This window comes from Pongo abelii, chromosome 16 (assembly GCF_028885655.2).
Source record: "Pongo abelii isolate AG06213 chromosome 16, NHGRI_mPonAbe1-v2.0_pri, whole genome shotgun sequence".
Lineage (NCBI taxonomy): Eukaryota > Metazoa > Chordata > Mammalia > Primates > Hominidae > Pongo > Pongo abelii.
This window is the reverse complement of record NC_072001.2, coordinates 14958347-15102525: the sequence shown is the minus strand read 5'-3', so window position 1 is coordinate 15102525 and position 144179 is coordinate 14958347. Positions and strand designations below refer to the sequence as shown.

General features: G+C 39.5%; 1 protein-coding gene, 1 long non-coding RNA gene, 1 other non-coding gene and 2 pseudogenes across 3 annotated transcripts; 4 read left to right on the top strand and 1 right to left on the bottom strand.

The window, feature by feature from the left end:
- Positions 1-13274: 13274 nt before the first annotated feature.
- Positions 13275-22278, top strand: LOC134760238 (E3 ubiquitin-protein ligase HERC2-like; annotated as a pseudogene).
- A 3215-nt stretch (positions 22279-25493) lies between these two features.
- LOC129050248 (uncharacterized) lies at positions 25494-30174 on the top strand. Its single transcript, XR_010137297.1, has 4 exons — positions 25494-25641; positions 26025-26128; positions 29440-29569; positions 30104-30174. It is a non-coding gene; the product is annotated as an uncharacterized LOC129050248 (long non-coding RNA).
- Positions 30175-30608: 434 nt separating this feature from the next.
- On the top strand, positions 30609-38736 carry LOC134760234 (putative HERC2-like protein 3). The gene is made up of 3 exons (XM_063716330.1): positions 30609-30760; positions 31459-31650; positions 38663-38736. The coding sequence occupies exons 1-3, from the start codon at positions 30664-30666 to the stop codon at positions 38734-38736; spliced, it is 363 nt and encodes a 120-aa protein (XP_063572400.1). The 5' UTR covers positions 30609-30663.
- A 388-nt stretch (positions 38737-39124) lies between these two features.
- Positions 39125-128563, top strand: LOC134760233 (ADAMTS-like protein 3; annotated as a pseudogene).
- Positions 86394-86498, bottom strand: LOC129050648 (U6 spliceosomal RNA). Its single transcript, XR_008514318.1, has one exon. It is a non-coding gene; the product is annotated as a U6 spliceosomal RNA (small nuclear RNA).
- Positions 128564-144179: the final 15616 nt, after the last annotated feature.

Sequence of the window (144179 nt, the reverse complement as noted above, 5' to 3'; positions counted from 1 at the left end):
CATGGGGTCTTCCAGGCCTCTTTCTCTTGTATGAGGGCCCTGGGAGTCTCTCAGAAGCTCCGTTTTGCTTCTCAGTCTCATCCCTGCTTGCTTAGGTTCTCTGGGCCTCTTTCTTCCTCTCGTGGGTCTTAGGCTATAGGAAGACGTCACTCCCTTGCTGCTTCTCAGATGTCTTCAAATCGACGTACTTAATGTTCCTGTCTGACCTTTCTAATTGTTCCAGGAATCTGTTCTTAACATTTTTTCATATGTTGTCCTGTGTTCAGTAGGTGTTTAGTATTTTTCTGTAGATTTCAGAAAAAAAGCCATATACCTCTACTCATCTGCAAATATTTGAAGATATTACTTTTCTGTCAAATTGTAAGGACATGAAAAAGAAACATTTTCTAACCTATACATTAATCAGATATTCATTTGTTATATTATTCAGTTTTGGATTTTACTGCCTGACTCTATTGTTCTGAAGGCACTTTAATAAATGCCTTAACGGGCCGGGTGCGGTGGCTTACGCCTGTAATCCCAGCACTTTGGGAGGCCAAGGCGGGCAGATCACGAGATCAAGAGATCAAGACCATCCTGGCTAACACGGTGAAACCCCATCTCTACTAAAAATACACAAAAAATTAGCCAGGTCTGGTGGCGGGTGCCTGTAGTCCCAGCTACTTGGGAGGCTGAGGCAGGAGAATGGCATGAACCCAGGAGGTGGAGCTTGCAGTGAGCCAAGATGGCACCACTGCACTCCAGCCTGGGCGACAGAGCGAGACTCCGTCTCAAAAAAAAAAAAAAAAAAAAAAAAATGCCTTAACGGTTTGCTTGCCTAGTCCTGATTGGTATTAAAGTATTGGTGGCCTACATATGGGAGCATGAAGGCTTGCCCTGACTGCCGTGCTGCAGGTGTGGGTGCATGTTATGGTGTTGGTAGGAAGCGAATAAGCCTTGGAGTTGGGCCTCTTCCCAAATCCCACCTCTCACAGCCTCAGTGTTGTGTGGCCTTTGGTCAAGTCATTGAACCTCTGAGCTTCAGTTTACTAACTTACAAAAAGTGAGCCTGTTACTGCCTCTTTTGCTGGGGTCTTTTGATGATGAAAGTGCCTTTACTTGGCATGTCATTTCAGAGGTGTGAGATAGGAATGTGAGATTGGAAAAAATTGGAAAAGAGTTCTCAGCCCAAATAACCTAATTAGAAGCATCTGGGATCTGAACCAAAAAAGTCAAAAGTTGAAAACCTACTGGGCACGTTTAGGTAAGTCAGCTACTAATAAAAAGCTAATTGGAGACAGTTGTAGAAATAAATACTCTCACTTTACAAATGGAAAGTCTCATTCTTTTTTTTCTTTTTCTTTCTTTCTTTCTTTCTTTTTTTTTTTTTTTTTAATGAATAGGGTCTCTGTCACCCAGGTTGGAGTGCTGTGGTGTGATCAGAGTCAAACACCTGGGCGCAGGTGACCCTCCTGCTGTAGCCTCCCCAGTAGCTGGGATTATAGGCGTGTGCCATGTACTTGGCTAATTTTTATATTTCTGTAGAGACACGGTCTTACCATGTTGCCCAGGCTGCTCTTGAACTCTTGGACTCAAGCAGTTCTTCTGCCTTGGCCTCCCAAATCTCTGGGATTACGGCGTGAGCCACCATGCCCTGCTTGTAGTCCCTGTTCTTATCAGTGCCATGGCTGTCTTCCAGTTGTTCCCAGGCTGCTGCTTCCTCAGTCAGGATCCTGTACTGTGTGTCATCTGGAGAGCTCTTCTCCTGGGCTTCACTTTTGCTTGTTCACAGTCTGACTCTCTGGAGACTTCCTCCAGTGAGGCTTGCTTTATTGCCTTAGTAATGTTCCACCTTTAAGGTGCCCAAATTGTTTTTTGAATGGTGCTTACCATTTATTTCGGTCATCAGTTCCTAGGAGGCTTCCATAGTGCTTGTCCCTCCAGGAGTCCAGTCTCCACCTTCCAAAAAAGAATTCCTTGTCACTCAGAAGGACAAGGTCTGGCCTATCCTCTTCCTTCCCAGGTAATAATTGAAAGGTGGTGGTAATTATTCTTGTTTCCATGTAAACTGGGCTTCCTCCTTGGCTTAGTCTTTAAATGTTTCATCTTTTGGCTTTTTTTTTTTAAATGGTACCTCTGTAACACCAATGTTTCTCAATCTAGGCTGTACCGCAGAACACTGGTGTGTGGATCCCAGCCAGTCTGGGGCGATCTCAGAGTGCTTTCAGGGCTGGGCAGGGGTCTCCCCTCTCTGCTTGGGTGTTGGCATCTTCTCCAGGACATCACCTACAGTCCATTTGTTGACTACTCCCAGATTTGAGTCTCTAGCCCTGAACACTCTGCTAAGATCTGGATCTATATTTACTGAGGGTTGGTGGAGTGGGGAGGAGCTCCATGTTTATGTTCAGTAGTTAGTGCAAATCTTAGTGGTTAAAACAGAACTAATTCTCATTCCTCTTCTGTTCCCTCCCTTATTTTCTCTTTCACATTTGATTTAACTGATGTGATTTGAAATAGTTTCTTTTTAAGTCAGGGTCTCACTCTGTTGCCCAGGCTGGAATGCAGTGGCACCGTCACGGCTCACTGCAGCCTTAACCTCCCCAGGCTCAGGTGATCCTCCCACCTCAGTCCCCTGAGTAGTGAGACTACAGGTGCGTACCACCACGCCTGGTTAATTTTTGTATTTTTTGTAGAGACTGGGTTTCACCATGTTGCTCCGGCTGGTCTCGAACTCTGGGGCTCAAGCAGTCTGCCCACCTTGGCCTCCCAAAGTGCTGGGATTACAGATGTGAGCCACCGTGCCCTGCCTGAAATAATCTTAAAGACTGTACCTCCCTGTCTTGACTTCGACTCTCATCCTTTCTTTTTTGGACCCTTGGTAATAGCCTTTTTTGTTTTGTTTTGTTTGAGATGCTGTCTCACTGTGTCACCCAGGCTGGAGTGCAGTGGTGGGATCTCTGCTCACCGCAATGTCCGCCTCCCAAGTTCAAGCAATTCCCTTGCCTCAGCCTCCCACGTAGCTGGGACTATAGGCGCATGCCACCACACCCAGCTAATTTTTTGTATTTTTAGTAGAGATGGGGTTTTGTCGTGTTAGCTAGGATGGTCTTGATCTCCTGACCTCATGATCCGTCCGCTTCGGACTCCCAAAGTGCTGGGATTACAGGTGTCAGCCACCGCGCCCAGCCAGTAATAGCTTCTTAATTCATCTTCTCTGTTTCTGTTTTCTGAAACACTTTAAGACGCAGATCAAGTGTCATATTCCCTTGAGTGCCTAAAGATAGTCTGTAACTCCTGCAGCACGGCCCACATGGGGCTGTGAGTTCTGGCCACTGTTAGCCTCTTATCATGTGCACTGTGGTAGGGTTTGGACTGAACCCCAGTGCACGTATTCACTGCCCTCCTCTGACTGAATGAGTAGAAGAGTCAAACCTTTCCATTCACTGGTTAAACTTCAGGGGCCCTGAATGCTTTTGGCTTCCTTTTTAATTTTATTTTTTATATTATTTTAATTTTTTAAATTTAAATTAAAAAAATTTTTTGATAGGGTCTTGATCTATTGCCCAGGCTGGAGTACAGTGGAGTGATCTCAACTCATTGCAGCCTCTACCTCCTGATCTCAAGCAGTTCTCCCACCTCAGCCTTCCAAGTAGCTGGGAGTACACGTGCGCCACCACCCCTGGCTAATTTTTTGTATTTTTGGTAGAGATGGGGTTTTGCCATGTTGCCAGGGCTGGTCTTGTACTCCTGAGCTCAAACAGTTCACCTGCCTTGGCCTCCCAAGTGCTGGGATTACAGGTGTGAGCCACCATGCCCAGCCTTCTGGCTAATTTTACAATTTTTTTGTAGAGACAGGGTCTTGCTATGTTGCCTAGATTGGTTTTGAACTCCTGGGCACAAGTGATTCTCTTGCCTCAGTCTTCCAAGGTGCTGGGATTAGAGATGTGAGTCACTATACCTGGCCAGGGCTCACTTTTTAGGAAGGAGTTTACCTCTCCCCCACCAGCTGATATTTTTACCAAAAGTCATATGTTTTGGTTTCAAGTATGTTTATGGCAGTTATCCTGTTAGTGATGTGAACAGAAAAAATAAGAGTGCTGAGAGAAAGCTGTTCCTTCTACAAAAACTGAAGGATGCTGGCTTGCTTGCTGTCGCTACAGAACAAGTTACCAACCACAAATTTGGCAGCTTGTAACAACAAGCATTTACACTCTCACAGTTTCTGTGGGTCAGCAGTCTGGCCATAGCTTAGTTCTGTCCTCTACTTCAGGTGTCACAAGGCTGTAGTCAAGGTGTTGGCTAGGGCATGCTGTCACCTGGAGCTCAGGTCCTCGTTGGTAGAATTGGATCCATTGTGGTTGTGGGACTGAAACCCTGGGTCCTTGGAGGCTGCCCCTCCCCACAGGCAGTTCATTGGCTGCTTGCTTCTTCAAATTGGAGACCACCTCTTCAGGACGGTGCAGGGGGATGGAAAAAGGGAGAGGCAAATGGAAATCAAAGAAAAGCATAGTGGTTATATCAGACCAAATAGATTTCAAGACCAAAACTATAAAAGGAGACCAAAAAAGTCATTATGTAATGATAAAGGGGCCAATTCAGCAAGAGGCTGTAACTATTATAAATATATGTGTATATGCACTCAACACTAGATCACCCAGATACATAAAACAAATATTACAGCTAAAGAGAGAGATAGGCCTTAATACATTAATAGACGGAGGCTTCAACACTCCACTTTCAGCATTGGACAGATCATCCAGACAAAATTAACAAAGAAACATCAAACTTAATCTGCACTGTAGACCAAATGGATTTAATAGATATTTCTAGAACATTTCATCTGATGGCTGCAGAATGTACATTGTTCTCTTTAGCACATGGATCATCCTCAAGGTTAGACCATATGTTAGGCCACAAAATAAGTCATTAAAAATTCAAACCTTGATACTAAAAGCAGACAAAGACACATCAAAGAAAGAATACTACAGGCCAGTGTCTCTGATGAATATTGATGTAAATATCCTCAACAAAATACTAGCAAACCAAATTCAGCAATACATTAGAAAGATCATTCATTGTGACCAAGTGGGGTTTATCCCTGGGGTACAAGGATGGTTCAGCATATGCAAATTAATTGATGTGATACATCGTGTCAACAGAAGGATAAAAACCATGTGATTATTTCAATTGATGCTGAAAAGGCATTTGATAAAATTCAACATCCTTTCATGATAAAATCTCTTAAAACTGGTTATGGAAGAAACATATCTCAACATAATAAAAGCCATATATGACAGACGCACAGCTAGTATCATACTGAATGGTGAAAAACTGAAAGCCTTTCCTCTAAGATCTGGAACATGACAAGGATGCTCAGTGTGGCCACCGTTATTCAACATAGTACTGGAAGTTCTTGCTAGAGCAGTCATACAAGAGAAAGAAATAAAAGGCCTTCACATTGGAAAGGAAGAAGTCAAATTATCCTTGTTTGCAGATGATATGATCTTATATTTGGAAAAACCTAAAGACTCCAGAAGAAAATGATTAGATCTGATAAATTCAGTACAGTTGCAGTATACAAAATCAACATAAAAAATCAGTAGCATTTCTATGTGCCAACAGTAAACAATATGAAAAAGAAATTAGAAAAGTAATCCCATTTACGGTAGCCACACATGAAATTAAATGCCTAGGAAGTAACCAAAGAAGATCGTTACAAAGATCTCTGTAATGAAAACTCTAAAACGCTGATGAAAGACATTAAAGAGGACACAAAAAATGGAAAAAATATTTCATCTTCAGGGATTGGAAGAATCAATATTGTTAAAATGTCCATACTACCCAAAGCAATCTACCAATTCAGTGCAATCCCTAGTGAAATACCAATGACATTCTTCACAGAAACAGAAAAAAAAAATCCTAAAATTCATGTTGAACCACAAAAGACCCATAATAGCCGAAGCTCTCATAATTAAAAAGAAACAAACTGGAGGAATCAGATTACCTGAATTCAAATTATACTACAGAGCTATAGTAACCAAAACAGCATAGTACTAGCATAAAAACAAACACATAGACCAACGGAACAGAATAGAAAATCCAGAAACAAATCCGCACATTTACGGTGAACTCATTTTTAACAAAGGTACCAAGAACATACACTGGGGAAAAGACAGACTCTTCAATAAATGGTGCTGGGAAAACCTGATATTCATATGCAGAAGAATGAAGGTAGATTCCTGTCTTTTGCCATATATAAGTTAAAAAAATTATGTTAAGTATCTTCTCTGATCACAATGGACTATAACTAAAAATCGATAGCAAGGAATTTTGGAAACTCCACCAACACATGGGAATTAAACAATATGCTCCTGAATGACCAACAGGTCAGTGAAGAAATTAAGAATGAAATTAAACAATTTCTTGAAACAAATGGCAATGGCAATACAGCATACGAAACCTGTAGGATATAGTGAAAGCAGTACTAAGAGGAAAATGAAAAAAGTAGAAAAACTTCAAATAAATAACCTAATGATACATCTTAAAGAACTAGAAAAGAAGGAGCTAACCAAACCCATAATTAGAAGGACAGAAATAATAAAGATCAGAGCAGAAATAAAATGGAGTTGAAATGAAGAAAATAATACAAAAGATCAGTGAAATGAAAAGTTGGTTTTTCTAAAAGACAAATGAAATTGACAAGCCTTCAGGCAGGCTAAGAGAAAAAGAAGACCCAAATAAATCAGAGGTGAAAAAGTAGGTATTACAACTGATATTGCAGAAATTCAAAGGGTCATTAGAGGCTGTGAACAGCTATATGTCAATAACTTGGAAAACCTGGAAGAAATGCATAAGTTTGCAGGCTGGGCGCGGTGGCTCATGCCTGTAATCACAGCACTTTGGGAGGCTGCGGCGGGTGGATCACTTGAGGTCAGGAGTTCGAGACCAGTCTGGCCAACATGGTGAAACTCCATCTCTACTAAAAATCCAAAAATTAACCAGGCATGGTGTTGCATGCCTGTAATTCCAGCCACTTGGAAGGCTGAGGCACGAGAATCACTTGAGCCTGGGAGATGGAGTTTGCAGTGAGCTGAGATCATGTTACTGCACTCCAGCCTGGGTGACAGAGTGAGACTGTGTCTAAAAAAAAAAAAAGAAAAAAAGAAATGGATAATTTCACAGGCACATCCAGCCTTCCAAGTTTGAACCATGAAGAAATCCAGAACCTGAACGTACCAGTAACAGGTAGTGAGATTGAAACTGTAATAATAAAGTCTTCCAGCAAAGAAAAGCCCGGGACCCAATAACTTCACTGCTGAATTTTACCAAACATTGAAAGAAGAACTATTACCAATCCTAGTGAAACTATTCTGAAAAATAGAGGAGGAGGGAATACTTCCAAACGTATTCTAAAAGGCCAGTATTACCCTGATATCAAAACCAGACAAAAACATAATCAAAAAAAAGAAAACAGGCCAGTATCCCAGATGAACATTCAGGCAGAAATACCCAAGAAAATACCTGCAAACCGAATTCAACAACACATTAAAAGATCATTCATCATGACCAAAGTGGGGTTTATCCCAGGGATGCCAGGATGTTTCACCATATCCAAATCAATCAGTTTGATACATCATATCAGTAGAATGAAGGATAAAAAACCATATGATCATTTAAATTCATGCTGAAAAGGCATTTGATAAAATTCAACATCCTTTCATGATAAAAACTCGAAAAAAACTGGTTATAGAAGGAACACACCTCAACGCAATAAAAGTCATATACAACTGACGCACAGCTAGTATCATACTGAAAGGTGAAAAACTGAAAGCCTTTCCTCTAAGATCCATAACAAGACAAGGATGCCCACTGTCACCACTATTATTCAGTATAATACTGGAAGCCCTTGCTAGAGGAGTCAGATAAGAGACAGAAAGGCCGGGTGCAGTGGCTCACACCTGTAATCCCAGCCCTTTGGGAGGCTGAGGTGAGTGGATCACTTGAGGTCAGGAGTTTGAGACCAGACTGGCCAACATGGTGATATGCTAAAAATATAAAATTATATATTATATTATATAAAATTATATAAAATATAAAATATAAAATATACTAAAAATATAAAAATTAGCTAGGCGTGGTGGCGGGTGTCTGTTGTCCCAGCTACTTGGGAGGCTGAGGCAGGGAAATCACTTGAACCCCGGAAGTGGAGATTGCAGTGAGCTGAGATTGTGCCGCTATATTCCAGACTGGGCTACAGAGCAAGACTCCATCTCAGAAAAAAAAAAAAAAAAGAAGAAATAAAGGGCATCCAAATTGGAAATGAAGAAGCCAAGTTATTCTTGTTTGCAGATGATTGTTATAATTGGAAAAACCTAAAAACTCCACTAAAAAATGATTAGAACTGATAAATTCAGTAAAATTGCAGGATACTAAATTAACATACTAAAATCAGTAGCATTTCTCTCTCTCTCTCTTTTTTTTTTTTTTTTGAGATGGAGTCTCACTCTGTGGCCCAGGCTGGAAAGCAATGGCGCAGTCTCGGCGCAGTCTCGGCTCACTGCAACCTCTGCCTCTTGGGTTCAAGCGATCCTCCTGCCTTAGCCACCTGAGTAGCTGGGATTACAGGCGCCTGCCATCAGGCCTGGCTAATTTTTGTATTTTTAGTAGAGACGGTTTCACCACATTGGCCAGGCTGCTCTTGAACTCCTGACCTCAGGTGATCTGCCTGCCTTGGCCTCCCAAAGTGCTGGGATTACAGGTATGAGCCACTGTGCCTGGCCAAATCAGTAGCATTTCTATATGTCAACAGTGAACAATATGAAAAATAAATCAAGAAAAATCATTCCATTTATAATAGCTACAAATAAAGTAAAATATGTAGGAATAATCCTAACCCAAGAAGTGAAAAGATCTCTACCACGAAAACTGTAAAACATTGATGCAGAAAATTGAAGGAGACACACAAAAAAGGAAAAGATACTCCGTGTTCATGGATTGGAAGAATCAATATTGTTAAAATGTCTGTACTACCCAAAGCAATCTACACGTTCAATGTAATCCCTTTCGAAATACCAATGACATTCTTCACAGAAATAGAAAAAAAAATCCTGAAATTTACATGGAATCACAAAAGAGACAGAATAGCCAAAGCCATCCTGAGCAAAAAACAAAACTGGAGAAATTGCATTACCTGACTTAAAGTTATACTACAATCACTTCCTAGTCTTTTTTGGCTTAGATCAAGTGCAAAGTTTACTAGAAAGGTATACCAAAACAGCATGGTACTGGTATAAAAACAGACACGTAGACCAATGGAACAGAATAGAGAACCCAGAGACAGATCCATACATCTACAGTGAACTCACCTTTGACAGAGGTGCCCGGAGGATATATGAGGGAAAGGATAGCCTCATTGATAAAGGGTGCTGGGAAAATGGGACACCCATATGCAGAAAAATGAAACTGGACCGCTATCTCTCACCATATACAGAAATCACATCAAAATGGAGTAAAGACTTAAACCTAAGACTTCAGACTATGAAAGTGCTAAAAGAAAACATTGGGGAGGCTCTCCAGGACATTGCACTGGGTAATGATTTCTTGAGCAATACTTCGTAAACACAGGCAACCAGAGCTAAAATGGACAAGTGGGATCACATCGAGTTAAAAAGCTGCACAGCAAAGGAAACAATCAACAAAATGAAGAGACAACCCACAGAATGGGAGAAAATGTTTGCAAACTATCCATCTGACAAGGGATTAATAACCAGAATATATAATTAGCTCAAGCAACTCTGTAGGAAAAAAATCTAATAATCCAATGAAAATGGGCGAAATATTTGAACAGACATTTCTCAAAAGAAGATATACAAATGACAAACAGGCAATATGAACAGGTGCTGAACATGGTTGATCGTTAGAGAAATGCAAATCAAAACTACAACGAGATATTGTCTCTCCCTAATTAAAATGACTTATATCCAAAAGACAAGAACAAATGCTGGCAAGAATATAGAGAAAAGGGAACCCTTGTGCACTGTTGGTGGGAATGTAAATTAGCACAGCCATTATGGAGATTAGCTTGGAGGTTCCTCAAAAAACTAAAAATAGGACTATCATATGATTCAGCAATCCCACTGCTGGTAGGTATATACCCAGAGGAAAGAATATCAGTATGTTGAAGAAATATGTACACTCTCATGTTTACTGCAGCGCTATTCTCAATAGCCAACATTTGGAAGCAACCTAAGTGTTCCCAGCAGATGAATGGATGAAGAAAATGTGGCATATATACTCAATGGAGTACTATTTAGCCATAAAAAAGAATGGGATACTGTCGTTTGCAACAACATGGATAAAACTGGAGGTCATTATGCTAAGTCAGGAACAGAATGTCATGAGCCAGACCCAGAAAAACAAACTTTGCATGTTCTCACTTATTTGTAGGAGCTAAGCAAATGAAAGTAATTGAACTCATGGAGATAGAGTAGAATGATGGTTATCAGAGACTGGGAAGGATAAAGTGGGGGTGAAGTGCAGATGGTTAATGGGTATAAAAATGGAGTTAGATAGGGCTGGGCACAGTGGTTTACACCTGTGATCCCAGCTCTTTGGGAGGCCGAGGCAGGTGGATCATGAGGTCAGGAGACCCAGACCATCCTGGCCAACATGGTGGACCCCATCTCTACCAAAAATACAAAAATTAGCTGGGTGTGGTGGTGTGAGCCTGTAGTCCCAGCTACTCGGGAGGCTGAGGCAGGAGAATCCCTTGAACCCGGAAGGCAAAGGTTGCAGTGAGCCAAGATCGTGCCACTGCACTCCAGCCTAGTGCCAGAACGAGATCCGTCTCAAAAAAAAAAAAAAAAGAGTTAGATAGAATATATAAAATCTAGTACTTGACAGCATTACACGGTGACTACAGTCAATTTATTGTCCATTTAAAAATAACAGTATAATTGGATTATTTGTAATGCAACGGATAAATGCTTTAGGTATTGAGTACTCCATTTACTGTGATGTGATTATTACGCATAGTATGCCTGTGTGAAAATAGCTCATGTAACCCATTTGTATATATACATACAACTAGTGTGTATCCACAGAAGTTAAAAAAAAAAAAAGATGGGCAAACATCTGTGCCTCTTTTGATTAAAAATGGCTTTTTTTTTTTTTTTTTGCCAGACAAGGGAGCTTCTGTCACATACGCAGTTTTCAGAATGGATGCCTTCCCCCAGTGTCTGAAATGCTCCCTTTTCCTGTTGTGGGAAGCCTTTTCTGACTCACAGATGTTAGCAAGCAAAGGCGTTTTTGATTTTGATGCTCACAGATATTATAATTATTATAAATTTAGCCAGGAGTCCCTATCAGTCTTTGAGCAGCTGCTTTTTTTTTTTTTTTTTTTGAGATAAAGTCTTGCTCTGTCACCCAGGCTAGAGTGCAGTGGCATAGGCTCGGCTCACTGCAACCTCCACCTCCTGGGTTCAGGCTCTTCTCCTGCCTCAGCCTCCTGAGTAGCTGGGATTATGGGCACCTGCCACCATGCCCAATTACTTTTTGTATTTTTAGAAGAGGCAGGGTTTCACCATGTTGGCTAGGTTGGTCTCAAACTCCTGACCTCAAGTGATCTGCCCACCTCAGCCTCCCAAAGTGCTAGGATTATAGGCATGAGCAACCGCACCTGGACATTAACAGCTTTTTCTTTGAGGAAACAAGATATTCCAGGCTCATCTTTGTCTGCCCTAGCCCTTGAATCTATTTATTTTCCCAAGAGCCCTAGCATCTTTTATTGGGAAATGGTTCTGAGAAACCAAAATCTGGGTGCGTGCTGTCCGATTGCCTTTGATTCTAGTCCTTTCAAAAAACAGAGTAAGCAAATATATTCAAAAATAAAGTTCATAGCTTTCCAATTTAACTTGTTTTTCAAAATTTCTATGATTTTTTTCCTCTTTTCCACTGGAAACCTTAATTTTTTTTTTTTTTTTTTTTTTTTTTGAGATGGAGTCTCACTCTGTTTACCCAGGCTGGAGTGCAGTGACATAATCTCGGCTCACTGAAACCTCTGCCTCCTGGGTTCATGCTAGTCTTCTGCTTCCGCTTCCTGAGTGACTGGGATTACAGGCATGCACCAGCACACCCGGCTAATTTTTTATACTTTTAGTAGAGATGGGGTTTCACCGTGTTGGCCTGGCTGGTCATGAACTCCTGACCTCAAGTAATTTACCTGCCTTGGCCTCCCAAATGCTGGGATTACGGGTGTGAGCCACCATGTCCAGCCTAAAGTCTTAATTTCTAATAACATTTAATACTTTATCATAAACATGTTTTGTTGTATTTACATTGCTTTATTGTGCAACATGAAGTAGTTCTAAAATTGTGACAATATTATCAATACCAATAAATAAAAGATTTTATTTTTCATTATAGTATATTCTATTAATGATATATAGTTCAAAAGTCCCTTGACCTACTTTTCTTTGTATATGCATGGGTTAATTTGCTTGTTGCCAGTTGTAGGTTTTGCTTTTTTATGATTTAATTTTAATTTTTGAGGATGAAAGTCATGTATGTTTCAGAAGTAAAGACTTATAAAGTATACTCACAATGTTGTTGCTTTTTCTGGTCCTGCTGCCTTTGTCCATGTCCCCTCCCCATTTCCCCAAAGGTAGTCATTGGTACTTGCTTTTGGTTTATCTTTTCAGAGCACATGCACGTGTGTGTGTTTGTGTGTCTGTCTTTTTTTTCTTTTTTCTTTTTTTTTTTTGAGACCGAGTCTCGCTCTTGTCACTCAGGCTGAGTGCAGTGGCGCGATCTCAGCTCACTGCAACCTATGCCTCCTGGGTTCAAGCGATTCTCTTGCCTCAACTTCCTGAGTAGCTGGGATTACAGGCACCCGCCACCACGCCTAGCTAATTTTTTTATATTTTTAGTTGGGACGGGGTTTCACCATGTTGGCCAGGCTGGTCTCAAATTCCTGATCCCAGGTGATGTGCCCTGCTCAGCCTCCCAAAGTGCTGGGACTACAAGCATGAGCCACCTCGCCCGACCATGTGTCTTTTTTCTTGTATGTTACATAAGAGGTAGCATAGTATTTACACTATTATGCACCTTTTCATTTATATTTCTTGAATGACTTCCATGAAATGTAAAATGATTAAGTCACTAATTCAGTAAATCATTGATTTTATTACCGAATGATTGAATACATAAGGGGGATTGAGATTTTTTTTCCATATCATTCTTTAAAAATTGCAATGTGAGTGTGAGCACTCTGTAAGCTTATCTCGTTTATCATTGCCAGCTTGTATTCTCAAGAAATGAGCTGTGTGGTCTGTGGAATGAAATGGTTAAAGATGGAGAAATTGTATACACTGGAACTGAATCAACCCAGAATGGAGAGCTCCCTCCTAGAAAAGGTAAGGGACTTTAACTAGTGTTTTTTATTTTGTAAAGACCATTATAAAATGCATTTTATAGAAATTTTGTAATGTCCTATAGGAACAAAAGCTTTGAGCTTAACTCTTTGAAGTTTTGCTTTTTACTTTGGAGATTGTTGTCTAAAATGGTAGTTAATACAAGCTGCCTGGATTTTATTGTTTTATGTGATTTGAAGGCATTTTTATTGCAAAACCATCTTGCTGCATTTGTGGTGTTCTTTGGGGGTGTATTAAACACTTTTTGGAAGCCTTTGGCCTGCAAGGAAATGCCATTGAACAATGTTATTTAGCATTGTAATTTTGAATGCTCAATAATACTATCATTAGGTTGTTCCTAACAGTGGCTGTGTTTCAGAGTCCCCATTGAGGTTTAAAAGAAATGGGTGCTTGTATACACCCTAAACTTGTTGAATCTGAAAAGATCCTTGGTTGAGAACCGTTGTTGAAGTTTGTTGGTCCCCCTACTTGAGAGTCATCAATGTGGATAAAGCTACCAGTTTAGAAAGTATTTATTCTAAGTTGAAATAGCTCAGTTGGGAGAGCGTTAGACTGAAGAAAGTATTTCTTCTTCTTTTTTTTTTTTTTGAGATGGAGTCTTGCTCTGTCACCCAGGCTGGAGTGCAGTGGCACGATTTCGGCTCACTTCAAGTTCCGCCTCCCAGGTTCATGCCATTCTCCTGCCTCAGCCTCCTGAGTAGCTGGAACTACAGGCGCCCGCCACCACGCCTGGCTAATTTTTTGTGTATTTTAGTAGAGATGGGGTTTCACTGTATTAGCCAGGATGGTCTCGATCTCCTGACCTCGTGATCCACCCGCCTCAGCCTCCCAAAGTACTGGGATTACAGGCATGATCCACCGCACCCGGCAAGTATTTCTTCTTTTGTGGAATGAATTGGAATGGTGTCCACTTGAAAATACATGGGGACCAGGTGCGGTGGATCATGCCTGTAATTCTAGCACTTTGGGAAGGCTGAGGTGGGCAGATCATTTGAGGTTGGGAGTTTGAGACAAGCCTGGCCAACATGGTGAAACCCCATCTCTACTACAAAATACAAAAATTAGCCAGGCATAGTGGTGGGCGCCTGTAATCCCAGCTACTTGGGAGGGCAAGGCAGGAGAATTGCTTGAAGCCAGGAGGTGGAGGTTGCAGTGAGCAGAGATTGTGCAACTGCACTCCAGGCTGGGCGACAGAGTGACACTCCATCTCAAAAAAAAAAAAACAAAAAACACAAAACAAACCATGGGAAAAAGTATTAGTCTCTCTTTTCAGTTTCAGTGTCAAGCAGAGTTACCCGTGTTTTTTTTTAATTTATTTTTTATATTTGTTTGAAAACATTCATACACACACAATAACTGACGTGTACAATGAGTGGCTGCAGACCCACCTCCATGTTCTGCCACTGTATTTGGCTCCACATCCTGCTGTCTGTCCATCTGCTGTTTGTCTCACCTAGCTCCTTAGACACTCATGTATGTAATTGATTCTAGTTTAACTTTGTTTTTGACTTTCAGGTAAAATTTATGTATAATGAAACGCATCTATTTTGAGTTTACCATTTCACAAGTTTTGACAAATGTAACCTGTGTAACCCACATCTTTATCATGACTCTTGCTCAGAAAGTTCTCTGGTGTCCTGCCCCTTCTTCCCAGAGGCAATAGCTGGCCTGATGTTTCTCCAGCATTGACAAATTGTGCCTGTTCTAGAACTCCATAAATGGAATCATGTAGTTAGGTTCTTCTGTGTCTGGCTTCTTTCATTCTGCATAGTGCTTTTGATTTTCATCTTTTTTTTTTTAAACAACATATTGGGTTTATATTTAATATAGCACTTCTCATCAGGAGGTGTTACTCAGTTAATATAAAGTTTTTTTTTTTAACATTAAATCTCTTTTCTATGTCAATGTCTATAGTGTTTTTTTTTCCCTTTAACATTAAGTCTTTTCTCCATTTCAGTATTAGATACACTGAATACATTTTTCTAAATGATTTTTTTTCTTCCCAGAGATAAATGTTTCCCTTTTTAGCTGACTATTGGATATCTAAATACAATATTAACTTGGGAGATGACAGAAGTCTAATAAAATACAGAGAACAGACTCACTGATTTAGGAGGCAGTGATTACAACTGAACAGTGGTGATTTCCTAGGATTCTGGGCAAAATCCATTTGTGTACCAATTTGTTCCCATTTCATGGAGTCAACTCAGAAAGTAAAACTCTCTTACTTACTAATTCTTGGAAATTTTCAGACACCAAAGCTTACATTTAGTTTCAGTAGCACAAAGGTTCTCGGAGTGAGGTTTCATTCATTAGGCCTTTCAAAGTCACATCTGTTCAGTTTTTTCTTTTGTGCATATACCCGCAAGCAAGTACAAATGCCTGTAATACTGAGAACCACACCTTTTAACGAGAGAGCAGTTGCATCACTGGCTTCCACTGCCTTGACAACAGGCAGCACCAAAAGCAGTGACATGAGGACTAAGGACAATTGTGTTGAAACTGAGGTCATGGTGTTGGGATCTTGAGGGCTGAATGTTCCAAATAAATGGTATATATAGAGAGAATTCTCTCTGACTTGAAATTTTCCCTTTCTGGACCTGTGGATGCTGAGGCTAAGAGTGTCCACATGACAGTGTCTTCCAAGACAGGAATCAGCAACCTTTTTTTTTTTTTATTGTATCAGTAATTCATTCTGTATATTTTTAAAAGTTTTAACCTCTTCTTCCTAGCCCTCCAGTATTTGTTTATAAATTAAAACATTTCCCAAAGTGTTTTCTGTGAAACAATAGTTCTAAAAGGTGCTCTAAGAAAAAAAGCTAAGTACATGGCAAAATCCAGAGTATATGTTTTATTCATTATATTTGATGAATTTTTTTGTTTTTTCCTCTTCAGAGGGAGTCTTGCTCTGTCGCTCAGGCTGGAGTGCAGTGGCATGATTTTGGCTCACTGCAACCACTGCCTCCTGGGTTCAAGCAGTTCTCTGCCTCAGCCTCCTGAGTAGCTAGGATTACAGGCACCCTCCACCATGCCCAGCTAATTGTTGTATTTTTAATAAAGATGGAGTTTCACCATCTTGGTCAGGTTGGTCTTGAACTCCTGACCTCATGATCTGCCCACCTTGGCCTCCCAAAGCGCTGGGATTACAGGCATGAGCCACCATGGCTGGCTCACATTTCATGAATTTTTTTGTCCTTTGTTCTTTTAAAAATCATGGTTAGAAAGCAGAGCGTAATTGTTCTTTATGTAGATCCCAACTGATTCGGGGTGTTAGGGAGATGTTTTGACATTCAATAAATGTTTTTGTTTTCCATTATTAAGACTATGAATATTTTATCTTATTTTCTGAGACAGGGTCTCAGAATTTGTCAAATGTGTAAAATTTATAGCCAGATGTAGGGTAGGGGTGGCCTACTTTCTCTAAAGGGCCAGATAGTAAATATTTTAAGGTCTCAATGGACCCTATGGTCTCTGTCATAGCCATGGGACCTTGCAGCTGTAGTGCCAAAGTAGCCACAGACAATACTGCGTCAGCGGGCAGGGGACGTTCATTCTGTAAAGTTTATTTATGGACACAAAAGATGAAGTCCTCAGAATGTTTGCAAGTCACAAAACACTGTTTTCCTTTTGATTGTTTTTCAATTATTAAAAAATATAAAATACGGTGGCCGGGCATGGTGGCTCACACCTGTAATCCCAGCACTTTTAGAGGCCGAGGCAGGCTATCACCTGAGGTCAGGAGTTCGAGACCAGCCTGGCCAACATGGTGAAACCCCATCTCTACTAAAAACAAAAAATTAGCCGGGCATGGTGATGCATGCCTGTAATCCCAGCTCCTCGGAGGCTGAGGCACGAGAATCACTTGAACCTGGGAGAATCGCTTGAACCTGGGAGGCAGAGGTTGTGGTGAGCCAAGACTCTGTCTCAAAACAACAACAAAAGTAAAATACTTTCTCTGCATTCAGACCATACACAAAGAGGCTGTGGGCTGGGTTTGGCCAGTGGGCTGTGGTTAGTGACCACACACACACAACACACACACACACACACACACACATAGGGCAGAGTGTGGCATTTAGAGCCAGCACCTGTGTTCTCACCTGAGCTGTGTTCCTGGCTGGGTTCTACTCTGTATTCTGTGACATGAGGTGTCTACCTTGGTAAACTGGAGGCTGTTTTAGCTTGCATTCCCACTGGCAATCTGTCACGTTTCTGTTGCTCTGTGTCTTTGTTAGCACTTGATGTTACCAGTGTTTTTCAATTGAGCCATTCTAACAAGTCTAGTGGGATCTCATTGCGGTTTTAATTGCACTTCCGTAATGGCTAACGATGCTGAATATCATGTTCTTCTTTGCCACTCTTGTATCCTCTGTGAAGTTCCTGTTCAGATCTTTTGCACAGAAAAAGCTGTATCATGGAACCAGTGAAATAACCAAGGAGAGGTTGATTAAAGTTCTGTTTATAACCCTAGAAGATGCCTGCCCTAGGGATATGGGATGGCTGAACATAGGACACCGACACTGCACAGATGTAATAGCAGTTTATTAGTCACACATGCTCACAGCCCTGGGGGTGGGGGAGACCGCATGCCACATGGGGGCTGCACTTGGGAACAGAGTGAACCACCAGGGGCTGTGGGAGACATATTTTGTAGTAACAGGAGGGTGATGTGATTGGCTTGTTTGAATATCTCTGGGCCGGCAGGGATGAGCAGGCTGGGGTCGGGTCTCCAATGATAAGGAGGTTGTTTGACTTTGGGATCTTATACCTGAGAGCAGAGCTCCAGGGAGACCTTGTGGTTAGGCTATTGAGGCCTTCTTGATTTTACCGATCTCAAGGCAGCACATAATATTTGGTCTTAATTTCAGGCCACAAAAGACATTCTTCTATATCTACTTTCTGTGGCACTTTTCAAAAGGTTTTGTCCTTAGTGTTTAGCAGCTGATTATGATGTGCCTCGTCATGGCTTCCTTTAGGATTTATCTTGTGTGGGCTTTGCACAGATTCTTCAATCTGCCTAGGTTTATGTCATTTGCCGAACCTAGGAAGTTTTCAGCCATTAGTTCTTTGGATATTTTTTTCAGCATTCACCTTTTCTCTGCTGTTATTAACCTGTGGGGTCTGTGCTAATTCTAGGTAGTTAGTTTCAGAATTGAATTGCACTGTGGGACACACAGCTGGGTGTCGCAGAGAACTGGAGAATTGCTTGGTGCAAAATTCCATACATTTGGTGTCAGAAATGTTGTAAACAGAGGAACTGTTTCCTTAGAGATTTTTAGATACTCATTATTTGTAATCTGGATGGGATATCATGTCTTTCACCGACTGAGATACATTTTTCTAATTATGTTGTTTAGATGTTTAGTCACAGCCTTCTGTGATGGAAGGTGTTTAGACTTCAAGGTTAAGGTTATTTCTCTCTTCTCTTCGCTTACTATGTAAGGAGTTTTATGACAGTTGTTTTTGACTGAAACTTTACATTCAGTGGCCTAAAGTCATTTTTCTCAGCTTTTCCTTTTTGTCCCAGTGCTCTTGAATGATGCTATCAGTGACAGTGCCCCTGCATAGCAGTGCTTCCCAGTTGGCAGTGGAGTAGGGCCTTGTAAAGAGTTAAAAGATTTTTGAATTGTACTCCTTTTCTACACCCTCCATTTTCCCATGGGTACGCAAGCACTGGGACTCACTGGATAAAAGCAATTGGTGTGAAATTGAAGTAGGTAAATATCAAAAACTAAGTTTCTCAGTTGTGAAATCTACTAGGAAGTTAATGAAATATCATTTTGGAAGACACACTTTAAATAATTTGATATATTGGTTTCTTTTTTTTTTTTTTTTTTCCCAGATGGAGTCTTGCTCTGTTGCCCAGGCTGGAGTGCAGTGGTGCCATCTCAGCTCACTGCAAGCTCTGCCTCCCAGGTTCACGCCATGGTCCTGCCTCAGCCTCCCGAGTAGCTGGAACTATAGGCGTCCACCATCATACCTGGCCATTTTTTTGTATTTTTAGTAGAGACAGGGTTTCATCGTGTTAACCAACATGGTCTCCATCTTCTGACCTCGTGATCCACCCACCTCGGCCTCTTAGAGTGCTGGGATCACAGGCGTAAGCCACCACTCCTGGCTGATATATTGGTTTGTTTATGAAAATTATACTGGATCTGTTAGAGGTATGATTGATGTATTTTATTTTTAAGTTGTCAAACATTCAGTTAATGATGTGTGTTGTAACTTTTCGGGGAGGGACATTTGCAGAGACTAATGGTATGGCATTCTGAAAAGCGATTACAGATTAAAAAAATTTTAATTCTGCAGATGATAGTGTCGAATCAAGTGGAACAAAGAAAGAAGATCTGGATGACAAAGAGAAAAAAGATGAAACTCCTGCACCTGTATATAGGGCCAAGTCAATTCTGGAGAGCTGGGTATGGAGTAAGCAACCAGGTAATCTTTGATCAGAGATAGAAATTAGTGTAGACATTTTGCCTCCAGATCCTCAGGTGGTTTTAGAAATTGGTTCTCTAATTCTGTAGGAGGTGGTTGATACTGGTATAGTCTTACACATCATTGAAACTGGAAAAGATAGCTATTCTTCTGCTTATGTTTTGGATAATGAGATAAATTATTTCATGCTTCACACACTTGGAGTATGTCATCTACTGTAATATAGTATCTGAATGAACACTTTAAATAAAATACATTTCTGTAAGTTAATTGTATACTTTAAAAATCTCTGAAAAATTTGAGTAGCAAGTCTCAGAAACTTGATTCTAAATATTAAAAATATATCCTTCCTTGGGAGGGAGTGTGTAGTAAACATGTTAAGTGTGATTGTAAGCATACTGTCTTTCTGGAGGTCGCTTTGTTCCTGCATCCACTGCTTTCATTTCAGGGATGTTCATGGAACACCAGGCACGAAAGGGCCAGAAGCATCCCCCTGCAGGACCAGCACTTGGCCCTGGCCATCCTGCTGGAGCTGGCTGTGCAGAGAGGCACGTTGAGGTGAGGGCTGCCGCAGACTGGAAATGCTTTGGGGAAGCACCTCTGTGTCCAAATACCTGTTGCGTTGTGTGCATTTCACTAAATCGTGTGTGACTGCAGCAGATGTGGTGCTCTGTAACCAGAGAACCATGTCCCAGAGCTCGCTCTCTCTTTACCTTTTCTTCTCTTCCTCTTTTATGCTCAGTTTTCTAGCCTGGGAACTGTTCTTTTTTTTTCTTTCAGTTTTTCTCATTTAATTATTTTTATTCCATGAATTTAAGATCCTAGAAGTTCCATGTAAACGTGCTCTTTGAGCTTCTTGACTGGTCTTTCCTATCAGCAGAAGGCAATGTCTTATGCTAAAGTCTCGGTGTCAATTCAGTGATTTAATTACCACGGCTTTACTTTCATTTCCTTTAATATCCCAAGTATTGCTTCACTTCTATCTAGCTGTTTGCTTTTATTTTTGATCAACCATGAAGAAAAGAAGTTAATCTGTTTTTACAAGGAATAAATATGTTTTCTCCTTTAGCCAAATGTTGTCTGCCATCCTGTTGTTGCTTCAGCTGTGGGACAGCGGGGCACAGGAGACTGACAATGAGCGTTCTGCCCAGGGCACCAGTGCCCCACTTTTGCCCTTGCTGCAAAGGTTCCAGAGCATCATTTGCAGGAAGGATATGCCTCACTCCAATGGCGACATGTACGTGAGTGTCATGATGGAACTTTGTGTGTAGGTGGCACTTGAGTCTACTTATTTTTCACGCAAGACCAGCGTGTGTGTCCGCGGCAGTGTTTTTCTCTGGCATGTGTGTGTTTGGTGGTAACAGCAGTGAGTCAGGTTAGACAGGTATAGGAGGTCACTTGTTTGTGGAGAAGACTCGGATCAGTGAGCGCCGACTTCCTTGTCAGCACAGAACCAAGCTTGAAACACGCACTTTTAAATCAATACCAGAAAAGAATGACGAAAAGAGCGGCCTGCTTTGTTGGTCCTTCCTATGTACTGGGCTCTGTGCAGGGCATGTCACCTGAGCTATCACTCTGTTTAGTACCAGCTCCCCCCTTAACAGGTGTGGACGCCGAGCTGGGGGAGGAGCAGGCGTGTGGGGCCCTGGGCGTAAACCTCCAGGACTGCTGGTCTTTACAGGTCAAGTACAAGTTGGATTTTGCATCTTTTTGGGAAAGTCTTAGGCATTTCAATATCATGCTTTGGTTTAATTTTTCTATTATTTGGCAGTCTTTAAGCTAATGATAATAGGACTCTTCTGCCTTTAGAAGAATTAGAACTATGATTTAATTTGCAAATGAAAGTCGGCGTTCTCCAGAGTGGGCAATGTTTAGATTAAAATAAATGTTTTGGTTTTAGATTTCGAGGCCAGCTTGAGATGCTGTGCTGGGTTCCCACAGAGGTGCTTCTGCCTTTCTCCAGGGCTCCTAGGCCTGTAGGGTGGTTTGCTCATGTTAGTAATCTGTGTGGATTCAACTTACCTGTGGTATCATAAATGTATACACGCACAGTCAATGTTGTGTACATGTATACCGCAAATTTAGACATTTACACAGTTTATATGCTGCACAAATACGTAGCTGTATAGTATAACTATATCATCAGCATTGTCATTTGATGGGTCAAATGAGTCAATACCAACATATAAAGAGTGGGTAAAGGCTAACTGTGTTACTTTAATTTTTCCCACCATTTCTGAATGTTTGTTTACTTTTCCTTTCTAGCTTTTGTCTGGCCCTCTGAGCCCCAGTGAGAGTTTCCTGAGGTACCTCACCCTTCCACAAGACAATGAGCTTGCCATTGATCTGCAACAAATGGCGGTTGTTGTCACGGCCCTTTTAGACCGTCTGGCTACACCCTGTAGATGCCTTTGCCGTATAGCTCTCCAACATCTCATAAGGTGTGTGTGCAAGAACCCTGTTCTCCATGTGTTTTGTAGCTAGTACCACTTGTAGGTTCTCATCCTGGGCCTGTGTGGAGACTTGCTTTTTCTGGTATTGGTAGGGGGAGCTGGCCTGTGCTTTTTAAACATGTTTGCAGTTGAAGGTGTTATCCGTGTTGAGAGTGAATGATGAGCAAGCTGAGGCACACAGGCCTGGGGACCCAACCTGGGGGCCCAGGTTCCAGGTTCAGGTGGCACAGTCCCAAAGAGCTCCCCTTTATCCACAGTCCCAGGCCCTCCCACCTTCTGCAGGGGGTTCCACAGCCTTCTTTATACTCTGAATGTGGGCTGTGTTAGTATGTAATGCTGGTTATAGCAGTGACAGTATAATTATATATTATATCTGTTATGTAATAGTAATGGTAATAGTAGTGATTTGCACGTGTGGAGCACCTGTAGGGTGCAGGCCTGCTGAGGACCTCATGCACGCTGTTGTATCTCATTATGTCAATGAGAAAACTGCTTTTGCTAATGGTAGTGAACTTTGTCAGTGTAGAACAGTAATCCTAGTTTTGAATGCAGATTTTGCTAACATTTTATTTCTAGTATGAAGAGCATTTATTTTGTTTTACAGTCATTAAAAAAAAAAGGAATACAGTCACGTGGTTCAAAAATCAAACCTAGGCAGAGACACACTGTCGCTTCCCCGCCCACGCCTTCCACCCATTTCCCACCTGCTGCCTCTGACTTTTCAGTCTCCTCTGTAACCTCCTTGTTCTCTGGAATGAGTACGCTAGTGGTAGCATGTTGCATTACTTCTGTTGCTTGTTTTTTTTTTTACTAACCATATATATTGGAGTATTTTATCAGAGTGTCGCTCTTTGTGTTTATAAAGCAGCTTAGTCTTCAGTGTGTGGATGTGTCTTTTATGTATCTTTCTTTAGTGAGTCTCTTATTGGTGGACACTTGGGCTTATTGCCACAGTGTTGCTATACAAATAGTGCTGAGGGTCGGGTGTGGTGGCTCACGCCTGTAATCCCAGCACTTTGGGAGGCCAAGGTGGGTGGATCACCTGAGGTTGGGAGTTTGAGATCAGCCGGGCCAACTTGGAGAAACCCCGTCTCTACTAAAAAATACAAAAGTTAGCGGGGCATGGTGGCACATGCCTGTAATCCCAGCTACTCGGGAGGGTGAGGCAGGAGAATCGCTTGAACCTGGGAGGCAGAGGTTGCAGTGAGCCGAGATCGTGCCACTGCACTCCAGGCTGGGCAACGAAAGTGAAACTCCATCTCAAACAAAAACAACAAAAACAAAAAACACAAATAGTTCTGCAAGGCCTGACCTGGGACATGTGTCCTCCATGTGTGCACGCCTGTGTGCCTGTGCACATGCACAGGTGGGGATGCATCTAGTGTGGGCTGGTTGTCACCAGATTGCTCCTGTACGTCTTGATTTCTCTCACCACCAATAGGGCTGCTGGCCTCCCAGCCTTGTGTGTGGGCTTTTGAGATTTTGCCTGCTTAGGCAGAAAGTGGTGACTTCGATATAGTTTGAGCGTTTTAAAATATATTAGTATTTAAGGGCCATTTATACTACTTTTTAGTGGGCTCTGTTGAAATGCAATGGAAATGGAAAAATAGCCTGTTCAGTTGCTTCATCATATCTGTTAAATGAGGTAATACGGTGTGGTACGAGATGGGGTTTCACTGTGTTAGCCAGGATGGTCTCGATCTGCTGACTTCATGATCTGCCCGCCTCGGCCTCCCAAAGTGCTGGGATTACAGGTGTGAGCCACCGCACCTGCCTGATTGGATTATTTTAAAGCATAACTCTGTCTTTAAAATATTTTAAGGCATTTTACCTCTTAATGATAAGGATTTAAAAAAAAAACCCTACAATATCATTATCCTGTTTTATAAGATTAACAGTGATTCCTTAATCTAACCTGCAGTCCATGTTACATTTTCCTGGACTATCTCAAAAATGCCTTTTTTAGATGGTAATTTTGAATTAGGACCTGAGCATGTTCTGCATATTGGCATTGCTTAATATATGCTTCCAGTCTCTTTCCCCAAACAGCATGGCTCCAGGCCCTCCTCTCCCTGTCTCTGATCATACCATTTTCTTTTTCAAAGAAGCAGGTTGGTTATTTTGGAGAACTTCACATTTTCTGAATTTGGTTGATTGCTTTCTCTTATTCTAGACCAACATGTTCTTCTGTTAGTTCCATTAATCTGCTGGTTAGATCTAGAGGTTTGGTTGGATTTGAATTCAGGCTCATTAGGGCGGTGTTATGTCTGGAGTCATGCTGCATGCTTTCTGTTGGCTCAGGAGGCCTGTAGTGCTGGGTGGCTCCCGCTTTAGTTCTGTGAACTAGACCAGGGAATTCATGTGTTGCGTGTCCTCTATAAAATCCCCACCAACCTTGCCCTCTGCTGTCTGGTTAGCAGGAGGTACAATGTGTACAGGAAGGACATAGTCTAAGCTTGACTTCTTGAACTGCCACCTCCCTTTAACTATTTTTCGTAATATTGAGTTGGTATCCTAGCACTTGCATAGGTGACCACCACTCAGGTTTTCTTTTTTTGAGTATTTTTATGAACTAATAGACTTTTATTGATTTGGTGTTTCTTTTCTTTTTTAGCTTTTTCCCTCTAATATACACATTTAAAGGCAGAAATGCCCTCAAGCATGCATTTAGTTGTATGTCACCAATTTTGATCTGCAGTATTTTGATTATTAATTGAACACATTTTCTAATTTTCATAGTCATTTTTTCTTAGAATTTTGGGTTACTTATGAGTGTATTTTATAATTTTCAAATATGTGGATGAATATTTTTATTTTCTGTATATACAGTCATTTTTATTTTATTTTGAATGAATTTTTGAAAACCTATTTCTAATTTAACTGCATTGTAGTCAGCACACATGCTCTGTAACTTTATTTCTTTGAAATCTGTTGAGATTTGCTCTGTGGCCTGGCATGGCCCGATTTGATATTCGTGCTGCCTAGATTTTTTTTTAAAGCATTCTATATTTAATAGAATTTGTATGTGTGGTATTAGTTTCAGAGCTAGATATGTATTTCTCCCATTGTGATTGTGGATTTTTTTATTTCTGCTGTAGTTCTTTCACACAGTTTTTTTCATTTTACCTGTTGATTGATCGATGGACTGATTCTGGTTTCTGTATATACAGAGTCATTTTTTACAGGTCAGAACTGTAGAAATAATGAGGAAGTGACACTTATACGCAAAGCTGATTTGGAGAACCATAATAAAGATGGAGGTTTCTGGACTGTGATTGACGGGAAAGTATATGATATAAAGGACTTCCAGACACAGTCGTTAACAGGAAATAGTATTCTTGGTAAGATTACACTTCTTATTTCCTGGTTAAAAGTTACAGCCTGTATCATTCTAAGCAGAGTATTTGGCTTATAAATGATTTCTTTAGTTTTGTGCCAGCCCCCGCATACTTTAATGTATCGGTGGCTTTGGTGTCTGTCTTATCAACAAATTGAGCACATTTGAAGAATTTCCTCTCATTATGCATTTTTGTTTTAGTACTTGGAACTCATTTCAAGTTCTGAGTCGGCCCAGGCAACCCTGGGAGACAGTGGGAGGTCATTATACTCTGGTAACCCTCACTTTTGAGTTAAGCACCTAACTTATTTCCTACTCACTATTTCTCCTATAGCTCTCCAGGCAAGCTGAATTGAACTCACGTTGCTTTTTCCCTTTTTGTTTCAGCTCAGTTTGCAGGAGAAGACCCAGTGGTAGCTTTGGAAGCTGCTTTGCAGTTTGAAGACACTCGGGAATCCATGCACGCGTTTTGTGTTGGCCAATATTTGGAGGTGAGGCTGTATGCCTTGAGTGATGCAGAGGATAGCAGGGGATACCCTCTGTGTGTTTGTGATAGGAATATTTGGATCTAGAAGTACTGATATCTGAGTCTTTTGGGGGGCATTAGAGATAAATATAAAGATCCTTTAGAAGTTTTGTCATAAATGAATTTACATTTATTCTTGTTGAGATCTGTGATGTACTGGTCTTGAAAGATTGTTTTTTAAATGATCAATTGTGAGAAATATAGACAGTGTTCCACAAGAAAAGAGGTTAAACTTTGGTCTTATGTAGAAATTTGGAATGGCTTATTATCTTGAGGTATGTATTTTTTGGGAAGAACTATGTACAGGTGTAATTCTTTACAATAGAAATTTGTCCTTACTATGTATTCACGAACACATAGAATTTATATATTGGGATTAGCTTTCTAGGTATCCACAAGTAATAAAATGTATTAAATGCCATTAGGGCAGGGCTTAAAGCATTTTATGAAGGGGAGAATTAACTTTGCTGTAAATATCTTCTGTGACTGGAAAAGTTGAACTCTTGCTTTTTTCAGATTTTTGTTAGAATAAATTTCATTTCCTCTACATGTGTGGTCACAGTCCACTAATACTTGTCATCGAATACTTGTCATAGTTTTGTTGCCCAGTGTGTTCTTTGTGCATGTAACAATTCATTATACTTTCTGAAGCGTGGTGTACAGTCACTTTGGAAACTGATTCCTAAGGAATATTCTAGCCAAATCACGTATCTGTGCTTTAGTTTTTCTGCAGTTGGGCTGTGTGGTTGCTGCCTGCTTTATTGGGCATGTGGGTTTATGTGGTATCTGCTGTTACTTGGGCACAGAAATCTCGCTTATTTTTCCAAGCAATCAGACAATGAGGCAGTTTAGGAATTGAGTGTGGTATGATTTGATTACTAGTAAATTGATGTTGAAAATGTAAATAATCTTTACTAAATTGATGGGAACAAGGAAGTGTTTTTATTTTATTAGTTATCCTGGTAATGAGATGTAATGGGAACATTTAAACTTATTGCCGTTCTTCTAAAGACATGTTTTTTGTTTGGAAATATTGAGTATTCTGATACATGGAGAATTATAAAGGGAAGCTAAAAGAGTTACTGACATTTTCCTGGAAGTAGCTGTGTAAGGGTACAGAAAAATCTTTTTGCATTAAATCCAAATTTGAATAAAAATGCTTAGAATTTAGTCACTTGTGATTATAAATAAACTACAGAAATTTCTGATTATATCCTTTTTTTTTTCTTTGAGACGGAGTCTTGCTCTATCGCCAGGCTGAAGTGCAGTGGCGCGATCTCAGCTCACTGCAACCTCCGCCTCACAGGTTCAAACGATTCCCCTGCCTCAGCCTTCCAAGTAGCTGGGGTTACAGGCACGTGCCACCACGCCTGGCTAATTTTTGTATTTTAGTAGAGACGGGGTTTCACCATGTTGGCCAAGATGGTCTTGATCTCCTGACCTCGTGATCTGCCTGCCTCGGCTTCCCAAAGTGCTGGGATTACAGGCGTGAGCCACCGCGCCTGGCCTCTGATCATATTCTTAAGACTTATACTGATTTACTCACAAACCTGCTTATTGAACAGTATTAATTACTGAGTTTCTGATGGGTGTTTTGAACAATAAGCTTATGAAAGACTAAAGTGTGATAGAAGCCATCCTAATTTGATTGTTCCTGAACAAACCCTACACCATAACAGCCTGTCTGAATCCGAGGGGTGCTCTGGATCAGGAAGTAACAGCAGTCACACTTCTGTGATTCCTTTAACCCAGGCACGCAGGAACTCAGCCCGGGCCCAGGAGACAGGCTGTCTCAGCATGAGGGAGAGAGACTCCACCATTTGCCATCTCATATCCGTGGGTGCTGAGCCCACACTGTCACTTTTAGAGTTTCTTGTGGGTTTATAGATTTATTGTGTGCTGTTTCAAGCTGGTTTTCTTTTTTTTGGAAATTAAGTAACTTGAAAAGATTAAGTGATTAATATTCCTGTTGCTGTGTCAGGGATCCCCGAGCCTTCTCTCAGGCTTGATGATTCACTAAAAGGACTGAGAAGAGCTGTTATACTCACAGCTGTGTTTTTTTACCGCAAAAAGGATACAGATTAAAATTAGCAAAGGGAAGGGTGCATGGAGGGAAGTCCAGAGGAAACTAGGCACAAGCTTTGGTGTCTCTCCCCAGTGGCGTCACGTGGATGTGCTTAGCTCTCCCAGCAAGTGTGTCACATCATGTGTGAAGAAATGTTAACCGGGCCAGCGCACCTGAGCCTCGAGTCTAGAGTTTTTGTTGGGGGCCAGTCACATATGCAGGCAGTGCCCATGTGACTGACCTCAATTACTCAGACTCCAGTGCCCCAGTGCAAAAACAAGTGGTCCCTCGCAAGTCACATCATTAGCATAAACTACCTGGCCAGACCACTGCCACAAGGTCCTGGGTGTCAGGTATACCAAAAAACTTATCAGGCAGGGTGTTCCAAGGGCTCAGAGCTCAGCTCCTAGAAGAAGGACCAATCATGAAGGGACAGACCTTCCTTGGGAATTTGCAGGGTCTGAGCAACCCCGGCCTGCTATGTTAGCTCTTTACTGCCCAGGTGTATTATCATGTTGCTTATTTTTTATATTATATGCTGAGGAGATTTAGACCAAAAATTTTAAAAGAGATAAAATATAGGGAGGAAATTCCACATATCACAGTGAATTCAATTGATTCAGTTACACACTAACAGAACCACTGAACTGGACCAGGGCGGACAAGCCAGGAACTGTGGGCCAAATTCCACCTCTTGCTTGCTTTGTGTTGCCCATGGACTAAGACCTTTTTTTTTTTTTTCCAGTTTGAAATCGTTTTTTAACAATTAAAAGAAGTATATTATTTTTGACACATGAAAACTACATGAAGCTAAAATTGTAGCACCATAAATAGAGTTTTACGGGAGCACGGCCACACCTATTGCTTTATCTGTGGTTACTTTTTGTGCTGCAGCAGCAGAGTTGAGTATTTGCAACAGACTGTATGGCCTGAAAGACTCAAATGTTCACTCTCTGGCACTTGAGGAAGAGCTTGCTGGCTGCCGGGCTTCCCCTGCTTCGGGGCTTCTCCCCTCGTCGCACTCTCACTTTGTCTTTTTGTTCTGCCAGGGTGATCATTTCACTCTTGTTGTTGAGCATTGCAATTTATAATGTTGTTCAGATGTTTATTTGAATGAAATATTTGTCCTTCATGTAAATCTAAGTATTTCTTAATTTAAAATTAATATTTAAGTATATGATTTTTATAGTGAATGATGTTTTAAAACACAGTTCCTAAGAAGCCAGAATCTATAGATGATGAAGAAAAAATTGGAAATGGAGTGATTTAGAAGAAACTTGCATTTTGCCTCACAGTCCAATAAATGTGGACAAGAGACCCATTGCAATTAAATCACCCAAGGTGCAGTATTTTCTGTGATTCTGAGGTTGGCTGAATAGAATCATAGCACATAGCAAAGGAATCCACAGTCTCGTACCTCTGTACCTGAGCATCCAGAGGGAGGGACGGGCGATTGTTAGAAATATGGCCCCAGTGATGCTTCATGAACTTGACTTATGATGTCTTGGTCAGAGCTGTAGCTGGAGAAGGGTTTCCTTTTATTTTTGGTACTAGATTATATCATTAATTATTCACCATTCCTTCCTTAAATATATTCTTTGTTCCAGAAACAGTGCTGGGCCCTGTGGCCATTAAAATGAACCATAACTTAACTTTGTATGCCAAGCTAGCCTGTTCCAACATATATTAGTATAGAGATTATAAATTCACTTATATTTATAGCATAGTTTTAAAACCATGTATTAATGACTAAATTTAACATTTTAACCAATTTAAACCTATGAGCATTATTTATATTTTACTTGAATAACTTTTAGAGCACAGTTTAATATTAAATAGGGTAGACAAATGATGAAAATGGTTTTCCTTTGTTAGGACAAATGGCAGCTGCTGTTGAGTACTGTTACAGGTGTTCACAAATACAAGTGGTTGAAGCAGAATGTGCAGGGTCTTTATCCGCAGTCTCCACTCCTCAGTACAATTGCTGAATTTGCCCTTAAGGCGGAACCAGTGGATGTGGAAAAAATGAGAAAGTGTCTACTAAAACAGGTAACATTTGATGAGAAATGCATGTCTGCATTGGGTAATATACATAACACTTAACTGTATGCATTGATATTTTGCAGTTGGAGAGAGCAGAGATTCGCCTGGAAGGGATAGATACAATTTTAAAACTGGTGAGCAAGAATTTCTTACTTCTATCTGTGCAGTACGTGATGTTTTGTGGATGGCAAAGACTTATTCCTGAGGGGATCGATATAGGGTAAAACGTTAGCATATTTTTTTCTTAATTAAGGAAGCTGTGGCAACAAAATGTTGTTCTGTAACAGTTAGAAGTCTGGCAGTGTCCCGAGTCAAATTCTTTATCTTTATTTGAAAGGGAACCTCTTACTGATTGTTTAAAGGATGTTGATTTGATCCCACCTTTTAATCGGATGCTGCTGGAAGTCACCTTTGGCAAGCTGTATGCTTGGGCTGTTCAGAACATTCGAAATGTTTTGATGGATGCCAGTGCCAAATTTAAAGAGTTTGGTGAGTCAACAGTTGCATCAATGTTATTTTATAGTTTGCCTTTAATTATATGTTGTGGAAACTTGCAAATGCCAATTTTTGCTTTTGAGAAGACTGTGTTTGTACTTTGTACTTGTATAATCTATGCTGCTGTCAGCTTTCTCAGATTTTAAACAAAACTTTAAAATTTAGCAGGAGACACAATGTTGAAGTACTCTAGTATAACATTTTTACATTTTTACATTTTTATGTGTATCACCACATATCCTAAAGTGTCTGTGTCCTATATTAATATTTATTTTCTGTATAGTTTGAGCATCTACAGAGAGTTGATTGGATTGGTTTTGTGGAGGAAAAGTGAGACATAACTTTTACATTTGAAATGGAAGGAATGGAATAGGGCACCAGTGTATTCAGAGAGCAACATGCTAAGTCCTGTAGACAGATGGAACGACCTGTGCACAGAATACAGGGGGTAGACCCATCGTGCAGCATGACAGAGCTGCCCACTCTGTGGAAACCACTGAAAAATAGTCAGAAGTTTAGAGTAATCACCCGTGCCTTCTGCGTTACGTTTATTCTTGTATCCACGCACAAGAAATGTCAGTGGGTGTCAATGCCTATTAGTCAGATGTTTAAAGTAATAGCCCGTGCTTTCTGCGTTACGTTTATTCTTCTATCCATCACAAGAAATGTCAGTGGGTGTCAATGCTTATTAGGTATCCAGCCGGTTCCCCTGCAAACCATCACCAATGAGAACGTGTCAGGACCGAGCCTGGGGACCATCCCACAAGCCCGCTTCCTCCTGGTGATGCTCAGCATGCTCACCCTGCAGCACGGCACAAACAACGTCGACCTCCTGCTCAATTCCAGCACGCTGGCCCTCGCTCAGATGGCACTGCGCCTGATTGGTAGGTCTGCACCGGCTTGAGAGCCTTTGGGAAAACGTCAAGATTTTGCTTTGATTTCTTTTTTTTTTTTTTTTTTAAGCTTTTTGTAAATTATGGTAAGACACAAATAGCAGAAAATGTAGCGTTTTAACATCGCAATTCAGCGGTATTAAGTATATTCACAATTTTCTAGAGTCATCACCACTGTCTAGTTGTAGAACTTTTTCATCACTATAAATACACCCCATTTAGCCATCAGTCCTGACTCACCCTGCTCTCCAGCCCCTGATAGTCACAAATCTGCTTTCTCTGTCTATGGATTTGCATATCCTGGATATTTCATATAAATGGAATCATCCCATTTGTGGCCTTTGTGTCTGGGTTATTTCATTTGGTATATATCAGTACTTTATTTTTATGGCTGAAAAAGATTTCATTGTATGAATATATAACATTTTGTTTATTCATTTATCTGTTGATGGACATTTGGGTTGGTTTTGCCTTTTGACTTTTGTGAATAGTGCTGCTAGGAACATTTATATAGAAATACTTGTTTGAACACTTGTTTCTAGTTCTTTTGATTATACACCTAGGACTGGAATTACAGGGTCATATGGTACAACTGTGTGTAACTTACTAAGAAACTACCAAACTTTTCCACAGTGCCGTATCATTTTTACATTCCCACCACCAGTGGGCAGGATTGCAGGGTTCCAGTTTCTCTACTTCCCTGCCAACACTATTTTTTGTGGTTTTCTTTTTTTGTTTGTTTTTTTGGATTAAGGCCATCCTAGTGGGTGTGAAGTGGCATCTCATTGTGATTTTGATTTGCATTTCACTAATGACGAATGACATTGAGCTTCTTTACATGTTTGTGCTTGTTGGCCATTTGTATATCTTCTTTGGAGAAGTGTCTATTCAAATCCCTTTCTCTTTATTTTTTATTTTATTTTTTTGAGACAGAGTCTCACTCTGTCGCCCAGGCTGAAGCACAGTGGCACGATCTCAGCTCACTGCAACCTCTGCCTCCTGGGTTCAAGTGCTCCTCGTGTCTCAGCCTCCCGAGTAGCTGGGATTACAGTCACACACCGCCACACCTGGCTAATTTTTGTATTTTTGGTAGAGATGGGGTTTCGCCATGTTGGCCGGGCTGGTCTGGAACTTCTGACTTCAGGTGATCTGCCTGCCTTGGTCTCCCAAAGTGCTGGGATAACAGGCATGAGCCACTGCACCCAGCCCCTTTCTCCTTTTTAAATAGGGTTATTTGTCATCATCTTGTTGTTGTACCAATAAATGCACTATAGAAGTGTACCAAACATTTAAAGAAGAATTAACACCAGTCCTCAGACTCTTTAAAAATTTCATGTATACTAGACCTTCACAGATCTGTAGACCTTTATCAGATATATAATTTGAGGGTATTTTTTCCTGTTCTCTGGATTGTATTTCCTTTGATAGAGTTTTTTATTTTGATGAAGTTCAATTTATCTGTTTCTCTTTTGTCATCTATGCTTTTGATAACATATCCAAAAAGCCATTTCCAAATACAAGGTTGATGAAGATTATCTTCATATTTTCTTCTGTAAGTTTTATAGTTTTAGCTCTTATATTTAGATCTTTGGTCCATTTTTAGGTAATTTCTTTTACGCAGTGTGAGGTAGGAGTCCAGCCTTTTTCTTTTGATTATCTGATTGTTTCAATACCACTTGTTGAGGACTGTTCTTTCCCTGAAGTTCTCGGTACCCTTGGCAAAAATCAGTTGGCTGTAGATATTTAGGTTTATTTCTGGACTCTCAATTACATTATCACATTCTATATGTTGATAATTATGCAGGTACCACACTGTTTTAAACATTGTAGTTTTGTACTGTTTTAAAATTGAGAAGTGTGTTTTCTTAAGATTATTTTGGCTACTTTGAGTCCCTTGCATTTTCACATGAACTTCAAGGCTGGCTTTTCCATATCTGCAAAAAAGACCATTGGGATTTTTGCTAGGGATTGAATCTGTAGATTGTTTTGGGGAATAGTGCCATCTTAACAATATTAACATCCATTCTCTGAATGTGGAATGTCTTTCCATTTATTTCTGTCCTCTTTAATTTCTTTCAGCAGTATTTTATTGTTTTACAGTTATCAGGGTAATAATGGCCTCATAGAATGAACTAGGTAGTGTTCCCATATATTCTGTTTTTAGAAGAGTTTGAGGATTGGTGTCAATTCTGCTTTAAATGTTTGTTAGAGTTGACCAGCTAAGCTTTTCTTTGTTGAAAGTTTTTTTTTTTTTTTTTTTTGAGACGGAATCTCACACTGTTGGCCAGGCTGGACTGCAGTGGCACGATCTCAGCTCACTGCAAGCTCCACCTCCCAGGTTCATGCCATTCTCCTGCCTCAGCCTCCCGAGTAGCTGGGACTACAGGCACCCACCACCACGCCCAGCCAATTTCTTGTATTTTTGGTAGAGATGGGGTTTCACCATGTTAGCCAGGATGGTCTCGATCTCCTGACCTCGTGATCCACCCGCCTCGGCCTCCCAAAGTGCTGGGATTACAGGCATGAGCCACCGGGCCCAGCCAACTCATTTCTTCTTTTACTATTTATCATCTCTTCATCTTCATGGGTGCCTGAGCATAGGTCATTCCTAATAGCAGAGTGATTCAATGTCAATGGAAGATGGGGAAAGGGATTATTGGATAGGCAACTGATAATCCTTATGACAGTGTCTTGCTTTTCAAAATATTGACTTGGAATCTGAGGTCTCTGGATCATGTGTATTCCTACCTCATCCGGATATTGTTTTTCTGAAGAGAAGGAACATAGAAACTGCAAAGCAGCCCACATAGCTTTATCTGAGTTCATCTTCTCGCAGGACTTTGCTAAAAGTAGCAATAAGAGCCACTTATTACTGCATGTCATGTTTTCAACATTTTCTGCCATTTTCTTTAGTTTTACAGTCTCATTAGGCATATAGTTCATTTTTAAATATACATCAAATGATGGTTTAACCAAATGGTTATTATTTCTTAATGCCAGCTCTGTCTTGTACCATATGAAACTTATCCAACTGCTTTCTGACTACCTTGTTCAGCCACATTTTAGTTTGCATTACTATCAACACCTCACTTCTAAATGATGCCTCTTTCAAGAATTGTGTTTAGTAAACACATAAAAAAGTATAACCTTAAAACATATCTGGAGGAAGACAGTTCATGGCCGCTTCTGGTGGCTTCATACTCATTAAACAAATGATGATTGTCTTCCATTCTTAGGATACCAGAAATAGAAGATTGCTGGTTGGACTTCAGCCTACTCTTCCTCATTCTAAAGAAGTCAACAGAAGAATGGTTGACTTTTATCTCTTGATTTACTGCTTACAGACAATGAATCATGCCTATTCTCACTGGCCAAAGCTATTGCAAGAGTGGCTATGACAATTAGTTTTTTTTAGCTGGAAATATTGGCACACTTCAGTAATACAAGGATCATTCAATAATTAGGAAGGGGAGACAACATACTGAAAACACAACATGTTCCCATCACATACCCATGTGTACTCACACACTGTGCTTCATCTTCTGCTATTATGAATGAATGTTTAGGCTTCTATATTATGCTAAAACTTCCCCTTTTATACTATATCCCATACCCACATTCACATTTGGTCTACATGGATATAGCTCCTGTGATTCTGTCCTCTTTTGGATAATTCAGGTCTGCTTCTCCACTAGGTTATATAAATCAGCTTAAAAATAAACAACCATTATAGTACAAATCCTGCATCAAAACATGTTTATTATATAAATATCCTCTATCAGCTCATGTTTAATTTCTTTTTTATTTTGAGATGTCTAATAAGGTGGGCATTAGACATATGGCTGTTTATATTTAAATTAATTAAAGTAAATATAATTAAATATTCATTTTCTCAGTTGCACATTTTAAGTGCTCAGTAGCCACTAGTGACTATCATACTGGATAGTGCAGATTATGTAATATTTTCATTTTGTAGAAAAATCAATTATACGACCATATATAATGAAAATATGCAAGTTTCTTAACACCTGAAGATAATTAAATAGTACACATCAAGACGTGGGAGACACAACAAATGTTCAATGCAGAGGAAAAATTACAGCCTTAAAAGCATAAATTAGAAAAGAAGAAAGTTGAACTCTAATGAGTTTAGAAAATCAGCAAAAGAATAAACACAATGATTGTAGGTAAATAATAAGAAAATACATTCATAAAATGAAAACTAGGCCAACAAAGAGGATCACCAAAGCCAAAAATTGGTTTTCTAAAATTAGTGATAACATTTATCAACCTCTTCAGGCTTATCAAGGAACAACAAATGTTACACAGAAAATAAATATTAAGAATAAAAATGTGTTTAATGGCATACTTAGTGATTAGAAAGAAAACGAGGGCACACTATTAATTACTTTGAGTAAATTTAAAGCATAAGCAGAAATACACAACTATCTAGAAAAATATTACTTACCAGCATTTAATCAAGAATAAATAAACATCCTGAATAATCATTTAAGTATTAAGTAATTGGTGTAGTAGCAAATAAAAAAGCAAGTAGCACTAGCCGGTTTTATAGGTTATAAAATTTTCAGTAAGATCATTCCAAAACTATAGAAAAGTAGATGACAGAGATGAAGAGTATTCTGCAAATCATTCTGCTAATTCATTAAACTTAATGCTATACCTGACAAGAGTACAAGAATATACAGAACAATAAACAAACATGAAAAAAATTTTTAAATATATTACAATTAGTATTAAATTATGTAGCACATAAAAGTGTAAATATGAACAAATCTAATTTGCCTTAAAAATACCAGTTGATTAAACAATAGAAATATAATTTACCACAATAACAGATTAAAAGGAAAATTATATAAACATTTCTATTATGCATCATATAAGCTTTTAAACATAAACTTAAAACACAACACTTTTAAAACATAAACATTCAGTAACCGTAAAAACTATTCTTAGCGTACTAAAAATGGAAGGTAACTCATTTAAATTAACATAGGGTATCTACAAAAATAACCCTACTTCAATATTAAAGGAGAAATATTTGAATCATTCTCTGTGAAGTCAGAAGTAAAATATGAGTATCTATTATTGCCATTTCTGTTCAATATTGAAATGGTAGTATGAACCAATGCATTAAGACTAAATAAATAAATAACAAAAGATTCTGTAAAAAGAATGCAGAAAAAACATTCATTATCAGCCAGGCACGGTGGCTCACGCCTGTAATCCTAGCACTTTGGGAGGCCGAGGCAGGCGGATCACGAGGTCAGATGATCAAGACCATCCTGGCTAACACGGTGAAACCCCGTCTCTACTAAAAATACAAAAAATTAGCCGGGCGTGGTGGCAGGTGCCTGTAGTCCCAGCTACTTAGGAGGCTGGGCCAGGAGAATTGCTTGAACCCGGGAGGCGGAGGTGGCAGTGAGCTGAGATCACATCACTGCACTACAGCCTGAGTGACAAAGCGAGCCTCCATCTCAAAAAGAAAACAAAACAAACAAAAAGCCCACAAAACATTTGTCGCCTTGATTTGTGGTGCTATACTGTGTCCTTAAACTTGATCTGTTTCTGGACTTTTTTTTTTTTTTTTCCATTTTAATAGGTCCATTTGTTTATTGCTGTGCCAATTCTCTATTCTTAATTGAAACAATTTTCCTCTCATTTTACTTATTTTAGAGTTCTTTTAATTGTGTTTAAAAAGCTTGTAACATGAGATCTACTGTTTTAATAAATTTTGAAGCATATAGTACAGTATTGGTAATTATAAGTACAATGTTGAAAAGCGGATCTCTAGAACTTTTTAATTCTGCATGGTTGAAACTTTATACCCATTGGACAGTAACTCTTGATTTCCTCATCACCCCAGTTCCTGGCAACCACTATCGTACTTTCTGCTTCAATGAGTTGGTCTATGTTAGATAGCTCATATAAATGGAACCATGCAGTATTTGTCTTTTGTGACTGGCTTGTTTCACATAGCCTAATGTCCCCAAGATTCATCCATATTGTGGCGTGTGATAGGCTTTCCTTCTTTTTAACGGCTCCATAGCATTTCATTGTGTGTATACCACATGTTGTTTATCCATTCATCTGTTGATGGACATTTGGGTCGCTTCCATGTCTTGGCTATTGCAAACAATAAGTGTGCAAATATCTCTTTGAGATCCTGATTTCAATTCTTTTGGATAAATACAAAGAAGTTGGATTGCTGGATCATATAGTAATTCTATCTTCCTTCACAATTTTTTAGCTATTTTTTTTTGAGACAGTCTCGCTCTGTCACCCAGCCTGGAGTGCAGTGGCATGATCTCAGCTGTCACCTCTGTCTTCTGCGTTCAAGCAATGCTGGTGCCTCAGCTTCCCGAGTACCTGGGACTACAGGCATATGACACCATGCCCAGCTAGTTTTTTGTATTTTAGTAGAGATGGGGTCTTGCCATGTTGCCCAGGCTGGTCTTGAACTCCTGAGCTCAGGAAATCTACCCACCTTGGCCTCCCAAAGTGCTAGGATTATAGACATGAGCCACCAAGCCCGGCCTCCCTTGGCTCTTATAGATATTTATGCCACTAGATGAACTTTAGAATCATTCGTTATGTTTCAAAAAATTTTTCTGTGGGGACTTTGATGGGACTTGCTGTAAACTTACAGATAAACTTGGAGAGAAGTAGCATTTTACTGTATTGAGTCTACTCATTCAGGACTACGGTTGTTTCTTCATTTATTCAAGTATATTTTAGACCCCTTAGTAAAGTTTTGTAACTTAATAATGAGCTTTATTTCTTTTCAGGTCTATACCTACATCTATCTATGTACTTTTTACTTGTAATTCCCCCTCTTCTCTATAATATTCTGAATTAAGTCAATGGTGGAAAGTCTAGGAGACCAGTTAAACCAAACTGTACTCATAATTGACTCTTCCCTATTTTCTTGGATTCAAAACCTTTATAACTTGGCCAACTATGTTCATATGACTTTGTTTTCTAGGAATGGAGATTCTCTCAGGAGGTTCCACAAATCCTGATGTGAGGTTTCTTAGGAGTTACCGCCAGTCTGCCTGACGCACAAGCAAGCAAGTCAGAATTTCACTCATGAGCACTTCTTTTTTTTTTTTTTTTCCTGGGACAGAGTCTTGCTCTGTTGCCCAGGCTGGAGTGCAGTGGCACAATCTTGGCTTACTTCAACCTCTGCCTCCTGGGTTCAGGTGATTCTCCTGCTTTAGCCTCATGAGTAGCTGGGATTACAGGCACACACCATCACACCCGGCTAATTTTTGTATTTTTAGTAGACGGGGTTTAGGCTCAAGCAGGTTCCCTGCTATGTAAGTTAGAAAACAGAATAATATAATTGATATTTAGCCAGTTTATTTAAATTTAGGAATGATAAAATTTCAGATATGATGCTGAGCTTAAAAGCCATCTCGACAAAACCTTCTTAAGGTGGAAAGGCATGCGTGTGTCAACTGATTTTCATATAAACCTGTCTTTTTTTTATGCGGTCATTCCAAAGCAAAGCATTTTTGGGTAACATTGGTCTTTGTGAAGACCTTAGATGACTCTGGCTTTGGGAGCCCAAGGTGGGCAGATCACCTGAGGTTAGGAGTTCAAGACCAACCTGGCCAACATAGCAAAACCCTGTCTCTACTAAAAATACAAAAGTTAGTCAGGTGTGGTGGTGGGCACCTGTAATCCCAGCTACTCAGGAGGCTGAGGCAGGAGAATTGCTTGAACCCAGAAGGAGGAGGTTGCGGCAAGCCGAGATTGTGCCATTGCACTCCTGGGCAATAAGATCAAAACTCTGTCTCAATTAAAAAAAAAGGTGACTCTAGAATAACTGGGGAAGCTTTGGGCTATTTCTACCACATTTGCTTATAATTTATTGTGTGGTTTTTTTTTGTTTGTTTGCTTTTTAATATCTAGACCTCAAGAAACACTCATTCAGATGAAGACAAAGATGGCAACTGGGATGCTTGGGGCAACTGGAGTGATTGCTTCCGGACCTGTGGGGGAGGAGTGTCATATTCTCTGCGGAGATGTTTGACCGGAAGGTCAGTGGTGGCTTCACTTGCTCCTGCATGTGGAATGTGGCAGTGCCTCTGGATGGGTGGAGAGAAGAGATAACTTTATTTGGCTTTGGAATGTACTGTGATGATGGTGTAACATTTGCTTTGTCTAAATGTTAGTCAACCTAGGTTAACATATTTAAGCAGCAATGGTCCAGTTTTCGTGGGTATCGCCATGTTGCACACAGGACCCAGGAGCACTGGACGCTTTGGGCTTTGAGGAAAGGAAATCCTGGCACTTTAAGTCACTGGTTTAAAGTTGTCAAGAGTTGGGGCAAGAGGTCAAGTCTTCTGAGTTCTGCCCTTGGGTTGCTGCAATTTAATCCAGTTCTTGTTCATCTATTCTGAGCAACCCATTGATTAAGAACATGATGCAAGTTCTGTTTTCACATTTTAGATATATTTATGTTAAATAATATTTGCAAAAATGTAAAATCAGCTTATTTTTTAAAAATCTGTAAATTTGTAATAAGCCTGTGCTTATCACTGTTTTTGAGACACTTTAAGGTAATTCTTTATGGGACAGTTTAATTCCCAGTCAATGATTTTGCATCAGCTCCTAGGTAAGACAGAGCCCCAGATTGATGGAATCTGGCATGCTAGTCTTGTACAAAAGAAGATTCCAAGATTATGTCAGTCATCTTCAGATTTGGGATATTGTTAGGCAAAAGAATAAATTGGCCTTTGCCAATTAGCTTCAAGATATAGAGTAGAAATGCAGGGAGAGTACATTTTGGCTGGAGTTTGGATTTCGTTGAGGTCACTGTTCTACCATACATTAAACAGTGACCAAGTATGTCCTCCAGTTTCCTTGAGACAATGCAGAGCAGGGCAGATGAGAGACTGTACATGTGGCCTTTGAGAAGAAAGACTCACTGGTCTACTCCAGGAAGGCCTGGGAAGGTTGCTGGAGGTACTATAGTAGCATTCCCCCAGGGTGAGTTCTAACTCAGAGCATGGAAACTTCAGTAAAGCATTGGTGAACTAAATCCAGGGATTATTTTTGCAAAGAGAAAGTGTTATGCCTGCTTCCCCATATTTCCACCTTGGTGAGCAGATATAGGCCCTGGTATTCTGTGTCATGCTGTGTGGAAGAATGATGAGGTATCATGCTGTATTGAGATATATTTATTCTGCCAAGGAGGCTGCAATAGGAGAGCTACACCCTGTGGGCAAGGGGAGGAGGCTTTTTTTTTTTTTTTTGGAGACGGAGTCTCACTCTTTCCCAGACTGGGGTGCAGTGGCGGTATCTGGGCTCACTGAAACCTCCGCCTCCCAGGTTCATGCAATTCTCCTGCCTCAGCCTCCCAAGTAGCTGGGATTACAGGTGCCTGCCACCATGCCAGGCTAATTTTTGTATTTTTAATAGAGACGGGGTTTCACCATATTGGCCAGGCTGGTCTTGAACTCCTGACCTGAATGATCCATCTGCCTCGGCCTCCCAAAGTGCTGGGATTCTGTAATGAGCCACCATGCCCGGCCAGGGGGCTTCTTATGTAAAGGGTGAGTTCTTTCCCACTGCTGGCCAGCCACATGGGAGAGAAGTTTCCAGTCTGGGAATGAGTAGGGAAGGGAGAACTTTGGCATCTCTTTCTAAACTTCAAGTCTGAGAAGTCTGAATAATTTGCAATTAGTGGTAGGGTTAGAGTGGGAAAGGAGTGGGATTTATTTGCATTGGTCTTTTTTTATTTTTTCTAGTATGTACTTGCATTTGTTAAAAAGAATTTAGAGGAATATATTAAGGACCATGAATAACCACTTTCATCCTATTGTCATACAACTAAAATGTTCACATATTTATTTATTATTTGGTTCATTTTTAAAATTTCTTTGATTTTGCTTGGAACATAATTTTGCCAAGTGATATATCTCCATAAGGCTGAAGGTAGGGAAGGGCAGTTGCTCAACTTCTTCCATCTTTTCTACTCGTACTCAGAAGGGGAGACTTGGGCAAGAGGAGAGGAAAGGGAGGCAGGAGAGTTCTTGGCTTTATTGTTGAGAGCAGGTATTGGTGTTCTCTGTTTGGCAAGTGTCTTAAGCTGACTGTTGTGAGCACTTTGATGGATTTTTTGAGAAATTGCCTTTGCCCTCCCAAATTCCTTGGGATTTCTTGCCTCCAATTCCCTTGAAATGTGCTATTCACAACACTTTGGCTTGGTAATATTGCTCTTTCCTCAGCTCTGAGACTGCTAGACGTGCCCCCAGCTTCTCCCTATTTACATGTGCTAACCCCTCTGTGGCCATCCTGGTAAGTTCTTAAGACAACCACATGCTGGAACTCACGCACATGCCCACATCTGGTTCACAGGAAACCCTCATGTAAACTTTGCTAAACAAACTCTTCAAGTCCAGGGAGCCAGTGCTGCAACACCTACTCTGCTTACATGGGCTGCTGTAGCTGTTCTCTCAGCCCTTAAATTTCTCAGGTGTGAATTAAACACCAACCAACTGTTGGTGACACATATTGAACTCTTCAAGTGCTGTCCTTAAAATTTCTTCCTCTTGATTTGGGGCTAGCAGACTGAAACCCTCATCCCTTCTCCTTGATGGAGCAGAATGAGAGGTAGGCTCACAGCACACCTTTCTCAGTGAAATCCTCAGAAGTTCTTCCTGTAAGTCTCTGGCTCCAGATCCTTTTAATTCCCTTGATGTGAGTAAGGAGTTTAACTCCAGTGAATTAAGCTAACACATATCCTGCCTTCAAAGTTCTTACATCTAAGGAGACAAACAACAAACAAGTAAACAATCAAATTATATATAATTAAAAATTGTGTCACTGGCCAGGCGCAGTGGCTCACACCTGTAATCCCAGCACTTTGGGAGGCTGAGGCGGGTGGATCATCTGAGGTCAGGAGTTCGAGACCAGCCTGACCAACATGGAGAAAGCCCATCTCTACTAAAAATACAAAATTAGCTGGGCATGGTGGCACATGCCTATAATTCCAGCTACTCAGGAGGCTGAGGTAGGAGAATTGCTTGAACTCGGGAGGTGGAGGTTTCCGTGAGCTGAGATTGCACCATTGCACTCCAGCCCGGGCAATAAGGGTGAAACTCCGTCTCAAAAAAAAAAAATTGTGTTAAGAAAATCCATAAAATGGTCAGGGAAGCCCTCTGTCCTGGGGCATGTATATGCTGAGATATTACTGCTAAGAAGAAATCAATTATGTGATGGGAAGGGTTATGAGACCAAAAAATTTCAGATAGTGGGAGCAGCATATGTAAATATCCTGAAGCAGGAAATGAAAACAGCCTTTTAGGCCTGGAGAGCAATTAGATGAGAGTAAGCAGAATGGGCAGTCCCCTGCTGACTGCCACTGCAGACAGAGCCTTGGTGGGCACAGAGTCAGCCAGCATCCCACCCTGGGCTAACACTGTGCAGAGAACAGTGGATCCTGCCCCACCCTGAGCAACCACTCCTACTTGTGGGGCACACAGAAGGCACTCAGACCTGCACCTGCCAGTGCCCCACCCCTGAGCCAACACCACCTCCAGCATGACTGAACACACAGTCACCAACAGGGGCCTCCTGCCCACCCCCAGCTGCACTGCCTCTGCCACTGTGGTGAATGCCCACAGAGAGGCAGGACCCCCGGCACCTGCTAGCACTCCACCATAGCTGCCACTACCACTGCTGCTGATATGTGCAAATGAGGATGGATCCCTCTGTCATCGTGCTATGAAATGCTTTGGCTGACATCAGCCATCAGAGTGTAATGACCGGCAGTCCAAAAGCATTTGGCCCCCGCAGTGCAGTGGATTCCTAACATCAAGGATCCAGAGAACAAAGTTGAGACCCAATACAAGTACCCCAGAATTAGAACATCCAGTCCAGGTATTGGGAGCTGAGTGTTGGCCCCCTAAAATCTTTCATAAATGAAGCCAGTTGGCTGGATCCACCTTATACTAGAATCAAGCCCTCAAGGTCATTAAAAAATAGTATAAAAGAAACAAAATTATGCAAAAAGTCAGCAACCTCAAGGATTAAAGGAAGATAAGCCCACAAAGATAAGAAAGAATCAGCACAAGAACCCTGACAACTCAAAAAGCCAGAGCGCCTTCTTTCCAACAGATGACCACCTTGCCTCTCCAGCAAGGGTTCTGAACCAGGTTGAGGTGGATGAAGTCACAGAAACAGAGTTCAGAATACGGACAGAAATGAAGATCCTTAGGCTATAGCAGTATGTTGAAACCCAGTCCACGGAAGCTAAAAACCATTATAAAACAATAGTGGAACTGGCAGACCAAATAACCAGTATAGAAGAGTATGTAACTGAACTGAGAGAGCTGAAAAACACCCTACAAGAATTTCATAATGCAATCACAAGTATTAATAGCAGAATAGACCAAGTGGAGGAAAGACTCTCAGAGCTTAAGACTGGCTTTCTGAAATGAGACAGTCAGACAAGAATAGAGAAGAAAGAATGAAAGGAATGAACAAAACCTCTGAGAAATATGAGATCATGTAAAGAGACCAAATCTACAACTTATTGGTGTCCCTGAAAAAGAGGGGAATAATGGAACCAACTTGGAAAACATATTTCAGGATATCGTCCATGAGAACTTCATGGATGAACCCAGCTAGCTATACAGGCCAACATTCAAATTCAGGAAATGCAGAGAATCCCAGCAAAATACTTCCCAAGAAGATCATCCCAAGAGACATAGCCATTAGATCCTCCAAGGTTGAAACGAGAGAAAAAATGTTAAAGACAGAGAGAAAGGTCAGGTCACCTACAAAGGGAAGTTCATTGACTAACAGCAGACTTCTCAGCTGAAACCTTACAAGCAAGAAGAGATTCTGGGCCAGTATTCAACATTCTTAAAATAAATTCCAACCCAGAATTTCATATCCAGCCAAATTAAGCTTCATAAGTGAATAATAAATATGATCCTTTTCAGACAAGCAGATGCTGAGATAATTTGTTACCATCAGATCTGCCTTATAAGAGCTCCTGAAGGAAGCACTAAATATGGAAAGGAAAGACCATTACCAGCCACTACAAAAACATACTGAAGAACACAGACCAGTGACATTATAAAGCAACCACATAAACAAGTCTGCAAAATAACCAGCTAACATCATAATGACAGGATCAAATCCATACATATCAATACTAACCTTGAATGTAAGTGGGCTAAATGCCCTAATTAAAAGATACAGAGTAGCAAGCTGGATAAAGAACCAAGACCCACTGGTATGCTTGTCTTCAAGAGACTCATTTCACATTCAGTGACACACATAGGCTCAAATAAACGGATGGAGAAAAATCTACCAGAAAAATGGAAAACAGAAAAAAAGCAGAGGTTGCAATCTTAGTTTCACACAAAACAGACTTCAAACCAGAAAAATTTAAAAAGACGAAGGGTATTACTTAATGGTAAAGTGTTCAATTCAACAAGAAGACTGAACTATCCTAAATATATAGGCACCCAACACAGCAGCACCCAGATTCATAAAGCAAGTTCTTAGAGACCTTCAAAGAGATTTAGACTCCCTCACAGTAATAATAAAAGACTCTAACACCCCACTGACAATACTAGACAGATCATCAAGACAGAAAATTAACAAAGATATTCAGTACCTGAACTCAGCACTGGATCAAATGAACCTGATAGACATCTACAGAACTCTCTACCCCAAAACAACAGAATATACATTCTTCTCATCACCACATGGCACTTACTCTAAAATTGATCACATAATTGAAAGTAAAACGCTCCTTAGCAGATGCAAAAGAACTGAAATCACAAAAAACAATCTTGGCTGGGCATGGTGGCTCATGCCTGTAATCCCAGCACTTTGGGAGGCCGAGGCAGGAGGATCACAAGGTCAGGAGATCGAGACCATCCTGGCTAACACAATGAAACCCCGTCTCTACTAAAAATACAAAAAATTAGCCAGGTGTGGCAGCGGGCGCCTGTAGTCCCAGCTACTTGGGAGGCTGAGGCAGGAGAATGGTGTGAACCCAGGAGGCAGAGCTGGCAGTGAGCCGAGATCGCACCACTGCACTCCAGCCTGGGCGACAGAGTGAGACTCCATCTCAAAAAAAAAAACAAAAACAAAAACAAAAAAAACTCTCAGACCACAGCACAATCAAATTAGAAAAAAAGACTAAAAAAATCACTTAAAACCATGCAATCACATGGAAATTGAATAACCTGCTTCTGAATGACTTTGGGGTAAATAATGAATTTAGGGCAGAAATCAAGAAGTTATTTGAAACTAATGAGAACAAAGATACAACATGCCAGAATTTCTGGGACACAGCTAAGGTGAATGTTAAGAGGGATATTTATAGCACTAAATGCCCACATTGAAAAGTTAGAAAGATCTCAATTTAACAACCTAACATCACAACTGAAAGAACTAGAGAACCAAGAGCAAACCAATCCCAAAGCTAGCAGAAGACAAGAAATAAATCAGAGCTGAACTGAAGGAGATTGAGACCCAAAAAACCATTCAAAAGATCAGTGAGCCAGGTGTGGTGGCTCACGCCTGTAATCCTAGCACTTTGGGAGGCTGAGGCGGGTGGATCCCCTGAGGTCAGGAATTCAAGACCAGCCTGACCAACATGGTGAAACCATGTCTCTATTAAAAATAGAAAAATTAGCTGGGCATGGTGGCGGGCACCTGTAATCCCAGCTACTTGGGAGGCTGAGGCAGGAGAATCACTTGAACCCAGGAGGCAGAGGTCGCAGTGAGCCGAGATCCTGCCATTGCACTGTAGCGTGGGCGACAAGAGTGAAACTCCATTTCAAAAAAAAAAAAAAAAAACTTCTTAATGAAGTAGGTATTCAAGGAACATATATCAAAATAATAAGAGCCATCTATGACAAACCCACAGTCAACATCATACCGAATGGGTGAAAGCTGGAAGCATTCTCCTTGAAAACCAGCACAAGACAAGGATGCCATCTCTCACTACTCCTATTCAACATAGTGCTAGAAGTTTTGGATGAGGCAGTCAGACAAGAGAAAGAAATAAAGAGCATTTAAATAGGAAGAGAGGAAGTTAAACTATCCCTGTTGGCAGATGACATATCCTATATCTGGAAAACTCCATAGTCTCAGGCCAAAACCTCCCTAAGCTGATAACTTCAGCCAAGTCTCAGGATACAAAATCAGTGTGCAAAAATCATTAACATTCTTATACACCAACAGTCAAGCCAAGAGCCAAATCAGGAACACAATCCCATTGACAGTTGTCACACACACAAAACAAAATACCTAGGAATACAGCTAACCAGGGAGGTAGAATATTTCTACAAGGATAACTACAAAACACCACTTGAAGAAATAAGATGACAGAAACAAATGGAAAAACATCCTATGCTCATGGATAGAAAGAATCAATATTGTTAAAATGGCCATACTGCCCAAAGCAATTTATAGATTCGATGCTATTTCTATTCAAGTCATTGAAATTCTTTACAGAACTAGAAAAAAAAACTATTGTAACATCCATATGGAAGCAAAAAACAGCCTGAATAGCCAAGGCAATCCTAAACAAAAAGAGCGAAGCCGGAGGCATCATGCCACCTGACTTACAACTGTATTTCAGGTCTACCATAACCAAAACATCATGATACTGGTGCAAAAATGGACACATAGACTAATGGAACAAAATAGAGACCCTAGAAATAAGGCCACACACCTACAACTTCTGATCTTGACAAATCTGACAAAAACAAGCAATGGAGAACGGATTTCTTATTCAACAATTGGTGCCGAGATAAATGGGTAGCCATATGCAGAAGATTGAAAATGGATCAATTCTATACATGATATACAAAAATTAACTCAAGATGGATTAAAGGCTTAAATGTAAAACCCAATACTATACAAACCCTGGAAGACAACCTAGGCAATACCATTATGGACATTGGAATAGGCAAAGATTACATGATGAAGACACCAAAAGCAGTTGCAATAAAAGCAGAAATTCAAAAATGAGATCTAATTAAACTAGTAAGTTTCTGCACAGCAAAGGAAACCATCAGTAGAGTGAACAGACAGCCTACAGAATGGGAGAAAAATTTTGTAAACTATGTATCTGACAAAGGAACTTAAATTTACAAGAAAAAAACAACTCCATTAAAAAGTGGGCAAAGGACATGAACAGACATTTTTCAAGAGAAGACATGTGGCCAAAAGTCACACGAACAAAAAGCTCATCATTGATCATTAGAGAAATAAAAATCAAAACCACAATGTGATAACATGTCACACCATTCAGACTGGCTGTTACTAAAAAGTCAGTAAGTAACAGATGCTGGTGAGATTGTGGAGAAAAAGGAACATTTATACACTGTTGGTGGGAGTGTAAATTAGTTCAATCTTTGTGGAAGACAGTGTGGTGACTGCTCAGAGACCTAAAAACAGAAATACCATTAGACCCAAAAATCCCATTACTGGGTATATATGCAAAGTAATATAAATTATTTGATTATAAAGACACTTGCATGTATGTGTTCACTGTAGCACTATTCACAATAGCAAAGACATGGAATCAACCTAAATTCCCATCACTTGTAGACTGGGGCCAGGCGTGGTGGCTCATGCCTGTAATCCCAGCATTTTGGGAGGCTGAGGCGGGTGGATCCCCTGAGGTCAGGAATTCAAGACCAGCCTGGCCAACATGGTGAAACCCCATCTCTACTAAAAATACAAAAATTAGCCGGGCATGGTGGCGGGTGCCTGTAATTCCAGCTACTCAGGAGGCTGAAGCAAGAGAATCTCTTGAACATGGGAGGTGGAGGTTGCAGTGAGTGGAGATCATGCCACTGTACTCCAGCCTTGGCGACAGAGTGAGACTCCTCCTCCTCAAAAAAAAAAAAATTGTAAACTAGATAAAGAAAATGTGGTACATATGCACCATGGAATATTATGCAGCCATAAAAAGAATGAGCTCATGTCTTGTGCAGGAATGAAGCTGGAGGAAGCTTCATTCCTCCAGCTGGAGGCCATTATCTTTAGCAAACCAGTGCAGGAATGGAAAACCAAATACCACTTGTTATCACTTAAAAGTGGAAGCTAAACTATGAAAACACATGGACAAATACAGGGGAACAACATTGACTGGGACATATTGGAGGGTGGAAGGTGAGAGAAGGTAGAGGATCAGGAAAAATAACTAATGAGTACTAGACTTAATACTTGGGTGACAAAATAATCTGTCCAACAAACCCCCATGGCAAAAGTTTACCTATATAACAAAGCTGCACACATACCTCTGAACTTAAAATAAAAGTTAAATTATAAAAGAGCAATGGATAGCATGCATATATATATATATATATATATATATATATATATATATATACACACACACACACACACACACTGTTTAGTGCAATAGTGTTTTCTGGAGTTTAAATATAAGTAGAAACTTTAAAAACATGGAAACAATAATATAAAATTCAGAAGAGAGTAAAATGAATTTAAAGTGTTCAAATGTCGTTGAATTGTTCAGAAAAATGTAAACATAGACAATTTACCTTCAACTTTTAAAAGTCTGGGATGCATGTTAAATTTCTAAGGTTACCATTAAAAGCAAAATAAAAAAATGTGTAGCTATTCAGATATCACAAGGGCAAACAGAATCATGCTAAAATACTTGATTGATCCAAAAGGGTTCAAGAAAGGAGAGAAAAAAGAACATAGTGCAATTGTGACAAATTGTAAAACGGTAGATTTGAACCCCAGAATATATATTTTACATTAGATGTAAATGGACTAATTACTTCGGTTAAAAGACAAAAGATTGTTAGACTATAAAACAAAATTTATGTGGTTTACTAGAGTCAAACCTTAAATACAAGGATACCGAAAGACTGAAAATAAAAGGATGGAAAAAAGCTATAATGTGAACCAAAATGAAAAGAAAATTGATGTACCTGTACTAATATCAGACAAAGTAGAATTTAAAGGAAGAAGCATTAGCAGAAATAGAGGAATCATGAAAATATAATATATTAAAACATGGGGATACATCTAAATTCACCCTTATACGGAAGTTTAATAGCCCTGAATACACATATTAGAAAAGAAAAATTGGTTGAAAAAAAAAACAGTGGTGCAAGCTGTCATTTAAGAAGTTAAAAAAAAAATGGAAGAGCAAATTTTAAAAGTATCTGCATATATACTCTGTGTGTGTGTGTGTGTGTGTGACCACATTCCTTTACTTCAAATACTGTGTGTGTGTATGTGTGTGTGTCCACATTCCTTTACTTCAAATATCAGGGATCTGGATTAGAGTCAAAGTTTGATCAAGTCCCTTGTTAATTCAGTTATGGCTGCCTGTGGGAAAAATGCCCTTCTTCTGCCTAAAGAATTGCTGCTTTAGACCTGTTGCAGCTTTATGTTATTATGGCTGCTGCAGCTGAAGGCATTCACAAGAAGAAACATTGCCTTTGTGTCAGTGAATCTCGTTTTTTATTATTTTGTGGCTTTCCTTCATTTGGAGATAGTTTCTGGAGTGTCTGCATTTTATTTCATCGCTCCAGAATACCCTATCCCATGTAGGCACTGAGTGGTTTACAGGGGCCCTCACTGAGTGAGACCTTATGGGCCCTTACACTTTTGTCTTAGACTAACTGCCCCCATGCCATTGATTGGCAGGAATTGGCTATATCACCTGCCACTCTAATGTAGTGGGAATTGGTGGATTCTCTTGTAGATCTCTTCTTTACTTCAAAGGCAGACTTCTCCTTTATGTACAGTGAATAGTTTATGTGCTCTCTTTTAATTCAGTCTTACTTACCCTATGTATAGCAATAATCACCTAAAGTTTCTGCCTTGTGTATAACTTCTGTGAATTTCCAGGTATGATACAGAGTTATTCACTTATTAACATAGTCATTTCAATGGGAATTTGTAAGGGGGAAGTTCAATATATATGCTCCGATTACCATCTCTATTTAAAATCTTTCCTCCTCTCTTCATTTTCCCTAAAATTTTCCCTGAAATTTTACCTCTGCTAATTTGGAAATTATACACATATCTTGTTTTTATTTTACTGATGATTAAATATATACTTAAAAACCACATTTTAATAATTATTTTATAACTATCTCTGTCATTAGTAATTTCTTTTGATTTCTCCTTATGTAAAATGATGACTACTTAGGCTTTTTTTTCTTTATTCCCATTTCTTGAGTTTATTAGAATTTGGGATTTTATCTTCAGTTTATTGGCAGTTTTTTTCTTTATATCTTTTCTTTCATAGTAATACATCAAAGCATGGTTGAAACTTAATTGTGTGTGTGTACACATCATTTCAACACTCACTGTCTATCTTAATTGTGTGTGCATGCAGACAAGCAGCATTATTTCAATGCTGATTGTCAATTGCTGCTTTGAGTCCCCATTTCTTCCTTTGAGCATTCAGTTCTTCAGGTTGAATGATAGCTTTGTTGGCAGAGATATATTTTGAGCTTTGCTTCTGGAATTTTAGTGTGCATATGAATCACCTAGGGATCTTGTTAAAATCTAAACTTTGATTCAGTAGATCTGGAATGAGGCCCAAGAGCTTTCATTTCTAACAGATTCCCAGGTGATGTCAGTGCTGTCTGTCCATGGACCACACTTCAAGCAGCAAAATTTTATAGACTTTTTAATTTCAGGAAAAAGTTGTAGGTCTTATACTTTGAGTTCTTATATATCTGAAAATGACTTTTTCTTGCTTTCACACATAAACAGTGAATGGCTTATTTGAGTATAAAATTCCTAAGATACAACCTTTTCCTTTTAAGACTTGATAGTTCCTTTTCCATAAAGCTTGGTATATGGTGTTGCTTATAGACCTCCCAGGCCAGCTGGGTTTTTTGTAGATAACCTATTTTTTAGATAACCTGTCTGCCCATAGGAGTCTATTTTTTCCCTTAAGTTCAAGAGTTTTATAAGGCCATGTCTAGATGTCAGTGTCATATTATTTATTTTACCCTGGCACATGGTGACCAACTTTTTGGTACAGATTTAGATCCTTCTCTGTGGTAGGAAGATTTTTCTTCTATTATATTATTCACTGTTGGTTCTTACCCATTTGTTCTGGATTTTTCTTCATTAATACCAGTAACTTCTGTCTGTCTTCCACATTTATCATGTTCTCTTTAATTACTTGCCTCTTTTTTTTTCTTTTTCTGTGCACGTAGGGGCGATTTTCAAGCTGTAACTTGAACTTTTTTCTTTTTTTTGAGACAGTCTCACTCTGTCACCCAGGCTTGAGTACAGTGGTACGATCTCAGCTCACTGCAACCTCTGCCTCCTAGGTTCAAGTGATTCTTCTGCCTCAGCCTCCCACGTAACTGGAGTTACAGACATGTGCCACCACACCCAGCTAATTTTTGTATTTTTAGTAGAGATGGGGTTTCACCATGTTGGCCAGGCTGGTCTCAAACTCCTGACCTCAAGTGATTTGCCCGCCTCGGCCTCCCAGAGTGCTGAGAGTACAGGTGTGCACCACCACGCCCACCTAATTTTTGTATTTTTAGCAGAGATGGGGTTTCACTGTGTTGACCAGGCTGGTCTCAAATTCCTGACCTCCAGTGATCCACAGTCCTTGGACTCCCGAAGTGTTGGGATTACAAGCGTGAGCCACCAGGCCTGGCCTGAACTTTTTTTCTGATCTATTAACTTCTAGTGAAGTTCTTTGTTTATTTTTATTTTTTATTTTGATGGGTACATAGGTGTATATATTTATGCGGAATGTGAGATATTTTGATGCAGTAATACAATGCATAATAATCACAGCAGGGTAAATGGGGTATTCGTCCCTTTAAGGATTTATCATTTCTTTGTGTTATACACATTCCAATTATACTCTTTTAGTTATTTTAAAACATACAATAAATGGTTGTTGACTGTAATCACCCTATTGTGCTATCAAATACTAGATCTTATTCATTCTATTGAACTATATTTTTGTACCCAACCTAGTGACGTTTTAAATACTGCTATGGCATTATTTATTACCTAATATTCTTTCCTTCACTTCAAACCTGCCCCTTTTATGTGTCTGTTGTTTTAACCACCTGCATCTTATCCTGTATTTTTTTGTCTATTTTTATGTGATATCTGGCTAATTCTTACTTATTCTTCAAGGTCATGCTCTTTTAGGAAGCCTATCTTGACTGGTTAAACTTTGGTCTTCCTGTTTTGTGCTTCCTTGCATCCATTATAGTACTAAAATTGTTGGCAAATTCGGACCTCTTTTTGAGAAAGGAGGACTTCATCATTCCAAGATCTTACATGGTTTCTCACATGTGATGAGGACCCAAATAGCATTTATTGAAGGAGTAAATAAATGAGTGTGTGCTCACGATCGCCTTGCATCTTTTTTGCCAATGCTCTTCTTTCCGCCTAAATCATGCTTTTCTCCTTGTTCTGGTTGACACATGGTTGATCACAAAAATGCCTTTTGAGTCCTCATTTCCTCCTTTTGCATTCATTGGCAATTCTCACTCTTTACTAGGACAGGGGCGATTCTTCTAGTGTTTCCGTAGGATCTCATGAATACCGTTGTGAGAGTGTTTATTCCACTGTATTGTTTTATTTTTCTGTTTCCACAATTGAGACAAAATGTTAGGTGGCATAGATGGTGTCATTCATCTCTTTATGCTGCACCCACATTATTATTGCTGTGTGGTATAAATTGAATACATTTTATTCCATAAATTAATAGAGAAATGAAGTAATGAGTTTCTGGGTTGATAAAAAAAACTGCATGACTATAGTATGGGTCTGTGGGATAGGTAAGGATGGGTAATTCTATGAAGAATATTGAAAGCTATGTTGGGGAGTATGGACTTTTAACAAATATTTAAAAACATCATTTTTTTCAACAATGCACATGTATATAGTTTAAAGAGCCAAATGACTCATGTAGGCTTGAGGTGAAAAACAACAGCCTCATGATTCCCTTCCTCCCATTTCCTCACCCAGCCGGGGCAACTACTGTTAACAATTCTATCTGATTCTCTTGGTGTTTTATCTATATTTCTAAATAACATGTTTATATTACTGCTTCTTGATCTTTCAGTTGTAGGCACTACTCATTAGAGTCATACTATAGAAGATGAAGATTTAACAATTTTTCACACCTCCTGCTCCTTTCTCTTCCTTTCTCTCTCCCACTCCCCCTCCTCTTTCTCCTTTCTCAACCTCTCCCTCCAGTCTGTCTTCCAGTCCCATACCCCAGAGTTTTATATAACTTTGACTGGGCCAATATGCAGTGTTTAAATTATTATGAAGGCATATTATTATTAATGCCTTCATTAAACTATTATGAAGGTATATTATTATCATAAAGACATATTATTAAATTATGCCTCTATACTATTCACAGCTATGTCATGTAATATACTGCAATTATTTTTCCTTTCCTGAGTTTTTTTTCCACTAGAGTCAATAATTACGTTGCTTTTTTATTTGCTTGTTTTCTTAGTTTTTCATGCTTATCACTAATTCAGAAAAATGTCATCATTCTAATTTTCACTTAACTAATTTCATTCACTTTTCTAATTTTCATTCACTTTAATTTTCTTTTAGACCCTTCTTCTGGAGAATTCTTAACCTTTAGCTGAGCTACTTGCTGTCTAACAAGAAATTCAGGAGGCGTCTTGGAATCTCATTTTTCTGTCATCCTGGGAGGGTCATTTACCTCTCTCCTGTGTTAGATCTCCTGTTTCCTAATCACCTTCCTTCTTCCTCCTCATTTTTGTGGATACATTCTCCAGAAGCTTCCTGCTTATCTGAAAAGATCTTTATTTTCTTCTCAAACTTGAATCATGATTTTTCCCTGTAAATAGTTATGTAGAAATGATTTTCCCTCAGAAATTTGAAGACTTTGCTCCATATTCTAACATCAAGTAATGTTACTGAGAAATCTAAAGGCATCTGGATTTCCTGCTCTTTTTCCCTCCTCTCTGGATGCATGTAGAAACATACATTTTCCCCCAATGTTCTGAAATTTCCTAACGTTATGCCTTGGTGTGGGTCTATTTTCATTTGTTGTATTTGACAGAGCGTCCTTCACTATAAAAACTCATTCTCTTCAGTCCTAAAATATTTCCTTGATGATTTCTTCTATTCATTTTCCTCTATTTTCTTTTCTTTCTTTCTTTTTGTTTTTTTGAGATGGAGTCTTGCTCTTGTCACCCACGTTGGAGTGCAGTGGCTTGATCTCGGCTCACTGCAGCCTCCGCCTCCTGGGTTGAAGCAACTCTCCTGCCTCAGCCTGCTAAATAGCTGTGACTACAGGCACATGCCACCATGCCTGGCTAATTTTTGTATTTGTTAGTAGAGATGGAGTTTCACCATGTTGGCCAGGCTGGTCTCAAACTCCTGACCTCAGGTGATCTGCCGGCCTCAGCCTCCCAAAGTGTTGGTATTACAGGCATGAGCCACTGCACCCAGCCATTTTCCTCTATTTTCTCATGTTGAAACTCCCATTATTCAGGTATTAGATCTTCCAGTTTTCTCTTTATTCATTTGCCCTGCCTTCCAGGAGATTTGTCTAAATTTATTTTTTCACTCTCTTTACTAAGTATTTTATTTCTTTCTATACATATATTTTTTTCCTGAGTTATTTTTTGTTCCTTGAATTTTTAGAAATAGAATTCTGTCCCTGATTCCCAGATGCAATATCTTCTGTTTCATCTCTGAGAGTATGAATAGACGTTTGGGAGGAAAATTTTCTTCACCTTGCATAGTCTCAGTTCCTCCCAAATCGCTGTTTTCTTCTTCTTTTTTTTTTTTTTTTAGTGACATATAACTTTTTATTGAAATCATAATACCATACATATTAGAGACTTTTCCAGGGCAAAAAATGGCTGGATAGGTCTTTCTTTTTTTTTAATTTATTATTATTATACTTTAGGTTTTAGGGTACATGTGCGCAATGTGCAGGTTAGTTACATATGTATACATGTGCCATGCTGGTGCGCTGCACCCACTAACTTGTCATCTAGCATTAGGTATATCTCCCAGTGCTATCCCTCCCCCCCTCCCCCCACCCCACAACAGTCCTTTTCTTAAAAAATTTTTTTTTTGTCACTGTATTTAAGGTTAGAGGTCTTTCTAAGATTTCTGGTGATCCTTGTTTGTTTATTCAAGTTTAACGAAAGGAGCTATGAGCTTAACTGGAGGACGATGTGGCCAGTACATCTCATTGCCTGCTGATGCCTTTAGGTGTTCTATTTTGAAATGCTTTGATTTCCCAGTGAAGGCCATTCTGAGTCCAATATTTTAGGAATGAAGTGAGGCAGAAAGCTGGGATATCAGCATTAAATACATTAATTTGTATTTAATCCCTGTTTTCAGTATAGTACTCTTGCCCTTAATTTCACTATAGTACTCTTGCCCGGTTATCTCTTGGTCCAGAAAATTGCTGTTTTACCCTCTTTAGATAATAACATGCAGTCATGCCAAAGTAAGGGAGGTCAGCTGGAAATTTAATCTCTTTTTAAACAGACTCAATCAGTCATACTGTTTTGACCCCAACTTTATCCTGCTTTCAAAAGTATCTGATTTACCACCTCTGAAGTCTTTTGTGAGTTCTGCAGAGCTAATTGAGTTGCTTCTAGGAATTCCCTACTGCCATCTTAGGATTTACCTTTTTTGGGGGCTGAGAAATCAAAAGATATCCTTAATATGAAATAAGTAATTTAAATAACACCATAATTATTATGGAAAATTGAATTTATAATATAAAAACTCTCCCCTCAGTCTTAAGGCCTAGATGGTTTCACTGGCAAATTCTACCAAGCATTTAAAGGAGAATTTACACCAATTCCATATAATTTCTTCCAGAAAACAGAAGGGAAGGAATACTTTCCAATTCATTTTATGAATCTAGTATGACTTTGATACAAAACCATACAAAGACTATACAAAGAAGCACACAACAAACCAATATATCTCATGAATATAGAAGTAAAAATTATTAATACAATCCTGTCAAAAGTATTAAGAAATATATAAAAGGAATTATACACCATAACCAAATGGGGTTTATTAGAGGAACGTAAGGCTGTTTCAGTATTTGAAAGTCAATCAATGTAATCCAGCTAATTAATAGACTAAGGAAGAAAAAATGTATAGGATCTTATCAATCGATACAGAAAAAATATTTGACAAAGTCACCAATTCATGAAGAGCTCTCAGAAAAATAGAAACAGATATCAAATTGATAAAAAATTTAAGAACCTTGAACTAATATTGTATATTATAATTGGCAGTGAAAGACTGAATGCTTTCCCCCTAAGGTATAGAATAAGGTGGGGGTGTCTGTCTCACCACTCTTACCATAGGAGAAGAAAAATAAAACTGTCTTTGTTTGCAGATGACATTTTTGTCCACGTAGAAAATTCCAAGGAATCTACAAGGTAACTTCTAAAACTAAAAAGTGAGTCTGGCAAGGTCCTGGATACAAAATAAAAATACAGAAATTGATTGTATTTCTCTTACTAGTGATGAGCACATAGATAACAAAATTTAAAAATACAGTGCCATTAATAATCATTCAAAAAAGTTAAATGCTAAGGTGTAAATCTAACAGAACATGTATAGGACTTGTATGCCTAATACTGCAATGTGCTAATGAAAGAGAAACCCTAATAAAATACCTAGGAATACATTTAGCCAAGGAGGTGAAAGATCTCTACAATGAAAACTATAAAACATCGATGAAAGAAATGGAAGAAGACACAAATAAATGGAACGATATTCCATATTCATAGATTGGAAAAAACAATATTAAAATGTTGATACTACCCAAAGTGATCTACAGATTCAGTGTAATCTCTGTCAAAATCTCAATGACATTCTTCACAGAAATAGAAAAAACAATCCTGAAATTTGTATGGAACCATAAAAGACCCCAAATAAATTAAGCAATCTTGATCAAAAAGAACAAATCTGGAGGCATTATACTACCTGACTTCAAAATATGCTACAAAGCTGTAGTAAGCAAAACACAATGGCAATGGCATAAAAACAGACAAGTTGTCCGATGGAACAGAATACAGAGCTCCGAAATAAGTCTACACATTTACAGCCCACTGACTTTTTACAAAGCTGTCAAGAACACGGGGAAAAGACAGTCGTCTCTTCAATAAATGGTGTTGGGAAAACTAGATATCCACATGAAGAAGAATGAAATTATTTCATACCATATAGAAAAATCAACTAAGTCCAGGCGCAGTGGCTCACACCTGTAATCCCAACACTTTGGGAGGCCAAGGCGGCAGATCACGAGGTCAGGATATCGAGACCATCCTGGCTAACATGGTGAAACCCCGTCTCTAGTAAAAAAAATACAAAAAATTAGCTGGGCTTGGTAGCAGGCCCCTGTAGTCCTAGCTACTCGGGAGGCTGAGGCAGGAGAATGGCGTGAACCCGGGAGGCGGAGCTTACAGTGAGCCGAGATGCGCCACTGCACTCCAGCCTGGGTGACAGAGTGAGTGAGACACTCCGTCTCAAAAAAAAAAAAAAAAAAAAAAGAAAAAAAAAATCAACTAAAAATAGATTAAAGATTAAAATGTAAGAAATTTAACATCCAGAAGAAACGTAGGAGAAAAGCTCTATGACATTTGTCTGGGAAATGATTATTTTACACATGACCCCAAAAGCACAGAAAAATGTGGACAAATGGGATTACATCAAACTAAAATGCTTCTGTACAACAAAGGAAACAGTCAACAGAGTGAAGAGATAACCTACAGAATGGGAGAAAGTATTTGCAAGCTATGCATCTGCCATGGGGTTAATATCCAAAATATATGACAAACTCAGTAGCAAGAAAAAAATAACCTGATTAAAAAATGGGCAAAGGACCCAAACAGACATTTCTTAAAATATATACAATGGCCAAAATATATATGAAAAAATGCTCAACATCAGCAATTATCAGGGAAATGCAACCTAAACCACAATGAGATATCATCTCACACCTGTTAAGATGGCTATTAAAAAGACAAAAGACAACAAGTATTGGCAAGGATGCAGAGAAAAGGGAACCCTTGCACCCTGTTGGCGAGAATGTAAATTGGTACAGCTCCTATGAAAAACAGTATAAGGGTTCCTCAAGATATTAAAAATAGAGATATCAGCTGGGCTTATGCCTGTAATCCCAGCACTTTGGGAGGTCAAGACGGGTGGAGCAACTGAGGTCAGGAGTTCGAGACCAGCCTGGCTAACATGGCAAAACCCTGTCTCTACTAAAGATACAAAATTAGCCAGGTGAGGTGGCGCATGCCTGTAATCCCAGCTACTCAGAAGGCTGAGGCAGGAGAATCGCTTGAACCTGGGAGGCAGAGGTTGCAGTGAGTCGAGAGAGATTGTGCCACTGCACACCATGCACACCAGCCTGGGCAGTGGAGTGAGACTCTGTCTCAAAAAAAAAAAAAAAAAAAAAGATACCATATGATCCAGCGGTCTCACTACTGGATATATATCCAAAGGAAATGAAATCAAGATATCAAAGAGATATCGCACTTCCATGTTTGTTGCAGTGTTTTCACAATAGCCAAGGTATGGAAACAACTAAGTGTCTATCAGTGAATGAATGGTTAAAGAAAATGGTATATATACACAATATAATACCGTTCAGCCATGAAAAATGAAGGAAGTCCTATTATTCATGACAATGTGGATGAACATGGAAGACAGTATTTAAGTGATGTAAGTTAGGCACAGGAAGGCAAATACCACATAATCTCACTCATATATAGACGCTAAAATAGTTGATCTCATAGAAAAAGAGTAGAAAGGCAGTTGCTAGGGGTTAGGGTGATTGAGGAGGGGAGTTGGGGATGTGTTGGTGGAAGGATACAAAATTTCAGTTAGGGAAGAGGAATAAGTTTAACACATCTATTGTGCAACAGTGTCATTGTAGTTAATATATTGTATTATTGAAAATTGCTGAGACTGGATGTTAAGTATTATCACCACAAAAATAACTCTGTGAGATAATGGATACGTCAGTTTGATTTAGTCATTCCACAATGTATGGATACTTTAAAACATCACATATTATACACGATAAATACATACAATTTTATCTGTTGGTGTTTTGTTGTTGTTGTTTGAGACGAAGTCTCGCTTTGTTGCCCAGGCTGGGGTGCAGTGGTGCGATCTCTTCTCACTGCAACCTCTGCCTCCCAGGTTCAAGGGATTCTCCTGCCTCTACCTCCCGAGTAGCTGGGATTACAGGCATGTGCCACTATGTCCGGCTAATTTTTGTACTTTTAGTAGAGACGGGGTTTCACCATGTTGGACGGACTGGTCTTGAATTCCTGACCTCAAGTGATCTGCCTGCCTCGGCCTCCCAAAGTGCTGGGATTATGGGTGTGTATCTGTTGATTTTTAAAAGACATTTTAAAAGAATAGAGTGGGAGGAATCAGCTTACTTAATATCAAGATTTACTATATGGCTGCAGTAATGAGAGCAGTGGTATTGGCAGAGGAATAAACAAATGAGATCAACAGGAGAAAATATTTGAAAATCACCTAACAAAGGACTAGTATCTCTATTAAGAACCCTCAAATATCAACAATTAAAAATCAAACATTCTAATTCGAAAATGAACAAAGGACACGAATGGATATTTTACCCAAGAGAATACATAGATGGCAAATAAGCACATAAAAATATGTTCAACACTACTGGCTATTAAGGAAATGCAAATTAAAACTGCAATAAGATATCATTACCTACCTATCAGAATAGCTTTCAAAAGGTCCCCAACATGAAATACTGGCAAGGATGCAGAGAAAGAGTGTTACTCATACATTGGTTCTGAGAATGTAAAATCATATAGCCATCCTGGAAAATAGGCAGTTTCTTTTAAAAAATAAGCATGCAACTACCATACAACTGAGCAATTGCACTCCTGGGCATTTTTCTCAGATAAATGAAGACTTAGGTTCACAATAAAACCTGTACATGAATGTTTATGCCAGTTTTACTCACAGTGGCCAAAAGGTGGAAACAATCCCAATGCACTTTAGTGGGAGAATCATTAAACAAATGGTGTTACATCCATACCAGGTAATGCTACACAGCAGTAAATGGAAATGAACCATTGATAGACACAACAATCTGGGTGAATCTCCAGAGAATTACAATGAAGTTATAAAAATCCAGTCTCTAAAGCTTACATACTGTATTTAACTTATGTAATATTCTTGAAATGACAGAAAATATAGAAAAGGAGAACAGTAGTTGCTAGGTGTTAAGGACGGGAGGAGAGGAGATGCAGCTATAAAAGGCTACTTGCAGAATTCTTGTGATGATGGAAATGTTGTGTACATTACCTGTATTAATATCAGTCTCCTAGCTGTATTCTTGTAGTAGAGTTTTGCAAGATGTTACCTTGGAGGGATTCATGGGGTCTCTTTTTATTATTTTCCAACAAATATATGTGATTTACAATTATTATTATTATTATTTGAGATGGAGTCTCGCTCTGTTGTCCAGGCTTGAGTGCAGTGGCACAATCTCGGCTCACTGCAACCTCTGCCTCCTGGATTCAAGCAATTCTCCCACCTCAGCCTCCCAAGTAGCTGGGATTACAGGCGCATGCCACCATGCCCGGCTAATTTTTTGTATTTTTACTGGAGACTGGGTCTCACCATGTTGGCCAGGCTGGTCTTGAACTCCTGACCTCAAGTGATCCACCTGCCTTGTCCTCCCAAAGTGCTGGGATTACAGGCATGAACCACCGTGCCCAGCCGATTTACAATTATTTTAAATAGAAGATTTAATTTAATTAAAAAAAAAAAACTAGAAATGCCAGGCAAAATAGGACATACATTTAAAGCAACAACAACAACAACAAAACTAAAGTTGAACCTACAAGAAATTAAGGGAAATCCATGGGGCCAACAGCAAAGGGTAAACTGAATGCCAAACTAGTAAGAGCATAACTGATTCTGTGCCTGCCCTGGTATATATCCCAGAGAAATGTGTAAATATGCCTAACATGGTGGTGTAAGATTGCTCATTGCAGAACTGTGGGTGCAGTTTAAAATTTGAAACCAACTTCCAAATGAAGATTTGGAACAATCTTCATCAACATTTAGGAAAATTGATCAATGAAGAATAAAGAGAATTGATAAATAAATTTTGGTATATTTATAAAATGGGATTCCTACAGATCTCTAAAAGTGAATGAATTAGAGTTACATCTGTTAACATGGATACCCTCAAAAACAGTTTTCAGAGAAAGAGAAAAACTGCAGAAGATTTTTTGTACAATATGATTCCATGTACTCAGTTACCTCTCCTATTTCTGATGTAGTATTTGCTTAACTTTTTCATTTCTTAGGACTAATATAGCATTCTTTAGTCTATTTCTACACAAACCTTAGCCTACATTCTGAAATTTGCTTTTAGGCCTGAGAATCTCCAAATTTGTCTGCTCCCTGAGCTCATCTAATTTAAACAGGTATCTGAGGGTAGAAAACATCCTAAATCAAATGTGTATATATGTATTTGCGTATATGTGCATAAATTGAGAGAATAATAGTTTCTGTGGTATTTCAGAAGTAAGATAAGTATATGTCATTGCATGTGCTCTCCCAGCTTGGTTCCTGGCATGGGGTCAGACCTGTGGCACACCCACTTTTTCCGTGTCTAAGAAACAGGGACAGGCCGGGAGCGGTGGCTCATGCCTGTAATCCCAGCACTTTGGGAGGCTGAGGCAGGCGGATCACGAGGTCAGGAGTTCGAGACCATCCTGACCAACATGGTGAAACCCCGTCTCTACTAAAAATACAAAAATTAGCCGGGCGTGGTAGTGCGCGCCTGTAATCTCAGCTACTCAGGAGGCTAAGGCAGGAGAATCACTTGAACCTGGGAGGTGGAGTTTGCAGTGAGCCAAGATTGCGCCATTGCACTCCAGCCTGGGCGACAGAGTGGGACTCTGTTTCAAAAAATAAATAAATAAAAACAAAAAAGAAACAGGGACAATAACACCACTTTTTGGCTGTAGTGAAATTAGATTAATTCAAAAGCATGGTAGCAGGTTCTTTAATAATTCACTCATTCCTGCTCCCCACATTTTAGGCAGCTGCAAACCTTGATCATTCCTGACCCATTCCCATATTAAGAACTTTCACTGTCGTTTTGGAAGTACTCTGAGATTTTTTAAGAAGGAAACCTACTTCCCTTGGAATGCTTATCAGGTCTCTTTATCCTTGAACTGCCTTAGAGACTATTAAGTCTTCATAAATATTGAATGCTTGTGGTCAGTCTTTCTTGGAAGAGGAATATGGAGGTGATTACATATAAAACCAAACTGAAAGCCATCCCAAAGCTTTAGAAAGCATTTTAGTGCCTTCCCTTTTCATCAGTGTGCTCCTTCAAATTCATGATTTAGGGTATTCATGATTTAGGAAAATAGCAAATGTAGCTATTTTCCTCATATATTTCTTGTGGATAAAGTTATTTCAGAATTTGATTACTTTAAATAATCAGTTCTTTTGCACTGCAAACCACAGGCCAGCCAGAATGTCTCTTTCTCTTGCAGAAGTGTGTAACTTGATATTCTAGTTAAGTGCCAATCATGGGAAACACAGGTTTAAGTTAACTACTATTTTAAAAATTAAAATATTTTTATTCTTCAAAACACATACTTCTCAGGCTTTATGACACCATTATTTGAGCCAATATACCATCAAATGAATATAATAAATTATAGTGCTATGAACTCCAGGGAAATTTTATTAATGTTTTTAATATATCCTCATGTGGAATCAACATGTTTTTTATATATTCATAAATTTATGACTTCAAAACTCTTCAATACAGGATGTTACGAATGTTGTAATGGATAGAAAATACATAATTGTGAAATGATGTTCTTGAATTTTCAAACACTCCTGATAATCATTAGCTCTTGCATATACTAATTACAATGAAATTAAAAACTTTGAAGTAATATTTCTGCAACTTAGTTGCTTTGGCCCAAAGGAATTATTCCAGAATAAGCTGGCAGGTTCCTGCTTGGGGAATTAGGATTCCAATGTCCTTAACTTTAAAATAACTTGCATTTCATTTAATGCCTGTTTCATAAAGTAGTCATTCATTTTCATACTAAATTGTAACCGAAGCAAGCCACATCAATAGAGGCCAGTCACTGGGTTTACTGTGTATTAGGTTGGAGAAAGTAAAATAGAATGTTAAAAATGGTCACCAGGTGGTTGGGTTTAAAAATAAAAACCTTGCTACTGACTTACAAAGGAAACTGAGAAGTAATCTCCCTGAATCTTTACATCCATATCCTGGTACATAGTAGGTTCACCATAAGACATTGTTGAAGGAAGAATGAGTCCAAAATGGTGCATTATGTTTTGAAAATTCGTGACATAAAATGCTCTGTTTTTCATATCACCATGCTGCAATTGTAGTGGGATTTGTAGTAGAGTTGTACATGCTTTTCAGGTTTATATTTTCCGGCTCAACACTCAAGATGCAAATTAGTGACTCCTGGAAACTCAGCTTACAATTAGGACACAGCAGGTGGCAATGGAGTGTAGACCATTGCCATACACATGGTCTACACTGAAGGCCTGAGACACAGCCATAAGACACCTTTCATATATTCTTTCCTTACTTTTTAGTTTTAAGTTTGTTTTTACAAGAACAGTTTTTAATATAAATAGCTAAAATTAAGCAGCTACTAAAAATGCATCTGAAAAATTATTTCTGAAAATGTTTAAAGAAAATGCCATTTTTATTGTTTCAACAATTTTTGTATTCCAGTATTCCCGTCAATTCAAATATATATTTTTTAACCTGTGACTCTCTAATTTGCTTGTTCCCTTGAAATTAGCATCAAAAGCTTTTTATAGCTGCAAGTCAGCATGGTACAAAAAGCTTTTTGGTTATCACTTCCCTAACCTGTTAGCAACTTCCCTCAACTGGGGCTTTTCCAAAATAAGAGAGTAATTTCAATTACTTCTTCACTTTTCCTATTATTTATTTTCTTCTTTTGTTCATACATAAAAAGCAAAATGAAGTAGGCCATGTAAGCGAATGACCTTTTCCATAGGCATAGCTGTTGTTTCCCAGTAGAATGGAGTCATTTCTCCTTGACCAAGAGAAAGACTTCTCCACACCAATATATTTTTTTCTACCAGCCTCCCAGTTTGATGTTGCTTGAATGTTTAAAATTTGATGTACTCTTAGCAAGATTTTAATACATTTAAGAATCAAATACCTATAACAAAATTTTAAAAACAGAAATATGCATTGTTACAAAATATTAAGACACAGCCAACCCATTGTGATAATCTGGGAAGATGTTCTGAACCACAAATCAAGAAAGCGCATCTACCTAAATACGATTTAACTACAAATTAGGTAACGTTTTTGGAGGCAGCTATAATGCTGTTCTTTTCACTCCAAAATGTCCCTCTCCCAAAGCCTTCTAAATCTAATTAGGGATTGAACCACCTCAAAAACACAAGATGTGAGGAGATAAGGGGTACAAGTTGCAGCTGGAACAGAAAGTTTCAGGTGAAGATGGTATGAAATGGAAATGGAGGAGGGAGAGTTTGAGAAAAACTGCAAAGGAAAAAGAGTGGAAGTTAATATTAAAAATGTACCGGACACAATAAAATACAGAATAAGCACTACAGAAAATTAAAATCAGTAGTGTGGAGGAATATCTGTAGAAGATTTCTTATAAGCACAAGAAAAGGTCAACGAAATGAGATATATATATTTATAAGAGGAAGTCATAGATGGACCAATGAAGAAATAATAGATGCAGAGAGAGGGAGCTCCAGCATCAGAATTACAGGCATTTATGGAACAAGAGCAGTAATCAAAATCATAATCTGAGAATAATCAGCAGCATTGTAAATAAAGACCTTGAGTATTCCATTCAAAAAGGCTCACCATTTTCGGTAAAGACTGATGAAACACATGACTGGATACATCCTGATTATAACTTAACTTTTATATCAAATACTAACACAACAAAACCAAAGTACTATAAGCTTTCAGGCAGAAACATAAAACACACAAGCAAAGGAATAATCAGATTTCTCCTCTGCAGGTCTCAATGTCAAGGGTCAATGAAGTGTGTTTACAGCTTTGAGGAAAAAGAAGTAGTACCATATCATGCAGCATTGCCTTTCCTGTATGAAATGCAAAGATTGAATCATATGCCAGCCATGCATCCAACTAATTAAATAATACTTAGCCAGACAAGAGTTAAAAACTCATACATGAAAAATTGATATTATGAAAGGACTGGGATTTGTTTTAAAATACTTCTAAATATGTATTGTATGTGTGGACAAAAATGAAAACCTAAAGATGTTTAGCAAATAATTTTTATATCATATAAAAAAGAGCAGACTCAGAAATCCCACTTCTAGGTATTTACCCAAGAGAAATGAAAAACTTTGTTAACATAAATCCTGCATGTGAATGTTTATAGCATTTTTTCATACTTACCCAAAACTAAAAGCAACTCAAATATCTAGCTGGTGAATGAATAAACAAACAGTTGTACGTATGTGCAATAGAATGCCAGTCAGCAATTAAAAAGGTGCAAACTATAGATACCTGCAACCACAAGAATGATTTTCAAATATATTATGCTAAAAAGAGTCAGTCTCAAAAAGCTACATATGGTGTGATCCCATTTATGTAACATTTTGGAAATGGCAAATTGTAGGGACAAAACCAACCAGTGGTTGCCAGGAGCTGAGGGTGGGGGAAGAGGCTGACTATACAGGGGCAACCTGAGAGCATTTTTGGGGTGATGGAATTGTTCCAAATATTGGTTGTGGTAGTGGTTACACAACTGTATGGGTTTGTCAAAACTTAAAATTGTATACATCCCAAATAGAATTTTAATATATGTGAGTTTTTAAGTAGGGAAAAAGAGAAGCAGTGTAATCACGAAAGGTAATATCGACGTAGCAATGTGAACATACTTAAACACTGAACCACACACTTCAAAGTGGTTAGGATGGTAAATTTTATGTTGTGTGTATTTTGTCACAATTTTTAAAATTTTAAATTTAAAGCTACCAAAATAATGTTTGTATAATGGACTATGACGTAATCATTAAAGTAATTTTTCCAAAGAATTATCAGTGAAATGAGAAAATGCTTATAATATTAGATTAAAACAAATACTAGGGTGAATTAACAGTATGATTTTCAATCCTGTAAATGGCAGAAACAATGGAGGATTAAATGACAAAAGGATAAAGTTCTTGGTGACAGGATTTTGAGTGTCTACCTCTATACTTCTTGGCACATTACTGGTTTGCACTTATTCCTTTTGTAATCAAGAAAAATGGAAGCATCAGAAAGCATATGCAATGAGTGTTACATTGCTGACTCTATCAATCATTTCATATAGGCTGATATTTAAATCATACTGGCAAAAAAAATGACCTCCTATCCACTTTAAAATTATTTGTTCCCATAGAAATAAATATTTTAATAACAATTGTAATAGTATCTATTGACTTTTAATTCAAAATGATTAAGCCTGTGTTTAGCTCTCCTGGCTCCAAATTTGCCGTTGAATTCACCAGGAAATCATAAAGGGAAAAAATATGTAACTCCATTGAAAAACTGGGAAAAGTGCCATGAAGAGATCAGATATTTTTAAGGAGTTTATGTAAAATATAGACAGACAAGCACTGGACTGAGGAAAGTACCCGTTGGATGGAATTCCAGTCTCCCAAAGGAAAACTCTGCCTGGAAAATGAGTGGCAGGGTCCCAGAGCTAGTGGCTGTTGGGGAAGATAGGTTATGTGGTGGTCATCCCTGGAAAATTCTCAAACTTACCAGTATTAGCATCCCAAGAATGCTGTTCCAGTATGACTTTGTAGAATCCCATTTGGTAAGGTCAATGGTTGAAATAAAATAGGCCGGCTGCAGTAGCTCACGCCTGAAATCCCAGCACTTTGGGAGGCCGGGGCGGGTGGATTGCTTGAGGCCAGGAGTTCGAAACCAGCCTAGCCAACATGATGTAACCCCATCTCTACTAAAAATACAAAAATTAGCTGGGCGTGGGGGTGTGCGCCTGCAATCCCAGCTACTCTGGAGGCTGAAGCTGGAGAATTGCTTGAACCTGGGAGACGGAGGTTGCAGTGAGCCGAGATCAAGCCATTGCACTCCAGCCTGGGTGACAGAGTGAGACTGTGTCTCAAAAAAAAAGGAAGCGTTACTTCAAGCAAATTTCTAACAGAGACTGTTGTACTAATTAAAGGAAGACAGCGAGTGCCCTGCTAACTTGAGTTGCTTCAGTAACGGAAGAGAAATGTCCTAGTGGAGACATGCTACACAAATGCTCCTACATGTACCTTTTCCCCTTTTCATTATAGAAAAGAATACATGTATTCACACATGAGACACACACGTATTGTACATTAATTATAGTGGTTATATGGACCCTTGGGTAAGAATTGCATGTGAGTACTACTATTAACTAAAGAATTCATTCTTATTTAATATGACACTTCCACAAGACTTTTTGGCCCCCGATCCTTGAAAATTAGTTTCTTAGAATTAAACTTTGAATCTTTGGGGTAATGTGCACTAGTAAAAGTTTTACAGGGAACCAATGCCTTGTATTTGCTTTTTTTTTTTTAATGCTTGCCTCTTCTATGAAATCATTATTTCTTCTTTCTTTTTTCCTTTAGGAATTGTGAAGGGCAGAACATTCGGTACAAGACATGCAGCAATCATGTAAGTCCTAAAATAAAATTATTTTATCCAATACAATATGTTCTTAAGTTACAATATTCCAATGTGTACTCTAAAACTAATGGTCTCTTAATACCCTTTGTGGAAAACTTAAGTATTTCTTTAATTGACAACAGATTTTGTATATCAAATATCTTCCATTTATACTACCTTTTTAGGCCATATCACATTCATGATCTAATTTGGTAAGTGTTTAATAATTTCTGAAGTCATAGAAACAATATAATATCAGCAAGCTCCTTCAAAGTTCAGAATGCTTTTATGTTCATTATGTTACCTGACTTTCACCCTGTCTCTGGGCAGCTGAGGTGCAGCTATTTCTCTGTTGCGAGTGAGAGGACTGAGGCTGAGCGAGGTAAAATTATTTTTCGAAGGTCACATAGGAAGAGTAGACTTACTTGAACTGGTCTGTTGTTATTTCTACCTCAGTGTCATGGAATACTATAGGTGACCCATCAGCAAATCACACAGAAATATACAAAACCCTACTCTTATTTTACATCAGTCAACACTAAAAATAAAAATTCAAATATCTTGCTTTAGAAATTTGAAAATAAGGCCAGGCGCATTGGCTCATGCCTGTAATCCTAGCACTTTGGGAGGCTGAGGCAGGCGGATCACTTTAGGGTAAAAGTTCAAGACCAACCTGGCCAATGTAGTGAAACCCCATCTCTACGAAAAATACAAACTTAGCTGGGCTTGGTGATGCATATCTGTAGTCCCAGCTACTTTGGAGGCTGAGGCAGGAGAACTACTTGAGTCGGAGGTTGCAATGAGCCAGGATCGCGCCACTGCACTCCAGCCTGGGTGACAGAGTGAGACTCTGTCTCAAAAAAAAAAAAAAAATGATAATAAAAAATAGACACTAGAAAGAATCCATTCTATTTTCCATTCAAAACATTTCCTAGTTATCAGTAAGAAGCTAACTAGAGGTACTTGGCACTTGCCTCCTCATACACAAAAAGATCAAAACAACAAATAAACAACTACAATTAGACTAGAGTGTCTGAGGGAGAGCACTGGAGTACAGTAAGGGAATAGCAGAATGCCTGTGGCACACAGTAACTCAAGATGGCAGCATAGGGAGGAGGGCGAAGTACTCTGCCTCTACTACTCCATCTCCCCTGTCGGGTAAGCAGGGAGCCCCCAGTAGCCCCTATTACCACTGCAGACACATGTAGTCCTTGCTACAGGAGAATGCGGCAGTCCTCACAGGCCCTGAGCCCAGTTTCAGGGAGCTGCCTGGAGTTCCCGCAGCTGCATTGCTTCATAGTAGGAGCTCACATTGTGCACTGCCCACCTGCCATGACCCAGGCTGTTATGGCACAGTGCCACCCTGAAACTGGAGCCACTGCTAGAGTGTGCTCTACTCTGGGGAACAGTAACCACTGATCTTTCCATCCCTGAGGCTCCACTATCATTCTTACATGCTCACACAGATGACTGCAGCACCACAACCCCAGCTATTTAGAACCTAGGCCCAGTGAAATGGTGGTGACTCTTGCATCCAAGTCCACATGGCACCCTTCCCTGCAAAGAACAGGTGATCCTGCACAGTTGTGCATGTACCTCCAGCTTGAGAACCAGCCTGGTGACCCTTTCTCTGGCAAAGCTGCACCACTACTGCTCTAAACTCCTGCAGCCTAGGCCATTGAGGCATTCACAGATATTACTACATGGATTACAGCTGATGAAACTGTATGGAGACCCAACTACTGTGTCCACCCAGAACCAATGTGAATTCACACTCCTCAGCTGACACCCTAGGACACATCTGTAGGAAAAAGTCTTTCCTTATAAAAGCTACTCTGTAAAATTAGAAGCAAAAACAGATTCAGTAGATGCATGGATATCAAAGTAGATACACAAGGCTGGGTGTGGTGGCTCACGCCTGTAATCCCAGCACTTTGAGAGGCGGGGGCAGGCAGGTAACTTGAAGTCAGGAGTTTAAGACAAGCCTGGCCAACATGGTGAAACCCTGTCTCTATGAAAAATACAAAAATCAGCCAGGTGTGGTGGCACACACCTGTAATCCCAGCTACTTGGGAGGTGAGGCAGGAGAATTGCTTGAACCTGAGAAGTGGAGGTTGCAGTGAGCTGAGATCACACCACTGCACTCCAGCCTGGGTGACAGAACCAGATTCCATCTCAAACAAACAAGCAAAAAACAAAGCAAAGTAGATACACTAGAAACTTGAGAAAGCAAAGAAACATGACACCTTCAAAGGAATACAATTCTCCAGTAACCCCAAAGAAAAGGAAACTTACAAAATGCCTGAAAAAGAATTCAAAGTAGTGATCTTAGGGAAACTTGCGAGATACAGAAGAACACAGATAAAAAATTTAATGAAATCATTTGAATTTACAATAGCTATATTTACAATAGCTACAAAAAAGTAAGATACTCAGGAATAAATTTAACCAAGAAAGTAAAAGATCTTTACATTAAAAATTATAAAACATTAATGGCCGGGCATGGTGGCTCACGCCTATAATCCCAGCACTTTGGGAGGCTGAGGCAGGTGGATCACGAGGTCAGGAATTCAAGACCAGCCTGGCCAACATACTGAAACCCCATATCTACTAAAAATACAAAAAATTAGCTGGGTGTGGTGGCAGGCAATTGTAATCCCAGCTACTTGGGAGGCTGAGGCAGGAGAATCACTCGAACCCAGGAGGTGGGGGTTGCAGTGAGCTGAGATTGCGCCATTGCACTCCAACCTGGGCGACAGTGCGAGACTCTGTCTCAATAAATAAATAAATTAATTAATTAAATAAAACAGTAATGAAATAAAGAGGGTGCAAAAAGAGGTTTTCATGGATTGGAAAAATTCATATTGTTAAAACGTCCTTACTATCCAAAGTGATACACAGATTTAATACAATCCCTGTTAAAATTCCAGTGACATTCTTCACAGAAAAAAAGAAACCCTAAAACTTGTATAGAATCACAAAAAGACTCTGAACACCCAAAGCAATCTTGATTAAAAACAAACAGACACACAAAAAACAAAACTGGAGGCATCACATTACCTGACTTCAAAATATACCACAAAGTGATAGTAACTAAAACAGCACGACATTGGTGTAAAAATACACGTAGATCAATGGCACAGATTAGAGAGTCCAGAAATAAGTCCACATACCTACAGCCAACTGATTTTCAACAAGGGTGCCAAGAATACACACTGAGGAAGGGACAGTGTCTTCAATAAATGATGCTGGGAAAATTGGATGTCTATATGCAGAAGAATAAAGCTGGACCCCTATCTCTCACCGTGTACAAAATCCAACTAAAAATAAAGACTTAAATGTAAGACTTGAAAATATGAAACTGATAGAAGAAAACAGAGAAAATACTTCATGACGTTGGACTGGGTAAGGATTTTTAAAATATGACCTCAAAAGCACAGACAATAAAAGCAAAAATAGACAAATGGGATTATATTAAACTAAAAAGCTTATGTACATCAAAGGGAACAATCAAGAGTAAAGAGACAACCTGTAGAATGGGAGAAAATATTTGCAAACTAGACAGCTGGACAAGGAAATAATATTTAGAATATATAAGGAATTCAAACAACTCAATAGCAAAAAAACCCAAAACAAGTAATTTGATTTAAAAATGGGCAAAAGGCCTTAATGGACATTTCTCAATAGAAGACATAAATACCAACCCAGGTGTATGAAAAAATGCTTAACATCACTAATCATCAGAGAAATACAAATCAAAACCACTATATCACCTCATTCCACTTAAAATGATTATTATCACAAAGACAAAAGACAAGTGTTTCTGAGGATGTGGAGAAAAGGGAACCCTTATATGCTATTAGTGAGAATGTAAATTAGTTCAGTGTTTGTGGAAAATAGTATGGAGTTCCTCAAAATTTTAAAAATAGAACTACCATATGATCCAGCAATCCCATTACTGATTATATATTCAGAGGAAATGAAATCAGTATATCACAGAGACATCCTCACTCACGTGTTTATTGTAGCACTATTCACAATAGCCAAGGTATGGAATCAACTTAAGTGTCCAACAATGAATGAATGGATAAAGAAAATGTGGTATATATACGCAGTGAAATACTATGCAGCCATAAAAAGAAGGAAATGCTGTTATTTGTGACATGGATGAATCTAGAGGATATTATGTTAAGTGAAATAATCCAGGCACAGAAAGACAAATATCACATAATCTCATTCATATATGGAATCCAAAAAAAAAACTTGATATCATAAAGGTGGGCAATAGAACAGTGGTTACCAGAGACTGGGGAGGGCAGGGGGCAGGTGGAGATTGGGAGAGGTTAGTCAAGAAAGTTACAACTAGCAAGGAAGGATGATTTTTGGTGTCCTATTGCACAGTAGAGTAACTATAGTAAACAGCGAGACATTGTATATCTCAATTTAGCCAGAAGAGAGGATCTCGAATGTTCCCACCACAAAGAAATGATAAATTTTTGAGGTGGTGAACATGCTAATTACCCTAATTTGTTCATTATGTAATGTATACATGTATTGAAACATCACATTGTTCCCCATAAATATGTGCAATTTGTGGAGCCCTAAGGAGTTGAAAGAAAACTGAAAAAATGGGCTTAGCTGGCAGAAACAGAAATAGGGGGTAGAGAGGAACAAATGTTCTGAGAAGTAGGGTCAACTGCAAATGGCTCACTAGCACACAGGCATCCTGTTACAAGCATCCAAATCACAGCCCACCTGCACCACGCATCCTGTCGGCAAATATTAAGCCCAAGTAGCACGACCTAAAAAACTCCCCTCCAATCCCTGCCTCTTTGCAGACAGCAGACAGCCTTCCCTCTGCTGTATTGCCCATTGCTTGCTGGCAGTGTATCTCCCCTTTTCTTTAAATAAATCTGCCTTTCCAGACTCATTACTATCTTGGTAAATTCCTTTACTGACTATGTGTCGGCCCCAGGCAATCACTAACCATGACATTTTATGTGTTTATTAAAACTTTTAAAAACATTTCCCTCATTGGTGGTGTAGACCCAAATCGAAATGACAGGAATTAAAAGGAAATTCTGAAAATCTGGAGATCTCATTTCAAATGAGATTGATTTATTTTTATCCAATTTTCTCAATTGGCTGTAACTAATTTATTTTAAAAGATCAATTACTGGGGCTTTGTCTGTCTTTCTCCCTTCTCTGTCCCAAGCCAGTGTGAGACATCAGTCCTGGGTAAGGGTTTCTAATCTATGGACCAAGCTTTTTCTTGGTGGGTAGGCCCCCAAGTTCTATGGGAGTAGAAAGCCAGCAGTCTTTAGCAACAGCTTTTGACTGAGAGCTCAAGCCATATTTGCAGTCCATTTCTACCAACGATGAAGCTGACATTTCTATCTGTGTCTCTCCACTAGTTCCAAACTTGAATGGGAAAAAATGGGTGCTTATTTACTGGGGCACTCAAACTCAAATATCACTTAGCCAGAAGTACCAGATTTTTATCAACCGAGTCCTCGGAGGGATTTTGGAGCACTACACAAATGTTTCACATCTCTGGTGATTTGAATTGAATCACACTTGATGTTGAGTGACACATCTGCTTGTGAATGCGAATTAACTGAGCTGAAAGTCCAGATGGGGCATGTAGGAGGGAGAGAGAGACCTGAACACAAAGGCAAGCATGTCAGTGCCAACGTAGTCTAGCCTTCCTTTTAAACAAGCATGTGGGTGCATTAGCAACCTCAGAGTTTTATCCATGAGGCTTTTAGATCTACCACCTTTTTCGTGGGTGCATTAGTTGTTTTTATTGCTGCAGTAACATGTTACTATAAATATAGTGGCTTGAAACAAGACAAATGTATAATCTTATGGTTCTGAAGGCCCGAAGTCTGACACAGGTCTTACTGGGCTAAAATTAACATATAGGCAGGGCTACATCATTCTGGAGGCCTAGGGAAAAATTAATTTCCTTTTTTTCCCGGCTTCTAGAGGCCACCCATATTCCTTGGCTTGTGATTCCTTCTTCAGTCTTCAAAGCCAGCAACGTTGCATCTGTTTGATCATTTTTCTTTTTCTTTTGAGACTGAGTCTCACTCTATCACCCAGGCTGGAGTGCAGTGGCATGATCTCGGCTCACTGCAACCTCTGCCTCCCAGGTTCAAGCGACTCTCCTGCCTCAGCCTCCTGAGCAGCTGGGATTACAGATGCTAACCAGAATGCCCAGCTAATTTTTGTATTTTTAATAGAAACAGGGTTTCACCATATTGGCCAGGCTGGTCTCGAACTCCTGACCTCAAGTGATCCGCCTGCTTCGGCCTCCCAAAGTGCTGGGATTACAGGCATGAGCCACTGCACCCAGCCTGAACATTTTTCTGTAGTCATATCTTCCTGTGACCAGAGCTGGGCATTGTTCTTCCACCTAGATAATCCTAGATAATTTCTCTGTCTCAAGGTCTCTAACTTTAGTTATGTGTGCAAAAATCCTTTTGCCATGTAAGGTAACATAGTCGCAGGTTCCAGGGGTTAGGTCCTGGACATCTTGTGGGCCAAGGTGGTGCATTATTTTGCCCAACACAGTGGGATAGATAGCTAAAGTTTTCTTTGGTCTGACAATTTCCTTGTAGTCATTCAAGAACAAATTTCAAAACAGTATGATTTCCAGCAATAAGTTGTGAAACTATTTAAAATGATTTATTTTAAACCCCAGATCACGGTGTTACATTTTAGGATCTCATTCTAGAGTTTCTCTGTGTGTGTATCACTCTGCTCTAGCTAATTCCAAAAAGGAATCTATTATCAACACAAGTGTTAAGAGTATTGTGCCAGATAGTACAGACATAAAATGTAATCTGCTAAAATTATGCACATTAGGTGAAAGGGTTAGGACTTTAGTGTACTTGAGTGAAGATATGATGCCCCTGAAGCTCTCTGGGCCTTGGGGGTTACCTGTGGTCTCTAATTTATGGTCCCTCTGGGAGAATGTGGCAGAAATCTTTCTAGGCTGGTAAGAAATAGATGCTTGGGGTAGGGTAGGAAGGAGGTGGAGAAGCAAGTGCTGCCCTTTTTAGTTCTCAGAGTTGGAATCCTTAGAGAGTCCTAAGAGAGGTTTCATAAGAATGTAGCATCAGTTGCTATGCTTGTCATTGCAAACTCAGAATTTCCAACAAAATTCCTTATTTGGGAAATAAGGGAAGGTTGTGACAGTGGAAGTGTCCAGAGTATCCCTTTGTCTCCATGTGCCACAGTATCTGCAGCTGTGCATGCCTAAGCTGTGTTGCAAACCAGAGGTGCATAAGTGAAGCCTCAGCTTCAGCACTGATAATCTGTAAGAGTCCATTCCTACACAGGAGAGATCATGCAAGTATATTTCTGAAAATACTATAGAAACATTGCAAACACGTTGAGTGCCATAAGTGGATGTAACCACAATGAGCTTGGAGTATGAATATGGTTACATCTTTTTTTTCCATGTAATTAATTGAACTCCTTCCTGCTTTATTAATTGGGGGCTCAAAATATCCACCTCACCATAGCAGGAGTGGGGACCAGTCTGCAACCCACCCCACCTCAAGTGGAGAGAGGACCAAGTTCTGATGAGCATCCCCCTGCTGTTACTTCTCCCTGCCTTCTCACTGCCATTCAATGCCTTACTGAAGACTGGCCACGCTAGTTCAGTGGTTAGTGGAGTTCATTTTACCTGGAAGTGGGGATGGTCATTCACTCTTCTGAAGGAAGTTGCCTTTAGTGATTCTAAGATGAGGAGTTCTTTTGAGGGAGACTTGCCCCCTGATTCAAACATGCCTACACCTATATTTCCAGGACCATAAAAGCCCTGTATTGAGGGACAGCAGGGTCTTTCAGTCCCATCCAAGAGATGTCATCATCAATGGCCAAACTCAGTCTCTATCAGAGTAGTCTGCTGTATGGAGAAGGAGGTGTTTCTGTCAGTGAGCCTTGGAGATCTAACACTGGATCATATTCCAGAGATTGCTAAAAGTTCTATTTCTCCATGGGAATGTCTGAAGACTCAGGCTCTCAGCCTTAAGACCATGGGCTATTGTCTATATGTGTTGACTTCCTCACACTTAACCGAAATAATAATAATAGCTCATACTTATTAAGTACTTCCTGAATGCTAGGCATTATTCTAAGTGCCATTTCATGAATAAATTAATGTAATCCTCACACTAACCCTGAGAAGTATGTACTATTTTTATTTCCACATTTACAAAGGAGATTAAGTAACCTGCCCAAGGTCACAGAACCGAATTTAACCTCAGACAGTCAGGTTTCGGTGAGTGCACTCCTAACCACTCTACTACACTATACAAGAGTATGGAAAGGCTGTAAGCTTTGTCAGATAATAAAATGATGCTGCAGACAGCAGTAGCTAAAGCATGGTAGCTTTTGGCAACACATAAGCACAAGAATTGCTGTGGTATTGGAGGGACATTATACTTCCAGATACCATTGTAGAAAATCTAACTCTGGAACTGTAGGGCAGACCTTCTAAATAATCTTAGTTGGCAAGGGTCAGAGATCAGGGAAGAGCAGGGAATTAATTGAAAGAAACACAACTGAAGGGAGTCAGAGAAAGGAAATCCTCCATGGCTATTGGTTTTCTACTACTCCAGCAGCCTGGGTTGGATCCCTAGCATAGGAGAGGATCCGGCTTAACGAGGACAGACCCTGACAGTTGCATTTCAGAATTCTGCCCACCTCAGCAGAAGACACTAAAGAAAAAAAATTCAGGCACCCAAGAAAAGATAAAATGTTCTTTTGTTATGAAGCCTAGTTGTAACAGGGACATGCATTCACAGCACATAGATGAAGATGAAGAAATTCCACCCCTGGTGTGCAGGAGATCATGCCTCAAATGGCAGGAGTGGAAGGCATATCCAGGTCATGAGGACCACACCACCCTCCCTGAGAATTCAGACTTTGGTTCAGTGGCTCTCCTTCAGTTCATTCTGTCAGGGGAGATGGAGATTTGGGCTTTGGGCCTGAAAGATTATGGAACAGAACATGCCTGGGTACGTACGTGCCATGGCTCCTGGGTGACTGCTGTCTTCACACATAACCCACTGATCAGCACTTAGCATATATCCTTATAACCAGAGACTGGCCCCTGAGTCCTAGATAAAGAATTATCCTTATCAGGGGTATTTTGGAGCAAATGGAGAATTTCTAAGAGAAGTCATGCATCTCAGCAGGGAGGTCTGATACCTGAATTCACTGATGAGTCATGTTTTCATAGCAGGATTTATGGGATGAAAGGCAATGATGGAAGAGGCAAAGGGAAAATAATTTTAAGATAAGTATATCATCATTTGGTAAGGATGTTTTTGTAGCATGAACACATTTTTCTATGAGCACAGAGGGAGGCCTGGTGTACTTGCAGACGGGGCTTCCAGGGCTCCTTCTTGACTTTACAGAAGGGACATTTGATGTGACCCTTGAAGGATCCCTCATACCATGGATCCTATGAATGGCTGGAATCTGACAATTTTCCATTCAGTATTTCTCTTGAAGGTGTTCTTTTTTTTTTCCTTGTCATTACTCCTACTCTGGGCAAGAGTCACCCCCTCTCATGTCTGTCTCCAGAGCTTCAGGCCATCTTGCGATTCTACTGTTCCTAAAATGCCATCTTTTATATTTTAGTCCCCTCTGTGGATCCTTATTGCTTTTAAATCTCCTCACATGCATTCAAGGACCTTCTTATCTTCAGGTAAGATTTATCTCTTATTTAAACTCCCCACTTTCACCCTTTCTGGACAAGGCTGCACACTGCTCCTTATAGATAACGAATTTATTTCTGCTGTTTCTCTTTTGTTATGTCGTTTCCCGAATCTTGTCCTGTTTACATCACACCATCCTTTAAATCCATCTGAGATTTCACCTTTCCACAATTCCTTATTTGCCAACTCTAGCTTACAGTGGCCACCAACAATTTATTTTTATGCTAGAAATGTTGTCATTTGTTATATAAAAGAATCACAAAATTTAGCTCATAGTACAACTTGGATATGAAGTTAAAATAAAATTTTAAAATTTGCTTGTAGCAACAATATTATTTCTCCTGAGTCCCTACTTGCTGGTTATTGGGAGAGGGGATTGGGAGGGGGATTGCCTAAATGTCCGATCCACATGAAAGCTTGGTCCAGTTCTACTATATAAATAATCTCAGGTAATGGCCTGTCTGTCCTGCATAAAAATACTCAGTTTATTAGATAATCTTTCATTCCTGGCTTCTATACAGAAGTTGCCCCCAGGTTTTACAAATCCCCATGGTTTTAGGAGGGGAAGGAGACCTTGTTTTCAAGATGGTTTGGGAAATGGGTGCCTTTTGTCATTTGTTGGCTGTGGCAGCCACCTCCTCTTCCTTTCTCTTCCCTTCTCCTCCTCTCCATCCTCCTCTTCTCTCTTCCTCCTATCCTTCTTCTCCTCTTTCTTCTTTTCTGAGCTTCCCAGACTGGCTACCTGCACTGACTGACACTTCCTTTTTATTACTTCTATCAGGTTAGAGTCAAGTCTTACTGATATGGAATCTATTCTTATTAACTTCATCTAATCAGTTGTACAATTTAACTCTTGGATAACAATTCTATGTCCTTCATTGCATTCCTACTTTAAGTCTACAAATACCAGTGATAACACTTGTTCAGTGTGTTTCATGTGTATAGAAGCTACATCTCCAATAAGATAACAAGCTCATTGAATGACAGTGGTGGATTATATTTTTTTGTGTGTGTTCTCTCTAGCATGTGACCTAGGGCAAAGCCCATCAAGTATATTTCATAAATAAGTGTTGTTTTCAACTTAACTGATATGAAAAAAATGCTTCTCAGGGAAAGGAAAGCAGAAGAATGTTTGGCATTTTGCTCCCTAAATGTCAAATAGACTGTTTAAGACACAAGAATCCCTAGCTTGTCTTGAGCTGGGATGTGGGACCTAGCTGAGCCAGATTAGGCAAGCTTAGTGTTGACACTGGAAGAATGTGAAGTGAATGAAAGCATTTAATATAAGCAGTCAGTGTCTCCCACATTTACTAGAAAGCAGTATTCTGTAATAGAGTGCTTTTTACTTTGAGAATCAGTCTTGGCTTTGTCATATCCTAGTGTGTGTCTTTGGACTAGTGGCTAAAAACTTTCTAGGTCACAGTTTTCTCCATTTGTAGAGTGAGGGTAATAATCCTGACCTACCTAGTTCAAAGGGTGGTGGTAAAAAGAGAATGTCAGTGATTATCCCTGGGAAACTAAAAAGCATGATCTGGATATCAGGCTGCCTTAATCAGATAGCATCATGTGCTAAGAACAGAAGTCCACTTAGATTAGCTCAGGACAAAGGGGATTCACTGGATGGATATGTGGGTTTTAAGGGAATTTAAGCATAAGCAGACCTTAAGGGCCTGGAGCCAGAAATCAGAAAATGAGGAACACAGGTTACTTATTCCTATTTAAATGCATAGTTTACTGTCTTTCCTCCTGCTTTCTTACCGAATTCATTCTTCTGTGCTGTGGGAACTGGCTTGCTTTGCTTCAACATGAATCTTATAAAAGAAATGGCCAGTCCAACCCCAGATTGATATGAGTTCTTAGCTCTCTTAGCTCCAGCTCTTTTGTTGCAATTCCAAATTTCTGGCAAAGATTGACCTGGTGTGGACCAGATGTTTGCCTCTGGATAGTCAGCTGGGGCCAAGGGGGCTGGTCACATGTACAAATCTGGCCACCCTGAGGCTGACATCCTAAGGTGTCTTCCGCTAATTAACTCTTGTTAATTTTGTGAAACTTCATTGGTTTATGGAATTTAAGGGAGTCGAGAGTTAGCTAGCCGGCACATTCAGTCCCTAGAGAATGCTTGCCATTGAGCCTAATGCAAAGAAGTTGCTTGCATCCTGCTCTCTTAGACACTTTCCTTTGGTTGGTTTCAAAGAGTGAGATATAGAGAAAACTAGCCGTGGCTGGAGGAAGACGAGGTGATGTAATTTTATAACTGATGATCCTTCCTATGGCCAGATGGAGGATACAGTCCTCATTTCAACAGAGAAAAGTCATCTGGCCTGGCACAGTGGTTCATGCCTGTAATCCCAGTACTTTGGGAGGCCAAGGCAGGCAGATTGCCTGAGCCCAGGAGTTTGAGACCAGCGTGGGCAACATAGCAAAACTGTCTCTACAAAAAATTAGCTGGGTGTAGTGGCGCGTGCCTGTAGTCCCAGCTACCTGGGAGGCTGAGGTGGGAGGATCACCTGAGCTCTGGAGGTCGAGGCTGCAGTGAGCTGTGATCATGCCACTGCGCTCCATCCTAGGTGACAGAGTAAGACCCTGACTAAAGAAAAAGTCATCCAGTTTTAGTCTTATTCAGTTTGACTTGCTTCTATGAGTGTAACCTGGTTTAATTTTGCTAAGACAACAAAAATGTGGATGCGATATAGGATTTTGGAATGTTTCACAGCAAAGTAATACAACTAATCTCAGAAGAATGTTAGTTAATTAATTAATTAATTCTATGTATTCCCTATCTACTTCCAAAAAGGATTTAAGGAAGTTTATAAAGGCCAAAAGTGTAAGCAATAAAAGACAAACATCAAGTAGCAAAAAGAGGAAAACTGTATTTAAAAATCCTGGCTGATAATTTATAAATATCTATTTGTGGAAAAAAATAAAGCTAGATTTCTGACTTAAACCATTCATGTAAATAAATTCCAAATATAACAAATAGTTAAATATGACTGCTAATCTAGAAAGGAACTAGGAAAATACATGTAAGTATTTATCTGTTCTCAGAGCAGAGTGGGAAAGCATTTCTAAGCCCATTAATAAAGAAAGAAACCTTAAGGGGAAATATTAATAGAGCTGACTACATGAAAATGTAAAACTTTTTGACTTTACAAAGTACCAAAAAAAAAATGAAATGGGGAAAATATTTCCAACAGAAATGACAAAGAGTTGATAATTTCACTATGAAGTTTAATAGTTTCATCTGCTGAAAATAATAAAAAGACAAAAATGCCAATGGATAAAGGCTATAAAACAAATTTTTGAAGAATTAATACAAAAAGCAAACATACATGAAAATATATTAAACAATAAAAAGAAAATGCAAGCTGGGCACGGTGGCTCACACCTGTAATCCCAACACTTTGGGAGGCTGAGGTGGGTGAATCACTTGAGGTCAGAAGTTTGAGACCAGCCTGGCCAACATGGTGAAACCCCATCTCTATGAAAAATACAAAAGAAATTAGCCGGGCATGGTGGCAAGCACCTATAATCCCAGCTACTCGAGAGGCTGAGACAGGAGAATCACTTGAACCTGGGAGGTCCAGCCTAGGTGACAAAGCAAGACTCTATTTCAAAAAGAAAATGCAAATGAAAACAATGAAGTTATATTTTATACTTTGGATTGGAAAAAAAACTAGAAAATTATAATGGAGGGCAATTTTGCAATATTTTGAATAGTCTATAAAATGTGCATAACCTTGGACTCAGAAATTTTATTTCCAGAAAGAAGTCCTTGGTAAATAATCAAGATTTGTGTGAATATTTAGATACAAAAGATCTATGTTATTTATTCTTTTGTTGAGTAGAAACTATTTTCCAAAGTTTTTAGAATGAATATTTATTACTTTCATAATACAAAAAAGAATACTTTATGGTGTTTTTTGTTTGGTTTTTTTTTTTTTTTGCGATAGAGTCTCGCTCTGTCACTCAGGCTGGAGTGCAGTGGCACAATCTTGGCTCACTGCAGCCTCCACCTCCTGGGTTCAAGCAATTCTTCTGCCTCAGCCTCATGAATAGCTGGGACTACAGGCATACGCCACCACACCCAGCTAATTCTTATATTTTTCATAGAGACGGGGTTTCACCATTTTGGCCAGGCTGGTCTGGAACTCCTGACCTCAGGTGATCCGCCCGCCTCAGCCACCCAAAGTGCTGGGATTACAGATGTGAGCCACGGCGCCTGGGGGCTATATTGCTTTTTCGTATCTGTTTTCTTTAATTATGAAGTTTGCATATCAAAAGTAGATTTTTGATGAGTAAAGTAACACTTTTCTCAACTAGTATCTTGCTTTGGAAATATCTGGTGGGCAGAATCAGTAATTTAGTAGAAAGACCAATGAGTCATCAATATTTGTACAAACATGTTTTATTATGAGAGCAACTGAAGGCATTTACTTTGAATTTATTTGCTTTTGTTGTAGACAGAATTTGAACAAGCTATGTTTTCTGTCATCCATCCTACAGCCAGTTGAAGGCAGGTACTTGGTACCAGTGAAGATATGGGAGGGAGCCTGACAGGGGAGGAAAGACAGATGAATTAAAAACAACCACGACAGGCTGGGCACTGTGGCTCATGCCTTTAATCCCAGCACTTTGGGAGGCCGACACAGGTGGATCTTGAGGTCAGGAGATCCAGAACATCCTGGCCAACGTGGTGAAACCCCGTCTCTACTAAAAGTACAAAAATGAGCTGGGTGTGGTGGTGTGCGGGGGGTACTGAGGCAGGAGAATCGCTTGAACCCGGGAGGCAGAGGTTGCAGTGAGCCGAGCCACTGCACTCCAGCCTGGCGACAGAGCGACACTCCTTCTCAAAAAAAAAAAAAAAAAAATCAGTGACAAAGAAACAACAACAAGTGCTCACAGAGCACAGCCGTTTGGGGCTAATCATCCTTTACATTGAAATGGCTCCTGAAGGCATGGATAACAATTAAATTTTGATGAAGAATTTGAATCCTTGAATCACCTGGAAAAATTAAAAGCATTTGGTTTCCCTTGTTTTAAAAGGAAGGAGATTAGATAATGCATTTGAAAATTTATATTCAAGATGGTTAAAATAGGGCAAAGTTTGGCATCTAAGTCTTGTAATCTCTAATTATCTGGAAAAAATAGCTGGGTGGATGAGTGATCAGAATAATGAGATAATCTCCTGTATAAATAATTATTGCCACGATCTCTGTAGAATTTCATAGCATACATTCAACTTTGAATCAAAAAAAAAAAAAGAGGGAATTAGGTGACTCCCAGAGAGAGGCAAGTGGAGTGTGGTCTCATGAGATTCTGGTGAACTGATTTCATCTTCTGTTGGCCTCTCTCACTGGGTGATGTGCCTGTGGCCTTCTCCCCTGCCCCCAGGACTGCCCTCCAGATGCAGAAGCTTTCAGAGCCCGGCAGTGCTCAGCCTACAATGATGTCCAGTATCGGGGCATTACTATGAATGGCTTCCACGATATAATGATCCTGCTGCTCCGTGTGCACTCAAGTGTCATGCATGAGGACAAAATTTGGTGGTGGAGCTGGCACCTAAGGTACTGGATGGAACTCGTTGCAACACGGACTCCTTGGACATGTGTATCAGTGGCATCTGTCAGGTAAGCACACTTGCCTCCCAAGCCCCTGCTTCGTGGATGTGCCACACCTGCTGTCAATAAACAGAACCATTTTCTTCTGTACTTTCGTTCATGCAGATGAAAATATTGCTATTGGCCAGGTACGGTGGTTTACACCTATAATCCCACTTTTGTATTTTTGTACACCAAATACAAATACAATTTGTATTTGTATTCCAATTTTGTATTTTTAGTACAGATGAGGTTTCATCGTGTTGGTCAGGCTGATCTCAAACTCCTGACCTCAGGTGATTCACCTGCCTCAGCGTCTCAAAGTGCTGGGATTACAGGCATGAGCCACCGTGCCCGGCCATAGATTAGTGATTCCCTAACTTGAACAAGCATCAGAGTCACCTGGAGGGCTTGTGATAACAGAGTGTTGGGCTCATCTCCCGGAGTTTCTGATTCAGTAGGTAAGGGATGGGGCCCAAAGATTTGCATTTCTAACAAGTTCCCTGGAGACCCTGAATCTGTGGGTCTGGGAAATACACTTTGAGAACCACTGTTTGGAAGAGTAATACTGGAGAGTCTCTTATTAAATTAAGCTTTCTTATTAAAATTAATTCATTGTTTTGGATCTTTGGGCACAATGATTTATTTACTGAAAACTAACATGAATGCATTCCAACAGATTTTTCAGAGTGGTCTCTGCAGAGTTGTTACGAGTGTGACTGAGACATAAACCCCAGTGGCTTTTAATGAGTATAAGGATTCAAGACACTTTAGGCCGGGTATGGTGGCTCACCCTGTAATCCCAGCACTTTGGGAGGCCGAGGTGGGTGGATCACTTGAGGTCAGGAGATCAAGACCAGCCTGGCAACATGGTGAAACCCCATCTCCACTAAAAATACAAAAATTAGCTGGGTATGATGGTGTGTGCCTGTAATTCCAGCTACTAGGGAGGCTGAGGCAGGAGAATCACTTGAACCCAGGAGGTGGAGGTTGTAGTGAGCCAAGATCATGCCACTGCACTCCAGCCTGGGTGACAGAGCGAGACTGTCTCAAAAAGAAAAAAAAAAATTAAAAAGACACTGTGACAGGTTGTGAGACAGGGATGGCAGGGAAATTATAGGATTCTGCATCTATTCTTTTGACTTCTGAAAAATATTTTTAAAAAATAATGAATGTGTCTAGTATTTCACCTACCCTATTCTGCTCATAACAAAAACAGTAGTAACAACAGCAGACGAGCAACCTGACCACCTACTAAGTGTGAGGCACTACCAGGAGCTTCAGACTTAAAGTGCTCAAAGGTGAACCTTCATCCTGCTTTTCAAACTAGCTTCAACTTTGTTCATCCCTTTATCTAGAAAATGGCTTCTAGTTGCTTATCCCAAAACTTTGACATCATTCTTGCTTTTCTTTCAACCCACACATTTGATCCATTGCTACATCCTGTCAATTTTCCCTCCAAAGATTACTTTTAATTTAGCACGTCTTTCCATCTTTACTGCCTTTCTTGTAGCCTAAGTCCTTAATAGCTAATCTAAACTGCATTAACATCTTTCTGTTCTGTTCTCCCAGCTCCCACCATGATTCCCTCCAGTCTGTTCTTCAAGCAGCAGCCAAAGTGATTATGTTAAAAGGTAATTCAGAGACTGTCATTCTTGCATTCCCCAAAGCCCTTCAATGGCTTGTCCTTGCGTTAATGATGAAATTGAGGATTCTTGTCTGTCTCCTTTAGGCTCTTCCTACACGGTCCATCTCCCTGCCCTTTTAAAACAGACTAATTTCTTTCTTCTTTTTTTTTTTTAAAGAGACAGGGTCTCATCTGTCACCCAGGCTGGGATACAGCAACATGATCATGCCTCATTGCAGACTCATCCTCCTGGGCTCAAGCGATCCTCCTGCCTCAGCCTCCCATGTAGCTGGGACTGCAGACATGTGCCATCATGCTCAGCCAGTTTTTTTTTATTTTTGTAGAGAAGGGGGTCTCGCTGTGTTGCTCAGGCTGGCCTTGAGCCTCCCAAAATACTGGCATTACAGGCATGAGCCACCATACCTGGCCTGACTCCATTTTTTAGAGCAATTTTAGATTCACAGCAAAATTTAGTGGAAGGCGGAATTTTCCCATAGGCCCCCCCACTTCCTTAAATGCACAACCTCCCCTACTATCAACATTCCCCACTAAAGTGATACAGTTATTACAGTCGATGAACCTACGTTGACACATTATAATCACCCAAAGTTCATAGTTTACATTAGGGCTCACTCTTGGTGTTGTAAATTCTATGAGTTTGGACAAATGTATAATGACACGTATCCACTCTTATAGTATAATGCAGAGCAGTTTCACTGACCTAAAAATCCTCTATGCTTTGCTCTTTCATCCCTCTCTCCTCGCTAACCCCTGGCAACCATGGATCTTTTTACTGTCTCCATAGTTTTGCCTTTTCCGGAATGTCATAGAGTTGGAATCATATACTATATAGCCTTTTCGGATTGGCTTCTTTCATGTAGTAATATATTATACATTTAAGTTTCCTCAGTGTCTTTTCATGGCTTGGTAGCTCATTTCCTTTTTTTTTAATTTAAAAAATTTAAGATAAAAAAATTAAATTAATGGAATGTTTCACAAATTTGCATGTCATCCTGGCACAGGGGCCATGCTAATCATCTCTATCATTCCAATTTTAGTATATGTGCTGCGGAAGCGAGCACAATAGCTCATTTCCTTTTAACACTGAATAATATTCCATTGTCTGGATGTACCACAGTTTATTTATCCATTCACCTACTGAAGGACACTATGGTTGCTTTCTACTTTTGGTAACCAAAAGTAGACTTTTGACAAAAGGTCAAAGCTTACCATGTAATTGTTCCATTTTATAAACCGTCTATTTTTCCCCTTTATTGCCATCAGTTAAGTTTTGGGCTCTTTGACCAAATGATAATAGTAATCCTTCTCAGTGGGATTATGCTTTTGTTTTCCAAGTTCTTGACAATGATCATGCATTGCTTTTATAATTAAAATGAATTGTTATTAAAAGCAATTTAGGTTGGGTGCATTGGCTTCTGCCTATAATCACAACACTTTGGGAGGCCAAGACAGAAGGATTCCTTAAGCCTACGAGTTCAAGACCAGCCTGGGCAACATGGGAAAACCTCGTTTCTACAAGAACTTTTTAAAAATTAGCTGGGTGTGTTGGCACAAGCCTATGGTCCTGGCTGCTTGCTACTCAGGAACCTGAGGCAAGAGACTCGCCTGAGTCCAGGTGCTCGAGGCTGCACTGAGCTATGATTGTACCACTGTACTCCAGCCTATGATAGAGCGAGACCCTGTTTCTAAAAAATAAAGATATAAATAAATAAAAGAAATTTAGTCTGGCCTCAAGGAGCGCACTCTGGATAAGGTGATGTTTGGATACTGAGGTTTTGAAAAGTTGAGTAAAAGTTAGATAAACCAAGGTGAGGAAGAGAATGACAAGCAGAAGGGACAGGAATGTAACAGCAGGTGCAGATGTGTTTAAGGGTCCAGGAGTGCATTCTGTAGAGTTGAGGTGAGAATACCCATGGAATAGTGCTAGGAGATGAGGCTGCCAGTGGAGGTGAGAAACCAATCATTAACTTATTCTGAAAGTTGAAAGAGGAGCTGTTTCATAATTTCATAAAGAATTTGGGCTTGTCTTTAGAAAGGTCATTTCAGTGGCAAAGTGGCAGATTATTTGCAGAGGACAGGATGTAGCCAAACAGTAGAAGGTCAAGTATGGGATAACAAGAGCTTAAAATAAGGCAAGAGGTAGGATGAATTAAATGGAGACAAATTCTAAAGATTAAGGGTGCATTTTTTTTTGAGACAGGGTCTTGCTCTGTTGTCCAGGCTGGAGTGTAATGGTGTGGTTACAGCTCACTATAGCCTTGAGCTCCTGGGCTCAAGTAATCCTCCCAACTTAGTCTGCACTCCACCCCCAAGTAGCTGGGACTACAGGAATGTTTCACCGTGCTAGGATAATTTTTATTGTTTACATTTTTTGTAGAGATCAGGTCTCACTATGTTGCCCAGGCTGATCTCCAACTCCTGGCTTCAAGCAACCTTCCTACCTTGGCCCCCCACAACACTGGGGTTATAGGCATGAGCCACTGAGCCTGGCCCTAGAAACAGATCTTTTTTTTCTTTTTTAATCAAACCATGCTTTATAACATAGGTACAATTTTTTATTTCTTTTTTAATAGTACTTTTTAAAAAATTATACTTTAAGTTCTAGGGTACATGTGCACAACGTGCAGGTTTGTTACATATGTATACATGCACCATGTTGGCATGCTACACCCATTAACTCGTCATTTACATTAGGTATATCTCCCAATGCTATCCCTCTCCGCTTCCCCCACCCCACAACCAGCCCCAGTGTGTGATGTTCCCCTTCCTGTGTCCAAGTGTTCTCATTGTTCAATTCCCACCTATGAGTGAGAACATGCAGTGTTTGGTTTTTTGTCCTTGCGATAGTTTGCTGAGAATGATGGTTTCCAGCTTCATGTAGCATGTACCAGCTTCATGTAGCACGTAGACTGTATTGCAAAGGAATGTCCATACAAAGGACATGAACTCATCTTTTTTATGGCTGCATAGTATTCCCTGCTGTATATGTGCCACATTTTCTTAATCCAGTCTATCATTGATGGGCATTTGGGTTGGTTCCAAGTCTTTGCTATTGTGAATAGTGCCGCAATAAACATACGTGTGCATGTGTCGTTATAGCAGCATGATTTATAATCCTTTGGGTATATACCCAGTAATAGGATGGCTGGGTCAAATGGTATTTCTAGTTCTAGATCCTTGAGGAATCGCTACTCTGTCTTCCACAATGGTTAAACCAGTTTACAGTCCCACCAACAGTGTAAAAGTGTTCCTGTTTCTCCACATCCCCTCCAGCACCTGCTGTTTCCTGACTTTTTACTGATCACCATTCTAACTGGTGTGAGATGGTATCTCATTGTGGTTTTGATTTGCATTTCTCTGATGGCCAGTGATGATGAGCATTTTTTCATGTGTCTGTTGGCTACATAAATGTCTTCTTTTGAGAAGTGTCTGTTCATATCCTTTGCCGACTTTTTGATTGGGTTGTTTGTTTTTTTCTTGTAAATTTGTTTGAGTTCTTTGTAGATTCTGGGTATTAGCCCTTTGTCAGATGAGTAGATTGCAAAAATTTTCTCCCATTCTGTAGGTTGCCTGTTCACTCTGATGGTAGTTTATTTTGCTGTGCAGAAGCTCTTCAGTTTAATTAGATCCCATTTGTCAATTTTGGCTTTTGTTGCCATTGCTTTTGGTGTTTTAGACATGAAGTCCTTGCCCATGCCTAGGTCCTGAATGGTACTGCCTAGGTTTTCTTATAGGGTTTTTATGGTTTTAGGTCTAACGTTTAAGTCTTTAATCCATCTTGAATTAATTTTTGTATAAGTTATAAGGCAGGAATCCAGTTTCAGCTTTCTACATATGGCTAGCCAGTTTTCCCAGCACCATTTCTTAAATAGGGAATCCTTTCCCCATTTCTTGTTTTTGTCAGGTTTTTCAAAGATCAGATGGTTGTAGATGTGTGGTATTATTTCTGAGGGCTCTGTTCTGTTCCATTGGTCTATATCTCTGTTTTGGTACCAGTACCATGCTGTTTTGATTACTGTAGCCTTGTAGTATAGTTTGAAGTCAGGTAGTGTGATGCCTCCAGCTTTGTTCTTTTGGCTTAGGATTGCCTTGGCAATGCGGGCTCTTTTTTGGTTCCATATGAACTTTAAAGTAGTTTTTTCCAGTTCTGTGAAGAAAGTCATAGGTAGCTTGATGGGGATGGCATTGAATCTATAAATTGCCTTGGGCAGTACAGCCATTTTCACAATATTGATTCTTCCTATCCATGAGCATGGAATGTTCTTCCATTTGTTTGTGTCCTCTTTTATTTCATTGAGCAGTGGTTTGTAGTTCTCCTTGAAGAGGTCCTTCACATCCCTGGTAAGTTGGATTCCTAGGTATTTTATTCTCTTTGAAGCAATTGTGAATGGGAGTTCACTCATGATTTGGCTCTCAGTCTGTTATTGGTGTGTAAGAATGCTTGTGATTTTTGCACATTGATTTTGTATCCTGAGACTTTGCTGAAGTTGCTTATCAGCTTAAGGAGATTTTGGGCTGAGACGATGGGGTTTTCTAAATATGCAATCATGTCATCTGCAAACAGGGACGATTTGACTTCCTCTTTTCCTGTTTCAGTACCCTTTATTTCTTTCTCCTGCGTGATTGCCCTGGCCAGAACTTCCAACACTATGTTGAATAGGAGTGGTGAGAGAGGGCATCCCTGTCTTGTGCCAGTTTTCAAAGGGAATGCTTCCAGTTTTTGCCCATTCAGTATGATATTGGCTGTGGGTTTTTCATAAATAGCTCTTATTATTTTGAGATACGTTCCATCAATACCTAATTTATTGAGAGTTTTTTAGCATGAAGGGCTGTTGAATTTTGTCAAAGACCTTTTCTGCATCTATTGAGATAATCATGTGCTTTTTCTCTTTGGTTCTGTTTATATGCTGGATTACATTTATTGATTTGTGTATATTGAACCAGCCTTGCATCCCAGGGATGAAGCCCACTTGATCATGGTGGATAAGCTTTTTGATGTGCTGCTGGATTCGGTTTGCCAGTATTTTACTGAGGATTTTTGCATCGATGTTCAACAGGGATATTGGTCTAAAATTCTTTTTTTTTGTTGTGTCTCTGCCAGTCTTTGGTATCAGGATGATGCTGGCCTCATAAAATGAGTTAGGGAAGATTCCCTCTTTTTCTATTGATTGGAATAGTTTCAGAAGGAATGGTACCAGCTCCTCCTTGTACCTCTGGTAGAATTCGGCTGTGACTCCATCTGGTCCTGGACTTTTTTTGGTTGGTAAGCTATTAATTATTGCCTCAATTTCAGAGCCCATTATTGGTCTATTCAGGGATTCACCTTGTTCCTGGTTTAGTCTTGGGAGGATGTATGTGTCCAGGAATTTATCCATTTCTTCTAGATTTTCTAGTTTATTTGCGTAGAGGTATTTATAGTAGTCTCTGATGGTAGTTTGTATTTCTGTGGGATCAGTGGTGATATCCCGTTTATCATTTTTTTTACACCTATTTGATTATTCTGTCTTTTCTTCATTAGTCTTGCTAGCAGTCTATCAATTTTGTTGATCTTTTCAAAAAACCAGCTCCTGGATTCATTGATTTTTTTGAAGGGTTTTTTGTGTCTCTATCTCCTTCAGTTCCACTCTGATCTTAGTTATTTCTTGCCTTCTGCTAGCTTTTGAATGTGTTTGCTCTTGCTTCTCTAGTTCTTTTAATTGTGATGTTAGGGTGTCAGTTTTAGATCTTTCCTGCTTTCTTTTGTGGGCATTTAATGCTGTAAATTTCCCTCTACACACTGTTTTAAATGTGTCCCAGAGATTCTGGTGTGTTGTATCTTTGTTCTCATTGGTTTCAAAGAACATCTTTATTTCTGCCTTCATTTCTTTATATACCCAGTAGTCATTCAGGAGCAGGTTGTTCAGTTTCCATGTAGTTGAGTGGTTTTGAGTGAGTTTCTTAATCTTGAGTTGTAGTTTGATTGCACTATGATCTGAGAGACAGTTTGTTATAATTTCTGTTCTTTGCCATTTGCTGAGAACTGCTTTACTTCCAACCATGTGGTCAATTTTGGAATAAGTGCGATATGGTGCTGAGAAGAATGTCTATTCTGTTGATTTGGGGTGGAGAGGAAACAGATCTTTTAGGGCTGAATATTTAGTTGGATGTGGGGAGCGAGAGAATGATATCTAGATTTCTGATATCATGATTAAGTAGATAGACAGTGAGACCATTCGTCAAGACAAAATATTGGGTGAGAACCAGGGGCATGGGGCAAAGGTGATGAGCTGAGTGTGCTTGTGAATATCTGAGTTGATGTATGAATTTAGAGCTTAGGAGAGAAATCTAGACTAGAAATATAGATCTGGGGCTGTCACATGGTTAAATCTAATGATCTAATGTCCTTGGGGACTGAGTAAGGAGGACAGGTTGTGCTCTCAAGTACAGAGTCCTGGTGCCCATAATTGAAGGAACAAGCACAGGGAGAGGTGCCCCTGATGGGGACTGAACAGAATAGCCTCCTATATAGTAGAGAAACCATGAAAAACAGAAGATAAGGGTGGGTGAGCATTTAAGAAGGCAGGTCAGCAGTGGCACATACTTCAGAGAAGTCAAGAAGAACTGAAATCCACCCACTTCATTTTGACTAAAGATCACTGACAACAGCTGGTGCAGCCTCAGTGCTGGAGTTGGACTAGGCACTGGCAGGGGATGCAGGATGCATTAGTTTCCTGTGGCAGCTGTGACAAATTACCACAAATTTGGTGGCTTAAAACAACAGAAGTTTATTCTCTCACACTTCTAGAGGCCAGAAGTTCAAAATCAGGGTATCAGCAGGGTTGGTTCTTGGCTGGAGGCTCTGAGGGAGAATCCATTCCTTGCCTCTCTTCCAGCTTCTGGTGCTGGAATTCGGGCTTGTCTCTAGAAAGAGCCCATTTGCAGGAGCCCAGACTGGGAGCAGCAGGTGGGCAGGATGGAGGGAAAGGAGGAGGGTGGGTGACTCTAAAATTTAAGCTTCATTAACTTTATGGTAAATCCACGAATGAACAACAATATATGTTGCCAAGTGGGTGGGTGGGTGGAGTATTGATTTAGACGTAGGAATATACAACTAATGAAGTAAAGTTTGGGCTAATCAAAAGAGTTGATAGGCAGAAACAAAGGGGACAGATTTTTGTGCCAATGATTTTTTGTGTTCCTTGCTTGTGGAAGCATCACTCTAATCTCTGCCTTCATCTGCACCTTACCTCCTCTTGTCTATCTCTATGTTTTCCCCTCCTTTCATAAGGACACCTTCATATGATTTCATCTCAACATCCTTAATTACATTTGCAAAGATATTTTTCCACATATGGTCACATTCACAGGTTCTGGGTGCCATGTCTCTTTTTGGGGGGAGTGCACAATTCAACCCACTGCACATGGTAAGGAATGAATAGGCCGAAATGAGTAGGGATGATGAGCATAAACCCGCCTTTCAAAAAGCATAAATCAGAAGAATAGAGGGAAAGCTACAACTACAGCCAGAGGGGATGTCAGGTCCAGGAAGAATGTCTTCAAGATCAGAGATACTTGGAAAAGCACTGGAGCAGATGCAGCTTTTAGGGTACCTGAAGCATATATAATTAGAAGGGCCCTCTTTATTTATTAATTTTTGAGACAAAGTCTTTCTCACCCAGGCTGGAGTTCAGCCTTGTGAGGCTGGTGCTATCACGGCTCATTGCAGCCTTGTCCTCCTGGGCTCAAGTGATTCTCCCATCTCAACCTCTCGAGTAGCTGGGACCACAGGTGTGCACCATTGGCTAATTCATGGCAGATTCTTACATAGAAATCCTTCCCAGTTGCAGCCCAGCTTCCCTTCCCCACATCAAATACTTCAATTCCCCGCAACTTTAAGCATTTGTGGGAGTCCAGACTGGGAGCAGCAGGTGGGCAAGACAGAGGGAAAAGGAGAGAGTGGTTGACCCTGAAACTTAAGCTTCATTAACTTCATGGTAAATCCATGAATGAGCAAGAATATATGTTGCCAGGCAGGTGGGTGAGTGGAGTATTGACTGAGAGGTAGAAATATACAACGAATGCAGTGAAGTTCCTGGGCTCTTCAAAGGAGTTGATAACAGAAACAAAGGAGACAGATTGCTCGTGGACAAGGAGGAGGGACACCTTTTCCCTTGAGGCAGGTAGGAAGGGGGAAATATGGGCCACTGATCAGTTTGTATGGGAATGGACAGGAAGGTGAAATATTGTTTGATGGCCTCAACTGAGTGAAATATAAAGCAAAGGCATCTAATCAGAATGAGGGGGCAGGATTTTGAGGAGGAATGAGAAATTTGAAAATGCTCTGAGGAAAATGGAGATGACAAAATATGGTTAGAGAACAGTGCCTTATGCAACTAGAGGGAGTAGAAAACCATTGCCGTTGGCACAGTTGGTGTGTGAAGCTAAGGTCACTTCGCCCTTGGGTCAAGATCATGGACCTGCTTGGTGGCTTCCTGTGATGGATAGCTGTGATCAGGACTGTGTAGACTTCAGATTTAGAGAGAACTGCATTCAGATTTGATTTCTGCAACTAATTAACTGAAGGCCACTTGGCAAGTCCCTTACCATCTTTGAACTTTGGCCTTTTCATCAGGTAAAAAGGAGATATTATCCTCCTTGTAGGTCCTGTTTTCAATTCATTCTTCTACAAACCAACATGCTAAGTGCCCAGCACAATAGCTGACACACAAGAGGCCTGCAGTCAACATGAGCTCCCCTTCCCGCGTTTACTGTTCTGCTCACTACTCACCACCCCCTGTTCTTATTAATGGTCTAAGTCCGGTTGCTTAGTTGGCTCCAGGAGTTTCCAGGGTTTAAAGGGGCTTGCAGGATAAAGGTGGTTTCAGTATGAATTAGTGCATTTTAAATGAGTGCTTCTAATCACGTTTTTGTGATTCTAATGAGTAAGCCAGTTCTTTGGGTGATGAGGAGTGATACCCTCGTTGCTGAAAGCTGGATACTCTTTTGGCTAGGTGATTTGAATCAAATAATTATGTGTTCTTCCTCAGAAGTGACTTAGACACTTCTTGGTAGAATTCAGTATCTTTCCTTCAACAGGATAATGTTCACATAAATGTCCTGTCTTGTGCCATGTGGCCATGGGCATCAGTTAGGCAGATTCAGTGTCTGGTGCTGGCCTACTTCCTGCTTCCTGGTGATTCTTTCTGCTTGCCCCAGGATCACTGATGTGAGCCATAATGACTACTTGGCATAGACTACACATAAGTCTTGTAAATGTCTGTATAGTTTTCTCATTTAAATGAACATGTCACAATGCTCTTGGGAACAACTTTCCATTAACCTGAGCACAGCAGACAGCCTGAGACAGTGGTGCTCACTGAATTAAATTTGCTTCTGCTTTGGAGGTCTGATTTTTATTAGAGGCACGATCTGGTTGGTACCAGCTCTGCAGACCAAGTTTGATTTGTCATTCATGTTTATTGAATTCCCTGATAGCTGTGCAGATGAAGAAACCACTTAGAATTTAGAATAAAAATAAAAATAATAGCAACTAACACTGGGTGCTTAGCCCAGGTATCAGGCATTGTGGAAGCCCTTTACTGTTAGCTCATCATAATCCTATCAAGTAGGTACAGTATTTATTCCCCACTTTGTTGATAAAGAAACTGGAAATTGAAGAGGCTAAGTAAATTGCCCAAGTTGTACAGTACAGTATCTTAGTCAGTTTGGGCAGCTATCACTAGCTACCATAGATTGGGTGGCATATTAACAACAGAAATTTATTTTTTACATTTCTAGAGGCTGGGAAGTCCAAAATTAAAGTGCTGGCAGATTCAGTGTCTGGTGAGGGTCTGCTTCCTGCCTCCTGGTTCATAGAGGCTGTGTCCTCACATGGCAGAAGGGATGAGGGAGGTATCCAGGGTATCTTTTATAAGGGTACTAATCCTATTCATGAGGGCTGCACCCTCATGACCAATCACCCCCCAAATGTTTCACCTCCTAATACCATCAACTCGAGGGTTAGGTCTCTGCATATGAATTTTGGGTGCAGACACATTCAGTCTATCGCACATAGCTAGGAAGTGGTAGAGCTGGAATTTGAACCCAGACAACCTAATTCCAGAATCCAATTTCTTAATTATTGGGCCATATTGATGATACTTTCTGTATTGGTACAAGTGTAGCTGAAGTTTGTAACTGAAAATGAGATATAATTCGGTAAAGAACAGTCAGTTCAACAGATGATTCATGCTTAGATGGCTTAGTACAGGGATTAAAACTCAAATGTCTACATACTGCCCCAGAGAGAAACTGCCCAGATGTAGTCACATTGGCTGGTGACTATAGTGGTGAACTGGGGGATACATGCTCATTGTGAAGGGAGCAACTATGTATAAACATGTCGGAAGTTTTGTTTCATTTTTGTTTTTGTCAAGAGAAGCGGGAAAACTGGATTTTAATGTGAAACTTCCAATTTTAAAAATCGTCTTCCTGTTAATAACCGTGCTTTATCAATTAATGGTTATATTATAGTCCTGTATAGTGTAGGCTAGGTTTTCCTGCAGTAACCAACAACCCCCAAAGCTCAGTAGCTTAAAACAATTAAAGGTTACTTCTTGCTGATGCCACTTGTCCAACAGTGGTCAACAGGAGCCTCAGCTCTTAGAACGTCTTGGATACTCAGGCTGAGGTAGGCTTTATGTGGACATATTTTTTACATAATAACTGCAATAGTGCAAGGGGAACATGAGACTCAGACACAGACCCTTAAATCTTCTTATAGAAGTGACACAGATCAATCACTTAGACTCATATTTCATTGGCCAAAGTTAGTTAGTGACCATACCTAACTTCAAAGGGGATGGAGAAGTGCAGACCTTCTGTGGGCTGAAAGAAACAAAATGTTTTTGAGTATTCCCACTGACTAGCACAGCTCCATATACTCTGATTTTTAAGGCAGAAATGTCAGATTTTTTCCCCCAAGTTAGATTCCAATTTGCAGAGATTTCAAACAGTTGATTTAAAAAAAAAATTGTTTTGTTCTTGAATGATTAAATTTGACTGCTCTGAAAAATTCATATTTTGCTTCATTTGGACTAGTGACACTTATTTAAGTATTATCTTTTAGCTGATCAGGAAATCATATGAACGAACTGTGAAAAAATTTTTAGCTGAAGTGATGATTTATAGATGAATATTTATTCCAAAAAGCACTACTCATATATTTTAAATATTTATTTATGTCATCCACTATCTTGTGTAACTTGTCTCATTAACTACACTGTAAGGTAAGAATCTTATGTTATTAATTTATACTCTGTAGTTTCTGGCAGTATAGAAAATGGTTATTTAATAGATGTTAATAAATTTTACTGATATATCCATCAATTAGTAGTTAATAAATCACTATAATTAGAGATCATGACTTCAGATGATGTCATAGAAGTTGGAAACACTTCAGGCAATTTTTAAGAAGTTGCTTATTGTTGGGCCGGGCGCGGTGGCTCACGCCTGTAATCCTAGCACCTTGGGAGGCTGGGGCGGGCAGATCGCAAGGTCAGGAGATTGAGACCATCCTGGCTAACATGGTGAAACCCTTTCTCTACTAAAAATACAAAAACTTAGCTGGGCGTGGTGGCGGACGCCTGTAGTCCCAGCTACTCGGGAGGCTGAGGCAGGAGAATGGCGTGAACCCGGGAGGCGGAGCTTGCAGTGAGCTGAGATTGTGCCACTGCACTCCAGCCTGGGCGACACAGCGAGACTCTGTCTCAAAAAAAAAAAAAAAGTTGCTTATTGTTGATTATGATGGGATATGAAAGCCAAAATTCAGTAGCCCCTCAATTTCAAAGGCATTTCTGGCTTATTCCTTATGAATCACAAGGCAAGACTTTCTTTTCAAATATCATTTTTCTGTGATGTTTTCACATGCTTTATCTTGCTATAACATTTGGATGAATTGTAACTTAAAAAAAATTATAAGTGCTCAGGGAGGTATTCAATTGCCCGAGATCTTGCAAGGCCTTAAACACTCTTCAAAACAAGCCCCTCCTAGCTCCTAAGCCCACATCCTTCCTCGATGACCAGATAGAGAGTGATTCTCAGTCTCATGAAATGCAGAGTGCTCAGGGACATGAATGTGTGAGGACAGAGTCTGGCCCAGGGGCAGTAATTCTATAATTTAATAGTGGTATTACTCCCCTTGGAGAAAGTTGCATGAACACAAATTACTCATTGATTGAATCTTGACCATGCAAGTGTGTTTCCAAAATCATTCACTCTTAAGTTGTTCCACATGTACTTGTAAATATTAATTTAATGGCCTGTGTAACTGGGCTTTTGTTGTTGTTGTTGTCTATCTGCTGATACTTAAGGTAGAGGAAGTTGTAATGTAGTGTTAAGATTCTGAGTCAGATAACTTGGGTTTTAAAACCATTACCAACACTATATACTAGCTGTGTAATATTGGCAAATCATTTACTCAGTAATGTTTAGATTCCTTATTTATAAAATAGAGTTAAAGGTATCACCTGCATCATAAAATTGCTCTGAAGATTAAATAATGTGTACAATATTCGTGGCATAATGCCAGGTACATGCTAAGCATTCACTACAAATCAGCAATTATTAATATTGTATTACTATCTTTATAAAATCATATAATCAGGATTAAAGGATCTCAAAAGTCATTGGATTAAGCAACTCATCCAATAATTTAATCCCCCCTACAATTTTTCCACCAAGACATCTCCTAGACTATGATTGAATACTTATTATTAGATATCTCTGACTTTTCAAACTTTCTCATATTGAACCAAATTATGCTTAAACCTGTAGCTTTCACCATTTGGAAATACACAGAACAAAAGTAGACCCTTTCCTCATGATAGCTCTTCGTGAATTTGGAAATATCTCTAATCATAAGCTATTCTCTAGACTTCCTTGAAACTTACTACCTCTCCCTGAAATTTTCACTTGATCTTTCTCTTTCCCTTCAACACCAAAATGTTGGAAAGAATAGTGTGTAAATCATTGTCTCAGCTTCCTCTAGTTTCCTTTCTTCTTCAACAGCTTGGATGTAGAGTCTGATTCAACACCAAAATGTTGGAAAGAATAGTGTGTAAATCATTGTCTCAGCTTCCTCTAGTTTCCTTTCTTCTTCAACAGCTTGGATGTAGAGTCTGATTCAACACCAAAATGTTGGAAAGAATAGTGTGTAAATCATGGTCTCAGCTTCCTCTAGTTTCCTTTCTTCTTCAACAGCTTGGATGTAGAGTCTGATTCAACACCAAAATGTTGGAAAGAATAGTGTGTAAATCATTGTCTCAGCTTCCTCTAGTTTCCTTTCTTCTTCAACAGCTTGGATGTAGAGTCTGATTCAACACCAAAATGTTGGAAAGAATAGTGTGTAAATCATGGTCTCAGCTTCCTCTAGTTTCCTTTCTTCTTCAACAGCTTGGATGTAGAGTCTGATTCAACACCAAATTGTTGGAAAGAATAGTGTGTAAATCATTGTCTCAGCTTCCTCTAGTTTCCTTTCTTCTTCAACAGCTTGGATGTAGAGTCTGATTCAACACCAAATTGTTGGAAAGAATAGTGTGTAAATCATTGTCTCAGCTTCCTCTAGTTTCCTTTCTTCTTCAACAGCTTGGATGTAGAGTCTGATTCAACACCAAATTGTTGGAAAGAATAGTGTGTAAATCATTGTCTCAGCTTCCTCTAGTTTCCTTTCTTCTTCAACAGCTTGGATGTAGAGTCTGATTCAACACCTCTCCAAGCTGAAGCATGAGGGCTACCCGGGAGTCAAAATCAGATGAAAAACAGAGAGAAATAATAACATTGGCCCTCTTTTATTGAATCCTTTATAGTGTTTGAATCATTATACTAAGAATTTTGCATATATTTTCTCATTGAATCCTCACTAGGCCCTATGTGAATTATATATTGGTATTATTATCTCTATTTTACTGTTGAGGAAAACGAGTCTCTGAGAGTTTGAATTTTTCAACATCCTGCCCCTTAAAAGGTTGGTGGGTGGATCCAGGTTTGTACGTGGGTGTTTTCTTCCTCCAAAGTCCCTGCACTTAAACACCAGGTTTATAAATAAAGTTAGATGAATATGGGAAGGAAGAAAGAGATAAACCACCAAATCAGTTGATATTATTGTCGTTTACACATTATGTAAAATATACGCTTAAGAAAAAAAAACATAAGACATGATCTTTTTTCTCATATAAGGAATCTTACGATCTAGCAAATACACATATGTACACATGAAAAATGACAGAAGGAAAGATAGCAGTATAAACACATATTTTATATGAGACATCTCTCCTTTTAATTATTTTTTATATTTTAAAAATTGTTTATAAATAGATATAATGACAGAGGTAGAGATACATAGGCATAGGTACAGCTAATGATAAAGACAAGGAGATATAAAGATATAGATAAAGACTATAGACAGCTATTAATATAGGGATATAGGGATATAGAGATAGAAGTAAAAACAGAAAAACAGATGTTTAAAGTAAAACTATGAACCAGAAGGTTAGACATCAAATTTAGGACAGTGGTTGTTTTGGGGAGGAAATGAGAGAATAGGACAAGTGTAGGGCTGGGGAGAGAGGAAACGTCTGTAATGTTCTGTTTATTTTATATGCATAAAAATACCTGGGCTGGGCAGTGTGGTACATGCCTGTAATCCCTGCATTTTGGGAGGCCAAGGCAGGAGGATCACTTGATCCCAGGAATTCAAGACCTGCCTGAGCAACATAGGGAGACCCTGTCTTTACATCAAATTTTAAAAAGCTAGGTGTTGGGGCACAGGCCTGTGACTCAACCTCCCAGGCTGAAGTGATCTCAGCTACTTGGGAGGCTGAGGTGGGAGGATCACTTGACCCCAGGAGGTTGAGGCTGCAGTGAGCCACAATCCCACTATTGCACTCCAACCTGGGCAACAGAGTGAGATCTTGTCTTGAAAAATAAAGCACAGAAATCTGAATAAAAATATAAATAGAAAAGAGAGGGGATATGGAGGGACAGCTTCAAATCTTAATATTAATATTTCAGCCTTGCATTAGCATCGTATAAATGATACTATCCTGTAAGACATTATATTATTTAGATTTATAAAACTATGTTCTCATAAAAGAGAGCCAAACTGTACATTAAAGAATTACATCACAACTAAGCTTCCTGAAATGAAGGGAGCTCCCCCTCCCCTGGCTTTGGGCACCACTGACCGCCATGCTTCTGTTGGCAGGCAGTGGGCTGCGATTGGCAACTGGGAAGCAATGCCAAGGAAGACAACTGTGGAGTCTGTGCCGGCGATGGCTCCACCTGCAGGCTCGTACGGGGACAATCGAAGTCACACGTTTCTCCTGAGAAAAGTAGGTTTTAAACCCAACACGTTATTACCATCATACAAGATGTATTTTAGACCATCTATTGCTAGAATAACATTTTCTTTTTTTCTTTTTTTTAAATTTTATTATTATTATACTTTAAGTTTTAGGGTACATGTGCACAACGTGCAGGTTTGTTACATATGTATACATGTGCCATGTTGGTGTGCTACACCCATTAACTCGTCACTTAGCATTAGGTATATCTCTTAATGCCATCCCTCCCTCCTCCCCCCACCCCACAACAGTCCCCGGGGTGTGATGTTCCCCTTCCTGTGTCCATGTGTTCTCATTGTTCAATTCCCACCTATGAGTGAGAACATGCGGTGTTTGGTTTTTTGTCCTTGTGATAGTTTGCTGAGAATAATGGTTTCCAGTTTCATCCATGTCCCTACAAAGGACATGAACTCATCCTTTTTTACAGCTGCATAGTATTCCATGGTGTATTTGTGCCACATTTTCTTAATCTAGTCTATTGTTGTTGGACATTTAGATTGGTTCCAAGTCTTTGCTATTGTGAATAGTGCTGCAATAAACATACGTGTGCATGTGTCTTTATAGCAGCATGATTTATAGTCCTTTGGGTATATACCCAGTAATGGGATGGCTGGGTCAAATGGTATTTCTAGTTCTAGATCCCTGAGGAATCGCCACACTGACTTTCACAATGGTTGAACTAGTTTACAGTCCCACCAACAGTGTAAAAGTGTTCCTGTTTCTCCACATCCCCTCCAGCACCTGTTGTTTCCTGACTTTTTACTGATCATCATTCTAACTGGTGTGAGATGGTATCTCATTGTGGTTTTGATTTGCATTTCTCTGATGGCCAGTGATGATGAGCATTTTTTCATGTGTCTTTTGGTTGCATAAATGTCTTCTTTTGAGAAGTGTCTGTTCATGTCCTTCGCCCACTTTTTGATGGGGTGGTTTGTTTTTTTCTTGTAAATTTGTTTGAGTTCATTGTAGATTCTGGATATTAGCCCTTTGTCAGATGAATAGGTTGCAAAAATTTTCTCCCATTGTGTAGGTTGCCTGTTCACTCTGATGGTAGTTTCTTTTGCAGTGCAAAAGCTCTTTAGTTTAATCAGATCCCATTTGTCAATTATGTGAATAACATTTTCTGAATGCTAAGCTTTTTTAGTTGGAAGTAGCTTTTGTACCAACTTTCTAAAAGTGAAATTTCTTCCAAAAAGTGTGTATCAAACTTTTGTTCCCATTATATCTTCGAAGAGGACCTGTTTCTTTGAACCTTTGCCAATGCAGGGTATTACTGTTTTAAAAATATGTATTTACCAATTTTTCAGGTAAATCGTGAAATAATAATTTCCTTTATTTGTCTTCCTTTGACTGCTAACAAGCTAGAAAATATTGTTGTGTATCTATTGACCATTTATAGTTTGTAATTTCTCAGTTAGCTATTGAAGCCATTTATCAGTTTTCCTATTTGGATGTAGATCTTTTCTTCATTGTTGAGAGCTTTTAATATATCACCAATACTAACATTTTTTCTGTCATACCTATTTCAAATATGGTTCCAGTTTGTTCATTGACTTTCAATTTTGTATAATTAGAGTTTCTAAGTTTCTAAGTATTATGTATTTGGAAATTTCCATCTTTTCATTTTAATAATGTCTGTCTTTTAAAACATCCTTTAGTTTGGGGAATCAGTAAACTTTTTCTGTAAAGGGATAGATAATAAATATTTTAGGCTTTGCTGGCCATATAGTCTCAACTACTCAACACAGCTGTTGCAGTGTAAAAGCACACAGAGACACCTGTAAATAGATCAGCATGGCTACATTCCAATGAAACTTTATTTACAAAAATAGCCTGAAGGCTGAATTTGGCCCTCAGGTTTGTTAACCACTCCCTTAAAGGAAACAAAAATCATTCACGTATGTTTTCTGCCAGTACTTTTATGGTTTTGTTTTTCTTTATAATAATTCTTTCTGAATACCCCCTTGTTGGTGGTATTCAGTTATAAATGTAGGTGAGTTCAGCCAAAGATTTGATTTTAAATCTTTTATTCATTTGAATTTAGTTTGATGTAACTTGTAAAGTCGGCATCTTACTTATTTTCCCAAATGGGGAAAGCATTACAGGAGGGTGGAGGGTTTTCCAGGCAGAGGAAACACAAAGTTCATGGCGTGACACTGGAGAAGAGCCTGGGTTTTTTGAGGAACTCCTAATATGTTGTTCAGGCCTGACTGTACATTGAATAGGGTAGAAGATAAGACAGAATGGCATTCGGAGTCAAAGCCTTCATTATTGTGTTTTATTTTTCAGATTAAGTGGAGCCATCAAAGCAATTTAGGCAGTGGAGTGATATGGTTAGGTTAGTGTTTTAGTAAAATAATTCTGGTGGCGTATGGAGGCTGGATTACCTGTCAGATGAGCTTGGAAGCAGGGAGTCCAAATAGGAAATGTCTTTCAAACTATTCAAGAGTGTTTAAAATAATGAGGCCTTGATCTAGGGTAGCGTGGCAGGAAACATAGAGGAAGGAACAGCTGGAGAGATCTTTAGCATGTAGAATGAACAGAGTTTGGTAATTCTTTGAATGACAGCTATAAGAGAAAAGAAGCAGCTAGAATGGCCCAAATTTTCCACCTTGTGCAGCTGGGTGGACATGTTTGCTATTCATTTGGGTAAGGAATTCATGAAGAGGAGACACATAACAGAGGTGAGCGTCTACCTCCCTGAATTTTATTCTCTCCAGAATTTTCACCCCGTAAGTATCCAATGCCCAAGTATCTTTCTGACGCCTGCAAACAGATGTGATTATATTTTGTTTATGGTTGGAGGGTTTATCTGAAACGTGCTAGTTTATCATGGCTGATAGCAAAACCCCTTGTTGGTGGTATTCAGTTATAAATGTAGGTGAGTTCATCCAAAGAGAGTATATAGAATATAAGAGGAAGCCAATAATTGCATCCTGAGGAAAAGCTGAAGTCAAAGCATTTAGCCAGGGAAGACGTTTAAGGGAATCCAACTGAGAAGGAATGAATAGAGTAAGTAGGTAAATGCAGAACTTAGCAAGAGCAGTACCATGACCCCAAAGGAATAAGTAATTCCAAAAATGAGGTGGGGGTGGCCAGCAATGTTAAATGCTCTTATGAGTTCAACTGGAATAAGGGCCCAAAAGTTTGTCTTTGGCAATTTGAAGGTCATTTGTGATGTGAACAAGAGTGATTTTGATGAACTTCAGGCTGAAATCAAAGCTTGATTGCAATGGGTTGATGAGTAAAGAGAATGTATAGAGGGAAGGATTTGCTCAGGACAAGAGGAGAGGAACAGACCAATACCCTGTCAACAACTACATAGCTCTACAGGGTTGGTTGGAGAACACCGTGAGGTGTTCCAGCCTATTGTCTTTATTTGGCTCTTCATTAGGAGATAGAGTTGGCCACTAGGAGTGAGGGCTCAGAGACTTGAGCCTGTTCCCATGAAGGAAAGAAGAAGGAGCCATCAACAACAGTACAAAGATAGAAGAGTAGCTGTATGGGCCTAGCTGAGATTGGAAACCATGAATTCATGGAGGTTCCAATTTGTGGACTTCATGAAGGAGGTGGCTTTGAATGGTGGTATACCAATGAGAAATGTATTCTACTGGAAATCACAGAAAACTCAACTTAGAAGCATTGGAGTTTATAAATCTTTTCTAATAAAAAGCCTGGAGTAGGCAGCTAAGGCTGGGGATGCTGTTTTACCGTGTCCTTCAGGAACCAGGCACCTTTCTCTCTTCTTCACATCCTTAGAGGGTGGCTTTTGCCTCCGTGGCTGCAAAGTCATTATTGGACATTGAGATGTTACATCCACATCCCAGATAATAAGGAAGAACATAGTGTGAAAAGCATTTTTTTAAATACTGTGTTCTTTATCCAGGAAAGGATATTCTCCCCAGGGAATTTTGCTTCGTTGACCAGAATTACGGTGTGTGACACCTTGGCTTCCAAGGAGGCAGGAAACCAAGTAGTTAGCATTCTATCCATTCTGCTATTACTAATGTTGATCACATGCTTTGTAATTCCCAAAGTTCTCTTCAGACTTATCATTTAATTCTACCAGCATTCTTACATTATAATTTGGATAATGTCCTGCCTATTTTACAGGTGAGGAAACTAAGGATGTGAAATGTTAAGAAACATCTCCCATAATTAATTATGAAAGGAAATATTGGGAAATAGTTAAGAAATTGGGGTCTGGAGCCAGCCTTCCAGGGTTAAGTCCTGGGTCTGTTGCTTATGAGCTGTGCAGAGTTATTTAATTTATTTCACTTCCATGGGTATCTTGGATCTCTAATTTTAAACTGGGAATAACAACAGTACTGCCTTTGTAGAGCTGTTGTCAGGATTTAAAAGATCAACCCATGTTGAGAACTCCAAATAGCATAGTAACTAGAGAGTACTCAGTAAATGCTAGCTGCGTTTTTGTTAAAACTATTACTCATTGGGATACCAAAGGATGTCCCACTGATATGGGATGGCGGCAGGAAATTGAAGGGCCTGGGTGAGGACAGGGACTCTGTTTTCACACCCAAATGTTGCATTTTCAAAGACCACTCTGGCCTGCCATGCCCCCCATTCTGTGCCTATAAAAACCCCAAGACCCTAGCAGTCACACACACGAGTGACTGGGTGTTGAGAGGAACACATTGGCAGAAAAACACACAGACACCGACAGGCTGTTGACAGTGGAACGACACAGACGCAGAGGGAAATTTGGCTGAGGGTGGACAGACGAGAGCCCAGCTGCTAAGGGACACCAGGGGAAGACTACCTTCCCACTTCATACCTCTTCCCCTCCCCATCCATCTGCTGAGAGCTACCTCCACCATTGAATAAAACCTTGCACTCATTCTCCAAGCCCATGGTACTGGAAAAAATGAATCACACATGGGCTTGGAGAATGTGTGCAAAGGTTTGTTGAACGGTGGAGGTAGCTCTCAGCAGATGGATGGGGAGGCAGAAGGGGGATGGAGTGGCAAGGGATACAGAAAGCCCTGGGATACAGAAAGCCCTCTGTCCTTGAGATAAGGCAGAGGTTCTAACTGAGCTGATTAACACAAGCCACCTGCGGACAGCTAAGCTGAAAGAGCACACTGTAACACACGCTGGAACTTTGGGAGCTGTAAACACTCAACTCTAGTTGCTGCCTTGGGGTTGGAGCCCCAACCTCCCCATAACCTGCCCGTCTGCATGCTCCCCCTAGGGGCTTGAGCTGCTGGGCACAGAAGAAGCGAGCCATTCCTCCTGTTGCATGCCCTGGGAGGGGGATAAGGGAACTTTGCCCCTTTCAATACCTCTTATATACTTTAAATGTAAATGTGGGTATTCGTAAACATATTTGAAAGTCAACAATCAGTCCATCTGGGGATTGATTTCAAGAGAGCTACTGCTTGGTATGGAGGACAACATTGAAAGTGTGAAAACAGAGTGAATTGTAGGACAAACCAAAGTTTTAGGACTCAGATCAGTGAACACAGTTTGAAGAGACAGGCTATACTGAGAAGTGTTCCTTCAGGAAGGCATGTGGATGAGGGGAGTAAGGGAGAAAGACAGTAGCCAGATCAGGCTGTAATGGAAGTGTGTAGAGTTAGTATTGCTCTTAGAAAGTTTGGAAATCTCATCAGAAAATACCTCGTTTTCTCAGGGTCCAAGAAAGATTAGAACTTGAGATAATTCTAATTGAACCAGGATAAATGCCAAATGAAGTTGTGCCAAAAAGGGCAGTCTTATTTGGAGAAGTGTGCAGAAGAGGTACTGAAATGCAAGGTAGTTCATTATTCTCTCTCTCTCTCTCTTGATTTTCAGCTTTTGGATTACATATGCTTTTGAGAATCTATTAAAAGTTATGCATTTTCTTTCCAGGAAAATATATGTGTACTTATAAGCCCCACATTTGCCATTCTGATTTTTTGTGAGGTTCTCAGACCCCTGATGCCTGTTAGGACATTCCAGGTTAAGAACCCCTAAAATGTCCTTTTTTTTTTAATCAATTTCTACATAGAAAGGGGAACTGGAGGGCACAGATCCTTCAGTGCAGGGCATGAGTGACATGGTATAAGCCAGGAAGATCCCACAGGATGCTGGCATTTTATCAGGTTCCGTATGCGTGTGCTTGAGCTAAGGCTAAAGGTAGCAAAGATTCCTGCCTGCGAGAAAACACAGTCCTTCACCATCTTGATTCTAATTATGGCCCCGTCACGTCTGTTACAGCGCGGAAACTGACCAGCTGAAGCTGTTTTTGGCTGGGATTTTTCCCTAGGCCATATGGAAGCAGTTCCCTAGAATCATGCTTTGTGTGAAAGAAATGTGGGAAATGAAGCCATGTCTCCCCCTGAGTGTGCATCACTGCAGCCTGCAGAATCCACGCAGCTCCTACATCCACACCTTGCCAAGAATTCATTCCAATCTTCCCTGGGACTCACCCTGAGTCAGGACATGGCAATGAGATGCTGTTGGCACAGCCCTGCACTGGAGCAAGTGCACAAGGCTGCATACAGGATATCATTTCCATCACGCGGTGAGGCAGACACAAGGTGTAAGAGCCTGGAGCCAAAACCTTTGCTATGAAAAAAATCAGAAATTTATCCAGATACAACACACAGATTTCCTGTTCAGAGGGAGAAGGAGAGAGACGGAACTGACAACCAACATAAACAGCTTTGGATGTTGGAAAAGAAAACTAGAGGCCACTCAGGTATTAAAGAGAGAAAGCTCTAAAAACAACAACAAACATATCTGTTTAGAGAGTCTTGACTTGGCATTTAGAAACTTAGTTGTATTTCCAAATTTATTCCTTATTTTGGTCTTGTCCACATCAGGGCACACATGTGTGAGGCAAATAAACAAGATCTGCTTGTCTATTCTAAGCTTTTTGTCCATTTTTACATGGTGGCAGCCAAGCCTATTGATACAGTGATACCTAAGGCCAACTGGGAACACCAGCATTTTGCTCAAGTTTTGACAGTATGAAGATAAACACACTCTTCTAATGGATTCCTTGACACAAATAGAATCCTGGGCTAGGTGGATCGTAGGGCTGCCTCACAGGGTAATTCTTAAGAGTTTTTCCCTTCATCCACTGTTCATGTCTCCTTTGACTGTCACTCCCAAAAACCATTTACAAATTTAACTTATTCCATAACAAGGAAGATTGTATAGGATATAAAGGGTCTGCTAACATGGTAACATGGATTGGTTTTCATTCTCCTGTCTTCCCACATCATCTCTTTCTACCTCCACATTCGTCTTTCTAGGGTGAGATTCTGGCTGGTCATACTCTTCTATCAGAACTGTGGCTGAGAAAGGAATATTCAAACCAAAGACCCTGTTCCTTTTAATGGAATTAAAAGTTGCCCCCTCCTCCATTTAATTCAGCAAGGGAGAGTGTGGCCTGGAAGGAAGATCCTGTGTCTAGAAATAAAGACTCCTGAGTTCTAGTCCTTGCCTAGCTCTTTTACATGTTTTTGTGTGTCTTCTGGCCCCGTGCATGAAGAGAGATAATGGAAAAATAGCATGTAGACTGTGTTGCGAAGGAATGTCATAGATTGTATTTTACATGGAGAAGCAGACAGACTGTGAAGAACTCCCTGGCCTCTTCATGAATCGCCTTACACCTATGATAAAATCCGCATCCCTCTCCAAAGCCTTTAAAGCCTGTATCATCTGGCCCCTGTGTTACATCATGTGCTGCCATCTGCTCCTCATTCCCTAATCTCCAGTTACACTGGCTTTCTGGGAGATTCCAGAATGTCAGGTGCCCATTCTCCCCGTGGGCCTTTGCACCAACCCATCCCCGAACCTGGAACATGTGTCTCCCTGCTCTTCAACGTAGTTACCTCTTTCTCAACCTTGAGCACAAGTGTCGCCTCCTCAGAGAGGCTTTCTTTGACCACTCTACGTAAAGTAGGCCCTTCTCTTTTCTGTTTAGTTCTTGCTTAGCCTTGAGGGAAAGAAGTGGTTATTTCATTTATTTGTTTAATTTGCCTCTCCCACTAGTAAGCTTTGCAAGAGCAGGCACCATGTCTGTGGTGTTCACCATTTTATTCCTAGTGCTAGTGCAGTACTGAACACATCCTAGGAGCTCAGTTAATGTTGAACAAATGAATACATGGCCTTCGCTGGAGATGATTCTGCTTCCTGTTATGATTTCAGTGGGACTAAATGATATTGTGCAATAGAACTGGACTGGAAGCCAAAGACTGGGGAAATAACCTCAGTTTGACCTCTAACAATCTATCTTCTTAGGCAAGATGCTTCATTTACTGGTGCCTCAACTTTTTCATCTGCACAGTGAGCATGGACAATTTATATGACCTCTTCTAGCTCTGAAAATCTATTAAGTGTATGTGTAAGTTGTTCGTTGTTTTTTAAAAAAATAGATATTAGGATTGAATGGAGTTTAGAGAAACAAGTCCCAGGAACTTATATGAAGCAATTTTCCAAACTTTTAATGAAAGGCTTGACAGTGATGGCTTGTCTTTATTCTTAAAGGACCCAGGAAATTTTAGATATACCACAAGAATGAGTTGGTGTGAAGTTTCCTCTTATCTCCCATGAACTGCTACTTGGTTGCCTTTTAACATGTTACTGTCACAGCCTGCAAGAGGGAGGTTTAGTTTGTGCATTGACCCCCTCATTGGTATGTGAGCTCCTCAAGAACCTCATGCACCTGGCCCAGTACCTGGCACCCAATATGTTTCCAGTAAAGGTGTGTTGACTTGACCTACACAGAATTGAAGAGCCCACTTAGACCAGCATCCCTATGGCAGCAGTCCTTGAGGAATGTGAATTAAAATCAGAAGCAGCTTATTGGTAGCCAAGCACTGCAACACCCGGGGTCACCCAGGAGACCTGACACCTGCTGACCAGCTGAGAGCACTGGGATTATTAGTAAAAATACTTATTGGGAAAATGATAATAATAGTGGCCCCCAGAGTTTGTATGCTTACACTGTGCTATGTATTTGTCATGTATGACATTATTTATTCTTAACATAACCCTACAAGGTAGGTACTACTATACCCCTCCACCCCCCATTTAACAAATGGAGAAATAGGCTCAGTGAAATTAAGCACCTTGGTCAAGGTCTCACAAATGGCGAGTGGTCAAGATGGTTCTGACCTCAGAGTTCATGTGCTTAACCACTCTCCCAAAGTGTCTTCCAAGGACAGCTAGATGAGCATGAGGCGAGAGGCGCACCGAGGCTTAGAGTGATGGGACAGGGAACAAAGGTAGCACAGAAATGGAGCCAGAGGGGAGCAAAGACTGCCTCAGCCAACCTACCCCTTGTTTCCCTTTGGCAGAGCCCAGCCAGCTCCATGGTTCCTAACCCAGGGTGCACATCAGGAGCACTTGGGGAACTTGTCCCACATTCTAATCCTCAGGCCCCACCCTAGAATTTTGAGGGGTAAATCTGGGCAATTGTAGGCTACCAAACTCCCCAGGTGGCCGCTGGCCCATGCCTGTGGTTAACGCCTCTGCTTTTCAGTGTCCGATGTCCCACTACAGAGTCAGAAGGCAGATGACTGTTTTATCCTCACCAGCCTCCTGATTTCTTAGAGGCAGTATAAAGGGCAGAAAATGGGAGTTACACTATGATGCTCGAGAACATCTGGACAGATATTTGTTATTAGATGCTGTGTGACATAGTCCCATCTCCTGCGTGCTGTTCCAAAGCTAGCCCTGCCAATGAGCACAGAAGCACACATTATTTGTCAGTCGGCCTGTTACCATGGTCTTTTGAGGTAAAGGCAATTTAGGCCAGTAAATAAACATACCTCGGGTTGGGAACAGAGGTTTCTGCATAGGAGCTAAGGGCTGAAGATACTCATTTGCAGATTCAGCAATCAGAGACTTTAGTAATGTGGCCTAACAGCTCAAGGCATGCGTGTCAGTTTTGAGTTTGCAGCCGATTGTTCTCAACAAGGCAAAGCTCTGCTGTGTTCCTGCCTTCCTTTGTAAAAAATTTGCATTAATTTCCTACATTTGCTTTTTCTACTTTTGCTTACCGGCATACTGCGTTTTTCTCACCCCCATTTGCAAAGTAGCGTATAGACAGTCCTCCAGCTGCAGAATCAGTGTTGCTACCCATTGACTTTTCCTTTTTTTGCCTTCCAAAATCCCTCACTGCTCCTACAGAATGACAGATGAACTTGAAGCAAACCTTACTATCCTACTTTTGAAAAATTGTGCAGACCCTGTTCTGTACAGTGCCACGCTAGGTAACTCTTTTTTTTTTTTTTTTTTTTTTTTTTTTGTTTGAGATGGAGTTTTGCTCTTGTTGCCCAGGCTGCAGTGCAATGGTGCAATCTCAGTGCAATGGTGCAGCCTCCACCTCCCGGGTTCAAGTGATTCTCCTGCCTCAGCCTTCTGAATAGCTGGGATTACAGTCACGTGCCACCATGCCTGGCTAATTTTGTATTTTTAGTAGAGATGGAGTTTCACCATGTTGGTCAGGCTGGTCTTGAACTCCTGACCTCAGGTGATCCACTTGCATCAGCCTCCCAAAGTGCTGGGATTATGGGCGTGAGCCACCGTGCCCTGCCTCGGTGACTCTTTTTAGTCGAAGTGATGACAGATAGTTATGGGTGTGTGAGGGCATTAACAAACACTTTTTTTTTTTTCAGTTTACAAAATGTTTTCACAACATTATCTCATTTTAAAAAATGAATTCCTTAAAAATAAAACCTATTTTTTTGCAATTTTCTATAGTGTTCAAATTATTAGTATTAGCATGTATTTAAAAACTTTTCTTATTTTTTTTAAAAAACTACTTTATGCCTTGGGAATGGGGGTGTGTGTGTGTGTGTGTGTGTGTGTGTCTGAATCTAAATAGCAGAAGGAGAAATAAATGCAGGTTCTAGAAATGTAACATGAAAAATACTCGACAGAAAATTTTGTTCAGAAAAAAAAACCCAACCAACTAAAAAAACACACACCAAAAAAATAAAAAAATAAAAAACAAAACAAAAATAGAAAAGTGGGGGTGAGGTTGTCAAAGTGAAAGTCACTAACACATCCTTTTCCTTGTTTTACCTTGGAATGTATGTATTTAGGTTGATGTAGTTCTGGTTGAACTTTATAGTGAAAATAAATGATCTGATATAAATTACAGTGCTTTTGGGCTGAAACTGATATTTATTGATTAGTTAATATTGTTTGGACAATTTATTTCCTGTACATCTTGCTACTTAGCAAAGCTGTGATATCCAGCAGGAAATGAGACATAGAAAAAATACGATGGAACACCTGGACTTCAGCATTTACGTGTGGGAGGGAAAGTCAGTGAATCTTAGGTCAGTCCAGTGATTGCAAAATCAAACAAGTGAAACTCATAAAATGAAACTCTGTGTGATGAGTGAATTTGAGTTTATACAGCATCACTTGGTCTCATAGTAGAAGGATTTAAAAGCATAGTTTTGGGTCCTTACCCTGGTTCTAATGCTTAGGAACACTGTGATCTTGGGCAAGTCACTTTAACCTTGTAAAATTTTAATTGTCTTAATTGTAGAAATGAGTTTTCATTAGAATGAATGAGGTAATTTATCTCAAGTTCCTTAGCATGTTGCCTGGTGGCAGAGTAAGTGCTCAACATGGTTTTAATAATAATTTATACTTACCCAACCCCTAATTGGCACCAGGTTCTTTTCTAAGCCCTTTGCATATATTACCTCATTGAACACTCATAACGACTCCTTGGAACAGGTATTCTATTATCCTCATTTCACAGATGTAACTGAGGCACAGAGAGGGTAAGTAACTTGCCCAAGGTCACACAGCAAGTGGCGGTGCTGGTATTCCAACCCAGGTTGTCTGGCTCCAGAATCTGTGATCATAACCACTATACCATATTGCCTCTCTCAGTAGTTTATAGAGTAAAAATAATGCAAATGGCATTTAAAGAGGGACAGGAAGGAGCTCTGGCGGATGGCACAGTGAGTAGCAGTATCGAGAATCTCTTATCACCAAATTTCAATGAGACAGTTTTGGAATAATTCCAAACAATGAACGTGATCGGCAGGAACCAGTTACCACCATCAACAACAAATCTAGGTGTCCCAGACATGAACCTACTGTTAGCGACACCATAGGATGGGATGGAGAGGAAGCCTTTTCTCTCCATCTTATATGTTTTCTTTTTTAAATTAGACATAGTCGCCTAGGCTGAATGCAATAGCATAATCATGGCTCACTGCAGCCTCGACCTCCTGGGTTCAAGGGATCCTCCTGCCTCAGCCTCTTAACTAGCTGGCACTACAGGCATGTACCACCACACCTGGCTAATTTTTAAATTTTTTGTTGAGACAAGGTCTAACTATGTTGCCCAGGCTGATCTCAAACTGCTAACCTCAAGTGATCTACCTTAACCTCCCAAAGTCCTGGGATTACAGGCATGAGCCACCATGCCCAGCCACCATCCGATATGTTTTCAATAATTGGCTTATAGATCATTAGAAAGTATAGGATTTCAAAGCAGGCTTAGAATCAGACCTGCTTGGCAATACCATCTGCCTTCTTCTGACAGGAGGTTTCAGGCAGTCTATACTGAGCTTGTGCTGAACCACAAGCAGCAGTCTGCTCTTTCTTACTGTACTTACAATTGCTTCCTCTCTTTATCATCGCCTCCAGCCCCAGGTCTACCTCCAGACCAAGGGAGGTCTTTACAGGAGACCATTTGTCTGCGATTTATGAATGGCCCATTCTGAAGGGCAAGATAAAGCAAGCGTGGGTAATAGTCTTTGTATCAGTACAAGTAGAATTTCAAGCAAAAATACAAAATGAGTACTTTGTTGGTAATCAAAAACAAATCGTTTAAAGAATTTGTGAACCAAATGCCATTACATCAAAATATGTAAAGAAAAATCTCCTGTAGTTACATAAGATGAAATTGAAATCAGTAAAACTTCCGAGAGACTTTAATACATTGAAGTGAGTGAAAATTACACAAAGAATCTGTGCAGTATAATTACTAATGTTACATTAATAGGTAACAGAGCATTGCATGGTGAGGAAATATACCTTCTTTTCAAACATTTATGCACCGTAATACAAAAACTGATTCTATGCAAGGCTCCAAGGAAGACTGGAAAAAAAAAATCCGAGTCAAACAGAAACAATCAAAAGAGACCTTGCCCTACAGCTGCACCCATCCATTCCCTGCTTCCTCCCGCTACAGAGGCACAAATGTCTGTCTTCTTTTCCAAGACTAATTAATCCCTCCATCTGTGTTCTGCATTCCAGCTCCTCTGTGTCCTCAGAGAACTCACTCCACCCATCATCCCCTCTCTTTCCTTTATCTTCTTTCACTCTCTCTTTCCTATCAGGGTTAATATGACCAGCGGGTCTCTTCTCATCTTAAATGAAAGTATAATTTTAAAAAATGTCTATGTATATACGTGTATATACATATGTGTGTATATACATGTGTATTTATATATGTGTATGTATATGGGTGTATAATATTTATATATAAAAATATTTTTAAATTATATGTATATAGAACACTCTTTTAAACATAATCACATCTCCAGCTACCACTCTAATCTTTCACCTACTCTTTACTGCCACATCTTGAAAAAACTGTTTACACTTGCTGTCTCTAATTTTTCGTCATCATGTATTCCTCAGATCACAGCTTCCTGTGCCAGCTCCTTGATTGAAACCGCTTTGGCAAAGCACATTAACAGTCTCTTTACTGCTCATCCAAAAGGCACTTTTAAGCCCTCATCTGCAGAGCACTTGGTACTCCTGGCTCCTGCCTCCTTAAAATCCTCTGCCTCACAGGATTCTCACTTCATTTCTGGTCATACCAAGAACTGGGCCATCTCTTGCAGAACAGTGAAGAAATGCTGAAAAGTTTGTGACTATGGACCAGTCCTCCCTTTCTGCCCTTTATGACTTGAGTTCTCCCTCTCTATATCCTGCACCCGTGCTGCTCAAAATGTGGCTCACAGTCCAGTGGTATCAGCATCACCTGGGAGGCTGCTGGTTGGGCACATTCTTGGGCTCCACCCTAAACTGCTGGATCTGAATTTCTATGGATGGAGCAGGTGTCTGTGTTTTAAAAAGTTTTCTAGATGATTCATATTTAGGTAAAATGTTTGGGAGGTACTGCCCTATCAACGTATCACAGAGACTTCTACAAATGTATCAAACTTTAGTGGAGGGTTACAGAAATGAAAGGGAATTCCAGTTTAGGAGATGATCCTTATAGGGTGCTCCTTGTTCCTAGCTTTGCCTAGGTGCTCTGCAGTGTGCTTTCTCTCCAAGAGTTAAATAGTAGGCAGCTCCACCCAGAAGAACATTTTCCTCAAGTTTGAGCCTTTTTGGCTAAAATCAACTGCAAGGGAGTTTCATTTGCAAGGTTTCACTAAAGTGTGTAATTATCAATGGGACAATGGTTGGAATATACACATATACGCACACACACCCCTAGACAAATGCTTCCCCAAGATACCGCAGCCTACATTCACAAAGATTTTGCAAGAGAGCCCAACCAATCTGCCCAAATAGGTTTTCTTCAGTTCAGTAAAGCTTTCTAATTTATATGTATTTTCAAAACAATTTTTATTACATATATAATATGCTGTATATTTGTTGTAAAAAATCCAGAATATCCAGGCAAGGAAATTGACAAACATGTCATGTATCCAATCACACTGCCAAGAGATTACACCTGTTATCATATTAGTGTGTATCCTTCCCGGGGTGAGGTGAAGTGGTTGAGGATGAATAATATATATAGATAATTTATATTGTAAAATTAAGACATACTTTTTATAAAACTTTATAAGTTTAAAAGTTTTATAAAACTTATAAAAACTTCAAATGGCACAGAAGGATATAAAATGGAAAGTAAAAGTCACCTTCTACCATCCACAAACTCCTAACCAGTTCCACTTTTTAGAGATCTAAATGGTATGAACGGTTGCTTCTATTAAGATATTTCCTATGGATGTGTATGTGTGCACCTTTCCATACAAACATGTATGCTTTTGAGAAGTATACAGAATTGATCATTAGGTATAAATTATTTTACAATTTCTTTTTATTCACTGAGGCTTTTTTGCCTATCAGTTCTCATAATTTGGCTTGTTATTTTGTTTTTGAGATGGAGTCTCACTCTGTCACCCAGGCTGGTGTTCAGTGGTATGGTCTCGGCTCACTGCAACCCCCGCCTCCCGGGTTCAAGCAATACTCGTGCCTCAGCCTCCCGAGTAGCTGGGAATAAGGTGCCAGCCACCATGCCCGAATAATTTTTGTATTTTTTAGTAGAGACAGGGTTTCACCATGTTGGCCAGGCTGGTCTTGAACTCCTGACCTCAAGTGATCCACCCGCCTCAGCCTCTCAAAGTGCTGGGATTACAGGTGTGAGCCACTGCACCCAGCTGGCTTGTTTTTTAACTGGTGATATAAGAGGACATTACATAATTTATTTAACCAGACTCATATCAATGAGCATTTAGATTTTCTCTCAGTGTTACAACATCTTTGTACCTTTGTGCAAGCATGTCTTTATGTGCTTTTAGTTCTCAAAGATACTGTAATTTCTCTTCTCTCTTTTCATAATCTTCTTGACATTTTGATTTTTCTGTGAATTAGTTTTTCAAGGGTCTGACCAATTTTCCTGCTAATTCGTGTTTCTTTCTTACTGATTTGTAAATACTCTGGATATTAAGAAAACAGTCTTTGCCTATAATTATAATTTTTCCTTCTTTGACATTTAATTTTGCTTAATTTTTATTTCACATGAATTAATATTTTCCTTCGATTTTCTCAAGTCATTTTTTAATGTCTTAAGAGAGAGATTTAAATGTTGTTTTTGTAGGTTGTGCCCATTTTTGGGGGGTGGAAATGGAGTCTCACTCTGTCACCCAGGCTGGAATGCAGTGGCACAATCTTGGCTCACTGCAACCTCTGCCTCCTGGGTTCAAGTGATTCTCCAGCCTCAGCGTCCCTAGTAGCTGGGATTACAGGCGCCCACCACACCCAGCTAAATTTTGTATTTTTTAGTAGAGATGGGATTTCGCCATGTTGGCCAGGCTGGTCTTGAACTCCTGATCTCAGGTGATCCGCTTGCCTCAGCCTCCCAAAGTGCTAGGATTACAGGCATGAACCACCGTGCACAGCGGGTTGTGCCCATTTTTTAAAAGTTCATTCCAACGTATTCCATCTTTTTTCTAGCCATTGCAAATGGGGCATTTTCTTCCATTATTTTTCCAAATGATTATTCTTGGTATTTCTAAAATCTAATAATTTTTTAATATTAATTTCTTCTTGATTTCTAATGCTTAGACTATTTTTTCTTGCCTAATTACCTTGGCTAATCTTTTAAAAACTCTTAAGTCATATGGTGCTAACTGGTATCCCATCATTTTCCCAATTAAACAGCAGTGTTTCTGACATTTAAGCATTAAGCATATTAATCATGACTTGCATTTGTAAATGGCATTACAAACATTTACTTTATTTTATATACAGAATTTTTATCAGGAATAATGATTGAATTTTACTAAATGCTGGAAACTTATTTGAGGTAATCAAACTTTTCTACTTTGTCTATTAATATGGTAAATTACATTAGTAGGTTTCCTAAATTTGAGCAACACTAGCATTTGTTGGGTAAACTTCATTTGTATATAGTGTGTACTTCAAATTTATGATTAAATTTTCTTTTCAAATATTTTATTTAGGAATTTGGTGTCAAATAGATGTTAGTGACATTGGAATGTGGTTTTATCCCCAAAATTGTACTGTGTAAAATTTTCAAGCATGCATTAAAGTTGATAAAATAACACAATTAACTACTGTACATTTTTTCAACTAGATTCAATAATCACTTATATTTTGCTACATTGGTTCATTATCCCTATCTATCACTCTCTATCTATCTCTCTATCTCTCTATCTATCTATCTAATTCCTCCATCCAACTAGCTAGCTGACCCTTGTTAATTTACAGACATCACAACACTTACTTCTAAGTATTAATACTTTAGCATGACTCTTCTAAAAATAAGGATCTTCTTTATAACATCATCTCACTAGTACACCTAAAAAATTATAATTTCTAAATATTATCTAATATCCGATCTATGTTAAACTTTCTCCTTTTATAGTTGTTTTTCCCCTTGAACTGGTCAAGGCTCACTCATTGCATTTAGTTTTTCTATCTCTTTAGTTTCTTTTTTTTTAGTGCACTTATTTTTTCATGGTATTGACTTTGTAAAGAGTTCATTCCAGTTGTATTGTAGCATGTCCCATATTCTGGATTTGTCTGATTGTTTTCCATTTAATTTGTTGATCTCCCTCACGTAATTCCTGTGAATTGATCAGTAAGGTCTTAGGTTTAATTAGAATTGGATTGAACATTTGTGGCAGCAGCACATCAAAAGTGATGCGTGATTTATGTTGCATCATATCAGGAAGTTGATGATGTCAGCTTGATCCAGTATTACTCACACAGGTGGTGAACTACACATACTCTGTTGTGTAGATCCATGTTTCCCTGTAAGAAATCTGCAGAGTGATGCCTTGACAAGGTGTAAATATTCTGTCTGGCAACAATCTTTCACACCGTGGCTTTAGTGTACATTGATGATCCTTGTCTGAAACAGTATCTAACATGAAGAGTTACAAATGGTTATTTTCTAATTCTGTCATTCCTTCTTCACTCATTCTTCTGTTTTTAAAAAAAGGTTTCTGTTTTTTAATTTCACACTCCATATTCAGAGATTTTTATTTATTTAATGTTTTTTATATTACTGACAATATTCTTTTTGGGTTTCAAATTGTCCAAAATGTAGCCAGTGGGAGCACTTTAAACTGTCTTCTTTTGTCATAATTCCATTGAATTTTAGACATTGCCTTGGTTTCTAGAGCAACAGGTGTTCCAAGCCCACCTTGAATTTTCCCTACTCCAGACCTGGCATTACCAGGTTTTTCATGGAGAGTTGGTTATTTTTAGTGGGCTTTGTGTGTGTGTGTGTGTGCATATGTGTCTGTGTTGGGTTACACCTTCAACACTCAGCCAAGGTAGTTGACAACTTTGTTCTAGCCTTTACTTCCTGCTTCCTCAGAGTCTATAGGTTAGCCATAGATGACAGCTTAGGACCTTCTCAGGTTGTTTCTGGGCATGCACAAAGCTCTGGCATATGCAGAGCCCCACATAGACATGCAGTCTTCTAGATTTTCAGGAATATGTTGGAGTTTTTCAAAGCCACCTGTGGACATCTCATTCCCAGCTTTTTGGTTAGTTTATTGTTTTCCCCAATTGTTATTCACCACCTCATGCAGCCTCAATGTTAAACAAGTATCTCTGATTGTTTTGGTCAAATGCCTCCTGGGGAAAAGCTGTTTACACTGGGCAAACTCCCAGTTAGGTAAACCAAAGACAGCTTTGTGAGTGAAGTCTTCCAGGGAACCACTACACAGGTCAAATAATAATCGAGAATTGGGCATTGAAGGAGCTCCAAACCCATTCTACCCCTGCAGAGTCTGCCAGGCTGCTGGTTTGCCCTGTGATTATGGGCTGTTGTTTTCGAGGTTACCATGGAGGTGGAGAATGGGGAGAGATGGAAATAGGCAGCTTAGCAGCCACAAAGCTCACTGTTCTTTCTGAGCACTTTTCTTTGATAATTACTGCTCAGATTGTTGCAAGCCTTTGGTTAATTTCCAGAGTTTTAAAAATGTTGGTTCTGACCATTTTTGCTGGTGTTTTTACTGATTTTATGGAGGAGAGGATTTTTCAGAAGTCTTTATCACTTTTGCTTGTTTGTTCAAATTAGTCTCTACAAGAAATTCAAAAATTAGCCAGGCATGCTGGCACACAACTGTAGCCCCAGCTACTCAGGAGGCTGAGTTGGGAGGATCGCTTGAGCCCAGGAGGTAGAGGCTGCAGTGAGCCTAGATCAGCCACTGCACTCCAGCCTGGGTGACAGAGTGAGACCCTGTCTCCAAAAACAAAACAAAACAAAGGAAAGACAACAAAGCATGATGAATGCATTAATCTTTTCTTTACTTACCAGTTTTCAAAACGATGAGCTGTTTGCTAGCATCCTTAAAATGACTGATGTTGTAGTATGCGTCATTTTCTTTCCTTTTTTTTTTTTTTTTTTTTTCCCGAGACAAGCTCTCACTGTGTTACCCAGGCTGGAGTGCAATGGGTTGATCATAGTTCACTGCAGCCTCAACCTCCTGGGCTCAAGTGATCCTCCCACCCCAGACTCCCAAGTAGCTGGGATTACAGGCACACACCACCATACCCACATTAAAAAAAATTATAAAATTTTTTGGTAGTGACTGGGTTTCCCTATGTTGCCCAACTGGTCTCGAACTCCTGGACTCAAGCCATCCTCTTACCTTGGTCTCCCAAACTGCTAAGACTACAGATGTGAGCCACCATGCCTGGCCCCCTCCTTTTTTTAAAAAAAAAGCTAAATAATAATCCATTGTAGATATATACCAAAAAACATCTGTGAGAACCATGATTTCCAGTAGGTAATTCTCTAGGCCAAGGATCACGAATTTTTTCTGTGAAAGGCCAGATAGCACAGTAAATATTTTAGGTTTATTAAGCTATATGGTCTTCATTACCATGACTCAATTCTGCCTTTGTAGAGCAAAAACAGCCTTAGATAGATATCCATAGATAGATACTTAGGTTGTTTCTTCCTTTTGGCTACTGGGAATAATGCTGCTGTGATCGTGAATGTACCAATATCTGTTTGTGTCCCTGCTTTCAATTCTTTTGGGTATATTCCTAGAGGTGGAGTTGCTGGATCATATGGTAATTCTATGTTTAATATCTTGAGGACTTGCCATACTATTTTCCATGGTAGTTGTACCATTTAACATTTTCACCACCAATTAACAAGGGTTCTTCTCACCACATCCTCACCAATACTTGTTATTTTCTGCTTGGTTTTTTTTTTTTTGTATGATTCTCATCCTAATGGGTGTGAAGTGGTACCTGATTGTGGTTTTGATTTTCAATTCCCTAATAATTATTGATATTGAGCATTTTCATGTGCTTATTGGCCATTTGTATAGCTGTTCTGGAGAAATCCAAGTCCTTTTGTCCTTTTTATTGACTGGGTTGTTTTTTGTTGTTGTTGAGTTACAGGTATTCTTTATATATTCTAGATAATAACCCCTTTCCAAGATGTGATTTGCAAATGTTTCCGCCCATTCTGTGGGTTGCCTCTTCACTCCGTTCATAGTGTCCTTTTGTGCACAAAGGTTTGATTTTGATTTGGTCAAATTTAGTCTTTTTTCATGTGTTTCCTGTGCCTTTAGTGTCATATCCAAGATACCACTGTCTTATTTTTTAACCTTCCTTTTTTAAAGTCTTCAATGTATATATTGGCAGGCTTTCCACATCAGGTCATATAGCTTCTTATCATTACTTTTATCAGTTGTAGAGTATTCCTTAGTATGGATGTTCTTGTTTATGTAATCGTTCCCCTATTGATGGACATTTAGGTATGGTTCAGTCTTTCCTTTTACATGTATACATGTTAAAAACAAACAAAAAATCTGGAATGGACATTCGTCAAAGTGTTAGAAGTGATTATCTCTGGGCAATAGGATTAGAAAAAGATTTATTTTGTATTTTTGTTTATCTGCATTTTCTAATTTTTAATAATAAACAGGTATCTCTATTTAATAAAAACTTGCAAACTAGTCAATCAATATATTGATATCCTGTGCTTCACTAATTTCACTCTGGAGAGTTTATCCAAAAAAAATTGTTTTGCGTAAGTTAGACAAAAACATCTGCTTGAAGTAATTCATATCATTGATAATGTTCTAGTTTCATTTAGAAACAGACAATGTTCAGATAGGGGACTAGTGAGATAAAATATCATATATGAGCTTAGATTATTATGTGAACACAAAAATTAAATTATCAGAGTATGTAGCAGTGTGAAAAAACATCTATGAGGACCAGGATTTCCAGTAGGTAATTGTCTAGGCCAAGATCATGAAATTTTTCTGTGAAAAGTCAGATAGTACAGTAAATATTTTAGCCTTATTGAGCCATATGGTCTTCATTACTACAACTCAATTCTACCTTGATGAGCATAAACAGCCTTAATGAATGAATGAGGAGGTATGGCTAGATTTGGCCCAGGGGCCACAGTTTGCAGACCCTCATCAAAGCACGTGGATTGGGCCATGAGAGTAAAGGCAATTGAGGTAGGCAGTGCATTTACTTTAAACGTTTCTTTAATGTTATTTAAGGGTGTATTTAAATGAAATTATGTAATATTCATCTGCTTTACACATAGTTGGTGATTTCCAAAGATTTATTTATTTTTTTCTTGAGACAGAGTCTCACTCTGTTGCCCAGGCTGGAGTCCAGCGGCACGTTCTCAGCTCATGGCAGACTCCACCTCCTGGGTTCCAGCAATTCTCCTGCCTCAGCCTCCTGGGTAGTTGGGACTATAGGCACACGCCATCACACCTGGTTAATTTTTGTATTTTTAGTAGAGATGGGGTTTCACCATCTTGGCCAGGCTAGTCTCAAACTCCTGACCTCAAGTGATCTGCCCACCTTGGCCTCCCAAAGTGCTAGGATTACAGAAATGAAATATAGTTAAGAATATTTTGCAGATGCCCCCGGTTTTGATTGACTTGCTCATTTTCATGGGCCTTTAGTGTACTGGTTTTATTACAGTTGTGTTCTGTTCTTTCCCAGGAGAAGAAAATGTAATTGCTGTTCCTTTGGGAAGTCGAAGTGTGAGAATTACAGTGAAAGGACCTGCCCACCTCTATAAGTAGAATTTAATCTTAACATTTTTTAATATCCTGAAGGTTTAGTTAGCCAAAAAAAAGAAAAAAGAAACCAACAAGCAAAAAAACTTTCTCTAAGTTAATGGGTAATGTTACCAAACTTGCGTCCACTTACTTGGCACAGCAAAGCTAAACTCTGACATTAGGATTTGCAGCCAGAGACAGTGAAGCATTTATTGCAGAGCACCAAGCAAGGAGAATCAAACAGCTCATGCTTAAGACCTGAACTCCCTGATGTCTCACATGTAAGGATTTTTCAAGACAGGAGATAGAAGTTACAGGCAAAGTCACAAATTAATACATGGAGGCTATGCACTGGTTTGACCTGAAAAGGTGGAATATCTTGAAGTGGGGGCTTACAGACCATAGGTAGATTCAAATATTTTCTGATTTGCAATTGGTTAAGAAAGGGAAGTTTTGCCTAAAGACCTGGAGTCAGCAGAAAAGAATGTTAGATCTGGCCCTTGGGCGTGATCTCCACGTGCCTCAGAGAGAAATGTAGGACGAAGAAAGGCAGTGAGAGTTCAGCCTCAGTTCCCTCTTACCAGAGGTCTCTGTGCCAGTGGATCCATTTGGTGGGGATCTAGATTTCCTGAAAAACTACTCAGGGCCATATGTTAAAATGTTATCTTTAGTTTCTATAGGGAACCATACATCTTGTGACTCTAACTTTTTCTGGCTATTGTTTTAATCCACTATTACCTTGTTGCTTGTGAAGTTGCTCATTACTTCTCAAGGCTAGCTAGGTGCCTGGAATTTCTCTTGAAGGAATTCAAGATTTTCCTTTATTTCCATTCTTGGGGTGGTGGTACTCTGTTGGGTATCCCCAAGTATTCTGTAGTGGGCAAAATAGCCTATATAACCAGGGAAATTATCTGTATTGTACCCTGAATTTTTCTGTTCTCATACCCCAATGGGAAATTTACCTGTTTAAGGTTAATCCCCTCATGGGAGAATAAAAGCCAAATTTTATGTCAAATAAACTAGTTTTGTATAGGATGGCTGGGTGTGGTGGCTCATGCCTGTAATGCCAGCTCTTTGAGAGGCTGTGGCGGGAGGATCACTTGAGTCTAGGAGTTTGAGACAAGCCTGGGCAGCACAGGAAGACCCCATCTCTACAAAAAATTAAAAAAAAATTAGCTAGGCATAGTGGCGCATGCCTGTAGTCCAAGCTACTCAAGAGGCTGAGGTAGTCCAAGGAGTAGCTTGGCTACTGCAGGCGTGTAGTCCAAGATCCTCCTTGAGCCTAGGAGTTCAAGGTTGCAGTGAGCTCTAATTGCACCACTGCAATCTGCCACTCCAGCCTGAGTGACACAGGAAGACCATGTCTCTAAAATAATAATAATACATGGAGAGTAAATTAAGATTTGGGAATGTTCTGGAGATTTCAGCAAAGTGGGACAAAAAAACCAAAACAAAACAAACTTTAAAATACAAAACCTTATCAGTGAATATGGCTGATCAGAACAAGCCTTGCTGCTAGCACATCACAGCTTCCCATCTAGGGGTCCCTGAAGGCCGACACTGGTTTCCCAGAATACTGCGAGTTTGAAACAATAAATAGATGATGGTGATGGTTTCACTCTGGGAATACACTGAAACCATTAAATTATGCATTTTAACAGGGCAAAGTTTATGGCATGCAAATTATACATGGAAAAGATGCTTAAAAATGCAGTGAATGGTCTTGATATTCTCATATTAAAGGCCATTCCCCAAAATTCAGCTCCAAAAATAGTTTTATAAATTGTAAAAACAAAATAAGTAAACAGTAAACAGAATAAGTAAAGGTGAACACTTTGAGGCAAAAATTCGTTTATGTGTATATGTTCTGGCATATTCAACATAACTTTATATTCAAGACTGGCACTTGTCCAAGAACAGGGCTCAAAAATGTTCCCATTTCTCCAAGAGTGACAAATCTGTTGCTTGGACTATTTTCCTTTCTGAACAATCTCACAATTGGCAGTAGAAGTATTTCTGAAAGTTATCCTTCTTTGCTGATGAATAGAACTGGCTTCATTTACAAAGGACTTAGTTAACATTTCTGAATATCTAAATATAGAAGTGGTTTTATTTTCTGGATTTATACAACTTTTTTCTTAATTTTTATTTGTAAAAGAGATATTTCTGAAATGAAGCTTATTTTGCAGTAATAAATCATTCTTTTAACATCCACATTAACTATAACTATCCAAAAGACTGCATTACTAAGAACTGAAAATACCCAGCAACATTAATATCAGTCTCTTTGCTGTGGAGTGAATTTTCATTACAGAATATCCATCTGACATACTGCCTAGAGGTGTTTGTTCAGATCCTGAATTTCCAGTCCTGTCCCAAGCCTGGCCACAGCATTATGGGGAGCACACAGCTCCAAATTTTCCAGGAGTGCATCCCTTCAAAAATGGAAGCAATAAGCAGATCCCTGCGAAACAGCTTTTATTGTAGCAAAACCTTAGCATTAAATGTGTTTGACTAGCAATAAACTTAAGAAGCCAAGAGGTCATAAACCAAAAACCTCCAATTCGATTGGAAGAATATTTTCCCTTTAAGTCCTATCTGAGGACCATATATAGAGATGTATAAATATAAGCATGGATACAGTACCTAATGACCAATCAAAGGAAATTGACGTGAATTAAATTAGCATATACTATATAAATACAGCTCTACTGTACATATAAGTTTGATGTATTTATAACTATGTTAGCCATGCTAAACACTCATTCCACATTTACCTGACAGTACTTTCATGGCCTTTAGAATTTAGAAAGACCTCTTGGGGATGGTTACCATGATCCTGCCTTTTTTGAAAGACGCCTGAACTGATACTTCTCAATGCAAATCCTTCAACTAGAAGCAATTAGAAGCATTCATCATTTTCTAGGCATAATTTCTTTTACAAATAACTAGTAGTGGATTAAAATATTTAAAGGCATCACTAGAGACCTGAATTGTGAAGATTTGGGGATACAAGAAAGTCTTGATTTCTAATTTTTACTCTTTTTGAGACTACCTATCATATCTTCCTCAATACTTCCCTCCCTCCCCTCAATATTAAGTCTGGAGAGGAGAAAGAAGTTGGGCCGTGGGCAGCAGGAAAGAAGGCTCACACTCTCTTCCCGTAATTCTGGTGGGGATGTTTATAAGCTTCCTGGGGTCTCCTACACACTAACCACCTTGCTGCGGAAACCACAGAGAGTCAGTGAAACCTCTGAGAACCAAAGGGCTTGTGCATGCAGCTCTCACTAGCCATGAATCACACATTGTGAACAACATGGGGCTGCAGTAAATATAGGGAAATGGTGGAAATTAATAAAAACTTAAAGGTATCCATAAGTCAATACATCATCTGAATTGTTGATTGAAACACCACAAACTCCTTTTTTTGTCATTTAAGAGGCACCAGCACAAAGGAGAAGCAAGTTTGCCACCAATAAAAATGACAATTTTAAAGAACTGCATCGGCCTCCACCTTGCTGTGGATTTGGCACAATGGCTTTGTTAATCCAGATTATCAGAATTGTTTGCGTCCATAAACTCTACATTCACCAAATCAGTTTACCAGTCTTTCTTCACCCATCTTTGACTCTGCTTACCCATTTACACAATTGAGGTCAAAACACCTGCTTTCTGCCTCCTAGATAGGCAACCAGTGTTTATGCTTTAGATAACCAGAAGCCTTTTGAAATACTCAAATTAAAAATATTTTACAAGAAGCGTACCATTTAGTGGAAAGCAGAGTGGTTTGGGTAATTTATGTGAACTTGAAAATTGTTTTTGCTACTTGTGTTTTTATATCCGTGTCACTGAGACTCTTAGACATTGTTAAAATAGTGGCTAGATTCTGTACTAAAAACAAAATATCTAAACCAAGTTAACAAAAATGCTGGCCTTTGGTTTAGGGAATGGATATCATAGCAACTGGTCCTCCCTTCCTCCCAGATTACCTTCCCAGATTTTTACACCCCCTGCCCCAACTCTGCATCCCGATCTGCAACTCGGAACACTGTGGTCCAGAAGGTTAGCACAGTGGGAAAGCAATTACTACCCCAACACAGCCGCGAATCCATTGCATGCTACTTGAATTTAATCAAGTCATTTTGGGCTAAATCAGTGTCTAGAAACTTGTATTTTGCATGCCTTCTGTGAGGATGCGTTATGTCCCACTTCATTTTGCGTCTTGATATTGCCTTAATGCTCTTAAAGCTCATCGTTTTGTTTTTCTCATTGACTTTAGAGACATCCACCGTAGGGCCCACTTACTATCTCCAGTTCCCCATTTCATTTTTACTGACAACTCACTTTGTAACACTCAGTTTTATATCTTCATTGGAACTAGGAAATGAATTTAATCTCACACTTTCCAAAAATCTATTGCGGTCATGGAGATCAGGGCCAAAGTGGTTGGGGTTTTGTGTGCCTAAAAGTAGCCAGCATTATTCTTCGACTGCTAGTGACTCCTCCAGATCAAGTAGCTCATGTCCAGCCTTTGAATTTTCCCAGAAAAGTTCCCAGCCTGCCTGTCAGGGATGATCAGGGATGTCTCCTAATGCCTGTTACGCAGTCTGCCCAGGGCACTTGAATTCCTGCAGCTGCTCCAGTGACAGAGAAAAATCCAGCAAATGAAAACAATCAAAGCCCAGCAGGCTATGGATGGAAGCTCCCTAATGCCAGACTATTTTGTCGCATTTTATCAGCTTTCCATTTTTGACCCTCAACGGAGTTTTGGTTCTTCTGTGTTCTTTGTTTGAGATTGTTAAAGACTGGTATGATATCACTGAATCAAGTGTGGGTTTTAGAATAGAGTTGGACCTGAGAGATTGTCTGCTCTGACTCCTCATTTTAGATATGAGGCAATGAAAACCCAAGGCAGAAAGTTAGAGAAAAATACAGGGCCAGAAATGCAGGTGCCCCAGAACCTAGCTGTATATACATTTTTTATTGCCTCTGTCAACATGAAACCAGATCTACTAAGTATGGTGACACTTAGAAAATAAAAGAAAGAAAAGAAAGAGGGAGGAAAGACAGAAATTTAAATGAAGTAGAAATGCTTTTTTGTTTAAACTGTGATAAGCCAACATTTTTTTCTGTAGGAAATCTTAAAAGCACTTTTGTTCATGTGAAAGCAAATTCGAATAAAGGGGTTTCATGCACAAGGGAGGTCTTTGTGGCAATGCAGTGGTTCTGTATTTTGACTGTGGTGGTGGGTGATAAAATGGCATTGAACTCTATGCACATATTGTACCAGTGTCAATTTCCTGGTTTTGATATTCAACTATGCTTTTGTAACATGTAAACATTAGACAAAAGGGAATGAAGTTTACAAAGGACCTCTCTATACTATTTTTGCAACTTCCTGTTAATGTAGAATTATTTCAAAATGAAAAGTTTTGTTTGATAAAAAGCAAATTTGAAATTTGCTGTGATTTTTGTCTAAAAGAGTAGGCATAAGATCTTTTGAACAAGAAATAAAATGAGTGAACATAGCTTTACTTTGAGTATTAGCTAAATCATGAAAACATATAAAGAAAGAAAAGTTTTCTCTTTCCCCTTATGCTAGAAATGGCTCCAAAGAATTAAGTAGAACTATTTGGGCCTGCCACCCTTGTTAGCTCCTTTTTTATGGGCAATTAAAAATCTGATATATCTATTCCACCAATATCAATTAATGTTTGTAAACTGAGTGGCTATTTTGACATTGTTTTGATATCATATACTGACATTGTGCTTGCTAAAATGTCTTTTGTAATAAAATGCCTTTAAGATTGTTTCTTATTTGAATCATATATTTTAATTTTAGTTATTGAATCAAAAACACTTCAAGGAAGCAAAGGAGAACACAGCTTTAACAGCCCCGGAGTCTTTGTCATAGCAAACACAACAGTGGAATTTCAGAGGGCTCCGAAAGGCAAACTTTTAAGATTCCAGGACCTCTGATGGCTGATTTCATCTTCAAGGTAGGATGATCCTCTTCATAAACTTCATGTACCTGAATCCCAGAACATCTTGATTTTTAAAACAATAAGTTTGTTTAGCAAGAGGTCATCAATCATTGTTTTTTATACAGAGCATGTGTCATCAATATTTCCATATTGGCAGTCCATTCTTAAAAATTGTTCAGCACTCTTAAATTTCTGCTCCTAACCCTGACAGTTAAAGAACAAACTTCACTTTTATGGGGGAAGGATTGATTCTGTATTTATAATCTCTGGTTGCTTTGTTCAGTTTGTTTGCTGGTTTAAGAAACAGGGTCTCCCTGTGTTGCTCAGGCTGGTGCAGTGGCTGCAATCATAGCCTTGAACTCTTGGGCCCAAGTGATCCTTCTGCCTCAACCTCCCGAGTAGCTGTGTTCAGTTTCAGATAGAGTTTGGTGAAAATGGCCGATGGTTAAATGCACCATATCCTAAACCAGTATTGTGCCGCTGCATGTCTTCTTGCAAAGGAGAGCAGAGACAACAGGGGCTCATTTCTTACCCTCCTTTAAGATGGTTATCCTTAAGGCATCTTTACTTCAACCTTCAGCCCTTAGAACATGCAGTCTTGCAGTGGGCTGATTCAAGATCAGGATTTGCTTCCCCAGATGTTCTATGACAGATACTTGTCACAAGATACCTTCAGAAGAACTCTTCTTCTCTGGAACCATGAGCCTATGTCCCCTTTCTGGATGCTGCTGGGGCATCTTCCCTCATTCAGAGGACATGAAGTATAGTGGCCAATATATTTCCAAGGTGACACAGTTAGATACTCTTCTGATAAATTTGAAAATGCCTAAGAAATGAAAAAGATAGTTCAGTGTGTGGTTTTGCCTTATCCTGTTTCAGAAACCCATTCCAAAATGTAAATGGAAGCTAAAAAATAGCCCCAATTACCAGTTATAGTTTTCTGTATGAAAAAAACCCTTTAGCTTTAAAAAGCTGTCTCTGTTCTACATATTAATTTGTCACGGAATGTTTCACTGAGACATCAGTTGTGTCATCAGAGGAGCATGCACGGAGGTAGATGAGAGTTGCTAACTCATCCCAATCCCTGAGATACAAATTCAGCCTGCAGTGGGACCTGCCAAGTGTTGGCCTGCACAGTGTATTGTTTTGTTTCTGAAACTTTGGATTTTGAATAATCAACACTTAAAAATTGAGAGATTTTTACATCAGAAGATCAGGTTTTTTTTTTTTTTTTCTTCTGCTTCTCTGTAAAAATGGGAAGAGCTTGCATTTTACAATAGCAATAAGTGACTGTAACTGGGGAACAGCTGCCTTCCAGTCTCGGGTCTGCCGTGGTCCACACCACTATGTATTGTGTCCCTAACACTAAAGGCGTAAGTGGTTGGTTGCCATTCATCCTGATCTGGGCATTTATATCATCTGCCTAGCCGCCACAGACATTTATGTTTCTGACTTCTGTGTCACATCCTTAAAGCATTGATCCAGTAGTCTTCTTAGGCAGTCATATTATGAAAGGTTTTGGGGAAGCCATAATTACCTTTTTTTTTAAAGTCTCTCTGGTCTATTGTTATGGCATAAATTCTATTTTCTTGCCCTCCTTAGGGCCTTCCTATGTGATTCTCAAGTAGAAAATATACACCACACACACACACACACACACACACACACACAGACACACACACACACACAGACACACACACACACACTTTTTGTTCTCTTTTAATTACTACTCAGAGAATCTGTATTCTTCTCAAGTCAACTTGGAGGTCCTTGACTGAATAGGAGATATTAATACAATGATGAAATGATGAAAGTACCCACAAAGATTAGTATTTCAAGATACTGTTTGGTTACAGTATCAGCATCAGTAGATCTTAACAATATATTGTTTATTGATACCATTTATAAAAACACATGTAAACTGCATATTTCTATGAGTTTGTATGTACACACACATATATGTATATGTATATTTTTAAAAATAATTTGGAAGGATACATTTCAAAATGGAAACACTAAAAAAAACAGTGACTATTTTAGAGGGGATAACATTTTATAATATCTAATTCTTAAAATAATGTTTAAAAGGAAGAATGTGGCTGGGTGTGGTGGTTCATGCCTATAATCCCAGCACTTAGGGAGGCCAAGGCGGGTGGATCACCTGAGGTCAGGAGTTCGAGACCAGCCTGTCCAACATGACGAAACCCTGTCTCTACTAAAAATACAAAAATAGCCGGGTGTGGTGGTGCGCACCTGTAATCCTAGCTACTCGGGGGGCTGAGGCAGGAGAATCACTTGAACCCAGGAGGCGGAGGTTGCAGTGAGCCAAGATCGCACCACTGCATTCCAGCCTGGGCAGCAGAGCAAGATTCCGTCTCAAAAAAAAATAATTAAAAAATAAATAATAAAAAGTAAATGGAAGAATGAATTCACATATCACGTGCATAATTAAAAATTACTTTACACCTTCTTGCCCGAATTATGTATTCACCTTTTAATAGAGTACATTTAAAAGAAAATGTGTGTGTGTGTGTGTGTGTGTGTGTGTGTGTGTGTGTGATGGAGTCTCACTCTGTCACCCAGGATGGAGTGCAGTGGCACGATCTCAGCTCACCGCAGCCTCCTCCTGAGTAGCTGGGATTACAGGCATGCACCACCATACCTGGCTAATTTTTTTTTTTTAATTTTTAGTAGGGATGGGGTTTCACCATGTTGGTCAGGCTGGTCTCCAACTCCTGATCTCAAATGATCCACCTGCCTTGGTCTCCCAAAGAGCTGGGATTACAGACGTGAGTTACCGCGCCCAGCCAATAGAGTACATTTTAACAGCATGTTCGGTGTACACTGTCTGCATTCATATTCAGTCCTCTATGTTCCTGTCTCTGAGTTCTGACTCTCTCAGATTTAATAAACAGTTCTGGACTTTGACTTCAACTCCTGGAAAGCTTTTGATCTCTCCAGACTGAAAAGGTGTTTTGAAAAATACGTTTATCAAAGAGGGTGTTACATACAACTGTCTGACTCATGCATAAATGGAGCCTCATTTTCATACCTACGGCAATTGTCCCTCATGGATGTGGTGTACTTAGTGGGGGAGAATGTGGCAAAATTGGAGACACTTATGATGAAGTCAGAATGGCTCTGATGTTGTTTTTTTCCTGACTTGGGAGCTTGTCCAAATAATGTGGGTTTCTAGGAAGTATCCTTTTCCATCAGTTCCTTTTTTTTTTTTTTTTTTTTTGGTTCCAAACATTGTAGTATTTCCCAGCCTGTGTTGTTGCTAAGATAAGGAACTCTTTGCTTCCATTCATCTCCTCCTGGCCCATCACACAATCAAGTTATGGCTGTACTTTGAGTGGGAGGTTAAAAGTGCCTGTGAGGTCACTGATGACAGTCAGCCCTATGTCCCTGTGTTTCATTGTATCTCTTTCCATTCCAGTCAACCAACAGAAGCTAGTCTATAAACGGAAGACCTGGCTTCTGCCTGAGAGAGGATGAGGCGGTGACTACCAGCCCTGCATATTCAGTGCTCATTTAGCACAGCTGTGGGTGCACTGAGCCAGGTGGAGGCACACGCTTTGCTACAGTTCATGTAGTAGACCTACTTCATGGGCTTTTGATAACTGTACTGTTGAACACTGCTGTATTCTTACATAAAGAGTGACATATGTAGACATCAATGGGATGTTAGGTTGTCTTATAGGTATTGTTGCTCAGATTTTGCAGCTTAGCATCTCACTGTACCAATGAGAAAAAAATTTCTTTTTTCTACTCTTTAAGAAGCTATATTTTCATGGTTGGACCATTCTTGAAAATTGCACATCTCCTTCTTCCAGTGGATTTCTCATTGTATATGCTTGTTTTCCTGAAAAACCTGTTTCCCTTTTTTCATTTTTTTTTTTATTTGTATGTAGCTACAGGGCCTCACTATATTGCCCAGTCTGGTTTTGAACTCGTGACCTCAAGCAATCCTCCTGCCTCAGCCTCCCAAATTGCTGGAATTACAGGTGTGAGCCACCATGCCCAGCCCTCAATGACCTGTTTTTCATGGATGACCCTTGTTATAGCACTAAGGGGTATTTTGCATTAGGGCCCTGCTTCTTCAATATGCGCATGTTGCCACCAGGTAGCAGTAGTGAGTCTTGGCTAAGTACAGTAGCTGATGCCATGTGCTTCATTGATTGACAGCGAGATAGACGCTATTCATTCAGTGAGAATTTACTGAATATTTGCATCTATGAGTAGATGTTTGTGAATATCAATTTTAAGTATATTCCCATGAGGATATCTAAAAAAATAAAATTAAATTACTTGGATAAAGACATCTTTCCATGGTTAATTTTTAACTACTATTGGTAGCTTTTCTCATCTTTTAAAATATATATATATCTTCAGGGAGAAGAAAACGTTTCTCTTCTTTGGGCTCTGAAATCTTCCTTTTTCAGCCAGTTGTCTTCTTAGGGATTCATGTTTTTTCCACTCTCATATTTTGTGTTTCTTCAGGAAAATGTTTTCTGATTGCTTTTCTACTAGTCCCCAGTTGTACAATCTCTGTCTTCAGTTTCCTCAGCTCTAGATATCTTTTATGCTGTCAACTCATGAGCCTCTTTTCTTTGTGGGGGGTTATGATAGCATATTTACCTTATGTGGGGATAGAGGATTTGAAACTGCCTGTCTTCATTCTCTCAAAGAACACATTGGAGGCTTGCGATGCAGTGCAGATCGAGGCTACATTTACACATTCACAGGTGTTTCAAAACTCTGCAAGACACAGTTTTAGAGTCAGTGCCTGTATTAGTTTCACAAGACTGTTGTTAGTGAGTACCACAGCTGAGTGGCCTAAACAGCCGAATTTATTGTCCCACAGTTCTGGAGCCCGAAAGTCCAAAATCAGGGTGTTGGCAGGATCAGTTTCTTCTGAGGGCTGTGAGGGAGAAGCTGTCTTATGCCTCTCGCCTCAATTCTTAGACTTCAGGCATCATCTTCCCTCTGTGCGTGTCTGCCTCTGGGTCCAAATTTCTCAATTTCTCCCATGCCTTTTTTTTTTTTTTTTTTTTTTTTTTTTTTGAGACAGAGACTCACTATGTCACCTAGGCTGAAGCGCAGTGGCACAATCTCGGCTCACTGTAACCTCTGCTTCCTGGGTTCAAGCAACTCTTCTGCCTCAGCCTCCTTAGTAGCTGAGACTACATGCACACGCCACCCTGCTGGGCTAATTTTTATATTTTTAGCAGAGATGGGGTTTCGCCATGTTGGCCAGGCTGGTCTTGAACTCCTAGGCTCAAGCTATCCACCCATCTCTGCCTCCCAAAGTACTGGAGTTACAGGCATGAGCCACCACACCTGGCCAGTCCAAATTTCCCCTTTTTATAAGGACACCACTCATAATGGATTAAGTCCTCCCAGTTACCTTACCCTAACTACACTGGCAAAGACTGTATTTCCAAATAAGATAGTATTCTGAGATACTGTGGGCTACTGTGGGCTAGGCTTTCAACATGTTGTTTTGGGGGCACACAATTCAACCCATAACAGTGCCAGCAGAAAAGAAAATTTACCTATTTCCTCATGCCTTACAATCATTGGGATTCTGTCTCATCCTAAGCATTTGTCGTCCATTCCAAAGGCAGAAACTTTTAGAATATTGCATATTTTACTGTAATGTGGTCTGTTGAAGGAAATTTCTTGGTTAAAGCAATTCATATACTGCTTTAGTAATTACCAGCATTCACAGCTAAGATACATGTATAAATGTAGACATACTATGAATAGTTTTATATAAAAATCTATTTCATAAATTTTGGAAATTCTTTTGAAGTGGCCAAGTCAAGTAGTTGAATTTGAATACCATTGACCTTTTTTGTTTGTTTGTTTTTGAGATAGGGTCTTGCTCTGTCACCCAGGCCAAGTACAGGCTGCAAGTAATCCTCTGGCCTCAGCCTCCCAACTACCTGGGACTACAGGCACACAACCCCACAGCCAGCTAATTTTTAATTTTTTTGTAGAGACAGAGTCTCACTATGTTACCCAGGCTGGCCTTGAACTCCTGAGCTCAAGAACCCTCCCGCCTCAGCCTCCTAAAGAGCTGGATTAGAGGTGTGAGCCACCATGCCTGGCCACATACTTTTATTATAAAACTCATTTTCCTCATCAAACAGTGCTAATACACTTTTGCAAATGTCAATGTGCATTTCACTTTTGCCATTCTCTGTACTTCACCATCTCCTTTGTCAGCAGAGCTGTTTGCCCTGCGGACTTGACAGCAGTGGTATGGCAGGTGAGTAATTAGCTGGAGTGCAGGAGAAAGCATTCATGTTCATCTTTTCATGATTAAAGTAGGGTTATTATTATTTTTAGCTTAGTCTTTTGTTTTGAAAGCCACCCTTAGTGGAGAGAGATGAAGATTTTCCAAATTGATTTAGTCTCCACAACATTTCCAGGGCCAAGCCTGGGGTCCTAACCCATAGCACATCTTCTGTAACATGGAGAGGTTGCTCCTTTCTCCAGCAAGGCTGCGCCTCAGTCTAGTGTCCTCAGGAGGATGTGCACACAGGGCATGTCCAGCCAGGATGTGGAAAGCCTTCTCCCTCTCCTGGTGCCAGGACAAAGGAAGCGGGCAGCGAGCCATGTTTCATGATGGTGGTCGCTCTCCAGGGCAGGGAGGCTTTCAGGGAAAGCCAAAAGCAGAAAAGGAGGTTTTGCTCCCTTCCCAGGCAGAGCTCCCAGAGGAAAGCACCTCACAGAAATCCCACCTCCATCAGCAACCCAGAGAAGCCGCATGAGAGTGAAGGTGGAATTAGTGCCCTGAAATGTTCAGTCACAGGTTGAGTCTGGGTTTAGCTCCCCGGAGTCTCCTTCAGTTCCTGAGTGGTAATGGAAGACATCTAGAAAATTTAATGTACTCTTGACTGGTCAGGGGGTGACAAGGTGGTGGCAAAATGACCCTTCAGCAGAGAGGTGTAGGTAGAGAGACTATGGGTTCTATTTTGTTCAGAAAAGGCCCAGTTTGTGCCTGTGACCCCAGCTGAATTGTTAGTAGCTCCTCCTTTCACTCTCAGAGCCATCCTGGCATGAACAATAAAGCCGATGGTCTCCCTAGTGCAGAGCTCTAAGCCAGCCAAGGATTGGATGGGGTCCCAGCCACACCACCGAGAACGTGCAGCAAGACAACAATGGCAGTGTCGAGGGACTAGGGGAAAGAGAGTGTGCCCACTGGCAGCAATTAGGGCCCGTTTGAGGATATCGTGCATGGATTTGAGTCAGTTGCTGTATATTTGCCCTGCACTGGAAGTAAAAGGCACTGATCCAGGTGTCACATGTGGACAAGATGATGTGATCCCCGGAAGCCCAGTAGGCTGTTTTCTTTCTTGTGGACCTTCTCAGCGAGGAAACCTCAGAAACTCCACAGTAGACCTTTTACCACCTCTCATCGACAAGAATTGGGTCACGTGCCCACTCTATACCATCCACTGCTGTGTTCATCTGGGTCCTGTAAGAATCAAATGCAAGGCAGGATGAGAAGTGCAAGAAACTTATTTAGGAAATGCCTGTGAGAAAAAAGAGGGAGAGAAAGCAGGGTGATGCTGAGAGAGCCATCAGATTGCACTGAAAATCTGACCATGAGTGAAGGAGAGAGGGAAGGAAGGAAGGTTGGATGCAAGCATCTTAAATGCAGTAGGTTCTAGGAGAATTCAGCAAAGCTGGAGAGGAAACCCTGAGCCAATGTCATTCATCATAGGCCTCCAGTGTCTCCCAAGAATGGCTCTGCCTTCAATACCCTTGCTGTGCTTAGTCACTGGCTAGGAGAATCCCATGGGAAGCTTGACCCAGAACTGGGGCTGTTGGCCAGTGACACCCTTTGCAGTTGTGTATCTGAGCAGAACACTCATTGGTCCTGCCACTAGCAAGGTAAATGTGAGCATGGTGATTCACTTAGAACAATCAGGATGTGCGGTGGCTCACGCCTGTAATCCCAGCACTTTGGGAGGCTGAGGCAGGCAGATCCCGAGATCAGGAGAACGAGACCATCCTGGCCAACATGGTGAAACCCCATCTCTACTAATATACAAAAATTAGCTGGGCATGGTGGCAGGCGCCTGTAATCCCAGCTACTTGGGAGGCTGAGGCAGGAGAATCACTTGAACCCAGGAGGCGGAGGTTGCAGTGAGCCGAGATTGCACAACTGCACTCTGGCTGGGTGACAGAGCGAGACTCCATCTCAAAAAAAAAAAACAAAAAAAAAACAATCAGGATGTACGTGTAAGACACAGGAGGGAGGAATGAACATGAACAAAATTGAGTGTCTGTAGAATGGAAAGGAGAAATGGATGCTGGTAGGGAATGGAATGTGTCTACTATGCTAAGGATTTCTCTTTCTGTAACACATCTAGCTTAATGCCTTTTTTCTTTCTTTTTTTTTTTTCTTTTCTTATTTTTCTTTTCGGTGGTAATGGAGAAGACTTAGAAACCATTTATGTTTCTCTTAGGCTTATTATTTTAGCCAATTTTGAAATTTACATTTTTCTAGAGAAGTATCCAATTCATCTCATTTTTCAAACTTAGCTCTTCAAATGTAATCATGGTATTCCCCTATTGTTAAAAACAGTCTCCTCTTTACCTATAACAATGTCTCTTTCATTCCTAAACTCGTTTATTGGTTCCTTGCATAGTTGTTGTTTTGTTCAGACCATCCAAACACTGTCTCTGAGACATCTAACGACTAGATTTTTGTTTTGTTCATTAATGCAGAGGTTTTTTTACATTTCTGTTTATATAAGTTTTTATTTCTTTTATCTTTGTCTGGATTTATTTTGGTGTTATATTTTCAGCTGCTAGAGCTGAATTCTTAATTCATTTTATTTCCATTTTTTTCTCCATTGAATGTATTTAGGGCTATCAGTTTCCCTATACAGAAGTTCTGAATTTTACTGTAGTGTAGTTTATCGGTCTTTAACATTTTACTTAGTGCTATTTGTATCCTGGTTGAGAAATCTGCCTCATCCAGAATTATGAAGAAATTCTTTTTGTTTTTGTTTGTTCGTGGTTTTTTTTTTTTTTTTTTTTTTTGAGATGCGGTCTTGCTGTGTTGCCCAGGCTGGGGTTCAGTAGCACAATCATGACTTACTGCAGCTTTGACCTCCTGGGCTCAAGTGATTCTCTCACCTCAGCCTTCCAAGTAGTTGGGACTACATGTGCACGCCACCATGCCTGGATATTTATTTATTTATTTATTTATTTGAGTCTCGCTCTGTCGCCCAGACTGGAGTGCAGTGGCACGATCTCACCTCACTGCAACCTCCACCTCCTGGGTTCAAGCTATTCTCCTGCCTCAGCCTCTTGTGTAACTGGGATTACAGGTGTATGCCACCACACCCAGCAAGTGTTTTGTATTTTTAGTAGAGACAGGGTTTCACCCTGTTGGCCAGGCTGGTCTTGAACTCCTGACCTCAAGTGATCCACCCACCTCAGACTCCCAAACTGCTGGGATTACAGGTGTGAGCCACTGTGCCTGGCCAAATTTAAAAAAAAAAATTTTTTTTTTTGTAGTAACAGGATCCAGCTGTGTTGCCCAGGCTGGTCTCAAACTTCTGAGCTCAAGCGATTCTCCCACCTTGGTCTCCCAAGGTCCTGGGAATACATGCCCAGCCCTTCAGATATTCTTCTATGTTTGTGTTTGGAAGCCTTAATGTTTTTCCTTTCACACCAAAGGCTATAATCCATCTAGAAATTATTTTGTATACATTGTGAGGTATAATAGAATCAATATTTTTTCTATATGACTGTTTAATTGACCTAGAGCTATTAGGTGAAGAATGATCTGTTGCCTATTTCTCTGAAGTCTGGTAATAACAATGTATTTATGGACCCTACTTTGTTTCATTGATCTGTTTGTTTATTTGTGCCAAAACCATTGTGATATATCTACTGTAGCATTAAAATAAGTCTTGATATCTGGAAGTGTAAGTTTCAGCTTTGTTCTTGCAGATTATCTTTGCTTTCCTTGACACTGCATTCTTATATCGTTGAAATCAGCTTGTCTGTTTTTAAAAATCTGCTGGATTTTGATTGGAACTGCATTGGATCTGTATGTCAATTTAAGGAAAATTGACATTTTCCAATACTAAGTCTTTCAATTCATCAATATGGCATATCCATACATTTTTTAGTTCTTTTAAAAAATTTCTCTCAGTAATGTTCACAATTTTTACTCTATGTCTTTAATATCTTTTATTAAATTTATTTTCAGGTGTTGGTTATTTTGGTGTTACTATAAATGGTATTTTTTTCAGTTTCTATTTGTTTCTGGGGTGTGGAAATATTGATTTTTGTGTATTGACATTATATTCTTACTATATTCATGTATTAATACTAATAGTTTGTGAATTCTTTTGGATTGTATACATACATAATTGTGACATCTGCAAATAATGAAGATGGCAGCTGTCCTTGTTATGCATTTCACTTCAGGAGAAAAGTTCCCTATAATTCACAATTATATATGGTTTTTACTATAACATTTTTTTATAGATATTTTATTTGGTGAAAGAATTTTTTTCTTTTTCTAGTTTGCTTCATTATGTACAAGCACAGAGCTTTATCAAATGCATTTTCTGCATCTTTAGAGATGATCACATGGTTTTCTCCTTTTTCCTTTTTAATGTAATAAATGACATTGATTTTTCAAATGTTAAACCAACTGTTTCTTCCTGTGATAAACCTACCTAGTCATTGTTCTTTTCGATTAGAATTTATTGTTAGTTGCCAGGCGTGGTGGCTCACCCCTGTAATCCCAGCACTTTTGGAGGCTGAGGCAGGCGGATCATGAGGTCAGGAGATAGAGACCAGCCTGGCTAACACGGTCAAACTCTGTCTGTACTAAAATACAAAAAATTAGCCAGGTGTAGTGGCATGGGCCTGTAGTCCCAGCCACTTGGGAGGCTGAGGCAGGAGAATCGCTTCAGCCTGAAAGGTGGAGGTTGCAGTGGGCCAAGATTGCGCCACTGCACTCCAGCCTGGGTGACAGAGCGAGACTCCATTTAAAAAAAAAAAAAGAATTTATTGTTAATATTAATTATTGTTTGTTAAATGGTGTATCCTTTTATATATCACTGGATGTGATTTTAAATTATTTCACTTAAGGTTTTTGTTGTCGTTTTGGTACCTATGTGCAAGAAAGGGTTTGCTTGTTTGTTTTCTTGGAATGCCTTTTTCAGGTCTTGGCATTTTATTCTGCTTTTATAAAACAAGTTTAGAAGTGTTTCCTCTTATTCTCTGCAATAGTTTGCATACGATTGGTGCCATTTTTTTTTTCTTTAAATGTTTGGCAGTGTGCACCAGGAAATATTTAGAATTATGCATTTAATGTCTTTGAAAGATACAGATTCTTTAGATTTTCTTATTTCTTATGTCCATTTAGTTTCAATGAATTTGCCTATTTCAAATAACTTTTAAAAAGTTATTGGCATACTTTTCATAGCATCCTCTTATTGTTCGTTCACTTTCTGAACAACCTGTAGTATGTCCTCTTTCTCATTCCTGATATTGACTATTTGTGCCTACTCTTCTACTTGCTCAGTCACATCAGAGGGTTATCAATTTTATTAGACATTTCACAGAAACAACTTTTGGGTTCATAACTGTTTTACTCTAGTTTTCTTTCCTTATCATTAATGTCTGCTCCTATCTTTATTATGTCCACTCTTACCTCTTTAGATCCCATAGGCTGTTTTTTTCCTAAACTTCTTGAGATGGATTATGAAATCATTAATTTTCATCTTTTCTCCCTAAAACATATACATTTAAGTCTAAAAATTTCTCTCAATGCATACCTTATATTTAATTTAATAATTTTGATATGAAATGTTTTCCTTCATCATTCAGTTAAATTACTTTGTAAGTTTTGTAATTACATATTCTTTGACTTGTGGATTATTTGGAAGTATAACATCCAACCATGAGGGAATTTTCCAGTAATCTTTTTAAAATTTATTTTTATAGCTTAATTCTACTGTGGTCAAAGAACATACTCCATATTATTTCAATATTTCAAAATTTATAAAACTTGGTTTGTGGCTCAGAATATAACAAAGTTTGGGAGAATGTGATGTGTAGTCTTCTGTTGTTGGATACAATGTTCTATGTATGTCAATTAGGTCATGTTTAGTAATTGTGTTATTCCAAATTATAGCCTTCCTGATTTTTGTCTGCTTATTCTATCATGAGAGATGTGCTAAAACTACCCCGTGACTGTGCATTGTGCCTTATCTATTTGGAGGCTAGGTTGTTAGGTATGTTCACATTTAGAATCATCGCATCTTCCTAGTGAATTGACCCTTCTGTGATTATAAAACGTTTCTTTCAGCACTTTGAGGATATCTCCCCATTGTCTTCTGACTTCAGTTTATTCTGTGAAGAAGTCAGCTATCAGTCTTCTTTTTGTTCCTTAGAAGGTAATTTGTCCTTTTTCTTCATCTGCTTTTAAGTGCGTTCCCTTTGTTTTGGGTTTTCATCAATTGGGCTATGGTGTAATTAGTGCCTTTCTTCAGCTTGAAGTCCAGGTGTCTCATGAATCTGTGGCTTGAGATCCACCATCACTTTTGACAGATTCTCATTTATTATCTCTTCAGATTAACTTCTCTCCCAAGCTCTTTGTTATGTATTTCTGGGACTGTAAGGACTGTAATTATACCTTTACCTGTATCCAATTTGTCTAATTTCTACTTTCTTTTTACTGTCATTTTACTGATCCTCTGCTCAAGTGTGTCTAATTCAGGGATCAGCAGATTACGACCAGCAGGCCATCATTGTTTTTGTAAATAAAGTTTTATCAGAACAGCCACCCCTATCTGTTTACACATTGTCAATGGCTACTTTTGCACTATACTAGCAGAATTGAATAGTTGCAACAGAAACCATGTAGCCTGAAAACCTAAAATATTTACTATCTGGCTCTTTATAAAATACTTGCCAAAGTCTATTTTAATCCACTTTTAAGTTCGTCCATTGAGATATTGATTTAAATCATTGCTTCTTTTATTCCTAGAATTTCCATCTTAGTTATAGCTTGTTTCCAGTGAAATTCCCCATCTTATAATTTGATTTCTTGAACATTTTAATCTTGTTCCAAGTTCTCTGAAAAACAGTGCCCGAGGCAAAGTGTTCCAATACTTGTGTTATAATCATAGGAATAGCATAAGGTGTTGCTAGGCCCCTCCTGCGGGGAAACAAGACTGAAGCCAAGGCCAGGGTTGTAGGAGGTAATAATGGTGTACTTAAGTTTTTATATTTTCATCAGTTAATACCAATATCTGGATTTCCTGTCATTATGTTTATAATGTCTATTTTTTTTCACTTTTTTGGGTTGTCATTAAATTTTGTTTTTTCTCTTCTTAGTTACTTTTAAAGTTTGTGCTGTATATTATGGAAGAAAGGTTGTGGATATAATTTGAGATTGTAGCAGATTTATTGATACTCTTTGTTAAAATCCCCTTTAAAAATTATTATTGGATAATTTTTGCTTCTAGATCTTCAGTGTAACACTCTTCCAACTGGATGATTTTAGCTGTCTTATTTTTGCTTCTAGAAGACAGCTAGGTTAGCAACAGGTGATCTTTATTTAACAAGGAATTGAAATAACTTGAACCAGGGCTTTATACCCTTTGAAGGTTGTCCTGTTTCCAGTTTACTTTATTCCTATGATAGAACTTTCTAGGGTCCTGGGTTGGGAACAGAAACAAAGCTCCTTTTAGCAGTGTATCCTATCTCTGTAATACCTGTGCTGTCCCCACTCCATTACCATAACCCTGCCTCCCCTTCCCTACACACACATCTTGTGTCTGGAGTTTTTATGTCATTTTGTAATTAAATACATAAAACCACTATTTTGAAATCAATCCTTGTTTAGATTCTCTTGTAAGCTTTACTGATTTATTTAATCATTATTGCTTCTTGCATCTCACTACTTCTGTATGTATATTAGTTCTTAGGTACATTCTTTAGTAGTTTTTTTTCTTTTTTTCCAGTGAATATCTCTAAGTGTTAAAGTTTCAGAATCATTTTGTGTCGGAAAATATATTTATTTCATTGATTAATGATTGGTCATTTGATTATAGGAGGATAACTGATAACTGATTACTGATTAATAACTTGGTTATAGAATTCCAGATTCAACATTCTTGTCCCTCATCACTTTGAGGACTTGACTTTGTTTTCTTGAATCCAATATTTCCTGTGAGAAATGTGATGTTAATCTGATTTTTCACATTTCTCTAGGTAATCATATTTTTGTTTATGATAACTTTTAGGATTTTTCTTTATGCTTTTTGTTTTATTTTTTAAAATGTCTAGAACTCAATGAGCATTTTGAAACAGAGACTTCTGTCTTTCTTAAAATCTAGGAAATTCTAAGCAATTATATCATTAAATATTGCCTCTTCATCATTCTATTTGTCTATTATCTCTATTTTTTAAAGAAATATTATAGCAGATTTATTGATACTTTATTAAAATTCCCTTTAAACTGTATTATTTTGATAAGCTGTTTCTTCCACTAAATGTAGCATTTCTCATATGAAATACCTTTTATAATACTACTTTTATTTTATTTTATTTTATTTTATTTTATTTTATTTTGTTTTGTTTTATTTTATTTTTTGAGATGCAGTCTCACTCTATTGCCCAGGCTGGAGTGCAATGGTGTGATCTCGGTCATTGCAACCTCCGCCTCCTGGGTTCAAGCGATTCTCCTGCCTCAGCTTCCCAAGTAGCTGGCATTACAGGCATGTGCCACCACACCCAGCTAATTTTTGTATTTTTAGTGGAGCCAGCATTTCACCATGTTGGCCAGGCTGGTCTTGAGCTCCTGACCTCAAGGGACCTGCCTGCCTCAGCTTCCCAAATTGCTGGGATTACAGGCATCAGCCACCACGCCCAACCCACTGTATTAATTTTTATTGTTAAAATTTTTTATCCCAATTGTATTTCTTGTTGTTTTTTTTTTCCAATTGCATTTTTTAGAGATTTTTCTTTTTCATTTTCATGTTTTTTTGAGACAGAGTCTTGCTTTGTTTCCCAGACTGGAGTGCAGTGGTGTGATCATGGTTCACTGTAGCCTCAAACTCCTGCACTCGAGGTGTCCTCCTGCCTCAGCATCCCCAATAGCTATAGCTGGGACTACAGGTGCATGCCACCACACCTGGCTAATTTTAAACTTTTTCTATTGGAGAGATAGGATCTCGCTATGTTGACCAGACTGATTTCAAACTTGTGGCCTCAAGTGATCCTCCTGCCTTGAACTCCCAAAGTGCTAGGATTACAGGCTGAGCCACTGTGCCTGGCCTGGTTTTTCTAACACATTAATTTTTTCTTTTACTTTTTTTTTTTCTTTTAGATGGAGTTTCCCTCTTGTTGCCCAGGCTGGAGTGCAATGGTGCGATCTCAGCTTACTGCAATCTCTGCCTTGCGGGTTCGAGCTATTCTCCTGCCTCAGCCTCCTGAGTAGCTGGGACTACAGGCACATGCCACCACACCCAGCTAATTTTTGTATTTTTTAGTAGAGACCAGGTTTTGCCATGTTGGCCAGGCTGGTCTCAAACTCCTGACCTCAGATGATC

Coding starts and splice junctions, on each gene's coding strand:
- LOC134760234 (XM_063716330.1), top strand. CDS start 30,664: ATGCTGCTGGAAGTCACCTTTGGCAAGCTGTATGCTTGGGCTGTTCAG. Junction 30,761..31,458: donor TGCCAAATTTAAAGAGTTTG/GTGAGTCAACAG, acceptor AATGCTTATTAG/GTATCCAGCCGGTTCCCCTG. Junction 31,651..38,662: donor GATGGCACTGCGCCTGATTG/GTAGGTCTGCAC, acceptor TTTGTTTTCTAG/GAATGGAGATTCTCTCAGGA.